Source organism: Ammodytes marinus, assembly GCF_949987685.1.
Source record: "Ammodytes marinus genome assembly, chromosome: 1".
NCBI classification, from domain to species: domain Eukaryota; kingdom Metazoa; phylum Chordata; class Actinopteri; order Uranoscopiformes; family Ammodytidae; genus Ammodytes; species Ammodytes marinus.
In genome coordinates this window covers 19,332,886-19,477,064 of record NC_137230.1, presented here as the reverse complement: position 1 = coordinate 19,477,064, position 144,179 = coordinate 19,332,886, and the positions used below count along the sequence as shown (strand labels likewise).

The 144,179-nt window shown below is 40.0% G+C and overlaps 5 protein-coding genes across 5 annotated transcripts; 3 read left to right on the top strand and 2 right to left on the bottom strand.

The window, feature by feature from the left end:
• Positions 1 to 19,206: 19,206 nt before the first annotated feature.
• Positions 19,207 to 20,490, bottom strand: calca (calcitonin/calcitonin-related polypeptide, alpha; the record flags this gene model as incomplete). Its single annotated transcript, XM_080053928.1, has 3 exons — positions 19,207 to 19,354; positions 20,041 to 20,172; positions 20,405 to 20,490. 3 exons carry the CDS (start codon positions 20,488 to 20,490, stop codon positions 19,207 to 19,209), a joined length of 366 nt encoding a protein of 121 aa, XP_079910054.1.
• Positions 20,491 to 32,952: 12,462 nt separating this feature from the next.
• Positions 32,953 to 36,291, top strand: cyp2r1 (cytochrome P450, family 2, subfamily R, polypeptide 1; the record flags this gene model as incomplete). Its single annotated transcript, XM_080024804.1, has 5 exons — positions 32,953 to 33,189; positions 34,301 to 34,442; positions 34,555 to 35,187; positions 35,306 to 35,635; positions 36,074 to 36,291. 5 exons carry the CDS (start codon positions 32,953 to 32,955, stop codon positions 36,289 to 36,291), a joined length of 1,560 nt encoding a protein of 519 aa, XP_079880930.1.
• A 7,307-nt stretch (positions 36,292 to 43,598) lies between these two features.
• Positions 43,599 to 95,523, bottom strand: pde3b (phosphodiesterase 3B). Its single transcript, XM_080032812.1, has 16 exons — positions 94,553 to 95,523; positions 56,557 to 56,607; positions 55,416 to 55,664; positions 54,575 to 54,735; positions 53,421 to 53,521; positions 53,102 to 53,333; positions 52,899 to 52,993; positions 52,127 to 52,296; positions 51,766 to 51,900; positions 50,950 to 51,061; positions 50,718 to 50,831; positions 48,982 to 49,181; positions 47,834 to 48,037; positions 47,461 to 47,622; positions 46,854 to 47,115; positions 43,599 to 46,403 (listed from the first exon to the last, which is right to left on the bottom strand). Exons 1-16 carry the CDS (start codon positions 95,438 to 95,440, stop codon positions 46,180 to 46,182), a joined length of 3,360 nt encoding a protein of 1,119 aa, XP_079888938.1. The 5' UTR covers positions 95,441 to 95,523; the 3' UTR covers positions 43,599 to 46,179.
• Positions 95,524 to 98,550: 3,027 nt separating this feature from the next.
• Positions 98,551 to 108,170, top strand: copb1 (COPI coat complex subunit beta 1). The gene is made up of 22 exons (XM_080032930.1): positions 98,551 to 98,684; positions 100,576 to 100,717; positions 101,251 to 101,480; positions 101,754 to 101,923; positions 102,027 to 102,141; positions 102,249 to 102,341; positions 102,461 to 102,598; positions 102,753 to 102,872; positions 103,089 to 103,196; positions 103,325 to 103,471; positions 103,611 to 103,756; positions 103,988 to 104,084; positions 104,196 to 104,356; positions 104,448 to 104,568; positions 104,655 to 104,882; positions 105,268 to 105,447; positions 106,255 to 106,399; positions 106,541 to 106,660; positions 106,760 to 106,905; positions 107,135 to 107,224; positions 107,455 to 107,610; positions 107,867 to 108,170. The coding sequence occupies exons 2-22, from the start codon at positions 100,627 to 100,629 to the stop codon at positions 107,924 to 107,926; spliced, it is 2,862 nt and encodes a 953-aa protein (XP_079889056.1). The 5' UTR covers positions 98,551 to 98,684; positions 100,576 to 100,626; the 3' UTR covers positions 107,927 to 108,170.
• A 7,948-nt stretch (positions 108,171 to 116,118) lies between these two features.
• rras2 (RAS related 2) lies at positions 116,119 to 143,847 on the top strand. The gene is made up of 6 exons (XM_080029597.1): positions 116,119 to 116,529; positions 138,266 to 138,353; positions 138,547 to 138,649; positions 140,026 to 140,134; positions 141,383 to 141,501; positions 141,881 to 143,847. The coding sequence occupies exons 1-6, from the start codon at positions 116,428 to 116,430 to the stop codon at positions 141,966 to 141,968; spliced, it is 609 nt and encodes a 202-aa protein (XP_079885723.1). The 5' UTR covers positions 116,119 to 116,427; the 3' UTR covers positions 141,969 to 143,847.
• Positions 143,848 to 144,179: the final 332 nt, after the last annotated feature.

Below are 144,179 nucleotides of genomic sequence, written 5' to 3'. Positions count from 1 at the left end.
AGAAATATGTCCCATAAAAGAAAATGAGCAACAAGCCCATCCCAGAGGACCCTGCTTAATATTTTATTTTTGTAAGAGCCAGATTGCATAAAACATAAGAAATTGTTTAATAATATTTGTGGAAGTAATATGTGTTTTTTATAATACATAATAATTTACAGTTCGTGTTATTTGCTTTTTATAAGTGTATTTTCAGCTAAAGTAATTTTGTAATATTTAATATGTTTAGGCCATATGCTTTATTTTTGTGACGTATTACATGCGCCATTTTAGTTTGGAAGACAGCTGCCCATAGGCACGGGAGCATAATATTTCTTTACCGTGTGATGTGTGATTTTGTATATTTTTTGACCTTTTTTCAGTAAATCTTTTGAACCAGAAACAATATCTCATGTCATTCGCGTCAGACTAAGTTACTGTGCCTACAGCTGGATTGTGGTATCGAAATTTGGAGTATACAGACGGAATGCCACTACATTAAGTAAAAAAATAAGCTCACGAACGGACCGCGGGAGTGATTGATGGTGTCCTCGTGATCGCTGCATGCAGCCAGAGCAACTGACAGATCGCGGGGGAGAAAGAAAAGGAGGCATCGTCATCCAATGGAGTTACTCAGCGCAACTTTGTGGTAGGCTGTTGAGTGAAAGTAAACTTCAGAAAAGGTAATGAAAGGATGGAAAACCTATGAAAGCCTCAACAAATGCAAGTTTGATTCAAGATCATCGCTATTCTGTGACGTCTTTCTACGTGCACATTATGATTGCCGACTCAGCTAAAAAACCCTTTGATGTCTGCGTGTTCAGAAGTTGTGATGCACCTGTTTGATGAGGAAAAGTACAAGAAAGATATTTTTGGCTCATTTGCTCACAATTTACGCATGGCTTTGCTGATATGATGGCTGAAGATAAAGAGGTTATTAACGCTGTAGAAATGGAACCTAAAAGAACGGTCAAGTTAACAGAGAAAGCATTGGAAAATAAACTGCATAGGCTTATTGGAGCCAGAAGAGGAGTATTGGCTCGAATATTTATCAAAAAGAAAGAAGTTGAAAATTGGATGGCTGATGCTGACAACTTACAAAGAGTGCAAGAGTGTATGCACAATGACTTCACCATTCTCGTCACTGAGTTTAGAGATTTAAGTGAGCAAATAGAAGATATTTTACTTGAAGATGAAAAAGATGCAGATAGAATAAACTGGTTTGAGCCCCTAAGATGTTGACTATCACCCAGTTTGAAGAAGAAACTGAAAAGTGGATGGATGCTTTAAGAGAAAGCAAAACCAACAAAGAAAAAATAATGGAAGATATAGAAATAGGCCCTGAAGATAGCGCATCACAAGTGCCAGTTTATGAAAAATTCCAAACAAAAAGGGGTTCTATTAATGGACGCTCATCTGTCGTATCTGTTCGCTCGTCAGTTTGTGCTGAAGAAGCAAAGCTAGCTGCATTGGTAGAATGTGCAGCAAACCTGCAGAAGAAACAGGAGCTTGAACTAGAAGGAGCACGTATTAAGGCCAAACTGGAGAAGCTGACTTTAGAGTCAGTTATTGCAGAAAAAAGAGCTCAAGTAAAAGTACTGAAAGAGTATGAAAAAACAGATGATGGCATGAACAGCTATGTCCGCTCACATGTAGCAGCCAGAGCTCAAGTGAAGGAGGAGGAACATATAAGCTTGTTACCCATAAACATGCCTGTGCTTAAAGGTAAGAGTCCATCCAGGTTACCGCAAGCTACAGGTTACCATGTTGTGAGGCCAAGACACACAGATAACACTGACAACCAAGGCAGAAGCAGTGATGGTTTACTTAAGGTAATGCAGAACCAAAATATGATCACTGAAATGCTGGTTAAGCAACAGAGACAGGCTCAGCTTCCAGCTAAAGAGGTACCAGTGTTTAAAGGAAACCCGCTTAACTACAAATCCTTTATTAGAGCTTTCGAACAGACTATCGAGCAGAGAACTGATAACGATCAGGACAATCTGTATTACTTGCAACAGTACACTGCAGGCGAACCACAAGAGCTTGTGCGTAGCTGCGAGCACATGCCATCGCACAGAGGTTTCAAGGAAGCAAAACGACTGCTTCACAAGCATTATGGAGATGAGCTAACTATAGCTAGCGCATATATCGATAAAGCTTTGAAGTGGCCGCAGATTAAAACAGAAGATGGAAAAGCATTGACCGCATATACTGTGTTTTTGACTGGCTGTCATAACACTATGGAAGATGTTGAGTTCATGGAGGAGATGGATAATCCCACAAATATGAGGCTAGTGGTATCCAAGTTGCCATTCAGGATGAGAGAAAGATGGCGCAATGAAGCATTCAACATTAAAGAAAATTATTGTTGAGTGTAGATCAGATAAAGGTGTTTACATGCATTTTACAAGTCCAGAGCTCAACAATAAGAATTGCCCGACGTCCCGGGGCAAGTAAAACGCCATGTCGGGCCAGTAACTATGACATAATATATATTTTTTTTATAGCGCCAAATATCATCTATCTTTTTTCATATAGAGCTGGTGCTCATTATAAAATAAACGCTAAGGCCTATGTAATGTATCTCATTTATGTGCGAGTAGTTGTGTCTGCTGCGTTGCATCTCTCTCACAAACACAAACACACACGCAGATCTCAGCAAAAAAAAAACGGTGCGCATCGCACACACACAGTCAGAGATCGGAAAGAGAACTACATGCATTACGTTGGTGTGACAGAAACTACAAAAGCCAACGAGTAGGCCTAAATAAGTAGACCCCAACCGTCTGAAAAGCAGCGAAAATATCCGCGTTTTTTAAATGCATCCAACGTGATTATAGTAGGTTAGCTCTGCTGCAAGTAGCCTACTACCAGTTAATGTGTGCAGGTCAACACAAACATCAGCAACAGTTAGCAGAGGAACATCTTTACAGCCTGCAGGTATATCTCAATAAATGTGCCAGAGGTGTCACTTCACATACCAGGAGGCAGTGGAAGCTTGAAACTAGGCTACTCGAAAAGTCATCAAAGCAGCCTGTCCTAGGCCAAAATTTGAGATTTTGAATAAAATAGAATAAAAGAAGCATTTAAAACAGATTGTTTTAGGCCTTAAAAAAATGTCTTACAGAAAATAGTTTTAAAAAATTGCTGTTGTAAAAAGAATAAGGTAAAAGAAAAAAACATTTGTGTGACCAATGTTTTGTTGTTGTTGCATAAAACATGTCTCATTTGCAGTTATTGTCGGTTTAGAAACTAAAAAATTACAAATGTTCCAACTCAAATACTATTTTAATAATAGCCTCCACTTTCATTATGACCCTTAACTCATCTATAACACTGTTAAGGCACGAACACACTACACGCGTTACCCGCGTAAGATTTACGTGCGTAACGCAGCTAAAATGTTGCTTGATCATTTTGTGTCAAAAATGGTTCTACGCGCGTAGTCTCCCTCCCGATATTGTATTTCCCCTAATTAACCATGGCTGCGATCAGACCCGACACAACAGCGTGCATGTCCGCACAAAAACAACAACAACACGGCCAACAACTGTGCCAAAAGACAAACTGAACAGCACAAATAGCCTAGCATTAAAACAGCACTGCATATTCACGGCAGCTACATAACAAACACAGTTACAGCAGCATCGGTGCACGGCGGCACAACTTAAAGCCAAGTAGCCAACATTACCCTACCTGGCTGTGAGAGGGGACCGTGGCTGGCGTAGATCAACACCGGTGCTTCGCTGTACTTGTTGTGAAAGTCCCACGGACATAGCCGTCATGTTTGGGTTCATAATATGAGGCGCTGTTTTATCGGCTAAAGCACAGCCGCACATATTCACTGAATTAACCAGGAAGTCCATTCTCCTGGTTTACTCTCCCCACGTCTTCTATTCCCGAGCTGCTGTCATACAGCACCGGCTCGGCTGCCTGCAATACATTTTCCTCCTCGGTGTCTCTCATCAGCCTCTGTGTACAGTACACTGTTCTCCGACCGTGCCAATGTATGTGACGTCGGGTCAAGCCCAACGCTGATTGGCCAACACGGCTAATCGTCATGCGTAGGAGCGTAAAAAGTTCAATTTTTTGAACTCTGCGCGTAGGTGCGTATATACGCGGCTCATACGCAGCTAACGTGGCTAAAATGTTGCTTTAGCGCGAGTGACGCATCTACGCGCCATGTACGCCGTAAACCAATGGTTCCCTATGGAAAAATAGCCGATTTTATACGTGTCTGTACGCGTGTAACGTGTAGTGTGTTCGCACCTTTAGGGCTGCAACTAACGATTATTTTGATAATTGATTAATCTGTCGATTATTTTCTCAATTAATCGATTATTAATCGATTAGTGTTTTGGTCCGTAAAATGTCAGAAAATGGTGAAAAATGTTGATACATTTTCCAAAGCCACACTCTACCTCTTGGAAAGCAAACACATTACTCACGTTCGTTTCCACAAGCTCGGACGAAATCAACAAGCTGGGATGACGACCAGACGATGGCGGCAAGATGAGAAGCTCGCAGCATCGATACTGCTCTGGCAATGGATGGCAGACTAGATGAAATGATGGCGGCAAGGTGAAACAACTCAGCTCACGATGAAACGTGGTGGCAGGTAAGGTGAAAAAGATGGTCCTCCACGTGGCAATGCAGGTCTCGTGGTGGAATCCCTCTTCACGAGGCAGCAAACAGCTGCTCCTGGTGGAGCACTTTACTACTGCAGTTGCACACAAAGTGTATCCGTAAAAATTATAGTTGTGCCCAAATAATTTAAAAGTATTGTGTCTACAAAATACCAAAATCAGTCTCTTCATTAAACTTATTTTACTCGTGTTCTGTCTGCTCGCTGAACATCTCATAGCAGTGCGCACCCATAGATAGTAAATAATAGGTGCGCACCCATGGACATATAAAGAAGTGCGCACCACATTTTCATTCTCAACTTCCTCATTAAACTTGCACTCCCTAACAAGGTGAGCTGTGATTGGCTAAGAGTTATTCATACATGAATCTTATTGGCTTTTGGTTACTCACTTAAAACACATTTAAAAAAATGACAAGTCACCAAAAAATATATATATTATAGAAAAAAGAAAGTTTCCATTGAATTAAACTTTGTATTAAATACTATCTATGATTAAAACACATTATTTATTAAGCAGTATTTACCCACAAATGAAATAAATCACTTCGTATTTATTTAACTGTATTTGTTTGTCCACTTTTTAAAATAGTGGCGTGTCCCTGGGATTGACTGTCCACATTTTATGCCTACAGGATATAAAAACGTATTATTAATTATTGGCATTCAACAGCTACTGCACGTTTGTGTAGGCTACATAGGTACAGTAGCCTGGAAATCCAGACCCATATCTAGAACGATAGAGGGTCTGGCCACTATCAATAGTAATTCCCAACTCAAAGGGTGGCTCTACTCCTGCATTTCAAATGCCACTGCACGCAGTTAGATAGCACTACAACCAATCAGAGCAATGAACAAGGTGACGTATTAACCCGTTCGTTTAGCGAACAGCAGGATTAACTCTTAAATTAAATTTTTGCCGTGGTCGGTCGGCAAAACTGAACATTCCTCCATATAGTCTAGGTCCTGGGTAAGATTTGTATGCACTTCATTTAGCGGAGAATATCTCAACTGTTATAGACTAATATGACCCCAGTGAACAACGTGGGATGTGTGACAAAATCTCTATCCGGGACGAAAGTCCTGAAAATGACCACAACAGGTTACACTACGTGGTGAATGGGACTTTTTTTTCCTTTATAGATAGCCTCATACTTTTTGACCAGATTAATCTTCATATTAAGAGAAATACTTTTTGTATTACACATTATCTAAAAAATTAAATAAATATGCAAATGAGGCAATATCTCATTAAATATGCATAGTGTTGTAATCTCAGCCTCCCCCTGGTGGCTTGTTGGGAAAATATGTGTTCCGCATAGGTGTGACGTAGTGGGGCAGGTGTGTTGTGGGTAGTGTAAACAAATGATAACGTGGGGATCAGTTCAGGCCCCCAGGATGCTGCCTTCTCCGAGCAGCCAGCATGGACATGTGGCCAACCCATTGGTATTGCATGATAAGGGGTGGAGCTTATTTTCATGCGGCCCGTAGGCAGATGTCCCTGTCCACACAGTACAAGCAGCGAACAAGATTGTGTCTCTGCACATTTTTTCTGGATATCAATCATAGGCTCATACTTATCTTTAGACCATATACTATTAAAATGTAAGTTTTCTCATTTCAAAACGCCACCTCAAGCGTTTTATTAGCCCAACGGCTTTTAACGGCTTTCAGTTTGTTTTCGCCAGGCTAGATGCTACAGAACGAGACACCCGCCTCCAGTCCGCTACGCTTGCCGCCCTCTTTCTTGATAGGTCCATAATGCCGCTACGTCCATGCTACGTAATGCTTTGGGCCGCATGGAATTTCCGGATTATACTTCCTTGTTGCTTCTCTGCGCCTATGAGCAGCTTTCATAGGAATGAATGGGCGCCATGTTTCAATACGGTGTCCATTTCTTTATATGTCCATGGATCAGTTGAGTAACCCCTGACTGCAGCTCGCAGATCGAGGAGGAGCTAAATGTGGGCTGGTCTAAACGTTTAAGCAAAAAAGCGGGAGATCGTATTTCCGTCTGAGTCCATAATACTGCGTGCTTTTCTGCCTAGAGGTAAGTTGCCGCTCTCTGTTCGTGTACATTGTAAACTAATGCAGGGCTGCCAAGTTTCACCAAAAGTTTGGAGTGAGATTTTTTGGCCGAGGAACCCAAAACCGTGTCCTCTTTCCCACCCAATAATTTTTGCTAGTGTCCTGCAAGTTTACATATTGTTCATAATAAATCAGAAATAAAAGACAATTGGAAAATGTGATAAAACATCAAAAATCTTATTAAAATAAACGAATTCATGAATTGCAAAGTCGTAGGACAGGTTTTAATTAAACATTGGGTATGGACATATTGTAAGTGGGGATCTGGGGGTCCCCCCCATAATTTTTTTAGCATTAAACACTTAATTTCCTGCATTCTGGTGAATTTTTATGAAGCAATGTGTGCCTTTTCTGCATTCATTTTTATGTAAAGTAAAAGAGAACATTCACGGTTTCGCTGACACAAATTTAATTGAATAGTGTAGTGTATTTTGTTATGACACATTTTAAGATTACTGTAGTGTGTTATGATACTATACATTTTATATTAAGGCCTATACTGTTACAGAGCAGGACAAAGACAATGCCTCATCTGGCAGGGGGGCAAAGTCAGGGATGTCAGCTGCCTGAGTGAGGAAACCCTCAAGGCTGACCTGTAGATCATTCAAATTTCACACAAAGGTGACTGTCTTGTGAGTTAATCAAAGACAGTCTGGCTAAGAGTTAACAGTAGTTTATTGACCCTGGCCATCAGCATCATCATCAGCAGCATTGTTGTGGTAGATTTAAATAGTCTCCATTCATCAAGAGTTGCCGAGCAGATAGTCTAAAGTTGGGGTCACGAGGAAGAGGTAGAACATCCCTAGATGGGCGTGTGTTCAACTTAGTGTTGCACAAGTAATGGAACGATATGTCTATTTGCAGATATTAATACACCTGATACTCCCCCCACACCGATATAAGACTGTGTGTGAGCATGTACTAACAGCCTTTCGGGGGATAGCCCCCCAGCTCAATGCTATCACTAAGTCCTCTGTAATGTCTGTTGGAATTTCTGAAATAAACTTGGAACATTGATTTGAAGTCCAGTCTGCCGCCTTCGTCTTTGTCAATGCCATGGGTGATCCGGCTACCACAAATTGGCGTCACGAACAGGATAAAATGACAATGGACATGAGGAGCTGGCCATTCCAAGACTGTTCGTTGTTATACAAAAAAAAGAACCGTGTGTAGGGTCCATGGACTGAGACTTGGCTGAGCGGAAATGGCTGGACTGCAATCATGCTGGTATGTCGCTATGTGTTCATGTACCCTCTGGAAAAGAAGAAAAAGACAAAGAAAAAGCGTAGAACGTGGGCTTTCCTGAACTGTATCACTGCAGTTTTGGATAACAGATGCCACAAGACTAGTAACCAACAAAATCATGCCTATACTGGCTGTTGTGTGGCTGCAATACACCCGCCAGTAACAAAGTTGTCATCTGTAATCTGAGGAGGGAGCCACAAGCTGCAGAATTGGGGGTTCCCTGGCCGTCTTGGCCCACTACCATCTAAATATAGACTATTGGCCTTTCATTCCAAGGGTGAAAGGAGGGCTTGCTAACGTGCGTGCCAAGAGAGGGATTTCGTCATCGCTGGTGAGAGGCTTGGGTCCATGTGAAAGTGCCCACCACAACTCGTGCTATCAGCGTGATGTCACTGGCATGTCCACGTCGTGATGTCACAGGACAACTGACTGCCGAACTGTGTCGTCTTACACTGGACTATTCGACCGGTCTCTCCACCACGTAACGTGTTTTGTTGTGCACTGTATTGGGGTGGTGGTTTGACCTCAGGAGGAAGGAAATTGTTATGGTGTCAGAACCCACTGTCTCAATTTCATTTATCGTTTGGGGGTTGGTGCATTTGAAATTGTTGGTCTTAATTAAAATGTAGTGTACTGCAGTAATGCCTTTAACTATGCATTGTATACTACTTCACTCATAAAGAGTGTTTCTGTGTTCATTTTGGATTACTGTTGGGCTATTTAAATATGGTTGATAACATCTCGTTTTTGTAAAAGCAGTGCTTTTAAAGGAGGGCTATGTGGTAGATTTAAATAGTCTCCATTCATCAAGAGTTGCCGAGCAGATAGTCTAAAGTTGGGGTCACGAGGAAGAGGTAGAACATCCCTAGATGGGCGTGTGTTCAACTTAGTGTTGCACAAGTAATGGAACGATATGTCTATTTGCAGATATTAATACACCTGATACTCCCCCCACACCGATATAAGACTGTGTGTGAGCATGTACTAACAGCCTTTCGGGGGATAGCCCCCCAGCTCAATGCTATCACTAAGTCCTCTGTAATGTCTGTTGGAATTTCTGAAATAAACTTGGAACATTGATTTGAAGTCCAGTCTGCCGCCATCGTCTTTGTCAATGCCATGGGTGATCCGGCTACCACATTGTCTTAGAAGTTGCTGAATCAGACTTCTTGGCCAACGTGACATATCGACTCTAGGTGATGACTAAATTCAGGATGTCCTCTGGGGGCCAGAGGTTGCCCTCTGACCATTAGGGTGGAGCTGGTTAGGGTTAAAAGCAGCTACAATTCTGGAAAAAGTTGGGTCTCTATAGCAAATGAACTTCTTCATAGATTTGGCTACAAACACTTTAAATTCTTATTGGCTTCGTTTTGACTGCAGGATGAGTTTTGTTGTATATAAAGAGAAGTTTCCTGAGACCTCCTCATCTGCATTCAACTGTGTCTTCTTCCATCAACTAACTACCAACGCGGCTTTCTGAGTAAAGGCCCAAGAAAATATACTGCAATAGCCTACAATGCATGTGTAGTGCTTTCAAATATCTCCTGTAGCCTATTGTTAAAACATTTGATTAAACTGTAATAAAGGTAATTATTCTATATGTAGGCCTATTCAACATTGTATGGGTTATTTTTGATCCCACCCTCTCCCTTGAACCCCACATCTGTCACACTGTCAAAACCTCCTTCTATCACCTCCGTAATATTGCAAAGATTAGATCCTCCCTCACACCCCATGCTGCTGAAAGACTCATCCATGCCTTCATCTCCTCCCGCCTTGACTATTGTAATTCACTCCTCGCCGGCATCAGCACCACCTCCATCAACAGACTCCAACGTGTCCAGAATGCAGCTGCCCGTCTCCTCACTCACACCAACTCGTGGAACCACATCACCCCAGTCCTCAAAAAGCTCCACTGGCTCCCCATTTCATTCCGGATCAATTACAAACTCCTGGTCCTCACCTACAAAGCCCTCCACCATCTGGCCCCCCCATATCTCACTGACCTTCTCTCCCCCTATCAATCCCCTCGGGCCCTCAGATCCTCCTCAGCCAGTCTCCTCTCCACTCACACATCTAAACTCTGCAGCTTTGGTGACAGAGCTTTCTCCAGGGCAGCTCCCAGGCTCTGGAACAGCCTCCCCCAACATATCCGTGACTCGGAGTCCCTCACCATCTTCCATTCCAAACTCAAGACCCATCTCTTCTCCTCTGCCTACCCCTAGTTCACCCACCAACCCAACTCTACATGTTATTTTTGTTTGTTTATTGTTTTGTTTTTGTAAAGCGCTCTGAGTGAGAGAAGAGCGCTATATAAATAAAATGTATTATTATTATTATTATTATTATTATTATTATTATTATTATTATCATTATTATTATTATCCAATTTCAATTCACCATTATTATATTAAATCTATGACACTTGATGTCTTCTCAGAACATATTTTTCCCACAGTAACCTCTAAGCTTAGTTACTCAATACATTCATTCAATTAATGTTGACAACATTTTAGAACAAAAATGTGTTGGTGTGTCAACCAGCTCAATAACATAATGCAAAACAAGCTTGAATATATCAAGTGAAGTGACTGATTTGAATTAAGGTGTTCTTACCTCTTTGTTCATTTAATACCGGCGTCCTTGTTGTCATTAATTTTCCATATAATTTGAACAAAGGGCGGGACTGGGAGGCGGAGGGTTTTTATTAGTTTTGTAGTGTAACGCAGGGGGGCGTGGCCGTGGTGGTTTGCCAAGTGGCTGCTGCGGCTACAGGCTGCACACTTTCTTTATAGGTCCATGGCTGCACACGGCCATGGACCTATAAAGACACCGCGCATGCAGAAAGCATGGCAGAAAGAGGATGTCACGGAACTCAGTCCGTTTAGCTTTTCAAAATAAGACTTTCAAAGTAAAAGTACCAAAAAAATATATATATTACGGGGATTCATTTCTCTGCGTGAGAAATTGGAGGTGTGGCGTGTGAGCGTGTGAACTGGTTGATATGCGTGTGTCTCACGGCCAAAGCGTGAGACTTGGTGACACTGCTCACGCGCCTGGCACGCGCTTTGCGACAGCGGGCGTCGTAAAAATACTACCGCTTTTGTCCAAAGGGGACGCCAACGTGCCATGTTACTCGTAGTGGCTTTAAGAGAAATACTTTTTGTATTACACTTTGTCTAAAAAATGTAATACAAATGAGGCAATGAGGCAATATCTCATTAAATATGCATACTGTACGTAATAGGTTGACTGTTTTTGTTGACCATTTTCATTATATATCAAATCAGAATGTTTACACTCTTCTATTCTATTTTTTATCTTGATGGATATCCTAAAAGCATTTGCATTTTAACACGTGAAAACAGTGATTACAATAACCACCCTCAAAACTGTATCAAGGTTTTTGGGGGTAGCAAGTAGTTTGGGGGTCTGCAGGTAGATAGCTAGTATGTACAAGCTTAGTTGGTCGTTTAAAGCTAAAATAGGAGGCTCTGAGAAGATGTGTTGCATTGAGGGATCACATTGTATGTTCCAATTCTTTCTGATACTATTTTTTATGTGATTGGCCTCTGTACTAATTTGTTTTCATACTCTAGCCTTAGCCTGTCTGGGTATCCCCATATGTAGGGTTTGTTGTTGTAAGTCTTAAGCTTTATCTTTAACCATTTGAACAACCGTCCCCTCGTGGAACCCGATGTGTCTGGCAACACTTTCCATCGAGGATGCTGAAGATATCTACATAATTGGGCTTTTGGTAACAGGGTTCCTGCTGTTTGGTGTTGGCGGGTTCATGTTCTACCGCAAGGTTAAAAAGGCGTTGGCTGCACATCAGGCCATTGACAAGCTGCCCGTCTTTCAGGGCTTGTGCCAGGCTGTTAATGTACAGACTCAAGTATTAAGCGAAGTGAACCGCAAGCTGGAGGTGCTTTACGGACTTAATCGAAAAGTGGATGCGATCTGGGTGAGCGTTAACGGTCCATAGGCACGGAAAACGGCCACTGGATTTGGAATATTTCGGATTTACCTAACCAGTGACTTTAAGACAGGCTCCACATTACAGTGCCTAGTCTCTTCAAAACAAATTCATTATCTCGATTCGGCTCTCCACACCGACCTTGGTGGTGTTATCTCTTCTCTCTCCGGGATGTTTATGCAGAAAGACGCTCTACCCCCACTCCTGACCTAATCTCCTGTGAACTCTACCTCTGGCTGGCCTCGCGGTTGTCTCCTTGGACTTGCTATACCATCTGGCGCCTGAAGACTCCCGTTATGTCTGGACAGATTTAGATAAACGGAACACACATACACACACACGTAGACACATAGCACACACGACCCCTGACCACACAAGCCTTCTTGTCTCCTTACCCCTCTCCCTCCCTCGTTGCAGAATGGATGCCGTGGGCGGGGCGCCTGCCGGCTGCGTACGCCCCCTGGTGCCTGGGCTGTGACACCTACCGTCCCATAAACCCCTAACCCGTACCTCTGTGCTTATCAACGTGTTCTATTTGTCTGTGGCGTTATCATGTGCTTATTATGCCAAGGTGGTTTTTGTACTAATCGCACACTTCGCACCCATAAGGAGCGGAGTGTGAGAGTAGCATTTTTTTTAACCTGTCTTTTCCTGACGTTCTCTTTATCATTCCTACTTTAAGGGGCGCAGCGCACGCTAGACGACTCTTCATTGTATCCCCCCTGTCTCCCATGTTTGGTTACTGTCACTCTGTCTCTTGGCGGGGTATAACTGTAAACAGATTATCGTTGTTCTGAAACATGTACAATGACAAAATAAATCATCTTGAATCTTGAATTTTGAATCCCTCATAACCTCTTTGAATAAACCAATTCTCCATTTCTTCAGCTTTTTTATATAAATCTCTTACTTTTAGCAAAATACTCATCAATCTTTGGAATTGACAGTAAGGGATGTTTTATTTAAGATGTTTTGGATGACAGCTTTTTCCATGAAGTATAGTGTTACACAGGAAGGTGCACAAGATAGGACCCAAAGGATGCAACTTAGGGAGTAGATAAAAGGATGCCATTTTCGGGTTTCCATTAAAAAGAGACTTAAACTCATTAATAATAATCTTTATTAAGGACTCAGATGGTCCACTCACATCCAGCATACACACACACACACATAAAACACATTAAAATACATTACTCAATAAAACACTGTACTAAAATAGGTGCAAGCTATCATGCCAATGCTTTCGAAGCCTGGATGTGAACCTATAGCCCATCATAGGGTTGGTTAAGGCTATAATGATGCTATTTTCTGATACATCCAATCGACACATGAAATTGAACATTAACTTTCGTAACAGTGCCTGACATGTAGGTACATTAGAGGACACAAATAACTGGCTAGCACTGTGCCACCTAGGAACACGGAGCAACAACCTCATGGCATCATTATATGCCACTCTAAGGGCGCACTCACACTAGGGCCGTTTGCCTGTTCCGTGCTGCAGGAAGATTCAGCACGATTCCCCACACTCCCCCCACTGGCCTGTGCTCACACTGCTCGTGGCCTGGGCACGATTGCACCTTGCCTACGTCACCGTGCGCGTTTAGGATTTGGAGCGTAGTCTACTTGTAGGCTATACGACTGTTTGTGAATATTTTCATCCGGCCAAATTTGCATCATATATTCCACTTCCACATTAGAGCAACGAGAATCCTTAAGCTATTGTTTTTTTTAAATGTAGCCTTGACGTAATAGGTCGCGGTGGACAGTCTCATATTTGTGCAGCACGCTGTTTATTATTAATATAACGGCCCGTCATCAGACCATACGTACCGGATGGTTTTATACACACACACATCGCTCCATCAAATCCAAGTCAGAACTTTTTGTATTTTTTCGTTTTTTTAAGTGTCTTTATAAAGTTTAAACCTTAAGGCCAGGACACACCGGCCCAATAATCGCCGTCGTAGAGTTTCGAGGGGACGGAGAGACGAATCTGTTTGGTGTGTGCCGTGAAATCGGTCGTAGTTGATGTCGTCGGGAACATGTTCAATCGGCGGCTGACAGTCTTTCAGTTTGAGCAATTTGATTTGTGGAGGGCTAGCGAATCAGTGAAGCCCGGAAGTGAGGCGGGTAGCACAAACAGCTAACAACAGTTAGCCATCGTTTTAATGTGTTTGTTTGTTTCGTTCAGCGAGTACTCACATGCATCAACCATTGTTGACTGCTCGACACCATGCTCGACACTCTTTGCTAAAAATGGTGCTCTTTATGGTCCATAAATATAAATACGTATTTCTATCTATGTTTATGGACTAGAGAGCCGTCCCATCATTTCCGGCTTCCGTATTTTTTCGGGCCACAATACAGATTAGCGCCGCCTGCTGTTATGGAGACATTACGTCCCGCGCAAGCGCATAGCGTACGGAAAGGCAACAGTCGGTTTGGTGTGTTCTTTGCACTTTTTCGGCCGCGACGGGAAGACTGGAGCTCCCTGAATCGGCAGTCACCATTTTCGGGTAGTCGGACTGGTGTGTCCTGGCCTTTAGTGTAGGCTACTGTTTCCTTATCACTGGGCCGCGGTGTGTTGTTTTGTGTTCGTCTCCACCGCCATGCGTAAAGGCAGTTATAACAGCTGACGGGAGGAAAAAGAAAAAAATCATCTGACGAACGTGAGTAAACACGAAAACCTTTTTGCTTTGCTTTCTGCGCTCACCTATTTAGCTCTCTCCCTCTTTTATTAGCCCACACCTAGGCCTACACACACGTTAATTCTCACACATTTTATGTAGCTACAAGTCCAAGTGGTGGGCAATTCTGGTGCCGACTAGTAAGGCAGCGGACGTTAACGGACTATGCATCCTTAATAAATTTGCGTCAGGAACGCCGCCTGTGCGCTTGCTTGTGCGCGTGTCATCTCATTAGCATCTGTACTTTGGCCACGGCACACCTCTCCCAGGTGTGCCGTGGCCAAGGGGCTGTTCCGTGCTGGAATACAGTTGGCGTGGTCACACTAGCCAAACGTTCTAGACTTTAGTATGCTAATGAGCTTTGGCACGGGGCCGCGGCCCTAGTGTGAGTGGCCCCTAAGCCTATGCATACTTCTCACTCTGTAAGAGGACCAGAGATGAGCTGTATACAGCGGCGTGACATAAGCCCTAAACAGAGCACACTTAACATCTGTGGAACACATGGAAAATTTCCTCATCATCATGTTGGCCTGTGCATATATTTATATATACAGGTCATCAGCATACATGAGATGATTCACAACTTGATCTCCCACAATACATCCTGTTGTACATTCATTTAGCTGTCTTGAAAGGTCATCCATATATACATTAAAAAGAATAGGAGATAAGATTCCTCCTTGACGGACCCCATTCGCCACATGAAAAGGATCAGAAACAGCATTATCCCGTTTGACCTGGAATGTTTGCTGAGCATACCAATACATTAGAATTCTAACAATATATTTAGGAACATCTCATAAGTAGTTTTTCAAATAGTTTTGCATGGTTGATTCTATCGAATGCCTTAGAGGCATCAATGAAACAGAGAAATACAGAGGTGTTTTGGCGTTGATATTTAGCGACAATCTCCTTTAGAGCATAAATGCATAAATCAGTACTATGTTTTCTCTTGAATCCAAATTGATTGTCTGTAGTTAATACATACATTTCCATCCTATTTAAAATATTTTTTTCCAGCACCTTAGACAGGGTACTGGCAAGGGCAATTGGCCTATAATTGTCCATGCTGTTTCATTTGCCAGCCTTCTCCTTAAGCACAGGAACCAGCAAAACAGACAAGATGGAGTCAGGGAGAACACCATGCACCATGATACCAGTGAAACACATGGCTAACAGTGGAGAGAGCCTATAGCTGGCATGCTTAAGATGCTCTGCAGCAATACCATCTGTACCACATGTTTTGTTGTTATCAAGCGTCTCAATAGCATGTGCCACCTCTGCTGGGCTTACTGTAACATTAGTGTCCATATCAACATTATTAACAGCAACAACATTACTCTGACACTGTTGAACAGCTTGATATAATGCTCACGCCATAATTTTGCAATGTTATCTGAACCACAGATACCTTCAATGTCATATGGTAAAGACGTGTTATGGTTATTCACCACTTTGATTGCTTTCCAAAAGTCAACATAGTTGTTCTTTTGTAGATTCCTAGCAAGCAAGTCCGCTCTAATAGTATTCTCTTTTGTCTTAATATGACGAAGAGCATATTTATATCTGGCATTAGCTTGTTTTTTACACTCAAACACATCACCCTGTCTAGGCCTTCCTGCATCAGTCCAAAGTTTAAAGGCTTCCCTTGCTGCAGCATGGTGTTCAGACCCCACCTTCTTAAGACTGCAGAAAGACCTAGCAGAGGTATTTAAAACTTTTGCAATGTTATCATATAAATCACATATGTCAGCAGCATGCTGTGTGTCAGCACAGTTCATGTTTAGACACATAATGGCACCCCTCGGCAATACAACATGATTTAGTAAGCTGTCAGTTAAGCCAGTATATCTATCAATGTCCTCTTTAGATAGATTAGCCCAGTTTAATTTCACTGAGTTGCCCGAATTCCCAGTATCCACCAGGAGGGGCACAGTGTCAACATTTAACAACATAGCTATAGGAATGTGGTCAGAGGTAGCCAGACCATAGCAAATCTCCATATTTTCTAGAGAGGCATGAGCATCTGCTGTGCATAGACAGTGGTCAAGCCAGGAGGTTGTGTGCCATGCCTCACTTACATAGGTAAAACTATTATCAGGTAAGAATACTTTACTAGATATGATAAGATTATTGTCATTACAAAAATGTACCAGATGTTTTGCAAAAAGAGAATTGATATCTGATAAATCAGCATTAAAATCCCCATAGACATACACACAAGTAGAATCATTGTCCTCAATGAAGGAGTGGATAAAAGCTAGTCTGTTCAAAAATTCATCTTCAGCCTTATATGATTCACAGGGTGTATATATATTTAAAATGGTAATCCTCTTGCCATTAAAGTATACTTCTAACCCTATGGCCCAATCAACATTTAATCTAATCACTTTCACCATTGGGTCATATCTACGGTTCCAAAGGATGGCCACTCCACCTGCTATTCTATACCTTCATTGTCAGAACTACAAATTGAATGTAATTTATAACAAGGTCTGACTTTACGAGCATACCTTGTTTCTCATACCACATTATGTGGAAATATTCGTTAGAGGTGCTGGAATGCTTAGTGTGTTTAACAGCTTATATCAGACAAAATTGGAGTAAACACAAAAGCCTGTTTTAGCTAAAATACAATTTATTCCTGCTTACAATTGACAATTATTACAATATTTAGAATCATAAGCACAGTGTATCCACTTGCATTGTGCACTGCTATGAAATGTAATTCTGTGTTTTACATCAATGCACTGGACCGCCAATAGATATTGTTGGTAGTGCAAACATATAACAAAAGACTTTCAAATGCAGATACAGGTCAGAAGTGCAGGGTTTTTTAGGCACAGATTTACAGTGAATGCTGACGACTCTCTGGTGGTAGCCTGAAAGCAAGAGATCAGTCCATGCTTGTCCAGAATATATGCTCTGTTTTTGTACAGGGTTTTTATTGTATGCAGATGATAATGCAGTTGTGTCACTGAAAGGAGGCACCTGGTCCTAGAGAGCCAACGAGAGGTGGGAAAACAAAAACAAAATTATTTCTTTGTTTAGTGAAGCTCAGGACATTCAGAAAAGATTGACATTCAGGAAATGTTTTGTCCGGCATGTGGCTTTCTTTTATAGATTGATAGAGAGAATCAGATAATATGGGTCAAAAGAAACATGGGGATCAACGTTCCTTAGTCACACACTGAATCTGTCTCAATAAAGGAGTTGGAGACTACAAAGACATGACATAAGTGATCATTATTGTAAATCTAATTTGAAGAAATATTAAAATCTAGGATGAATTCCACAATGTTGAATTAAAAAAACATAATTGAACAGCTTACCATTTGTTTTACAGTTTAAACACAGCAAAACTTTGATAATATATATGATGCTTTTGTGCCTCAGTCAATTAAAAGTTCATGTGGAACTGACATCCCACCAATTTCCACATATTGCCATATTTTAGGTAACATATTTGACAAAGTATTGAGAGGTTTCCCTTGAAGGGTAAGTAAAAAAAAAGTGAAAGACTTCCTAAAACTTCTGTTACACCATTGTAACAGATATATATATATATATATATGTTTTTGTTGTTGCAATAATTCAAGGAAGAATTCAAGCAAGAAGCCTGTCTTGTAAAAATAATTATATTACTTAAAAAACCTTTACAAATATCTACTTAAAATTCAATAATTTCTTTCAATTGATCCTCTTCTGTACTTTATCAACAGTATAAGTTAACCATCATTGATTCCAGCAACAACTCGGATGCAAAAGTAAGACATGCTGACTGACCTTTTAGCTGCTCTCATGCTCACACAGGGCCGCGCCGCTTCCTTCTGCCAAATGCCTGGGCACCTACGTTAGTGGGGACGAAGTTGCTGTATCCCATTCCCCCTGACCGACTCAGGAAGTCAGCCAAGCGGTGGGTTACACAGGTGGATGTGTTGCATGCCCGCTTCTGTGCTGTTGCATTACTTGTAAAAATTAAAGATGCATGACACACTTAGAACAATTTTGTCTAGCATATAATATAATGGAATTACGTAGAAGGAAATATTAAAATAATTGTGTGTGCATTATACTGTAGATAGCCATGCTTACCCTTTTACTCCTTTATTTTTTTTATTGAACGAGTTATGTCCAATTCAAATGCAAATAAGCTTTATTGGCATGATCATAAATCAATAATGACAATTAATAAAATAATATTCAGCCCTGAATTGATTAATTAAGAGCTTAGATTCATTTCGAAAACATTATTACCATGAAAAGAAAAATCAGTTAACATTTGAAAGTATTGTGTAATATTTTATTGTAGATTGTATTGTAAGAGAGTAAGCTTGCTCAAAGTTATCAAGTCTCTGTCATAAATCTAATGTTTGCCAGTCGAAAAATTAAAGCAAGGACATTTCATTGAAGTTAGTCTGACAAATAGAGGATCCTGTTTGTCTGACTGACTTCAATACATAAGCAGTCATGGGCATGGATCGAGCTGGATGAAGAAGCAAACGTAAACTCAGACAGACAGAAGAATAGGTGGCCAAAAAATTATGGTTTTGATTGTATGAGTTGCCGTAGTTTTCATATTAATCAGCTAGACTTCGCTTCTTTCCAGGCGTCCCTGCCCCCACGTTGGTACGAGGATGGGTTTGCAGTTTGTGAATATCCTGGGAGAGTCTGCCCAGCACACAAGTGCTTAAGCCGGTGCAGCGTTTAGACATGGGTCTATCCAAGCTGTTAGAGACAAAGACAAACATGCAGAAACAAGCTTACAGTAACCGTGGCATGCAGACACATGTAAATTATTACATGCATGATGTTTTTTTTTCTTAAATGTCATGATTTTACAGAAAAGTCTATTACATTAACATTTCAATTGCATGCCAACAGAACCAACCGGCGTATGAAGACATCTCCTATAATACTCAACTACAGTACTACCATAACAAACTATGGTTGACTTGTCATGCTGTTGTTCAGTAGCATTTTCTGCATAAATGCCTATCATGCATTGATACCATGCTCTATTCTGTTTTCTGAACAATGCCATTCTCTAGCATGCAGTTAACACTGAATGAATGGATGAATGAATTAACAACTGCAATGCATACAATAAAGGATTATGACAGAGAGTAGAACTACAGTACATTCATTTAATTATAAATACCTTGATAATTATGCAAAACTCCAAAGGTGGAGCTGTTGGGCTTACAGACAAAAGTGTGTGAAAGATAGATAGATAGATAGATAGATAGATAGATAGATAGATAGATAGATAGATAGATAGATAGATAGATAGATAGATAGATAGATAGATAGATAGATAGATAGATAGATAGATAGATATCTAACTACATAGTTTTTACACTTTATACTAAGATAACATCTTAAAATATTAATATATAATATTAATATCATACCTGTTTCCATCAGCTGTTTGGTGGTTTTGCTCATCTGAGGTTATCTTCATGAACTCCTTCATAGCTCTGAGTAACTTTTGTGCATCATCATTCGATATTGTCAGTCCATCTAACGTGGACTCCATACTAGTTCTGAAAATAAACATTTGATTAGATTGATCTATCGAGTTCCGCTGTAAATTGGTTTAAAAATGTGTCCAGATGAATCCAACACTAAGGGATTCAAGGCTAACGTAAAACAATGTGGTATAATTGTGTAAATGATCTTCTGGAAAATTAGGTTCAGTGATTGTCTAATGAAATATATTTGATTAGTAATGTTTAACAATGAAATGTGGTTTAGGAATAATGAAACAACTCTCACCTGGATGGAGCTGCCTCTGAGACGTACATCTGACAAAGGATCAGCGCATAGGCAAGGAGGAGAGTCCAGAGTTTCAGCATTATCATGATAACCTGTGGAAAACACATGCAATACCAAACAAGGTAATAATAATTGTTGAAAGGAAAGGTTTTTTAAAGACATTTCTTGTGACCTATGTCCACAACATTTAATTCCATTAACCATGTCTTATTTGTTTGGTCTTTCTCATCTACCGCATGCATTCACAGCTTTATGAATCCACTCTCTCTCTCTCCCTCTCTCCCTCACACATCCTTGCTTAGAGCCGCTGAAGTTGCAGAGGCAGTTTGAAGAGTTACTGACAATGGAGGCTTTGCCAGCAACAGCATCTCTGTCCATTAGCAGAATTAGCTGCAGCCTACTATAGATGGTATAACCAAACCAAACCAGCAAAAGTACATCTCCCTTTTGTAAGAAACAGTATCCACCAGTACAGTCGGCTACTCAGTCTACTCAGTCCTCAACTTCTTCATTAACCACATAATCATATCTGGTATTTAAAAATGACTTAATATGCACGTCTATTACCTTAACTGACCGTGAGTCAAAATGTCTTCTGCTTAAGGAGAATTGAATGAAAGAATCACCAGTGAATCTTCTGAACACTCCCCACAGTACACAGTTTTATATATGTTCCCCATGTGTTTCTTTATTAACTGAGTAAGCACTTGATCATAGTCTATTGGCCAGTCAAACGCTTTACCTCAAACTGCTAGCCAATCAGAGGTCCTACGTCACTTAGCCAATGAAAGAGTGTGTACACAAATGACATTGACAAAGATGGCATCACATGTAATTGTGTGTAATTCACAAAAAAAGCTGTCCTGCAAAGGAAGTGGGACTTAAAAAAAAAAATCACTGACAGCCATGTCTCATGTTCATGGGAGCTATTACGGTATGTGCTTCCCATCCCACCTACTTAAAGTCCCCTGATATTAAAGTATGTACAATTATGATGATCAAAGAATTCAAACATAATTCATCAGTTATCTGTTATGTCGGCCCATTTCTTATGCAAGTGGTAAAGGTGTACAGGGTTAGGGCTTATGGGAGCCATTGTTTTAGAAGGTGTGCAGTAACTACTTTAACTAACAATAACATTTCAATGTCACAACATTTTATCAACTGTATAAAGAAAGCGAATATTCACAAGTGAGTAATATTTGTTACATATTACAAGTCAAGACAATCACTCACTCAAGAAACATTTAAGTGTGGCCAGGGGAACAGAATCGAAATGCCAAATGAAGACAAAGTTATCTTTGAAAAGGAAAGAGTTATTCTTTGAAGAGACACTTCCTAGAAAGTTGCTAAATAACACAACCCAAAAAACTGTCAAAATATGTTCATCAAAATGCTATCTCCAGCCGAAGGATTCATTTATTCACTTGTACGCTACTGCTCCCTCAAATATTTAAATTTTGTTGTTCGTTTCAAATTTGCTTTTAAGTCTAAACATCATTGCACATTGGTGGCTATTTCTGAAGAGCAACGTTTATTTTGACATCTCTTTCGAGATGTGAATGTCATTGTGAATGTCGTGCGAATGAGCTTTCCTCCTAAATAAACTAAATTCCTACAAAAATTAGTCAAAATCAACTTTACAACTTTAAACACAATAATTCGTATTATTTGAAGAATTAAGGATGAAAGAAGGTTGTAGCTCCATACAGGATGACATTTAACAACTCACAATCCACCTTACACTAGTCTGTATTTACTCTGCATTGTTTTTGTACTCATGACTAACCACTGACCATGGACATCAGTTGATGCAGAGAAAATATATTCCAAGGGGAAAAGTGTATTGTCAAGAATGCAATTAGCTCACACTGATCACATCCCCTATGTAAGGCATGAATTGGCCTGGAAAGTTAATTACAACACATGAGAGCATTCGTGATAGAGAAGACAATGTTACGTTCACTGCAGTGCTCATTAGTGACTGTCTTAGCTGTGTCAGTGTGAATGTGTCTTCTCCAAATGACAAGTAGCACTGTTCTCGGCTATAGGATTCTGATAAAAAGAGAATTTCCTTCAAAGTTATTGAATTATATGACGGGAGTGGGGCAAAAAAATATCAAAGTTACCACATTAGTATTGTGGAAATTTGAAATATTAAATGGATAATTTGTTAGCTCCTTTTGAGCCATTCTGTTGAATCTAAAAGGGCAAGCTGAACAAAGGTCATTAGCTCCTGAAGTAGGGCTTTTGATTGTTTAATAAGTACAAGCAATTACTGGGTCAGCTAGAGGTAAAGGAAATTGCTCATGCAAGAACGTAGACAGCGCCTTAATAAGAGAAAAAAACTAATTTGTTAGAAGATAAAGTCCTCTTTTCTGTAAAACTAGTTAACAATTATAGTTAATTTGGGGAAAGAAGCATTCTAAACAGGCAGGAACCTATGGTTTCACACAGAAATTAGTACCAAAATAGCACTCTGCTACCTGATCTGCATGAATACCACAGCTTGACCACTCAATTCACCACCCAACACTAGCATATTCAGTTGGAGCCACAAAACGGAGATGGAAATCTACATTGTTGTTAGCGGTTGACATGAGATCCCTTACCAGGTTTTCAATGAGAATCATATATTTTTTTTTTCTTATATTAAAAGACAAGTTCCAGACAAAGGTATTGGTTCATAGGTGCCCTGTAGTCTGTAATAACACAAACCAACAGTAAGTCAAAGAGTGCTTTATGTTTTTTTTTTCAGTTTGCTAGAGTGGACACCATGTACCCACAGACTCCTGGGTTGGAATTTAGGCCGAGTTTATGGTCACAAGTCATCCTAATCTTCTGTTTAGAATTCACCATGAAACACATATAAATATCCCCCTCCAAAAAACATTCAAAGGTACATAAAGCATAATGGGGAGCTATCATGGAGAATTGTATGGTCATAGACACAAACAGTAGGATATTTTAATTATACAATGTTATGATGAGCACAAACAGCACTTAAGTGCACCTGTATGGAAAACCCATAATGGATGTGAAGTGCCAGATAATAGTTTACGGATTGGTTTCTGCACATTCAAGAAGAACAGAAAGTTACTATTAAGGCGTATGGAATCATCAACATGAAGTGAAGTATCCATTAGCAAAAGGACCCACACCTGCTGTTAGAAAGCTAACTAAATCTAACCTAACATTTAAACACCTGGCCAGTAGTTGCACAGGGATACAAGACCTCTTGATCTCCCTGGCACTGTCATTATGTTGTTATAAAAACGGTTCTGGAAAGCATGAGTATTACCAGGGTAGGTCAGTAATTAGATTTTCCCCATGCACTTGATAATTCCAGTAATCCGGATGGTAAATAATTTACTGTAGAACCACAGTAGTCAAGGACTCACCCAATCAAACATGCCACACATGTCCCAGAGTATGGGGAAACAACTCTCTTCAAATGGCCTTATAATGTAAAGACTTGTACTGTTCTACCAAATGGTAACTGCATTAAAACCCATTGATCAGGACAGGAATCAAATAACCCCCGAAATAAAGTTGGACAATATGAAAATATACTCAATACTGTAATTTAGACAATGTACACACTTTGGGGAGGGTCTATGATTGTGTATATTTCAATCCATATTACCTACTCCTACCCAGGGGCAGAAGAACACAAAAAAAAAATTAAATCCCCACAATGTTGATTATTTAACAAGGTACACATAATTGTTGTATTTTTTCAGATTAGAATTAGATTCTTGAAAAAATAATTCTCGCACTAAACTTAACCTTATAAATCCGAAAATCATTAAAAGGCTGATTTCACGTAATTTATTTTCTTAATAGCATTTCTGTTTTTTTCTGGGTTTTTTTCATTCCAGATACAGCATTCGATGCCTTGTCACTCCTCACACCCTTGACATTTCTTACAGCACTCTCGGTTGATATGCAGATCCAACGTTAACACTTCACAAAATACGGGTACATTAATTGACTGTTAGTTAATGCTTATTAAATGCATACTAAACATTAATTTGTCATTAGCTAACCAAGCAGTAACTGACAGTCAATAACTAAGCATTATGAGCTAGTTATGCTCAATAAGCATTAACTAACTGATATTAATAGCATTAACTAAGCATTAAATAACAGTTAATTAATGTACCCTTATTGTAAAGTCTTACCCAAACATTGAACATTTTTAAACACTTGTTTTAAAGCTGGGGTGGAGGATTTGGGGAGAAAATGGCAGTTGGGATAGAGATTTGAATCCAAATACCTCAACCGCTCCACTTGTTCTCTTTGGTCCCTCCCCTATGGTCCCTCCCTGACATGTTCTACAGTCACCAACAACGTCGTGCCAAAGTGAATGGACAGTCCCAACAGCCAATAAGAACAGAGAATCGGAGCCTTGCTCTGATTGGTCAAAGTGTACAGCTCATGTTAACTTTGACCAATTAGAAATCACATACCCCAGATTTAATTGCCTCCTATAGTAGTCGTGATTAAGTGAAATATCTATTAAATAACTGTGTTTCTGCTTTTTTCTGAATCGATGCAGTTACAAAATATGTTCCACATTAACCACCTGGACACTCTTGTTGCTGGTGTTTTGATTAAACCAACCATTAACAAGAGAATGCAACAGTGAGGACATGTTCATTTGATTAAATTTGACAGATGTGTTGCACGCTTTCAGAATAGCTTTGGGGTCTAGGGAGCTTGCAGGAAGCAAAAAAAGTAATTGCAAGGATGTCCTCATTAGGTAGCCATTTGAATGATTGGGAGAGGTCTGTAGAGGCCATTTGAGGCATTGAAGAAAAAAAGCTTACCAACTTTCTCAGCAGGAAGGCACGGCTGGATAAACAACTTCCTGTCTAATGAGGAGCCGTTATGATGAACTGATCACCCAGCAAAGAGTAGAACCAGGTTTTATAATAGTGCTAATTTTTTATAGTTTAAAATGTATGAGATTAAAACATTTACCTGGGTTAACCTCTGAGCTCTATCGAGTCTCCACTATCAACAGACAATAGGAAAACTGTAGTAAATAAATAAATGACTGGGTAAATAAATAGTTCTATAGTGGGATTATTTCAAATATACATTTTTTATATCATATAATATCTAATCAAACTTAGGTGTCTGTATTGATTTGTCTGATTAATTTGGCTTTGAATACAATGTATATACCTCCCTACAATCTTATTATGCATATTGAAAATCTAAAATTGTATAGCTATTTTTGAAACATCCAAACACTGTCTGGGGGAGTTCACATTTTCGCCTATGCACGTTTGGATGCGCTGCCTGCTCTAAACCTTTAACCTCAGCATGACCTAACCTTTAAAATGTTTATGCGAAGGAAATTAAAACAGCTTACTAGGGCAAAGTTTATTTACCTATAGGCTAGACTTGGTAACAGACTTATCCAGCACTCTTTACAGTAATAACCCCCAAGATTCAATTTTGACAAACAGAAGGTTCCAAGTTAGATTTAAAAAATACATTTGTCTATAATGGTCAGCTTTTCCACGTTTTGGGCACAAGTTTAGTTTCTTTGTTGGCTGGGCAGGATTGAGATTGAGAGTGGAAACTAATGTAAATGTAAAGGCTGACGGAAGAAATATGTCTTTACAGCAAGAATACCTGTACATATGCGTCTATTATTTCATCAGCCCTGGTTCTTTATTTATTTTTCGCCAGATTGTTGTTTCAGCTACAGTGGATCAGTGGTTGTTTTCCCCCCCTTACTTGCCTGCATGGGAAATTTCATTTTCAATCTCAATTTCATTGTTTGCTACCCCCTTTGACTAAAATGGAAGGCTCACCAGTAGCAGAGTGGGATTTCAATGAGCCAAATCTCTTCTTGCCACGCCCCTTGATGCTAACGCCCTAAATACAGAGCTCCTCATCCAAATCACCTACAGCACCATACCCCTGAGCCATATCCTCTTCAGGAACCATCATGATTGTCATTTCATCTCTAATTCTCTCTTGGTCCTGGGTTAGTCTTGGTTCAAACTGCATAAATCCCCTCTTTGGTAAGTCCTCCAGCAAGGCGTGAGTTGGATATCATTCTGTCATTCTTCCTGGTAGAGGTCTGCTCTTGCCCCAGCAGAGAGGTTGCTGCTCCCTTGCACTATACACTCCCTTGCAGTCCCTGCATCAGGACAGTCAATCCAATGCCCTCCCCAGTCAACATGTCCCTAAGGGCTGTCTCTCTTCAGATAATCATCCCCATCCACATTTTTCCCTTTGCATTTCAATCTGTGCTTTCTGCTTTGTCTTCCTTATGCAAGGCTAATTCTGAAATCTGCATTGTGAATGCTAATTGACATTTAATTTAGCTAAACTCTGCTCAGTCGGCTGCTTCCCAGACACGTTAAACTCAAACTTCATTGTGGTTTATGCAGTACACTGAACTTGAAGATGAAGTGGCCTCTACCCACGATAAAAAGTCGCCTTAAGTTTTTCAGCATAAATAACCAGAACACCTATGTCAAGAGCATATCAACTACTACACCTTATATAGTAGGCTACAAAGTTAAACTTCTGGTCCTTGAGTTGGCAATATAAACAAAATGACATAGAGATAGTGAATTTGATTTTTTCCTGTTCACTTTGAGCATATTAAACTGTTACAAAGCATGACAGAATTTCCTAATCCTGTTTGTCAAACATTGCTCCATATTCTGTGTACTTCCCTTCTAGGAAAGGCACTTCCAAATTGTGACTCATTTTGAATGTGATCTCCTTGAAACACAGTATGTTTACATTACCACAATACTGGGAATAATCAGATAAAGGTAATAATTTGATTTGATGCAAAAACACTGCAGTTTTGTAATGTGGTAACAAAACAAAACAACACGTTAAAATGATTTAGTCAAATAGTTAGTACATCACATAACACTTTTCTTTTTTAAATTATGCCGAAACGTCCTGTCATTATGCTGCTTTTGGCTTCTCCGCCGGTCAGGGCTGTCCTTATAGGAGTTGTTAGGCTTGCAAAACCTTCAGACAAACGCGGTCCTTCTTCACATTGTTCATATTAGTATAGAAACGACTAGAAGCATTCAAGCATCTGCCATTGGTCTCGCAGCATAGGTCTTCCTCCTCTCCTACCTAAAACTCACACTTGGTGGATGTGCATTAGGAGTCGGACTGGGGGAGAGAGTGGTGGGTTGGAAATGGTGTGATTCGATAAAGTTGCCATATGTTATGAGCTCAGCCCCAGACGAGATGATTTTTCACAAGTGCCGATGTAAAAGAACAAAGAAACCAGACTAACTGAAGAAAAATTGGGGGGGAAAAGCTAGCTGTAGGCCTATTTATCAGATATCTCATAATCCGATAACGACTTTTATCCAATATTGCTAATACGTTTACGTATGCTGTTGACATGAGCACCTGATTAATCTGGTAACTCCAGAAATCAGATAATGATTAGTGTGCATGTAAATGTGCTCAAAGAATGGCTCATGTGCCAATTGGTAGTGATGGCCAGATGAAGCTTTTTGAAGCCTTAAAGCCAAATGGTTCACAAAGGTTCATTTCTCGAGGCTTCATTTGAACCGATTTGAACACAATACAACCCCCCCTGCTGGTCAAACAGTGTTAAATAGCCAGATAATTCTATCAATGTGTAAGGCAAGGCAAGGCAATTTTATTTATAGAGCACATTTCAGGCACAGGGCCACTCAAGGTGCTTCACAGGGTTAAAATCAAATAAAGAATACAAATACAAAAAAAAGGAACAAATTTAAAACATGGATAAAAATACAACATTTAAATAAAAGAATTAAAACATTTTACCAAAAAAAAAAAATTACAGGTTAAAAGGGAAACAAGAACGTTTTGAGACCCGATTTAAAAGAGCTGAGAGTCTCAGCGGACCTCAGACTCTCTGGCAGTCCGTTCCAGACATTGGGCGCATAAACGCTGAATGCCGCCTCTCCCTGTTTAGTCCTAGCTCTGGGGACTTTTAAAAGACCTGTCCCAGACGACCTAAGGGCTCTGGGCGGCTCATAACGTATCAGCAGATCAGTAATGTATTTTGGCCCTAAACCATTTAAGGCTTTGTAGACCATCATCAATATTTTAAAATCAATTCTTTGAGTGACAGGAAGCCAGTGTAAAGACCAAAGAACTGGGGTAATGTGATCTACTTTTTTGGTCCTAGTGAGGACTCGAGCAGCAGCGTTCTGAATTAGCTGAAGCTGTCTGATTGATTTTTTAGGAAGGCCTGCAAAGACACTATTACAGTAGTCAAGTCTACTAAAAATAAATGCATGGACAAGTTTTTCTAAATCCTGCTGAGATATTAGCCCTTTAATTCTCGGTATATTTTTAAGGTGGTAGTAGGCTGACTTAGTAATTGATTTAATGTGTTTTTTGAAATTCAAGTCGGAATCTATCACTACTCCAAGATTTCTAGCTTGGTGTGTGCTTTCTAACATAACAGATTTAAGCTGTGCGCTGACTTTTGATTGTGTAATACACTCAATACTGTCCTGCAACAGTGCAGCCATGGGAATGAGTGACTGAATAAATCAATACATCTTAATAAATGCATTTCATGTAGCCTATTGTTCATGTATTAATTTATATAAATTAAATACAACTTATATTTTGTTTGGTGTATTATTATGGGGATGAAACTTGATTAAACATATAAATCTAATAAATCTATCGATAAATATATTTCGTCAAACTTTGAATTACTCATAATAACAGGAATACTTATTTTCAAACTGTCGCAGTGTTATAAAAAGGTAAGGGGCAGTGAATGTGCTTGTGCAATTTAAGGATTTGATTAATTTTTATTGAGAAACAAAATTTGTTCCACTGTGCTGGGGTTCAGACAATTTCCCCTTTTGGAAACAACTTCTCCTGCTTTGAAGAACACTCTTTCACATGGTACAGCAGAGGCAGGGGTGCACAATAAAGTCACAGCAAGTTGATACAACATGCACGTCTACATCACTCCCAAACCAATAAATCGCCAACACTAACCCACAAAGTGCGAGTGGATCCACAATACCCGATGCATTTCTTGAACAAACGAGGCTTTGAACGTTATCAGTCACGTGATTCGCCCTAAACGATACAAGCATCGAGATAGCAGGGCGACATTGATTCAATATTGAAATTCCATCTGTTTCATCAGAATGGTCAGGGTTGAAATTTCAATGATAAAAGAGACATGAATTCAATGTTGAATTACCACCAGAGCCTGATCATTGTTATGGTTGAAATTTCAAGGATAAATGGGACATTAATTCAATGTTGAAATACCACCATAGACTGATCATTGTTATGATTGAAGTTTCAATGATAAAATTTACATTTATTCAATGTTGAATTACCACCAGAGCCAGATTATTATGGTTGAAATTTCAATGTTAAATCGATCATACTACTACAAAAACAAGATCAAAGGAACATTCCATTATATAGCATTCTATGTCCTCTGATGATCATATTACAATCATTTTTCAATATTGATCATCATCTGAAATACCCGTCTAAAATTCAAAAAATGCCCCCGCGAAAACCTGACCAATCAGAAGAGGGAATTATTTTTCAAGCGTTCTGCTGAAAAGACAAAGGCCATTTCTAACTGATACTGACCATGGACACTGACGGATACTGAAAACTCAACAGCAAGTAAGTCTATTATGTGTATTTAATTTTTAAAGTAGACTAGATTTGCCTTACTGTCTAACAGTTCTGTGTTGTTTCTTCTTCTCGTAAATATAAAAATGTCCCCCATGTACTCTGAAGCCCTTAGTAGGCCTACTGTGAATAGCTAGCCTACCATGCACAACACTAAAAGTAACATTATTTACAAGCTTATCTTGGAACACGGGGTCTTAGACATTATTTAAAAATATATATTTTTTATTTTTTTGTGTGCGGTTTGCAATGAATCGTGCTTAGAGTTTCGAGTTTTGGAGGATCCGTAATGGCTGGGTTGGATCACATCATCACAATAGTTGCTGCGCTTTGCACTTTCAACTGCCAGAGAGTTCCATCAAGAGCAGCTGGTGCTTTTCTGAAAGCTCTGTGACTTCAATAAAAGGTAGGACTAAACAAATAAAGTGTGTTGTTTTTGGGGGGGAAGATGAGACATTATAGTCTGTGTTTTTATTCAAATAAACCTACATTTTTGTTTCAACAACAGAAGGTCCTGAGCAGTGATGAGCTGGATAATCTGGACTATATACTCTACTACTCCATGAATGAGACCTGGGCTGACCAGTGTGAGTCTCTAGTGTTATCAGCATCTACAAGCCTCTGCTATGCCTGTACGTGTATTAACAAATGTTCTATCCTTGTCCACAGCCTGTGTTGGACTGCACTTTAGGGGTTTCATTTTGCTGTTGCTGCTGAACGTGGAGAGGAACTTTGGCATGCCACTAAATACGCCCTACTCCGTCCCAGTGCCTGTGGACATCCCAGTGTTCACAGGGATATGACCTGCTTAAAGTGGTGAGATATAGGCCTATTACATTACATTATCTGAAATTACCATTATTCCTTACAAAAAATACCTATGATTCTATATCTATTATAGTGGATATAGTGATGTGAAGACATGGCGTTGTATGGTAGGTTGTTACAATAAAGTTGCAGTTCAGAAATCCTACTTGTTACTTGCCAAGAATTTAAGCTCTACCCGGAGCTAATGCTACAAACCGTGCCCCGAGTGTCCCGTCCCCCAAAACACCACACTGTCTTGTGCCGTTCTGTCTGTCTTGCTTGTACCGACCTATGTTATTTCAATTCTAATTCTTGTTTCATTCTTTTTTAAGTGCCTTGCAACAAGAGCATAAAGCAGAACACAACAAAACTACTGACTACATCATATCCAGCTGAGTGAAGTGGCTCGACAACGTGCCCTGATGGCTGGGAGGAATTGCTTATGGTGGATGTGAGATTAAATGATGAAATAAAATGTAATGTTAATCACATCTGAATGATGTTTGTTTGTTTTTTTTACTTTAAATTCAAGATATTTGATTCAAAACTATGTAAATATGTACGAGTTAATACCTACGTAAAGCAGGATTGAGTTAATATTTTTTCAATGGTTAATCAATGATTGAATTTAACTTGAACCAACATTGGTTTTACATCTATTTTGATGTTATTTCCATCATTGAAACAATGTTATTTCAGGGTGCAAACCTGGTCATAAATCAACCAAAACCATCAGAAAACAACATTGTTTCAATGTTAATTAGATCAACGTCAAATCAATGATTGAATTTAACTTGAACCAACATTGGTTTCACATCTATTTTGATGTTTTTTCAATCATTGAAACAATGTTATTTCAGGGTGCAAGCCTGGTCATAAATCAACCAAAACCATCAGAAAACAACATTGTTTCAATGTTAATTAGATCAACGCATCAACATTGATTCAATATTTAATCAATGTCAAATCAATGATTGAATTTTACTTGAAACAACATTGGTTTTACATCTATTTTGATGTTGAAACAATGTTATTTTAGGGTGCAAGCCTGGTCATAAATCAACCAAAACCATCAGAAAACAACATTGTTTCAATGTTAATTAGATCAAGGCATTAACCTTGATTCAATGTTGAATCAATGTTTGTCTGCTATCTGGGATACGCGCTTCACCAAAAACTTCCGGGATTACTCGACACACGCTCCGAAGCCTCGGCACATTACGACCCATCACTACCAATTGGTTCAACCCACTTTAGTATCCCCCTTCTGTAATATGATGAAGTTAAATCATGCATAACCTACTCTGTTGTCTGATGAATAACATAATGATAAAGTCAGCAATTCTCAAGAACACTTGTTGTAAAAATCCTTTTTCGTCCAAATCAGTGAATATTTCCCCATGATCTGCTACCTGTCCTTAGGCCTAACCTACTGTGTATGCACTGAAAAAAAAATCCATTGTTATGCTAAATAGCCTAGGATCTGTAGACAGGCATGTTGCTAGTTACAGTGGTCCAGTTTGTTAAAATACCCTTTGTTTACATACCCGTTTACAGTGCCTAAGCTGTGTATTTTTTCCAGCTCACACACAGAAAGGACAGGTAGTGGATCATAAGGAGATAATAACTGATTTTGTGTAAAAAAAAAAAAAAATTCTTTAAATCATGCATCCATTTTCAATAGTCTGATGTCAATCACTGTGTGCTCATTTGAATCAAAGCTATGGTCTGCACGTTTGCTGCACACTCAATTCTAAAAGCGTTTGACAGCTTTGATAATTGGCTTGATGAACTCCAGACAGTTTTATGGTGCGTTGCCACCTCTGCAGGCAGGGTGATTGAAAGCAGCCAAGAATGTAACCAAATACCAACTTATTTGACCCGTATTATTGATCAACTCTAGAACAAAGTTCACCAACAGTTGACTCTGACTTTCTGGCCAATCTTCGCCTTAGAGGCGGGGGATAGAAAATGTGCAAGATCATATGTGCTTCAGTTACTCTGACGAGAAGACGAAGGCAGCAGAGGTAGTCTAGCAGGGAAGAGGCATTTTTGGAAATATGGTTTCAATTAACTCGCCGTCTCTGGTGCGGGTGTCGTGCACAGAGGCTCTGCTCGGCGCGGGCTGCTTTGCTGCCGCCCTCCTTGCGTTCCTGTTGGTTCGCCAGCTCGCCAAGCAGAGAAGACCCCCTGGCTTTCCTCCTGGTCCATCTCCCATCCCCGTGATAGGAAGCATTTGGTCTCTAGCCACTGAGCCGCACGTCTTCCTCAAGAAGCAGAGTGAAGTTCACGGACAGGTAGGCTAATGATTCGGATTGAGCCTAGATCGCATTTTATGCATTTGAATTAAGTGCGGTGCAAACGGTGGTGCAGTGCATGATAGAGGGGGTTTCATACTTTTACGACACACACACACACACACACACACACACACACACACACACACACACACACACACACACACACACACACACACACACACACACACACACACACACGCACACACACACACACTTGGAAATAGTTATGAAACGAACAAAAGAGACTCGCCCTAACATTTGTCGGTCTGTGGATATTGCATGGAGGAGATCAACTGGAAAATAGGGGCTCCCAAAAATGTAAATTGCCCCCTAAAACACTCTTCCTTTAGTCACACATTGTACTTTTTTCAAGTTAAACATGATTTAGTTGCAGAGCTGGATATCCCTGTATGGACAGACAAACTCAATAAGGGACAGACTCTCAGTGCAGTGGCGTGCACAGACATTTTGGGGGGCAGGTGCTCAGTGCAAAAAAAGGGCACAATATATTCTATCGATGAATGACCAAATAATTTTAAGGATACTTGTACAAAATCCCCCCCTGGCCTAATTACTTTTAATACCAGGCCACACATAAAGTGTTTCTCACAGGAATTTGGGAGACTGTGTTTGGGATCCTGGACCTTCTAGGGGGGTCCGGGGGAATGTTCCACCGGAAAAAAAAATGTGAACCTTTCAAAGTAAAATTCATCAATCTGGTGCACTTTGAGAAGAAAGCTAAGGCTAAATCACCTGTGTCAATGTGGGCTATTTAGTACTATTTTCTGGAATAATTTATTGGGGCATTATTGTCAAACGTTTTTAATCGTTGAGCATTTATAGATGATAATGTCGGCACATACACTGTAAAAAAAAAATATATATTTTTTTTTTTCAAAAGGGCACATGATTGGTCCAGGGGAAAAGAGTAGGTGCTACAGCACCACTTTGGGTCTACCTGTGCACGCCACTGTCTCAGTGAGACTCAGTCATCATTCTCAGTTTTGTGGCTCAGAAAAGAGTAGACATCAGCAAAATGTTGCATCATTAAACTGTCTGCAAAGAACAAAGTGAGTAGAGTGCTCATGTTACATTGTTTGCTATACAGATTTTCAGTCTTGACTTGGGAGGCATCTTGACTGTCGTATTAAATGGATATGACTGTGTCAGGGAATGCCTTTACAATCAGAGCGAGGTGTTCGCTGATCGCCCATCGCTGCCTTTATTCAAGAAAATGACCAAAATGGGCGGTAAGATTCAATGCACACAATTTGCTCATGCAACAGCATCTGAATCCAAATGAAGGGAGAATGATGAATGATTAAACTCTTCTCTTTCGCATTTTTTCTCCACTATCCACAGGGCTTCTCAATTGTAAATATGGCAAAGGCTGGATTGAACACCGAAAACTGGCTTGCAACTCTTTCCGTTACTACGGCAGTGGCCTAAGAATGTTTGAGAGGAAGATCTCAGAGGAGTGCATGTTCTTTGTTGATGCCATTGACGAACACAAGGGAAAGCCCTTCAACCCCAAGCACCTAGTGACCAATGCTGTGTCCAACATCACCAATCTGATTATCTTTGGACAGCGTTTCACTTATGACGACCGCAACTTCCAGCACATGATCGAGATATTCAGTGAGAATGTGGAGCTAGCAGTGAGCGGCTGGGCCCTCCTCTACAATGCCTTCCCTTGGATTGAGTATTTGCCCTTCGGGAAACACCAGAAGCTGTTCCGCAATGCTGCAGAGGTGTATGACTTCTTATCACAGGTTATACAAGGCTTTTCACAGGGCAGGGTGGCACATGTACCTCGGCACTATGTCGATGCCTATCTGGATGAGTTAGAGCAGAATGCAGGAGACCCCAGTTCCTCTTGCTCCTATGATAATCTTATCTATTCAGTAGGTGAGCTCATTATTGCTGGCACAGAGACCACAACCAACACTTTGCGCTGGGCCATGCTCTACATGGCCCTCTACCCTAATTTACAAGGTCAGTTGTAGTGGATGCCGCATCATCCCAAAATGAAAGCATTTTACTTCCTTATGAGATTTGTTGCACATCTGTTTGTAGACTAACTCTGTTTTGTGTCTTTTTTTCCCTTTCAAAGAGAGGGTGCACAGGGAGATCGACAGTGTGCTGGCCAATGGCAGGGCCCCCACTCTGGAGGACAAACAGAAGATGCCGTACGTGGAGGCTGTTCTCCATGAGGTCCTTCGCTTCTGCAACATTGTCCCCCTCGGTATTTTTCATGCCACCTCCCAGGATGCAAAAGTCAATGGTTACACAATTCCAAAAGGCACCATGGTGATCACAAACCTCTACTCAGTGCACTTTGATGAGAAGTACTGGACCGATCCAGGTGTCTTCTCACCACAGAGGTTTCTGGACAATAATGGCAACTTTGTGAGGCGTGAGGCCTTCCTGCCATTCTCTTTAGGTTAGCCTCTTTGTTTCTATTCAATAACAACGCTCATGGTACAAATTAATGTGGATAATTTTTCCAACGGTTTCCATATCATTATTGAAAATATAGACCTTGATTACTTTAGGTTTTTAAATCAGTGAAAATTCCCAGTAAAATGTCCTTAGTCAGCAGATTATGTATATACGTAGCTTTGTTTTTCTAAGAGCCTTCTACTTCGCCCTTCAATTAAATAGAAACAATTAACACTTTCCCTCAGAAAATGAAAAAGAGCCCCCTTTTCATTTTAACACCCCTCCCGGCACCCACAATCCTCAGTTATACCCATTTAGTCTTATAACCAGTGTCTGTGTCCTAACATTCCTTTGCTTGTATTTCTAACCACTTTAATGAAGAAGCCAGATGTAATGCCTCTGAATGTGTGTGTAAATCATATCATTCTTCTTTATTCAGGGAGGCGTCACTGCGTGGGCGAACAGCTGGCCAGGATGGAGATGTTCCTCTTTTTCACCACTTTGTTGCAGAGATTTCATCTTCAGTTCCCCCCAGGAGCAGTTCCCAGTCTTACTCCCAAACTAGGCATGACATTACAACCCAAACCTTACTCGATCTGTGCTGTCCGCAGGCAGCCGAAAAGTCCCTGCTCCGGAGACACTCCCCATTGCAAGTAGGAAAGCCGGGATTTATTACAGCTTGTTCAACTGTTCAAGCCAGACTTGTACTATTTTGCACATGGTGCATGAAATCTGTAGCATTTTTTAATTGTAATGTCCATTTTGGATGTATTACAATTTTTCCAAATGACTTTCAGTGACAAAAGTAGCAATTTTACATGTGGACATGTGATCCAGTTTAGTCATTATCAAATTATTTTTCTGAGCAATATGCATGTTTGCACAATCCTTTTAAGCCGTAAGAGAGCGACAAGACTGTGCTGAAAGGACATCCCGGGAACACAAGTGTGCTATTGATTTGTTCCTCTGTACCTCAGAGTTTTGTCTGAGCCGGAAAATTAAATGTCTATGAACCTTGGTGTCGTTGGTGAGATGGTTTAGGTATTAGTCAATGATTTATAGTAAGTACACCTATGATGGTTCATAGCCCTGCCTTCTCAGGACAGCTTCGGGTCAGACAACCGACACCACTGATTTATTTGAGTGGGACTAACAGGCTTTCCAAGAAAGTTCCGTTCTGTGTATTGCCACTGGACACGGGCCAAGAATTACATCATCTGGACTGACTCTGGTCTGACCCGTACTCCAGGGACAACGCTCTATGGAAAATCTTTCTCTGAGAAGGCAAATGCAACTGTGGTGGATTTCTAGAAACTGACTATGCAACACTGGTTTCTGCTAAATGGTGCTCATCAGTACTAACAGTAATTTTTATGTTTGAGGTTTATTTTTGTCCTTTTTTGCAAGACTGGTGATATGAGTTTTTTTGTGCGTTTTCTTAAAGGTCACATATTATGCTAAATGCACTTTTTAAATGTGTTCTAACATATCCATGGGTCCACGGTGTGCCTAGAGACTGCCAAAATATTTAAAAAATAACAATCTCTCCTTTTCTCACTCTCCCCCTTTCTGAAACCCCCACCCCTCCCCCCCAATATACTCCAGTCAGAATTCTCCTCGTTTCTGACCTCAAAAACTGGAAAGCCAGAAGCTTCCACTGTGCAGCCCATACCCCTATTTCTTATTGGTCCACGGCCCTGACAGACAGAGGGCGAGGCGTATCTGGCTTCGCTTCCGGACAGGGGGCGGGGGGAGCTCAAAGATTGTATATTTACGAGGGGAGCTGCAGCTCTTTTTAAAAAATAGGCCATTGTGAGATTAGCTGAACATCAGCATAGTACAATAAATTATCTGAAAGTTTTTTTCAGCAAACAATTAAAGAAAAACTTATTAGGGACCACTAAGACCATATAATATGGTGTATAATAGAACCGAAAAGTGTATAATATGGGAGCTTTAAAATAAATTTAAAACTCAAATAGCTAAAACCAAACTTTGAAATGCACAAAGACCTCTTTTTTATATAAACATGTGTTATTCATATATTCAGACTAATTCAATTCAGAAGGACGCAGCCTATTGATTCTGTGTCCCAAGTCCCAGGACACTCAACGTAAACATTAATTATCATAGTCTGTGAAATGTGTAAAAAAGCAGCTATTTGTCTCACCCAGGTTCTGAGTATACCTCTTCCCCCTTTGCACTGCTCTGCTCTCCGCAGATGCATTGACAACTACATACATTCTAGCTGTATTGTATATATAGTGATTAATGGCATGCTGAGAAGATGTTACCTTTTTCTGTTCCTTTTAGCAAACATAACATAATCATGCATGAATGTATGTTTATATTACTTTTGTTAACTTGGAGGCAGAACAACAAACTGTTAACACACAGCTTGTGCAAAGATACTGACTACAAACAGTAACTTCACATACTGAGCACACTCAGTACATTTAGAATCAATATGGAGTCAAGTTTAAGGTACCAGGTACTCATCTCTTAGCTCTATTTTCATCTCTATCTACTCCAGCGGAAACAATGATATTTAGCTGCTTATTTTTCCCCTTGTAAAAAAAGGGTCCTGCCTCAGCCCAAAACGACACTAGTCAACCAAAACAGTGTGAAGATACGGCCGTAAAAAGCCAAAACCGTGAGCTGAACGAGGCTGTGTGCTAGCGATGAAGGGAACTACAGTCGTGTGCAAATTTGTCTGGGTTCATCATTGCCAGCGACTGGTGTAACATTACACATAGGTATTTAACCCTTTGTTCATGTTAAACATATATAGGGGATAACGGGGGAATCTGAGGCATCGGGTAATGTGAGCCACCCCCTGTATCTAGGCAACAGAAAACATTTGTGGTCATGTGAGATATATGTTTTCAAGCCTCTCTCATTTCCCCATGGCCCTGAAAGAGAGAACCTCATGGTGCTGTGGTAAGCATGTTTTTTTCACCAAAATAGGTATTTTGCATGTAAAAGTAAATGTTCTTGCTGTCAACTTAATCAACTGTTGTGCCAAAGCAAATGTATTCACATAGAAAAACTTTTATCATATGTGTTGATAAACTACCAACATGTAAAAACCATGTGATGATATTGGCTAAAGATTAGCCTGAAATACTAAGAGGTAGTTTTTTCTCAAATTGTGGTGGTGGGGGAAAGTGAGACACTGTTTCACTTTCTCCCACCATGAGGCACAAGTTAAGTTTAGTCTTAAACATATTTTAATGCAATATTACATAACATATGTTTTATTTTAATGTCACACACATTGTAGAAAAGCCATCATGCCAAGGAAATACACCAGGAGGAAGACGACCTGGGGCAACCACATGGAAAGAGCACCTTCTCATCTTTCACTGTAACCTTCAGGGCTGGAATGTAGAGTAGGCCTAGTTGTAGAGTATGACAGGCTGATGTTATTATCCAGTTGGGTCTTCTCCTGTGTTCTGTCAGTTCTCGCTGGTTCTGATTTTCCTATGCTTTGACCCCCAGACGCAAGCTGGCTCTAAGGGTCCTGTGTTCTGACCCCCAGACTGTGTTCTATCTTTCATTTGAATCTCATTAAAACCTTTGAATTATAATATGTTTTATTTGATTTTGTTCTGAGTTACTTTCAAGTGTTTAAAAAATTTGCTTTGCTTAATTGACCAAACCCCATCATTCTTTTACTAGTCCGACATTAGTTCTGGAATGTGTGGCTAGCTTTCAGGATTCTAACTGTTACAATATGTGTTGTTATGGTAGTTTCAGAGTGGAAAAAGTAAGTGGATCAGTTTACCCCCAGCTGGTTCACTTTACCCCCTTGATTTTTCTGGTCAGTCTCAGTTTACCCCACAGCTGGGGTAAAGTGAGCCACATGACAACTTTTTTTAAAACAATCATATTTTCACTGCCCTTTGTCTTGAAAAAATTCTGCTAATGCCCATTTCTAGGAAACATCTTGAATTAATGGGAAATGTGTAAATTTGAGTGATAAATCATTTTAGCTCGCTTAGAGGGGAGCAAATGTAAAAAGTGGCTCAGATTACCCCGTTCTCTCCTATACACTCACTGGCCACTTTATTAGGTACACCTGTTCAAGTGCTTATAAAACAAAAAGCTAATCTTCCAATCACATGCAACTCAATGCATTTAGGCATGTAGACATGTTCAAGACAACATCCTGAAGTTAAAACCGAGCATCAGAATGGTGACGAAAGGGTATTTAACTGACTTTTAACGTAGCATGGTTGATGGTGCAAGGCAGGATGGAGCCATGCTTTGATGTTGTTTCCGCCAAATTCTGACCCTACCATCTGACTTTCGCAACTGAAATCGAGACTCATCAGACCAGGCAAGACTTTTCCAATCTTTTATTGTCCAATTTTGGTGAGCCTGTGCAAATTGAAGCCTCAGTTTCCTGTTCTTAGCTAACAGAAGTGGCACACGGTGGGGTCTTCTGCTGCTGTAGCCCATCTGCTTCAAGGTTGGTCATGTTATGCGTTCAGAGATGGTATTCTGCATACCCTGGTTGAAATGAGTTGTTATTTGAGTTATTGTTGCCATTCTATCATCTTGAACCAGTATGCCCATCCTCCTCTGATCTCTGACAACAAGGCATTTTCGTACACAAATGCCGCCCGCTGGATATTTTTTCTTCTTCGGGCCATTCTCTGTAAGCCAGAGAGATGGTTGTGCGTGAAAATCCCAGTAGATCAGCAGTTTCTGAAATACTCAAACCAGCCCTTCTGGCACCATCAACAATTCAAAGTACCTTAAACCCCCTTTCTGATGTTCGGTTTTAACTTCAATAAGTTGTCCTGTCCAGTTCTACATGCCTTAATGCATTGAGTTGCTGCAGTGTGATTGGCTGATAAGTTATATGTGTAACAAGAAAATGAGCCGCTGTACCTAAGAAAGTGGCCGGTGAGTGTATAATTCAGTGTCATATGTAGTAAGTATACTGCGAGTTCACACAGACACTCACAAACATAACAAAAAAACAAAACAAAAATCAATGAGATCCTCTGATACTTTAGGGATGGTGTTTTATGACAGCTATAAATAACAACAAAAATCAGTTGCCCCCACAATGTAGATAAGAGTGAATGGTTACATTAGACAAACGTACGTATATTGATGCTACATAAGGGTAACAACCATTCATAGATGTATTTATGGCACAATCATCAGAGGACACTGTGGTTTGAAAGACTGCACAGTGACAAGCCAACACACTTTTACAACTCAATATTTTAGAATATGTCGTGTCGGGAGTTAACAAGGCTTGATGATCCAGCATGGGTCCATGTGGGAAAAAAAAAAGTATGACAGAGTTGTCAGACTGTACTATATGGCTCTGACCTGAGTCCCAACTCTGACTCTTGCCACCATACTGGAGCCTAGAGAAATGTTGCCGATCAGCATATCACAGCCCACAAGTAACTGTGTGCAGGTACAGTTTGGCACTAGTCGACTGAAACAACCGTGACAGAGAGAGATAATGAAGAATACAAGAGTGGTTATGATACACAACTGAAACCAAGTGAGAAAAAAAGAATCCAAATAAAAACACCAAACCCCACAGTTCCACACCTGCAAATAGAAGTAGATAAAAACTCTGCAAACACAACGGTAATTACAGGATCTCAATGTACAATATGTCAGCTGTGTGTAGAAAACGGATGCATTTTTTGATTATTTAAAAAATATATATTTATATGCACATACTCTTTTGTACAGCGGCTAAACACTTGTTTGGTATTAAAATGTGCACACCTATCTATCTTTTTGTCTTTAAATATTACTATATTGAATTACACTACTTACTTAAAAACTAATTCAATAAGGTGATAAAGGAGCTAGGCAAGAATTCTGCCTCCTACCTTCCCTTTCTTAAAATGTCTTATTCTAGTGGAATGCCAAGAGTTTTTAGAGACAAAAATAGAGAACTAGTAGTATTTTAACCTGCCTTGGGGCACATCATTATATTTATATATACAGGTGAAACTCGAAAAATTAGAATATCGTGCAAAAGTTCATTTATTTCAGTAATTCAACCTAAATGGTGAAACTAATATATTATATAGACTCATTACATTCAAAGTGAGATATTTCAAGCCTTTATTTGTTATAATTGTGATTATTATGGCTTACAGCTTATGTAAACCCCAAATTCTAAATCTCAGAAAATTAGAATATTATATCAAATCAATAAAAAAAATATCTTAAATACAGAAATGTCCGCCCTCTAGAAAGTATAATAATGCATATGTACTAAGTACTTGGTTTGGGCCCCTTTTGCACAAATTATTGCCTAAATGCGGGGTGGCATGGATGCTATCAGCCTGTGGCACTGCTGAGGTGTTATGGAAGCCCAGGTTGCTTTGATAGAGGCCTTCAGCTCGTCTGTATTGTTGGGTCTGGTGTGTCTCATCTGCCTCTTGACAATACTCCATAGTTTCTCTATTGGATTCAGGTCAGGAGAGTTGTCTGGCCAATCAACACAGTAATACCATGGTCAGTCAACCAGTTACTTGTGGTTTTGGCACTGTGGACAGGTGTCAAGTCTTGCTGGAAAAAGTAATTCAGCATCTCCATAAAGCTTGTCAACAGACAGGAGCATGAAGTGCTCTAAAATCTCCTGGTAGACAGCTGTGGTGATTTTGGACTTGATAACACAGTGGACCAACACCATCAGATGACATGGTGCCTCAAATCATCACTGACTGTTGAAACTGTTGAAACTTGACAGTGGTCTTCAAGCCCCTTGGATTTTGTGCCTCTCCACTCTTCCTTTAGACTGTGGAACCTTGATTTCCAAATGAAACGCAACATTTAATTTGGATCAGTGATGATTTGAGGTATCATGTCATCTGCTGCTGTTAGTCCACTGTGTTATCAAGTCCAAAGTCACCACAGCCATCAACCAGAAGATTTTTGAGCACTTCATGCTTCTGTCTGTTGACAAGCTTTATGGTGATGACAATTTCCATTTCCGGCTAGACTTGGCACCTGCCCACAGTACCATAAACCACTGGTAACTGGTTGACTGACCATGGTATTACTGTGCATGAATGGCCAGACAACTCTCCTGACTTGAACTCCAAAGAGAAACTATGGACTATTGTCAAGAGGAAGATGATACACACCAGACCCAACAATACAGACGAGCTGAAGGCCACTATCAAAGCAACATGGGCTTCCATAACACCTCAGCAGTGCCACAGACTGATAGCATCCATGCCATGCCGCATTGAGGCAAGAATTTGTGCAAAAGGGGCCCAAACAAAGTACTTAGTACGTATGCATGATTATACTTTAATTTCTGTATTTAAAAACCTTGGTAACACTTTATAATAACTATCCGTTGTAACTCGTTAATAGATCATTAGTAAACTCTTAATTAATGATTATTAATGATTTGTTAAGTGTTTGTTAGCAGTTTGTTAAGGATTTATAACAATGGTAGATAGTTAATAGCTTAATAATTGAATCAGTTCATCTGGGAGGTAATCCGAGATACCGACGAGGCTGAAATAGGCTATAGACTATACACAGTGCATGGGCAACTGAGGGCAGCCCCATTTTCAAATATTTTTAAATAAACTCAATACACACTGTGCATGCCATGGACTTGAACGTGACGTGATCAGTTAATCTCGGATTACCTCCCAGATGAACTGATTCAATTATTAAGATATTAACTATCTACCATTGTTATAAATCCTTAACAAACTGCTAACAAACACTTAACAAATCATTAATAATCATTAATTAAGAGTTTACTAATGATCTATTAACGAGTTACAACGGATAGTTATTATAAAGTGTTACCAAAACCTTTTTTTATTGATTTTATGTAATATTCTAATTTTCTGAGATTTTGAATTTGGGTTTTTTATAAACTGTAAGCCATAATAATCACAATTATAACAAATAAAGGCTTCACATATCTCACTTTGCATGTAATGAGTCTGTATAAGATATTATTTTCACCTTTAAAGTTGAATTACTGAAATAAATGAACTTTTGCACGATATTCAAATTTTTCGAGTTTCACCTGTATGTATAGTACTGTGCAAACGTTTTAGGCAGGTGTGAAAAATGCTGTAAACTAAGAATGCTTTAAAAAAAATGTATTGTTTAGTTTTATCACTTAAAATAAAATGCTAAGTGAGCGAACAAGGTTGTTATAATGGATAAGCAAGGTCTCTCAGACAAAGATTTCAAAGCAGCCTGGGGTTACAAGATGTGCTGCTGTCCTGACGAAGCTCAAAGAAACGGGCAACGTTGAGGATCATAGACGCAGTGGTCGGCCGATAAACTTAGTGCAGCAGATGAAAACACATGAATCTTATTTCCCTGCAAAATCGGAAGATGTCCAACAGTGCCATCAGCTAAAAACTGGCTGATACCAGTGGCCAAGGTACACCCATTTACTGTCCGGACAAGTCTGGCCAGAAGGCAGTTGTTTGCCGAAGGGCTGGAGAGCGAATCTATAATGACTGTCTGCAGGCAACAGTGAAGCATGGTGGAGGTTCCTTGCAAGTTTCTACAAATGGAGTTGAAGATTTGGTCAGGATTAATGGTGTCCTCAATGCTGAGAACAATAGATGGATGTACCTGATGTCCCATTGGTTTCTGCCAGTTCTGAGCTAATGGTACTTCTGGATTTAGAATTATCTTCTGTTCATTCACTGGATTCGGTTAATTTATGAAAAGAAACTATTGAAACTTCCGTTTTTATGGCATTCTTAGTTTACAACATTTTTCATACCTGTCTTAAGCCTTTGCACAGTACTGTATATATAAACAAAAATAAAGAAAGTGACATGAAACCCTGGATCCCTTCTTTACACACTGGCCAAGTTATGGGTTTGGTCAAAAAAAAGGGGGGGGTTTGGGTGAGCAATACATTTGTCTACACATCAGTGTTTGCCTGCTTGCTGGAACACAGATGAAGAAACATTGTATTGTTTGTTAGAAAATCAACGCAGAGAACATTGAATTAAAACAATTACCTCATATATGTTTATAGCACTGCAAAATCGTACAATGTTTTGTGACAATGCATGAGAGACATTTGCAGTCTGCTGACAATCAAGATGAGCTTTTCTCCAGTGAAGTTGTAAAAAAGGTTATGCAAATGCAAACAGTGTATGAATGGCCAAGAGACAGCTACAACTGTATGCTCCTCTGTCACAGAGGATGTTATTTGCTAGAATTTGTTTGTAATCAAGTTGTTCATTAAGAGATTACAAACTTCTAAGTCACCCAGATTGAAATTTTCTAAATGTATTTCATACTAATGACATAAATTCTTGCTAAATAATTATTCAACTTTGTGTGAATCCTGAGTAACCTTTTAAAAATACTTAGAAGGGAAAAAAAGGAAAAATCCATTCACTGAAACGGCACTCCTGATCTGAATGCGACATGTTAAACACCAGAGGACATTTCACTGATTAGAAACAATTACTGAAAGGACACACACATACACGCAAATTACATACTAAATAATTAATAATGTGCTCTCGTTCTCCATACTCATTCTCTCTGTCACATTCCTGCCAAAATATATTCACACACTCAAACAAAGTGAAGCAAAGAGAGTTAAAGAATCCAAACAAAAACAAAAATAGACGGGTGGTACACATGAGTAAAAGCATCAAAAATGATGCATATATAATGCTATTAAATCAGTCAACATTTCAATAATGTCTCTGTGACTGAGTCTGATACAGTGTTTCGTGTCGCCAGCAAGGAGAGAGAACTACATAAGCCAAGGCTCTGCGCCAGTATTGACTCAGTAAAGGTTCAGACAGGCACATTTGATATATATATGTATATATATATATATATAATTCAAAAATATACCTGACATTGAGGCTGAAACAGTCTCAGTCTCTTGTCTTTCCATGTTTGAACTGTTCACTTTGGTAAAGGGTTTCAATCAAGTCATGGTGTCGCCAGCTTCATTACCTTTCTTTTTTCTTTTATATAAATAAGACCGGAATTGTTTTGTACCTAAGGGAGGTGTAAGCGCTTTGCATTCAAAGCAGCATCACGTCACCATGTAGGGCAAGTTAATGCTGGACCCTGTCCACCCTCTTCTTCTGCCTCCTTCACCTTCCTCCTCAGTTCTGGTGCTTTTTTTTTGTCTTTCTTTTTTTTTTATATATACTGGGTGCACTCGACTCGTCATGGGGTAAAAGTGCATAGGAGTTGGGCTCCCACTGTTGCAGCAAGGATCCGCTCACAGTAGTAAGGCCTTTTTGTTTCTCCAAAAAAAAATGTGACTGCTTAAGCATCCGAGTGTCTGCACAGTGAATCTTTCAATGTGTGCGTGTGTGTTTGTGTGTATATGTGAGACAGAGAGAAAGGGAGCAAGGTGTGTTTTATGTTCATTTGTCAACTCTCTGTGTGTGTATTGTGTGTGTGTGTGTTTCTCATGTGTGTTTGCTTTGTGAAAGGCAGGCGGTCTAGGAACTCTTGTCCTTATACTGTCTCTCCTCTTCTCTTTCACACGTCTCTGTTCTTTCCTGCGTCCTCTTGCTACTGACGCTCCTCTCCCTCCTCTTCCTCCTGGATGACCTGGATGTCATCTGACGGGGAGGTGGGCAGGCTGGCCGGAAGGCTGTCGGGCTGCTGCTTCTGCAGCTGTTTGCCCAGGTCTTTGCTCTTCTCCTCCTCCTCGATCACCTTCTTCCACACCTTGTGATTCTCCGTCAGGTGCTGCATGATGCTGCAGAACAACCTGCGTCGGCCCTTCCTTCTTTCTGCAAACCGAAAGAGAAGCAGAGAACCCTTACTGTGGTCTGGGTAAGTTCAATACTTTTTCGGTACCAGCAAAATACCTCAATACTATCCGAGTATCGAGAAATGTAGGGTATCGAAAAGTCAAGTAAATCGAAAAATGCAATCAATCTAAAAATGTAGAAGTACTGGTGATTGGCTGTGTGGAACTGCAGTGGCACAGGAAATAGGTACGATTGTAGCTAAGTTAAAGTTTGATTTATTGGTATTTTGTATGTTTGTTTTTTTACGATAATGTGTAATGTCATCTTGTTAAAACTGATTTAATAAAATTGGTATCGAAAAAAGTATTGTTCAGGAACCGATATCGAAGTCAAGGTATCGGTATCAATATAAACAAAAATTTAACGATACCCAAGCTTTACTGTAAGCCGTTTTACATAGTTCAAAATTACAGTGTCGGTGAGTCTTACTTGGTGCCAGCTCATCCTCCTCTAGCTCATCATCCTCATCCTCGTCTTCATCCGTGTCTGTGTCCACCTGCCCCTCTTCCTCCTCTTCTTCTGAAACCTCTCCATTGATCCAGTGGCCCGGGAGCAGGCCTGCAGCATCGTATGAGTTACAGAGTGGTCCTACAATATGAGTGATGAAGGACTCCTGTAGCTTGGCCAGCTGCGGGGAGGAGCGGTCCATGAAGGGGCTGATGGGTAATCCCAAATTAGCCTCCTCATCTCCCTACGTAGAAAAAGAAACACAAAGATGGGTTCAACAGGTGGTTTTTTATTTATTTTTATTAACCTTTATTTTTCCTGGAATATACTCATTGAGATTCAAAATCTCTTTTTCAAGAGAGTCCTGGCCAAGAAGGCAGCATAAAAACATAAAAGATTCACTTTAAAAAAACAATTAGATTTAGATTTGAATCTATCAGTTCTGTCTGTTTGTGTTGGAAATGGGATTGCTTTACTTTAAAGTATTAGGTTTTACTTGAGTCTCCTTAAGAAAATCTAGTACAAAGACCAAATGAAATGGTCTGTATTCATTGAATACAGCCATGCAGCATTAGCATGCAAACTGTACCTGCTCATAGAACTCATTGACGATGCCTTCCGTCCACTTCAGGTGCAGATCACGGACTTTGGCCGGTCCATTGATGTCTGCAATCTTGATACATACTTGGCACACCAGCAGCCTGTCATTCTCATTGGTCCAGTCTATTCCTGGACTGTTCACATCATTCACCTGTTAACAAACCAAAAGATGGATGCCTTACACAACTGGTCAAGCATTTTATTCTTCCAACCATTGTGCTGAGTACTGCTCAACTAAAATTTAACGTACCATCCTCCTAACCTTTCAATTCATATTTTGCCAGAAATTTAAGGACCAATTAATAGATACTAATCTATTCTGATATAACTCAGCAATCTGTTAAGATTTCTCCATCCCAGACCTTAGCATTGAACTCAGCCAGGAAGTCAAAGTGCTTCTTGAGGTCTGTGGCCAGTATTGCCTCGATGACGAGGAAGCGAAATCGCTTGAACTCCACGTGATCCAGATTGACCAGGAAGTTGAACTCTGGCTGGGACAGGTAGAGGCTCCAGGCAGACGCAGCGTGGTGGTTCTCCAGCACTGACCTGTCATTGTACAGCACTGCCTATATCACACAGGAGGGAAAAGCCAAGTGTGAGAGAGGGAAAAGATTTCCTCCAAAATGTAATTCATAAATGCGCTTACTTAACACGTTTGCATATGTGTTACACACGTTGTAATGGATAGAAAAATAGCAAACACTCAATAAATTAGATGAGGGTATATGGTTTTAAAAAGCAGAATTTAACTGGCTCCAGCTAATGTTTAGCTGAAGGGAGAGGCAGGTTCCAGTGACACTGGATACCACGAAATGCTTAAAATACACTTTAAACAGACACAGTGGTTGCCAACAGCATTAGCAATCAATAGGTTCAGGGTTTCCTCTCCTTTTTCTCAACCCACTTTCCTGGGACATTTGTCAGACAGTGCGAGTGCTATCACTAGACATGTTGTGAAAATACAATATTTAAACTGGGGCCGGCAGGTAACCTTTTAACCCCCCCACCCATGACTGACCACAATGAGGGAGCACAATGGGATTAACTGGCCACGTAGTGTGGACTTAATCTTCTATATCTCTATTTGCGACAGTGTGTGGAAATAATTTTACTCAGTGTTAATCTCGTAACATCAAATAATCAACAATAGCCGTTCTAAAAGGCTACTTGCTTAAAAAAAATATATACTATAGCTAGGCTTTGTGTTACGAAGCTATAGAGCAAGTCAGGAGAATTCAAGTAAGGAAATTGTTGACTGTGAAGTAAAAGATTAACTGTACAACTGTAGACATAGGGTTTCTGTAAGATAGGCTACTGATAATACATTAGGACAAACACCAGGGCTCCTTCAGTGTATGTACATACTATATCTTCCTAAACCAACAGTTATGCTGGAATGCCATTTTGCATAAACCCATATTTTGAACCTCTCCTCTTTGTTTCTGTAAACAAGAGAGGCGTCGATTCTACCGACAACACTTTCAAATGCCAATGAATGCTGTAAACTTACCTGAGGTGCGTTAGTGGCTACTAGAAAGGCATTTGTGCGACCGGGATGGTCATAGTCGTGCATTGCAGCTGCTACATAAAGGGCCATGAGCTCCAGGGCGGGTATGTTCCAGGCCAGGCAGCCGTAGCTGTCGTCTGAAATGGAGGAGCTTTTGGAGGAGGCGTAGGATATCCTGCCTGGCGAGATCCCACTGTCTGAATCTGGAACGTGACAATGGATGTCAGTGGAATGACAGTGATGAACAGAAAATCAGATGTGAACCTCGGCTGTCATCTTAAAATTAGGTTACAATTGCAGCTGTTGAACGTTTTTAAGGAAAAACCTTACTTTTGCCTTTTCTCTTCATTTTAAGCAGACATGGGATTAAGTTAAGTTAAGTTATCTTTATTTGTCAGTTGTACACGAGGCACATTGAAATTCGTCTTTTCGCATATCCCCTCTCAAGTTACCACACTTCGGAGGGGGTCAGAGCGCAGGGTCAGCCGCAGTACAGCGCCCCTGGAGCAGTTTTGGGGTTAAGTGTCTTGCTCAAGGACACAATGGTAGAGATGGTGGGCACCGTAGACGCAATACCAGCCTCTGCTAGTTTTACAACTAACACCCTCCTGTCCGGTGCCGGGGATCGAACCAGCGACCTCACGGTTACTGGTCGGCCACCTTTTCCTCTAGGCCACCCTACCACCCCTATATACCTATATACCCCTATATTATATACTAAAAAGAAATAGATAGCAGATAGAAGTGGTTGAATATGGCCACACACACACACACACACACACACACACACACACACACAGTTCTATTCCCATTTATTCACTGTTTTACTCATTTTCAAAGCAATTATTTCCCTGCCATTTTCTCATACCCTTCTCTCTGTCCCTTATCAGTGAACAGCTGTTTTGACATCCTCAGTGGGTGTGTGGTGGATAAGCCTCAGGTCATTTATAGTATAGCTAAAGCAGAGACGAGCCCAACACTTAAGGGGTATTGTAAACCAAGAAAATAAAAAACATATATAGTTATAACTGACATCAAAGGCTAGCCAAATAATGATTGGTGCAAGATTTCTAAATGAAATGGTACTGTACGGACTTTCAAACAGGTGCAGGAGGAATGGATGATGAGTCACTTCATTTCTTTATCCTGTGCTGAATTCACAGGCTGCTGTCTCAAGATAAATCATTGGCATCTTTATAGGAAGGTGTTTCAAAGTTCTCTACCTCTTCTCCCTTCACCTCGGTTGCAAGGAATACTTTTATCTGCAGGGCTTAACATTTTCTTCATCTCTTTCAATCTTGGATAAGTCAGCAGTTGGACTTTTTCTTTTAAATATTCCAATTATTCAGAAGTTTAACAATTGTGAATATGGCCAACACCTATATTTGTACTGTGTAGGTGACGACTAAAGGCTAATCAGCCACATTTTGATGGTATTATTTATACAGTGTAGTGTGAGGAAATCACTCGGAAACATTATGTAAAAAGAATGATTTTTTGTTTTTCTTTATCATTATTGATGTGATAAGAGTCAATTTAGGGACAATTAATGTCTACTCTCTCTAATGGAGACATGTGAGTTACATGAGTGAAAAATAAATAAACTTAAGACTACTTTTGACCTCAAATGTTCACAGCCATTAGTCCAAATTATAACCTGTGATCAGCAAACTGAAGCAACGATTGACAACCAATTAATTTACAAGCCCACCTTTAATCGCTTTTTTTTTCTTTTTTACCTGTGTCACTCCCCGTCACATGCTCATTGTGGATCTGCTGGAACCCCGGGATTGGTCGAGTGGTCAGGTACCAGACAGCATGGAGCACATCAGTAGCATGGACCCGGTTATGATCTGTGTATGTGTCATTGTTTTTTGACAAAAACAAACATTGACTGAATCTATTTTACCATACACCATACCATACGCAAAATGGCAGTAAGTTGAAATAAGAAGATCATTTGATACTCACAGGGAATGTCCCTGTAGCCATTTTCCAGGGCACAGAAGTATGTCATGAACTCCCTCACGGGTATCTTGAAAATTTCGAACAGACACGTATCCTGGAAAAGGGTGTATGTTACCTGGGGAAACACAAACCAGCTTCAGTTCAAACACCACCTTCAGAACACAAGATAGCCCGCACCATCCCGCGTGTTGAGTGGTGATTAAAACACAATTACCTTCAAGTTAACATAAATAAGCAGAGCCAAAATCTTATAAATATATACATTTTATATTACATTACAATTAAGAGTGTTTTAATCTTGCAAGGCTGTACATCTGTATTTCGACACTTATCTTAAACAGGTCTCTAGTTAAAAGCCTTTAATAAACTGTACTGTTGCTGAAGAGCTCGTGATTAAAGTCCACCAAGTTACATTTCTTACATAACCAGATCAGTTGAGACGAAAAGGCTAAAATACCACTTTGTACTGGTCAACATCCCACTTCACTATCAAAACTAAATTATTTTGATGAACCTGGAACCAAACGTAAGACTAGAATATGTTTGTAAACAAAACTGTTGGCCCTGCCGCTGTAAACAACAACAGTGAAACAGAAACTTTTCAGGAAGCTTTCTAACTTCAAACTGCATTTTTTCCTGTGAGGTATCGTGTGTTTATTCAGGTATGGGAAAATACCTTGAAAAATGCTCACTTCTCCGACACACCCAAAGTCACATAGTGCACCTTTAAAGAGATTTATCAGTGGACTGACCGGCCTATTAAAACACATACTGCTACAGCTACTAGGAGATGATTGGCCCGGGGGTTGTTGTACTAACATAGCTGAGAATCCTCCCGGTCTTCCCCCCTGTTCTGTCCACCAAGTCAAAGATCTGGAAGTTCCAGGTGTTCATCCTCTCCATGACGGCCTCATGCTCCTCCAGCATAGGATCTAGTCTGAACTCCCGCTCACCCTGAATACAATCAGAAAAAAGCACAAGCTGTAGAGATTCCTCCCATTGACACTGATTGTGTTCTGAACATGCAAAAAACATTCATTATATTGAACGTTAAAATAGTCCGACACGACTATGCTAAATCAGATCATTTTACACATGACAAATAAAAAAGACTAGTGGAATATCTGTTCTGTCTGCTGATCCTGTTGTTAAGTAGAAGCCCCTCTAAACAAGCACACACCTCTGATCCCTTAGTCTGCTGCTCTTTGCCCGGGCTCTTCTTCTCCTTCTCCTGCTCTGCCCGCCCCTGGCTCCCTGAACCGTCTGTCTTCTCGTCCCCACAAGCGTCCACCTCCACGCTCTCTTCCCTGATCAAGGGCTCGCCTGGAAACTCCAGCGCTTCACCTGCTACTACAGGAGGCACAGTGAATGGAAAGCTGTGAGTATATATGTACATTACACACATACACACACACACGTAGACAAATATAATTTGTTTCTTTATTGATGACATTATTTTCATGACTTTAAGATTAAAATAATTTAAATAAATAAATCGCAGTCAAAGAACGGATTTGAGGGGCGCCCTTAGCTCAGTTGGTAGGGCATCCCCCCCGGGCCGGGCCCAGCAGCAGACCCGGGTTCGATTCCCGCCCGAGGTCGTTCTCTGCATGTCACTCCCCTCTCTGCCCCATTTCACCTCTGTCTCTTAACACTATCAATAAAGCATGAAAAATGCCAAAAAATATCTAAAAAAAAGAAAGAAAAAAAAAGGATTTGATTTTTTTTTTTTATATATATATATTACAGTAGGTTGATTTACTCTGACCAACAGGACCTGTTTGTGTGGATCAATTTGCATTACTGTTGGACTCCAGCAGAGAGCAGCAATAACCCCATAAACAGCTTACAGTTTTTCTATCAATCCCCAACACTATGACGCCGGTCATGATCGTCTCCCCACTACTCCATAGCACTGTACCACGTGCGTTAATAAGTATAACTTCATGTACCCGAGCGCCTGCGTTGAGCCTCGCTGGTAAATGTTTGATAGGTGTCCCCTGTATCACCGCTGCTGGATGCTCCCTTGAGCATCTGACGACCGCAGCTAGAAGGGACAGACACGACAATCACAAACCATGACAAGCTGCATTTCATAGTTTATTGTCATAACATAGACACAGTAACGTGGCCACGTCAGTACTTCAGTTCTCACCTGGTGCAGAGGGAGAAAGTGGAGCCGCGGAAAGCCTGCGGGAAATCAGGTGAGCTGAGGGTGTAACCCAAAGGCTTGTGCAGGTTTAGGTTAAGACTGGGCTTTGTGAGGAAGTCAGCCGTGTCCGGGAACTCCACCGGCGGTCGAGTGACGAAGGACGATGAAGAACCCGCACCTACAGCCAGAGTGCCATGGTGAGGTGAGGAAACTGGGCTCAGGCATGGAGATGTGCCTGGTGACAGGGGGGTAGAAAGGCATGAGATTCAGTCAAAGCATGAGGCAATTCCATAAAATGTAGAGAGTTTTATTTTTTCCTTACCTGCTCTTCTGGGCCCTGCATGGTATGTGAGGGTAACAGACGAGGACCTCTGCTTGGGAATGGTGAGCAGATTTGCATTGGGCCCATTAGGCAGACCTGGGCTGGAGCACAAAAACATATATATATTTTTTTTGTTGCTTTATTAGATAGACTTGGAGAAACAGAGTTGAAATGGGGAAAAGAGGGGAAGACATGCAGAGAACTGACCCGGGCCGGATTCAAACCTGGGTCTGCTACAGGGCCTGGTCCCGGGGTTTTGAAAACATAGTTTTAAATGACTTCTTGGACAGATATAAGGGAATACAGCTGTCTCACTCCATTTTGTTTTACATAAGGCTGTGCACAAAGTAGTACCGTACAAGGCTACACTATCCTCCGTCAAGTCTGCCATCTAACACTTTAATAATGAAAAGACAATGGTGATCTTCAACTCAAAAAAGCTCATGAGCAAAAAGAACTGGTCTTCTACTGCCATCCTGTGGATACGCATAGACACTACACCTCAATTTCCCCATAGCAAGTTTGTTGTTCCAGTTAATCAAAAAAATCTGTAATCGAATAGTTTACAGTTACGAAAGCTTGTAAAACAAAAGGTACAATAGTAATACTTATGATCGGGTTCAATTGATTCCTTGATTTTGTGAAATGATTCTGTATCTGTTTCGTCTTATTTACAAAAGAAAATATGAAATGTTCACTCCTTCTGCTATTGGTGTATCTATGCAAGCTAAAGTTAACACATGGGCTCACAGGTACATCGACAGAAACACAATGAATGGAAGTGACGGATGAATGATTTTCTCAATTTCTAGGATGGTGGTCTCAGTCTTTTGTGACTTTTCAATGTTACACAAACGGCTTCAAACCACAACAAAGTCGAGCAGATCAGACCTGCAAACAGTTTTTTTTTCAGGCCGAACAAAAAAATATTTCCCCGTGCACAGGTGCTGTTGAGCCACCTGAGGAGGACCGTAGCTGTGGAGCACAGTCACATTACTCCAAAACCTGAAACAAGAACAGCCATTAATCTGCTCCAAACCTGGGCAAATTCAGGGTAAAGTGTAGCCAGCACCGTGTGTGAGTGAGCATTCATGTAGAAAGTCAGTGTTTTCTGGATGGTGGTAAATGACGCTGCTGTGTTTTTGCGTTGGTACCTGGTCAGGTTGAGGTCGGGGTGGGGTCTTTTGCCACTGTTGCGCTCCCAGCGTGACGGGGCGGTGTCCAGAGGAGGGAAAGCAGCGCATGAGGAGGAGGAGGAGGAGGTAGAGCTCCGTCTGGGCTGTGGGGTGGGGAGGCTGTTTCTGCTGCTCAAACCCTGATAGGGGACAGGAAGTGGAACAAACATTATCACAGAAAAATCTACAAGCATTTGTTAAATAAGGCCATACAACAACTACACAGTGTCATTCATTCATGTCAGTGATGCCGACGAGAGGCTGCTGTGAAAGTGGGATCTCAGACACAATACAAAACAATCAAACGTGAGAAATGCGTAACCGATATCCACCTTGCAGCCAAGGTAAAACATACGATGACTGTGGCTATGATAAACAGCTGTTAAAATCCTATCTCATAAGAGTTTAGAAACTGCTGTGGTTGCCTAAGGAGCCCAAATAAATCATATTCAACAAGACACATTCCTCACAGTGGTAGCTATAAGTGGCAAGAACATAAGTAGATTGCAAGTGGCCATTCCAAATTGGAAGAAAGAAAAAAAAAAAAAAAAAATAGCTATCTGACACTGTGGGCCGACGCATTGCTGCATAGTTACCGAGATCAACGTGCATCTCTTTATGAATCCGTTGCACCCAGCCCTATTTTCCATTTTTTAGAACAGTTTTTATTCTTGATAAAAAACAATCGAGGAATGGGTACACTGGTCACAGGTCACCATTTCAAGACATATGGTGCACACAGACAAAAAGAAAACATTTATATATAAAATAAAAATAAACCATTAAGGATACGATTGCTTAGACTTAAGCTCGCACCAACCTTAATGGTTTTTCTGTCAGTTCTCTCTACGGCGTCCTCCACCTCGTCGCAGGGGTAGAAACCCGGGAACGGGGTGAAAGGGTTGACCCGGGGGCGGCACGAGCCCGAGAATGTCCCCATGAGGCTGGAGACGCTGCGCAGAGACGAGACGGTGTGCGGCGTCAGAGAGGAGTCCATCAGCAGGTCCGACACCAGGTTCCTGGCCTCGTTGATGACGGAGAGATCCACCACATTGCCGCTCGCCGCACCCTGCCACATGCACACATAAACAGCACACATTTTGAGAAGCAGGGCAGCAAAAGGGCAACTTCAGTGGAGATTGTCATTTGGGGAAAAAGCTTGTAGGGCATTTTCTGGTGAAGTTTTTGCCAAAAGTAATCTTCAATATCCCAAATCTTGTCTTATGGCTTGATAGAGTGTTGTTATAGGGCCAATAGACACTGTGACAATCTGCTGCTTCATGCCACTCATTTGAGAGGCTGTTGTGGGCAAGTGGTTGTGTTGTGGCAGGAACAACAGCATCTGATAAAAGATCCCTCACTTCTCTCTCAACTCTAGTGTTTGCTCTGTCTACATTTCTTTTAGGGGTCCCATTTTCCCACAGCTGACTCTGCTGGTATTTACCATTTTCAACTTCCTCTCCCACCTCATTCCTCAACTGTCGTCTCCTTATCCCTCTTCCCTTCCTCTGGTGAAAAGGGATGACCCAACACAAACGAGAACAACAGCTACAGTATTCTGGGAAGAAAACATACATATATCTAGAGCCTATACTGTATGTGTGTCCCATCAATTGTAAGAGCAGTCTGGCACAAAAAAAGGTGTAATTGTGCTTTTTTGTGGCTGGTTTCATGAGGGAAAATGTTCTGGGCTGGCTTGACCCTGTCAAACAGGAACAAATGATTTTTTGGTCTGTGGGAGCTAAATTCTTTGCTAGATTACACAAATAGGTTAAACAAGACAAAGAATGTCGAGTAAGATAAACTGTGGCATGGCAACGATTCAAGGTCATTGTATGCATGTTTCTGTTGGTTTTGTTGTGTACGTGTATTATGCCTAAAGAAAAAAAATACAGGGAGAGAACTGAAAGACACATTTTTACTTAACTGACCATGCACCTTTAAACATGTGCAGTACTGACCTGATATTGTGGTTTGTACCAGTGTTTCAGATCCCAGTCCCACAAGATCATCTGAAAAACAACGAGAGATGCATAAACTTTCAGTCAACATGTCATCATTGTGTGTGTGTGTGTGTGTGTGTGTGTGTGTGTGTGTGTGTGTGTGTGTGTGTGTGTGTGTGTGTGTGTGTGTGTTTGAACACAGCCTTATGAGTTTTCAGTTAGGGCACTGGCAGGTCAGCGACAGAGCTTCTGCAACTCTGTTCTGCCTGCGATCTGAACACGCTGTATAGTATCAGTTTAAAATAAGGATTTCCTGCACCACTCAATGCATTCTTTTCTACTATAGGTATGCTAAAACACATGGCCCCAGCGACAGCAGGCTGTGGCCTTTCACCGAAAGCAAAAGAAGGAACGCAAACCACTAAAACCGCCACAGTGCGTCTACAATGGAGCTATGAGATCTTATCTGGCTGCAACTACGTCAATCGGCAGCATATCCAAGCTATCTGTTGGTAACCAAACAGCGGTGCACTGTCAAAGTTGGTGCAGGATTGTGTAACACTAAGTCGCAGGACCTGAACTACACCAATCATCTCAGCTCAAGTGTAAAAACAAATCTTTAATGAGACAGAAATGAATTAGTTAAGATAGCAACTATTTCTTATTTTGCACCAATATCAAATTATACTTTTGCACATTGATTTTCATGTGCATTTCATTAGTTTCAGTCATGCACACTTAAGTTAAAGCATAGAAAGGTTGTATTACTTTTGACAACATAACAACTGAAAACACCAAGCCTACCATTTGTGTTATCTGTTATTATACTTGAGTCCAATCTGATGGAAACTTTGCTGTAGTGCTTGATTTGATCTACGGTCATGTAGAGTGGTGAAATACAGCAGTTTGCTGTGTCTCAGGAAAATCTCAAAGTGTCCATTCCTTTTATAAATCCACCATGTAGTCTCACCCCACACCACAAGGGGGATAAACAGAAAGGATAAAGGCTCATCTAAGAAGCACATCCACAACCTCAAAGGAACATGTAAACCAGTGGTTCTCAACCTTTTTTGAGCAAACGCCCCCCTAACCTTACCGAGATACTCGAGCCCCCCCAACCAAAAAAAAAAAAAAAAACACTAACACTAACACTAACACTAACACTAACACACACACGACATGTCCCGTATGCGCCGGGCAACAGTATCGTTACTGAGCGGGATGGCTTTGATGACTGGCGCAGCATCCCGCTCCATGACTGTCGATATTGCTTCTTTTATTGCCGGAATTACCAAAGACTCACCCACAGTGAACGGTAAGCCAGACTTAGCAATTAATAAAGCGATGTTGTAGGACGCCACCAACCCGCTTTCGCTTTGATTGACGTTCCGGGCGAACAGAGAGTTGATGGTGGGCCGTCTTGAATGTTGATCCCTCAGAGACTTAAAGTAGGATGGATCTTTAGCTGATTTTTCGGGATGTTTTTTCACTAAATGTTCCTGTAGTCGCGAGGGTTTCATGGTCTCATTAGAGAACACCTGATCGCAGAGCAGGCACATTGGTAAAGTGGTGTTCATCGGTGACGGGATAAATCCATAACTAATGTAATTGGCATTGTACTGCCGGCACTTTTTCTTGCTATCCGCCATGTTTGTCTATGTTATGTTATTAAAGTTGAATATGTTACAATGAATTGTGTACGTTTTCATTGGTTGTTGAACTGTTATCCCGCGAACTAGCGCTCATGACGTAGCTGTGCTTTGCTGCTGTCATAGGGCTGCTGTACAGGGCTTCAGTGAGCCTCTCGCGGTGCACAGCGTTCAGTATATCGTCCCTCTCCTCTCCAACATATGAGGGTTGTGTCTTTAACATGGTTCTGCTTGTGTGTTAGTTAACTCCATGCTTTGGCTGATTACTCTGTGTTTTCTCCACCTCAGAGACAATAGTTAGCAGTGGCGTCTTTGCATTAGGGGCCAGTGGGGCACGGCCCCACCAGAGGGCGCTGCCGTGCAGGGCAGGATTATAAACTTAATTAAAATTTTTTATTTTTTGTCAAAAATTTTCATTGAGCATAAGTTAATAATAAATAAATTATTAATTACATGTCCGCAGTTTTAATTTGATGAACGCAATTGTCTTTTTGTAGTGTAGTAGTTGTGTGTGTGAAATAGTTCGTTGCTCCGTCTCGTCTGTTCCGCTCGGTGGGGCCAAGCCGAGATGGCCCTGCTGCTGTGTAGTAGAGGACTGGGGAGCTGTTGCGCGAGCATGCGCGTGCACAGCGCACACTTTAGTTACGACAGTGGGGCCAGAAGATTAGGGCCCCAGACTGCTTCCCATTGGCTGATTTATTTAAAGGGCGGGGTTTTCGGCGGGAGAATCAAAACATTTACAATGGGAGAGCAGAGACTGAACGCCGTGGCGATGCTTTTGAAAGTGAAAGTGAACTCATCCACGGACTTTTGGATTTTAACAGCAAAGTCACCGAGAGTGGAGTCATTGGTGAGTCTAATTTGTAATTATTTTTATTCTAAGTGGAATTTATAATGTAGTTTACATATTATTGTTTGAATTAGAATTTCTGCATGGTAACTGGCGATACGTGTGTGTGTGTGTGTGTGTGTGTGTGTGTGTGGGGGGGGGGGGGGGGGCACAACCTCAAGTGGGCTCCCCGAGGGAGAAATGGCTATTTGGCTGTGGTATAGGCCTATAGGGTGTGCGCCGTTGTGTTTTTATTGTTGCCACGTTGTTGTTTCGATCTTGAGTTTTTATATTGTGAGATCTTGAACACTGCCATTTGGTGGTGCTATTGATATAATAGCCAAATATATGTCGTCAGATTCGCGTTTGAGTGATGGCATTATTCAGCTGCAATTTTGGTCCCCTCTGTCACTTGCGACTTTGTGTGTGTTGTGATGGTAGTAATATGTGGTAGCCTATTTCTGGATTGCGTTATAAGATTATTTTCCTGCATGGCCCCACCAGAGTTTCCAACCCAAAATCGCCACTGATAGTTAGTTTAAGTTTGAATCTCGCTGCGCTAGCATTAGCAATATCCTTAAACGTCATTATACTAGTCTGTGATTGGCTGATTCCTCTGCCGCTAAGGCTTTGATTGGCTGGTTGTTCTGACTCAAAGACCTCCGATTGGCTGTCTGCAGAGCCTTCTCTTTTCTAAGGCTGTGACAGTCAGCAGACCGCAGAACATTGGAGAGAATAGTTAAAAAGAGGTCGAGGGGTTAGAAACATGAAAAGTTAAAATAGGCTGTTTATTTCAGGTAACCTATTTTTGCAGTCAAAAGATTTATAAGATTTTTAAGAAAGTTTAAAATATATTTATTAAAAAAAAAAAAAATTCTCGTGTCCCAGCCTGGTCCCAGCGCCCCCGTTGAGAAACCCTGATGTAAACAAACAATTTGCATGCCTTTCTTTTTAACATTTCACCCAGTCTTCATTATAACAGTAAGAGTAAAACTATTTAACAATGTACACCAGATTCATTATGTTTGGAATATTTTAAAAACATAAACAACATATGCACATTTTCAAAAGCTTTAAGGTAATTTAAAAAAAATAAAGTATTAACATTTACATGTAAATGAAGATTTCCCCAAGCCATCTGTTATCGTTTGATTTTATAAATACTTATTTAGCTTTTATGCATTACACGCAGTTCATGAAATGTTTAACTAAGGTTGTTTAAAAAGATCAGCGGCTCCATCCCGTCTCCACTAATCAGTAAATGTTTCATTGATCAAAGTGGGATGTTGGGTGTTTGTCATCAGCATCTGTACAATGCAGCCAAACATTTAATATGGCAAATAAGCCCTGCCATGGCAACCCGACATAGAGGCCAGCAAACAATGCTCCATACACCATGGCAACGGGATGGCAGGAGACGGCCGGAGGACAGAGTTGTTGGCCTTCTGCTTGTTTACGGAGAGAGGTTGTGAGAGAGAGAGAGAGAGAGGTTGTGAGAGAGAGAGCGAGAGAGAGAAGGGGGCTGAAACAGAGGCAGATGGGTAAAAGCAGAAGGAGAGGATGCCATTAAGGAGGGGATGGAAAGCAAATGAAAGAAAACTACAGACAGAGATGAAGAACAAACGTAGACTCATCATACGACGTGCACTCTGCTTTCATTTAACTAAACAAAAGGATCACAATGTATTCACAATCCCTTTTTCTCCATCACACACACACACACACACACACACACACACAGTACACACTAAACGGCACATTTTTAGACAATAAAATTAGGATAATAGCATACAATCTGTCTACACCACAAAACTACACTATGCCTTTCTCTTTACCTTTTCATAAGCTGTGCACAGTGCACAAAAGCATGGACGCATGCTTTGACTCTCGTGCAGCACAGAAACAGGAAAAGCTGGCTAAATGGGTGCTACCTCCACTGCCATTAAAGAGTGTGCCAAGCAACAACTTATTGACAGTGAGGGCTTTGTGCAAAAGATGAGATTCAAATCTTTCAATGAGCGGGAGATATTTTCTGTAGTGATGTTATGAAAACACACAAGGACATGAGGGCAGACGCATAGAAAGAGACATACACCCACTGTCAGCTGCAGACACTCAGGACACCTGCGCATGTGCAAACCCACAGTTATGCATGCATTTAGACACACACTGAAAAGAAAAAGAAGAACAAACTGCATTATGTCTCACCTCTAAGACAAATAAGGAATTATTTAAGTACACTGAGGTGTAAGCACCTTGTTCCATTTTATGATAGAATAATATCAAATATAATCATTTGGCAATTCTATCAAATGTTTTGGATTGTTGTTATAGATTTAAGAACAGCTATACAACTAATATTTGAAGGTGGAATCAGCGATGCTGGAGAACATTGTTGTCAAATTCACTTTGTCAAAATCTGTGAATGTCCTACCTGTCTGTACTTTCTGTGTGCTTGCAAAATCTGGTGTTACGTTGTGATAGGCAAGGCAAGTCTATTTATATAGCACAATTCAGACACAAGGCAATTCAAAGTGCTTTACAGGGGCATAGAATACACATCAAGATTAGACATTATAAATTTAATTTAAGAGATAGTAAAATCAAGATGATTCATCAAGAAATAAAAATATATACAAAATGACAGGTACAAATGGAATGATTTAAAAGAGCTGAGAGTTGCTTTTTCTGTGAGTAGCAGCAACATTTCGAATTAGCTGAAGCTATCTGATTGATTGTTTAGGAAGGCCTGCAAAGATACTGTTACAGTAGTCAAATCTACTAAAGGTGGACATGTTTTTCTAAATCCTGCTGACACAAAAGTCCTTTCATTCTTTATATGTTCTTAAGGTGGTAGTAGGCTGACTTAGTGATTGATTTGATGTGGTTTTTGAAATTCAGGTCTGAGTCAATGACTACACCAACATTTCTGGCTTGGTGAGTGGTTTCAAACATAACAGATTTAAGCCGGGTACTGACTTTTAATTGTTCATCTTTGGCACTAAAAACAATTACATCAGTTTTGTCATTGTTTAATTGAAGAAAATTCTGGCACATCCAATCATTGATTTGTTCAATGCACTTCCTCAGTGCTTTTATGGGACAATAGTCTCCTTATGATATGGTCATGTAAATTTGTGTGTGCATAATTATGGTAACATATGTTGTTGTTTTTCCATCATCCGAGCAAGCAGGAACATGTACATTTTAAACAGAAGTGGCCCCAGAATGGAACCCTGCATGCAATATTTGTTCACTCATATATGTGTAATTGCTTATAGACAAATAGTAGTCTCTGTCCTTTAAGTAGGATTCAAACAAGTTTAGTGAGTCCCACCCAGTTAGCAAGTCGGTCTAGTAATATGTTGTGGTCAACTGTGTCGAATGCAGCACTGAGATCCAATACACAGCCTAGGCTCTGTAAACGGGTATATGGACATTGTTTAAAAATTGTTTAGCTACTTTTACCCGTGGTGCTTCCATCATTAGCTTTAGGGTTAGGGATGCTGGCAACATAAATGACTTAAAATCATGCTATGAACTTTAAGTACTATTCAAAATTAGGAGTTTAACATCAATACCAAAGACTCTATTTACATAACTTCATATTTAGATATTTAGGACATGGGGACATGCTTTGTTATTTGTAGGCCAGCTTTTGGACCTAGACACACAGGCATTGTCTTGAATTCATGGACTTGTACAATTGGCCATATCCAGTATGCCATAGCTATTCTGTGAGCACACACACATGAGCATGGGAACATAGATTGTTTATGATATGGCATATTTCCAATAGGGAAATAACTGCACTACATTCATGCACACCTAAATAGAAAGACAAATTAAACAGGGAAAAAAAACTTAACAAAAACGCACAGCATCTAAATGCATATAGGAAAAATACATTACTCTTCAAAATAACACTTCACATACACACGGTTATTTAACATGAGGCGAGTCATAAAGAATTCTCAACAGGAGTCAATAAACCTGTGCAGTCTATTCGACGGCCAGTTTGTTACACCTGCGTGTCATATTAGCTGGGCTCTGTGGTGTGGGAGGTGCTAGAACTGATAAAAACACGCTAATAAGAAAGTGGGGGACAGAGAAAAGGTATCAATGGCAGCCAAGCAGGGACATTTGTATGGAAGGAGCAGATCACTGCTGACGTCAGTGTGCAGCTACGCACACAGCATCAGCAGCCCCCCGCCCTCTCCCCCCGCACATGCACACGCTGATAATGAGGACTGGGCCCTCTGGCTGTCAGGACACGCACGGGAAGAAAAGATGACACGGAGAGAGGAAAAGAAAACACAGGCTGGCTTGATTCTTTTAACTCCGGTCAGGAAAGAGAGCTAACCAGATGAGAGGTCTGCAGTGTGTGTGTGTGTGTGTGTGTGTGTGTGTGTGTGTGTGTGTGTGTGTGTGTGTGTGTGTGTGTCACATTGGTTGGATAAAGCTTGGACAGTCAGGATATGGCTGGGCCTGCAGCACAGTGCCAAAGCTCAAGCAAGTTAGTTTATTGAAGGCCAACAGCTGAGGCAACTGAATGAAGGAGCTGACTGAGATTAAAAGAACTGTCTCTGAACTTTTGACCCAGACTGACACATTACAAAGACGCATGCTGCAATAAAACACACAAAAACTGAGCCAAATAATTAAATTAAATATACAATTAAATATACTATACATTACATTAACAATGCAACATTCTCCTGTATCTACAAAATGTGTTTTAAGAATATGAGATATTGAAATCATTAAAGGATACGCAAAGGAACACTCAACACCTACTCTCTATAATCTGACTACATATTCCTACAACAGGTTGTCACCAATAACCACAAAAGGTTTATGTGGAGAGACAGACAACGAGTGCAGCTGTGAACTTGCATGAACCCTAATCCAAAGATGAGGAAGTTCCTGACAACACAGGTCAAACAACTTCAAATTTATGGAAGTGGCTTTGGCAGAGACACTCTGCAAAATGCACCAAGTGCAAACGAAGACAGGAAGCACGCAACTAAAAAGGTACCATATGAGTGAATGGAGAGTGTGGGATTCTAAAGACCAACCTGTCTGTTTGTAAGCCCCATGAGCAGTGTCAAACATGTTTCTTTTACTTTAACAGCATTGCTGGAGCTCAACCTAAGTAACATGCAAATTGTGTCTGTGTTTGTTTGCATTACACCTATATAAAATACACAGAGGCCATTTTTTCTTTTTACCTCTGCATTACTATATAAACTTACATTTTTCACAACATTTCCTTTATTTTAAGTTCATAGGATATTTATACTATGAGAATAAAATAACAATCACCACCATAATATTCTTTGTACTTATTTGACAGCACCATGGACAGATATTAAAATACTTAAACCGTAGCTAGCATGACAATGTTGCTTGAGGTATGATATCGTGCTGATAAGTTTTCTAAATTGTATCTTCTTAAAAGGTGCAGTGGGTAATATAGTGTATGTTGGTTTCATCATGTAGTGGTTAAAGCTCTAGATTGCAATGCTCCGTCTATACCCATCAAATCCTGAGAATTTACAGAAGCTGCTGTGGCCTAGCTATTTGCTAATGATGGCTTCATCCTCCACTGCCTCAAGTCTTCCCACAATAAATTTAATATGTATTTAGTTATTCATGCTATAGTACTTTTTCTTCATCTTTGTGTAGAAACATTTCCAGTGGACACCCACTATATATTAAAACGAGTAAGGCTGTGCTGTGCTACAGTAGAAACATGGCGGTTCAACCTGGAAGCGGGCCCCGGTCTGTTGTAGATATAGAACGTTCAATCTAAGCTCTAAAAAAAACAGCATTTATTTTCCAAGCGATTATAAAATTAAAACATACTTATCAATATCATATTCCATTTCTACCAAGTCTGTTCTGAAAAACGCCAATACCTTCTACACACTGCACCTTTAATTGCTCTAAGGGTGTGGGAAAAATAATCAACCCGTCTCAATATACTTCTAAAGCTGTCTTTTCTGTTGCTTTACAAAGTCGAAATTAAAGCATTACACACTCTGTTGCTCTCTGCTTACATTTTGGAAAAAGATAAAGCACCTCCTCTCAATGTAACGGGCCAAACAATCTACGGGAGCAAAGAAGTGTAAAAAATCTTGCTGCATCTGTTTTGTTTGGCTCACCACCAGCCAACAGGTCAACAGGCCCAACGTGAAAACTCATGGTACTCCAGATGGCTCGTCTGCCAATGGCTGTCACCAGTGTTGTCAGGGCAACCTGGCAGGACCATGGAAAATTCTTTGACTAGGGAAAGGAGCTCGTGCAAAATGTCATCCCTCTCTTTCACACTCATCTACCACTTCACTGGACTGGTGTTGTTGCAGTGTCTGCCCCTGCAAAAGCCAGCAACTTAATTGGTGTAATTTGCAGTGTTTTGCGGTACTTATATGACACAATCTCAATCTTTTTTTACACTGTGTGTTTTGGTTGGTCCTATTTGGCACCAATCCAGAAAAAGTAAAAAGAAGAAATTAACCATCAAAGACACCCTTACACATTGTGACAACCAACCCCATCAAGGGGTCGGTTGTCACACATTATGGGGTTGTTTGTCACAATGTTATCTTAATGGGAATAATCTTAAAAATAAGGCAAGAAAGCAGAACTAAATTTGAAAGTTTAATTGCATTATCAAGTTCACAAGTAGGCATATAACTTACTGTTTCTTCTTCTCCAGCTGGGGTGGAGTGTACTGGGGTGCAGTAGCCTTGGCAGCTGGTCTAGTTTGGGATGCACTGGGTTGTTTTGATTTTGTTGCCCTTTTTTCTTTAGCATACTAGCTGCCTTTTCCTGCTCTTTTCTTTCCTTCTCTGGGGTGTCAGTGAGGATACAGCTTGACAATTTATTTCGTTATTGGGTTCCTTTTCTGGCTGCAGCCTTTGGATAACATGTGACAACCAAGCCCCCAAAAAATGTGACGACCAACCCCAACTTGAATTTCTTGCTAGCATCAAGGCCAACAACCATCGACAACTAATTAGCTTGCTAACAACAATCTAATCTATAGCTTACCCTTCACACTTTCTTAGGGTAACAAGTGTTTTGTTATAAACCCATTGTGTAAAAGCCTAGAAGAAAAATACTGATGTAAATTTACAATTTGACATGAAAAACACAAACAGTCCTCTCACCTCAAATTCATCAGTCTAACTTCAAGGAAGACTATGTAGGTGACCTACAATTCTGGATATTAACATACCAAAATTTCACAGACAACGCCTTCTGGTTCCGAGATATAACGATTGTGAAAACCAATCCGTGTGACATATAACCCAGTTCTCCCCTACTGTTCTGTGAAGATTATACTTGAATGAATACATGAATTCCAGTTTTCTGTGATGAGTTACAGATAAGATTATATTTCTGTGCCTACCCACTGACATGGAGTGCAAGAAGGCTTACAAAATTCACAGGTTTGTATGAAGCTGTGTTTTGTGATCATCATCATCATCATGTTTGTGATGTTCAGTGAATTCCGAGAAGTATTTTGTGGTCAAGTGTTGAATTTTAGTTTTAAAAGCGTTTTTTTCAACTCCAGTCAATGCTCAGGATTTTCTACAGATAGATGTAGAAACTGACTGTACTAGCAGTCAGCTTGTAAACGGAATTAATTCAAACTGGCGGCATAATATCACAATGCAAGGTGATTTGTGATTAGTCAGATCTGAAGTTTGGACCCCAGAGATGTAACGGGAACATGATAATGTTAATAAGGTTACCTTTATCTTACTAAAACATGCAGGAACATTTGATCGATCTCAAAACTAACACTCTCTGGGCCTGTGTGATGTACGTCAGCTAAGGGTATAGTTGGCATAATGAGTAGCCTTCCCAGCCTAAATCTCCAATCTCAGGGGAATAGCATGTGGTTTATTGTGACGTTGTGCTTGTATGAGTCACAAGGCCTACAGGTCACAGCCTATAGACACACACCAAATAATTCCTTTGAAGCTGTTGCTGTCTGCTTCCTGGCTGTTGTCAATTTGTCAGCCAGAACTGTCCCCGGAAAAAGAAAATACAGATGGACCAGAACAAGTCTGACAGAAAAACTGAGTGGAACAGTTACAGTACAACTGTGCAGCCATTAGGATAGTAGCAGGAGACCTCTCCGTGCCAAACCAAGTGGATGATGCTCTTTTCCGATCCTATAATTTCGTCAAGACCAAGAAAATGGAAAAGTCAGAAGGGCATGGTACTGATTGGGTTTTATCAGCCATACAATGTGGCCAAATACTGTACTTACACTGGGTAAAAGAAAGGGTCCAATTTGCCAGCTGATATTTTAGAGGTGCGGCTGCTGAAGATTGGAAGTGGAATTTCAGCTGCCTACACTTTGTTTTTTTGTGAAGGAGATTGAGGAGTTGGGGTTGTGAAATGGACCCTATGAAGTGAAACCAACCGATTTGACATGTTGCCAATAGGTGGCTGTTCCAAAAAAGTGTAAACCAAGGAACCTGATTGTGGAAAGGCTTCATTCTACATAGCTATAAAAGCGAAAGCATGGGTGTGGGATGAGTTTTAAGGAGGCTTGGGTGGAAACACTTGGGGCTCAGGAAGGGATAGCAAGACCAGACATAACTCAGGCTGCTCTGAGGCTCCAGGTGTGTCCTCGTTTAAAGAGAAAGCCTCGGAAGATACTCAAGGGTCCCAGCAGACCTTCCACGAATTTACTGCATCTGTCAGTTGAACTAGGATCACTTTAGCATCCTTCAGAAATAGATCAGTAGATCCAGTAAGAGCTGTATTGGTTGACCAAAACATTAAAAAAAAAATTTATTTAATAATAAGGATTTTTCTGTCCTACAGAGTAAAATTGTATTTGACCATATTTATTTATCTAAGCGATTTGCGCCAACAGTATGACAGAGCTTGAGATTACATGCATTTCACCCATATATTTGAAGGTCAGTGTGACGCACAAGAACTGAGCCATTTATAATTACCTATTCATTTTAGTTAACCCATTGTGGTAACTTGAAGTTTTAAGTATAAACAGGCCGCTATCATAATTAAGTACTTTACTGTATCTTTGTTGGTGTGCGTTGTGCTGCAGAAAAAGTTTTATGAGATTGACAAGTGGAACACGCAACAAGATTGCACAATACGATTGTCAGCACCTTCTGTTGTAGTTGTTCAAATGGAAAGCAATGTTAAAAGAAAGAAAAAAACTCAGCCTGCCACAACAAAAGTTTGGGACGTCACACAAGATGGTTATCAGTGACATACTTGGATGTCTTTCAGCAGAGCATTCTTTTTGCCAATGAGTTAACATGCACACTAACAAGAAGAACGTAGTTGAATCACATTCAGGGCCGCTGCTACGCTTTTGGGTGCCCTAAGCAGAAATTGTCAGTGATGCCCCCCCCCCCCCAAAAAAAAAAAAACACTGGACTGCTGGGACTGCTGGGACTTCTGGGACTTCTGCGACTGCTTTTTGGCACATTTGCCAGCATTTACTAACAGAAAGAACAGCTTAACTTGTGAAAAAACTGCCTTTGCAAAGGAATTGAGTGATAGGATCATAGACTGATTATGAGTTAATGGGCCCCTGGGCACACACTCTTAAAGGGCCCCCCACTTGTCCCTATCCAGTCAGGTACACTGAATTTTCTACACGGATACATACAATTAATGGCAAAAACATATTAAGGAAGTCAGTGTTTCCCACAGGATTTTGGGGTATTGTTGGAGGGACCCTGTACCTTGTTGGGGGGTGGGTGGAATTTTTTTTTACCTTTTTAAAGTAAAATGCATCAATCTGGTGCACTTTGTGAGGAAATTTTAGAGACTAGAGAGATATCAAATCCTGAGATGCAGAAGGAACATTATTTTTCAGATTTTTCTTAAACAGGTAGCACTCTTTACTCTGCAACTGTAAAAACAGTAGATTGGTCTGCAGACCCATGTTCTATGATGGAGGGGCCCATTTCAACAGATAAAGGGTGGATATAAACAATTTAGAATTCACACATATAAAGTTTATTTGTGTATGTGTGAGGGGGCCTTCAACCCCCTTAGACAGAGCTACTAATGCTGTTGTTTTTAACTTGCTTTTGTATTTCTCCCCTACTAGTTGAGGAGCCCATGATGATTTCTATCTTGTTACATTTTAATGAGTATTTATATTTAGGCTATTCCTTTTTGGACCCTGTTATTGACATCAGTGACTGAGCTCTTTGACTATGCAACATGAAAAGTTACTATCAGTATCTCTGGCTAAGGGCCCCCCTGAGCCCTTGGGCCCCTGGGCCTGTGCCCGGTGTGCCTGTGCAGTAATCCACCCCTGGATAGGTTACACAATTAAGAAAAAACAACGATGGGCCTGTTCATAACTAATTTATATATTTTTTGTAATGTAATGATTATCATGAACTTTAAAAAAAATAAACTATTTTGGGGGGCCCCCGGACCATCTCTTTTACCTTTTTAATTAAAAAAAAAAAAAAAAATATATATATATATATTTTTTTTTTTTTGGGGTGCCCCCCCCAGGGACTTGGTGCCCTACGCAGTCTGCGTACTCTGCGTATAGGGAGCGGCGGCCCTGATCACATTAAAAAAAACTATCTGCATGAAATAAATTCTGGGGTGCTGGTTTTGGTTGATAGGGCTGGCCAAGACACACTTGCCAAAGTTAAAGAGGACCTATTATACTACTTTTCTGGTCTTAATTTCTTGTTTTACACTGCTATAGAGCAACCTGACACGAATCACATCACAAAAAACTATGTAGATTTTCGGGAAGCTCTTTCTCTTATTTTGGCGATCCAGCACGTCCTGTCAACACTTGAGTGTGTGTGCTTCGGCAATCTCCGCTCCCTCCGCCTGTGCATCGGCCATCTCCGCTGCCCTCCCCCCTCCTGCAAACCCCACTCCGTTGTGATTGGTTACCTTTCTTCCGGAAAACTTTCAGTGGCGGGAAGCGCGAGCATGGACCTATAAGGGCGCGAGGCAGACGCGAGGCAGACGCGAACAGGGAAGTGACAGCATTACCATACATGGAAACATCCGCGTGGTGACTTCACGAAGTTTTATGCGACGTCACGAATTATGAAAGGGTAGACCGCTTTGAAGATGTGACTTCTCGACTGGCTAGAATAGTGTTTAGTGCTCTGCACAGACACCCCAGACGGTCAGCAGGGAATACGTCGAAATGCATGTAAGTCATTATTTGATAATTTAGTATGGTTAAGCATGACTATGAATCATCATAACAACGTTTATAGGTCATAAAAGTCAAAAAGCATCATAGGTCCTCTTTAAAGCAATACTGTATGACTTCGGAAAGAAGCAATAGTTTGCTAATGTTAGCAAACTGATATAGATATTGTTGTCCAACTTTTTACAGCTGTGTGCCATATTGCACTATGCCATAAATGCCATTTGTGGCTACAGCGGCCACCATTTGACAAAACTTACATAAACTGATTTAGAGGGACAGGTTTATTTGACATACAGTACATGGTGTAAATCACTGACCTATGTTATACTGACAGGAAATCATTTTGTAAAGCCATTTCATCAAAGCTTACAGTAATGATTTGGAACTTTATACAAAATAAAAATGCACTTTATGAAGTAGTTATTCTCAGACCACATTATAAAAGGAGTCACAGTGCACGGCAGATTTATGATTTGCATTGCTTAACACACCGTCCAGACCATAAAGTAAAAAATGGAAATGGCAAATCACCTAAAACTATTACAGAAGTAGCGCAAAGCGTCATGCATGCGCACCAGTAGGAGGAAAGAGGTGTGAGGTGAAGAGATGTGGAGCCTTTTTTAAAAGAAATTAAGCAGCAGCTACTGTCTGCCATTTTTGATGTCGAGGAGAAGCCACAAAAATGGCAGAAGAAAAATGTAAATTTGCATTTGACTATGCAGCATGAAAATACAATAGCATGCTGAATAGACTTTTATTTTTAATTGAGACATCTCATTTAAAAGTTAACAAGCGATGTAACATATTCTCCATTTTTGTAAATAAATTCACAGTAAATTCACTTTGCCTTTTACTTCAAATGAAGGGCGTGCACCTCTTTTTAATTTAATTACACTTTGTTTATAATCTAACTTGAATCAAAATGTTCAATATGATGAATTGAAATGTACCTTGTTTTTGTAAAAAGAAAAAAAGAAAAAGTAAAACTTGTTCTCTTGCAGTTCATTGTTATCAAGTTAAATATGTGAATTTGTTGTAACTTATTGTTGATAACCAGCCCTTTCAGAAACAAAAGGGACTTGCCTGCTATTTCAACCTTGTGATTTAGGAGAAGTGATGACAAAGAAGTGACAATGTGTATTGCATTTAAAAAGGAACTGACATAACAGAAACATCTCAGTTTAACTGACAGCATTGACTCGCACTTGTGGGTCAAAGCCAATGCCACAATCTGAGTAAGGTCAACCCTACGTCAATGATGAACTTTTTCCCATAATAGTTTGTTTCATACTCAAATGGCCCGTAACTTTTTGATTGCACTCAACACCAAAACCCAGCAGACAGCTACCAATGCTGGCAAAATACACACTGCACAGCACTTGCTGTAGCCACATAGAGAACAGATTAAAATGTCAAATGACAAAATGCATCGTTCCGTTTTACAGTTTATCTTGCAATGCCACGGCGTGCTATCAAGTATATCAAAAATGCCAGAACATTTTAAAAATATAATCTTATGAAGTGCTAGAAGGTATGCTGCTGTTACTGAGGACTTGTTCAGACATACAGTAGTGTTTGAAAGTGTGTCACGTACAGTCTAACAGCTAGTATACTGTTCGGATCTAACTGTTCAAAGTCTTGTCACAATACAATCAAATGTAAACTTTACAAAAATATTTAAAACATGTATGCATTTACAGAGCTCAGGTTGTTGAAAAAGTGGTTTAAAGGTCACATATTATGCTAAATGCACTTTTTAAATGTGTTCTAACATATCCATGGGTCCACGGTGTGCCTAGAGACAGCCAAAATATTTAAAAAAATAACAATCTCTCCTGTTCTCACTCTCCCCCTTTCTGAAACCCCCACCCCTCCCCCCCAATATACTCCAGTCAGAATTTTCCCCTTTTCTGACCTCACAAACTGGAAAGCCAGAAGCTTCCACTGTGCAGCCCACACCCCTATTTAGTGTGAATGCTGAAAGCATTCACAGTATTGATATTCTACGTATTTATTATTATTATTCCGCCCAAATTCATGCACGTCCATATCTTCAACATGCTTCATTCCACAAACTATCTTCAACCATCCTCATATTCAGCCCATTTTTCACATTCCGGCTTTCATTCAAAATTTTCAAAAAAATTCATAACTTCATAATTAATAAGCAATTAAACCAAAATTATGAAAAGTTTCAAATCTCTTCTTCTCCCTGACAATTCATCCTAGAAACACAATTCTTACGTATAAATGTTCAGCTCATTCCAGACAACAATTATTCGTGAACAGATTTTTCATAAAATCCATAATTTCAAATAAATTCGACTTTTTATGAAATTAATATTTCATACAAAATTATGATTCCTCCTACTCGTTCATACTTCATCTTAGAAACTCGATTCAAAGTGTCCCATGTTTGTCTTGCACGGGAGCACATTTCCATAATTCACTATTTTGTCATGAAATTCATAACTTCAGAGATATTTAAAGGTTTATTACACCCAAAATCCCTATTGGGATTGTATTACAGGAACTCCACTGTCTTGGGAAAGTGCACAACGAGGAACTATTTTCCATTGTTCGCCAAATGGGTATACACCTGTTTGGTGGCGTAGTGGTTAATGCTTTGGACTCATAACTGAAAGGTTGCAGGTTCCAATCCCACCTCTGCAATAGGATTTTAAAGGTTTATTACACCAAACAATCCCCATTGGGAATGTATTACAAGAACCCCACTCTGCTGGCAAAGGGTACAACGGGTTCGGGTCGAAAAGGCCAGGGTTCGAGACCCGCATCAAATATGAAATGTTATCATGCTATGTGTTAGTGGCATAACACAGACTAAGCATGGGTGGCAAAGTGCGTATTACTGTCTACCCTGGAATACAAAGATTTGCGGTTCAAATCCCGGTTACTGCAAGATTTTAGACTTACACAGATTTTCTTCCAACTTTACGCAGATGTTGATTATGACTCAATTATGACCTCAGAGGAGTTTAAAGGTCAAATTTCAAGGTCATAATGCATTCATAATTTCAGCTAAAAAGTCCATTCAAACTTCAAAATATTCCACATTTTTCATACATTGCATTATTCATCCATTCTCTTCATTCAGGTATATTCATTCTTTGTTCTTCATCAACATTCAGCAGTGAAGCTTATTCAGCATCAGTATCAGCATCAGCTTCAGTTCAGCAGCGCAGCATTCACACCGCAATTTCTTCAGGAATTGCATTTCTAGTTATTATTGGTCCACGGCCCTGACAGACAGAGGGCGAGGCATATCTGGCTTCGCTTCCGGACAGGGGGCGGGGGCAGCTCAAAGATTGTATATTTACGAGGGGAGCTGCAGCTCTTTTAAAAAAAATAGGCCATTGTGAGATTAGCTGAACATCAGCATAGTACAATAAATTATCTGAAAGTTTTTTTCAGCAAACAATTAAAGAAAAACATATTAGGGACCACTAAGACCATATAATATGGTGTATAATAGAACCGAAAAGTGTATAATATGGGAGCTTTAAGTTAAACAAGTTTAATGCAAACAGACAGGCCTCAAGATAAGCTTCAAGTAAAATGAGGAAAACAGAGACATTTTACAACTCTTAGGATGACACTGTTGCACAACAAAACGTAAAGGGATTTAATCCACGCTAGACTTTGGCCCCACATTTACTGGAAACCATACAGTAAATCATGCTCCTATAAATAGTTGAAGGCGGTCTGCAGTGCAGGCTATGTATGCAGGTTACATTTTATCTGAGCTCAAATTTTCTGTTGACCTGGACGAAGTAATTCATCGCTATCACAAGAGATTGGCAAGAATATAGGCATGTATGACCTTTAGAGAGAGCGGTAGCAGTGAGCCAAAGTGCACATACTCTGAATAGTACTTCTCAAAGTCCTTTATGCTGACATTGATTTGCTGATCTACAGGTTCATATAAAAATCCCAGGTTTACCCAGTGTTAACACAAGTAATTATTAAAAGGACCGTTGACCTTGTGGTGCACAGAATGTACAATCGGAGCCTGACATATGTCATCAAAAAACAAATGGAAGCAGCTGTTTATTAAAAGGCACAATATGTAACCAGATCTACCTCTGACTGGACTATCTGTTTTGTTTTCCTTATCTTAAAGCTGGACTTCCCTTTACCTACATCAAAATCCTTTCAAATAAGTATTTTCAAAGACCCACTATATGTCAGGGGTCAAATGTGATCTCAGTGCCAATGTTTTCAGCCCCAGATTAGATATATTTACTGTCCAAGAAAGGATCATACTACACATATGGAGGTGAATTATATCTTTTTGGTTTCATGGCTCCATACACTTTACATACATTTGTTGACAATCCTCCCTTACAACCAACCATTCAACATAGAAGTATTAAACACAAATTATAATGCCCACTAGGGCTGCAATGAAAATAAATGTACTCAAAAGTAGTCAATACATTTGAGTACTGATCCAAACTCTCAAAACTATAATGCCATATTCAGACCAACAATTGCTGTGTGGTGAAAACACATCAGCCTCCTAATTCATTTAAATGAGCCCACTCTGGCACAAAAACTCTAGGCAGTTCACAGAAAAAGACGCACCTGGATCAACTTTTACGGCAATGCAACACAACGTCACACAGCAGTTGGAGTTGGCCAATGAAATATGCGCATGGGCACATTCCAGGTTACTTAATTACTTTGCAATGTGAACAGCATAGTTCTTGTGTGCACGTCACAATAGTGTCATATCATTGTATTATCACCTGTTGTCTGGTGTTTTGGCATCTGATAGGCCTTCAGTATGTTAACATGTAGCAGATCTGATAACAGCAAGGCTACAGTCTTTCAGATGAAAAGGACTTTTGTTTGACATTTCACTTTATGTTCCAATTCTTGGAAACCTTTGGAATATTAACTGGTCGTGGCAGCAGCACCACATTTTTGTACCTTTGTTGAAGAACACAAGTTTGACATGCCGATACTCCAATAGGCTACATGTGAAGATGTTTGCTAATGTATAATCCAGTGCTTTAGTGATTAGTTAAATAACAGAAAATAAATTGGCAACAAGTTTTTTTTAAATCAATCAGTTGATTAAGCCATTCTTTATGAATTGAAAATGCCAAACCATTTTTGGTTCCAAGAATTTGCCTTTTTTTTAGTTTAGTTTAGTTTAGTTAGCAATTAGTTGTACTTGTTTTATTCTGACAGTAACTATGACTATCCAAAAACAGAGGAATGCAGCCAATACAACTTACATACTCTAATTTAGTGTGTTTCTCTCTCTATCAAAGTGCAAACATTTGATGTATGTCCTTCAGACGCAACCTTTTTCTGACCACTGTGGAGCACCAGACCAAGCTTGTTTGGAGGCTTGGAGGCAACAGGAAGGTTATACCTGATATGGACATGAGAGCTAGATGAGGGAGGCTCAAAGCCTTGTAAGGGAACATCTGGTTTTATCATGGAATCAGTGCAGGCTCCTCTCGTAAACACAACCTAACGCCTGAGCCCCAGAGCTCTGGCCAATAACAAGCATTTGAACACAAACGCCATCCATCAGAGCTGGGGAGGAGGAGTCAACAGGGAAGTAGGGAGAGTGAGACGGACACAAAGAACAGTGAGAGAAGAGACCACATCAGAAATTGTGAATTATGTAAATCATTTACAAGAAAGTGACCAATGCTCTCTATACTAGGCAGCTTCTCATTTATATTATTGTATCTCATTCACACAGCTTGCATTTAAAACTGAGCTGACAAGAGTGTTAAATCTTTTTTTTTTTATTAAAGCTTAAGAAGCTTAGCAGTTGTACACTTGTCAAGTTAAAAAGGTCAAAATCAATACGGGCCACTCTGTAGCCCCTCAACATCTGTCAGTCTATTTGTCATTAAAGGTTATTTGAGAACACACTTAAATAGCTTATGGATACACAGTACAAGAGTAATTTAACCAAATTCAATGCACTCTTCTACGCAAATTCATAATTAGTCTGTTTGTGTGCTCCATGGCAACAAAGAAGATGTTGCAGCCTGTCATTTCCTGCTCTCCTGATCTGGCCTGGGTTGGATCACGGAGATAAAAGGTCAGCATCATATGGGGCTCATACATGGACCTTTCAAAACACCTCACAGCTACCATATTCTTTAGCTTTTTTTGTCCGTCAGTTCTTGCTGGATATCATTTTTACTAGGCATGATAGAGAAACTTTACAAAGTGCAATAAAATAATGAATTCAGTAGCTGTAAATGTAATTTTAAAACATCTAAATCTGCTTTCTTCAATGTGGTCAGACCCAGAGGGATTGTTTAGCGTCTTTATGGTCAATATTTAATATGTTTAGAACCGCATATTTACTGTATCATTTCAGTCCATACAGTGCACCGCTCTCATCAACTCCCATTTTGAGGATATTACTATTCCAGCTTAATAAGGCCATAATATGTTAAAACTGTATCTCTGAAAGGTATTTATAGAGTTATTCTGCCCTATAGTGGCCAGAAATCAAGCAGCGTTGAGATTTGTGTTTTAAACTCTTCAAACCCATGTTTGTGTTCTCATACATGTCTATATACATTCTTAAGAATATAATCATCCAATACATTTGTGAATATAATGACATTTTTGATTGATACATTTTCCAAAACCCTTTTCCAGTTCTGTTACTTTATTCGGCACAGATGTTTTAGGGAAAAATGCCTGTCTTCAGTGTGAGGTAATTACCCACAAGTTTGCAACAATCCACTTCCCTTGTTAATGGCCAGACAATGGACAACTTAAGGCCTTTTACTACAATGGGTAGCAATACTTTTACAGAAACCCTTCTGATAGTTGGAGCACTATATCATATCAGGGAATAAATCCTACACCATTTAAAAGAGGCCAAGAAATGCCTTTAGTTGCAATGTTTCAAGAGCAATAACTTGGATGTTTTTGTGGGAATAATCCACCCTGGCCTGGTAAAGGGGTGTGGTGTTTCGGTATTTCACATTGTGGAGTCCCTGGTGTTTAGCGCACACATAATGAAGTGAGACTGTCATCCTGCTATGAGGCCAGTGCGCTCTCACAGACAAAAATGGAGAACCTGCTGTCGTAGCAAGACAGAAAAGAGAGACTAAAAAAGAGTGAGGACACAGGTTTTTAAGAATCAAAAGATAAAAAGTAAAGTAGAGTTAAAAAATTATTGAACAAAATATATATCCAGAGGGAAAAAAGTGAATTTCATGAAATTATGGCGTAAATCAGTACAACATTCTCTACATCTAAAGAAATTAGAAAATGTACACATGCACGAGCCAGCAGCAAAATAATCCTGTCAAACCTAAGTAAAAAGTTTACCACTGCTTCACCACATAGAAACACATTTTCCTTCCTGCCTTGGGGAAAAAAAACAATGCTTGATATAAAAATAACAGATATTTTCAATCACAAAAGAATTTCAGGGAGACTATTTCAGGGTGACCTTCATCGCAGGATGCAATGGTCACATGACTTCTATTCCAACAACTGAGCAAGGGGTTGGTGGTTTATTCGGGGATACTTAACTTCAGTTAATGATTTATTCCGAAAAAATTAATCCTTGCAACGTCTGTTAATAAGACAAGTGAACAAAATGTATTGTAAATGACTCTTAAAAAACTAATGTGGGGGCGCCTTTAGCTCAGTTGGTAAGGCGTCCCCCTCCCGGGCCGGGCCCAGCAGCAGACCCGGGTTCGATTCCCGCCCGCGGTCGTTCTCTGCATGTCACTCCCCTCTCTGCCCCATTTCACCTCTGTCTCTCTGCACTATCAATAAAGCATAAAAATGCCCAAAAAATATCTTTAAAAAATAAATAAAAACAAATGTAACAAATGAAGGTGTCTTATTTAAGTTGAACTATCTACACTGGCATTGCAAAATGCATTGTACATGTTTAAAGTTGAAACTATGGTTGCGTTCCGGATCGCATACTCTTTCTTTTTTCTATTGTACATACTACATCCGACGATAAAAATAATCTAGTTAGGATGCAGTAGGCATACTATTGGGACATACTTTTCTCTCTTATTTCATCATAACATTGCGCCTTGATCTTGCCTCTTGCTTTTATATCCGTCGTCGCATCCCCGTTTGTTTTCATATGGAGGCTTCGTCGATGTTACGTTACTTCACGTGCGCACTGGATTGTGGGTCAGAATCGCCCAAATAGGATGCACTTTTCAACACTAACAATCTTGGCCGCATGAAGTAGGACATCCGGGTACTTCTAACCATCCTAAACCTGGCCATAATAATCGGAACATCCTAAATCTTTTTTCTACATACTATATAGTAGAAAGTATGCGATTCGGAACGCAACCAAGGTGTCAAGTGGCTTTGAGAGTGGTCGGGGTCTTTCCCCACAATGTCCCATCTCAGGGATTAAGCAGACTCAGCAGGCAGAGCCGATAGAGTGCGGGTCAGAACAAAATGTCGGAACCACCAGAGAGATCAGCATTTTGGATATGTAAGTATAAACTTGGGAGCTCGGCACGGCTCTGCATCACCTGAAACAGATGCCACATGGCATAAATACTGGAACACTGGCCGACAGTCAGATGAGTCACACAAACAAACCTGAGGTAGGTTTACTAAACAGAGTTACGGAGAGCAAAGGTAAGGCCTACATGTACCCAGTTTACCAAGATTTGTGTAGTATACAATCTTTCTTTTTATTGTTTGGAACTATTAAGTTGTTGAGGCTTTCCTGGAAATTTCACGGCTATTCATTGTAATGTCAATAAAGTTTACAAAAGGACAAGATGTCTGTAAGAATCAGCAATAGTGCAAAATAGTGATTGCCAAGTGGAAGAGAAAATATTAAATGCAAAGCTTATGACCATTAAGACAGATGTGGCATCTATTAGCAAACAATATATACTTTTTTTTATTCGATTTTGTAAATGTTTTTTGCATTCTATCAATTAGTGATGTGAATTGTTACACTACATCACTAGGCTATAGTTGATTATGGAGAAAACATATAATATTGACCTCAGCAGTTTCCTATTTTGAAGTTTGTTTTGGATACATGTGTTCAGCCTACATACCTTCCTACATGTGCCCTTTGGTTTGTTTCTCTCGCTGCTCTGTTGATGCATTCTAACAGTAGACTTTACTGCATTATCTTTATGGAGAGCCTATTAACATGATAAATGACCTTTACTGAATACATTCACAGCTTAACAGACTACCTCTATGATACTTTTGGCTGAACCGCACAGTTTCGACAAGCAATTACAAGTGATTAGTTACCATACTGATGCTTTTCCCCTTGCCGCATCTGGTGCCAGAGATCAAGCACTTCTTAAGGCCAGGACACACCGGTCCGACTACCTGAAAATGGAGTCTGCCGATTCAGGCAGCTCCAGTCTGCCCGTCGCGGCCAAAAAAGTACCAAGAACACACCGAGCTGACTGCTGACTTTCCGTACGCTCTGCGCTTGCGCGGGACGTAATGTCTCCATAACAGCAGGCGGCGCTAATCTGTATTGTGGCACAAAAAAATACGGAAGCCGGAAATGATGGGACAGCTCTCTAGACCATAAACATAGATAGAAATACGTATTTATATTTATGGACCATAAAGAGCACCATTTTTAGCAGAGAGTGTCGAGCATTGTGTCGAGCAGTCAACAAGGGTTGATGCATATGAGTAGTCGCTGAACGAAACAAACAAACACATTAAAACAATGGCTAGCTGTTTTTAGCTGTTTGTGCTAACCGCCTCACTTCCGGGCTTCACTGATTCGCTAGCCCTCCACCAATCAAATTGCTCCAACTGAAAGACTGCCGGCCGCCGATTGAACATGCCCGACGACATCTACGATGACCGACGTCACGGCACACACCAAACAGATGTGTGTCCCCGCCCCCTCCAGACTCTCCGACGGCGATTATTGGGCCGGTGTGTCCTGGCCTTTAAGAACAGGTGAGCTAACGTCTGTGATGAATTGGTCTTTGTTCCCTTAGGTCACTGTCCCTGAAAATATATGTTTTACTATAGAGAGCCGCAATGGTAAAGAAACTGCATTTTCTACGTGAGGTTAACTTATTTCTTGTGTGCTGTGTGAGTAATTGTGATGACAAGATTTGCCCATTCATGTTTAGTGTATTAAAGACAATGCTGTAAATGGAATACAATAACTACAATTGCTTTGAATGAAGTATTTTGTTCCTAAACATGGAGGGAAAAATTTGACCAATTACATTCATATTGAGCATTATTAATTCAGCTAGCCTTTAGTCTCATTTTGTGAACAATAATATCACTTTTCTGAACCTCTTGTCAACACTGCTACTGAAAGAGGAGAGGGTAAAAGGAAACAACTGCTATAGCTAAAAGCTATCCTTACTTTTAATTTGCTTTAAGTCTGTCTTTTTGCTCCTTGTGCAAACAGGAAACATCTAATGTCTTTGCGTTTCATCAGTCGATCGCTAAGCAACAGTAACACAAAACTTTCTATATGATCACTATGGCCCGGTAGAGTTCACCCTATGACGCACATACTGCATCTTTAATCCCTGCCTACCCCCAGCCAACTACTGGTGTCTGCCGCCGAGCACCCGCTGCCTAATGCCGCCTGTCTGTGGTGCCAATGTCACGGTACATGCTGTCGATATGTGGCATCAAGTCCACTGTTGATTCTGTTGATCCTTTGATACAGGGCCGAGACAGATAAGGACAGAGAAGGGTCACACTGCAGCACAACAATCCAATGCATTGAAAAATGCTCAGTAGGAGGCAACTTTTTATAAGTGTTTGTATAAATACTAGGGCTGGGTATTGTCAAGAATCTCACGATTCGATTTCGATTCATTAAGTCACGATTCGATTCGATATCGATTCGATTCGATATTGATTGAAATGCTTCAATATCGATTCAGTATCAAGTAGAAATACACAAGAAAGAGTAAAATAATTAAAATTTGATTTAAATAATTATCTATTTAATTTTATGCCTTGTGAACAAACAGCCATGGTATAACTCTCTCCTCTTGGAAATTGTAACATAACATCAGTACAATTGACAGTGCTGTATTAAATGTAATGTATTTAAATCATGTATAGTATTTCTTTCTTTCTCACATGACATCTTTGAACTATAATAACAGATAAGAACCAGGTGCCTTCATTTCTGGTAACAAATAAAACATTAGCACAATACCAGTATAAGGTGTACAAAAGTGAAAAAAAGTGCTGAATTGGAATTCAGCTCTCATACAAAAACGTAAACAGACACAAAGCCAGTGCAGGTCATATTGGTTTGCTGCTCTCTGCCCTTTTGCCGCCACTTTTAACAACTCGCACTTGTGTGGTGTGCATGCGCAGTGGTGCAGGAAATACTAATATTAAATATTAGTTGAAAAAAAAATAAAAAATAAAAAAATTAATGAATCGATTATTAACTTTTATGAATCGATTCGGAATCGTTCGAGAGAGAATCGCAATGCATCGGAGAATCAATATTTTTACCCACCCCTAATAAATACATCAATATCTCCGTCTCTTTATGGAAAGAAAATATTTGGCTTCACTTCACTTCAAGTATGAACAGGTCTTTCCCTTAAAAGAAAGTCTCATAGGTCTCTACCCCACTGCCCTTTGGGGCTTGATCCCTGTATCACCCTTAACAATTCTCATAAGCACATCCTGTCAAGGCCTTCAGGGGGAGTAATACCAGTTTGTGGCGGGCCACAGCCCTGATTGTATCTAAACAGCACAGTGTGCATTAGCTGCTGTGCGATTAAAACTCCCTATGCTCCTCGCTCACTGGCCCTGCCATCAGTGAGCTCCATATGACTGCTGCCAACACCTATCTCTGCCCATAGACCCCCAGTCTCTGCTTTATCTACAGCAGCAGCCTGTTTGCACCATAATAACTAACATCACAGTTTTCACAGAAACAGATACAGCAGACACAACTGTCTTCTATAGGCTGGTAAATGAGTGCGTCATTGCTCTTTAACTTTCGTTATGAACAAAAGAAGGATGGTGTCTCTTGCGGGTCAAGCAAGCAAAGGCAAATTATTTTGGTTCAACGTTGCAGCTTTGACGCAGGCAAAACAAGTATACTGTGACAAAAATGAACGAAATTCCTGGTGATAGCTGAAAACAATGTAACTGTTCATGAGTTGTGAACAGAAGAAGTAGGCCATTATTTTAACCTGAAATGGAGAAAAGCTTTTTGTTTGGTCCACTCAAACAGGTCAAATTTCGTGTGCTGTCACAGGAGAGAGAAAGGCAGGCAGGCAGGGAGGGAGATAGGGGGAGATAGAAGGGCTGGTGGGGAGGGAAAGGATGACACAGGTCCCCGGGAATTGATTACACTGAACAATGGCAAGCAGATCAAGAGCAACCTTGGCCGGATGGGGGAGATATCAGACTGAAACTACACAAAATGTATCTAAAAAAAATGTAACTTACAATATGTGACGGGAAGGGGGCATTTGAGTGTGTGTGTGTGTGTGTGTGTGTGTGTGTGTGTGTGTGTGTGTGTGTTTCTTGTGTGTTGGGGGAGGGGCAGACGGGGTTAAAGTGAGAAAGAAAAGGAGACAGCAACAGACTAAAAAAAAAGTGAAGAAAAGGGGGTGGGGATTGGCTGAGGAGTAGTTTCTCCCAAAAAAATGTTTTGGCCTAAATCTCATCATTCCACGTTGAAAGATTTACTTTTTACAATAAGTCACTCAGAATAAATTGTGCACAGTTATTGGAAATGGTCGATCCTGCGAGATGAAGTTAGGGTTTTTCAACGCAGTGACTAATAGTGCTTCTCAGTTTTGCCCTTTTCAGTGGGATCTGCCCTCAGCTGCTAAACACACACAAGCCCTCCTCTGTAGCTGCGGCTGACGTCAACCGTCACTTAGCAACAGCCTTTTGGTGTAAAAGCAGCAGTGCTGACACCGTTTTCAAAAGAGGCGCACAGAGAAAGACAGAACCAAATTTCGAGAGAATTAAATGAGGGTGAGAAAAAAGTAAAGGGAGAAAGTTAGTACAATTTGACTGAGATTTCTGTGTAATGTTTTTCGATGAGAATGCAATGCAAAGAATGATAATTGGAAGCATTTTTGGGGGAACAAAAAGCTCAATCACTCCTCTGTCCGTCCCTTTCAAATTATGACGTGAGGCTTTAGGAATACTGGAAAAGATGTTATATAAATAAAGTCGTCTGGAGACTATTAACAGTCAGTAAAACCTACGAGGTACTCATTTAATAGGAAATTCAATTTACTGGAGCCCTCACCTCTACTTCTCGTTATGCTTAAATTCCCAAAGCAACAATTTGGGGCATGGGCTCACACCACCTATGTCATAGCACTCATGTAACCAAGCCGCCCCTCGACCTAACCTAACCATGCTCTCTCTTTCTTTCTCTCGCTCTCTCTCTCTCCCACCATATACGCTCAGCCTGTCACTGGACTGGACTGAACAAACAGTCAACACATGCAAGGTTCAACAACCTCATCCTGAACCTAAAAGCTCAGCCACCTGAAATGTTTGCATTGTTGGGAACCTTGTGGTGTAATCAAGATCCTTTGAGGCAAGCTTTTCAGAAAATTTCCCCTAAACTTATTTTTTTTTATAAATAATAAACTTGATTGTGTGTCAACTAGAGAATGCAGCTCGGGGGAACATTTTGCTATTATTTATCTTATCTGAAAATTTCACATTTGCCAATTTTTCATGAAGTGAAAGCAGTCATAGTATGTGAGGCTGATACAACAAAAAAAGGTACAAAAAAAAGGTCTACTTAGCCCTACCTTAGCCCACGAATAAGTTTTGTGCAGATAATATTATGAGCATATAGACAAGGTCACATCAAGGCTCATTAGAGAAAAAAGAATGAAAGAGGGGACACGCTGCACAGCACTATTCAGAGCATCAAAAACAATGTATAACTCTATGTCCTAAAATAATAGTTTTTTTATGAACAGTTTCTAAGAAAAAAAAATCAAGAGAAGAAGCAAAATACAACTGTCAACCAATAGTTAATGATTCCTCTTTTGGTGGTGTCCCTTTAGACACCAGAGTCATTAGGCTAAGCACTGGTAGACCCATCATGAAAACTAAAGAGCTGCAAGCTAATTGTTGGAGATCATGACGCAAACCGTTTCCATGGTAACCTGAGTTTTGGAGTACCCGCTCCAGCATTTCCTCATCTGTTTGCACTCACACCAGCAGGCTGACAATGCAGTCGCTGCATCCTGTTTCACTCTGCAGTCAGCCAAACTCGCAGCAACTCGCTCAACTTAACCCTTTCTATCGCCGCTGCTTCTGCTCATGAAAACAAAAATTCAAAGCAGCTGTATGCAAACTAGTCGAAGAAAAAGTGGAATGAGAATGTAATCCACAGAAGACAACAGAACACACACCAGCGTCCAATATTAAGCAACATTTTAACCGACACAATTCCCAAAATAATCCAACTCTTATTTACATTCCAAATATACATTAAAAACATCTGAAAAGAATCCAATACATTCAGGCAACATTAATAAAATGCTGATTCAGCTCTTGATTTGGCATTCATAAAATGTTCCCCTATACAATCAAAGCTACCTGCAGCACAGATGAGTTGCTAAGCAATGAATTAGGACATCTTGGTCTTTATATCACAACTGTTACACAAGCTCCTAAACATGTAGGTTAACTTCAAACGTCATTCAACAACAATTGTGCCGTAGGCTGCTTTTTTTCTAAAATAATATTTTATAATAATCAGCTCAGTCACATTCACAGCACTTTCACTAAAGATTGCCATTTTTCCATTTTAAATCCAAAAATTATTGTTCAGCAAGATCAAAACCCAAATTACTAAATAAAACTGCAGATGTCACATACGACTTTACACTGTTGAGCGGATTTACTTGCACTTGGACTGAGCAAAATTGTTCACCATTTATAATATCAAGATTGAAGAAAGAAAAACATATATAACCTCTAACCGCAGATAACATTAGTAACTGAAAAGCCTTTATCTTAAGGCAATGCACATTTTCTTAGTCAGCGAAAAAGATGCAATTGCAAACTATTCAAGTTATACAAAATGTATAAAAAGAACAAACTTAAAACTGATATGACAAACATGTTGAGATTGTGGTGTCCTCTGAAGTGTTCATTAAACATCCACACAAGAGGTATAGAATGGCACAGCACAGCATGCCCAATAAGGTTTTATTTCATTAGCCTTTATACATTCAATTGTACAGGACTTTTTTTTAATAATATCAGATTGGAAAACATGCCGTGATACAGGATTTACTGTATACTGGAAAATAAAACTCAATGACACACAGACACAATTGATAATAGTAATTTTTTTAAAGCACAAAAAAAATAGCAGACAGTTTCACCAAATGCCTGGGGGATTATATCTCCATACCACATGATACAGATAAAGAGGCTTAGTTAGGATACAAACAATATAAACAGACAGTACATAAAGGTACAATTTAATTGATGACGATTTTGTCTCATTAGACCACTGACAAAAACATACACATTATTATAATATATAACTTTATATTTAGGCCTAAACTGTTTAGAACTGCTGATCCTAAAACACCTAAAAAGTTTCCCACAATGTACCATTAGATTTAAACTGCAAATCTATAGATTAACAAAATACTTGATTTATCAACTAGTACAATACCCATGAGAGAGGATTTGTTCAATCACATTACATAACTAGTTCAATTCCCTTTTCCCCCATGAGCAGATTGTGTCAGTCTAAAAATGTTGTAAACCTTTAGCAAAAAATGTCTAATAATTATATTTTTTCAATGAAAATACTGTACACTGAATAAGATCATTTTAAAAGCCTATAGCTTTGTCTGATTCTCTGCATGAATAAGCTAAGTGGTCTGAATTAAAATTCTCTGTGGCAACTTCATCCTTCATCATTCAATCGAAAGACTCTTTTCTATTGCACACCGTCTTAACAATGACAATTTCTCCCTCTCTCATCACCGCTGGAGGCAGACACTATATTCTACAGGGCGATTAATAAGACTTGGCATTTTTTTTTCTTCTTTGCAATCACCCCTTGGTACGTCACTGGGTTGTGACGTCAATGTTATATCATTCCACATGGCTTTACAGCAAGCGAACGTGACAGCTGAGAGCTGCTCTGCGTTTTCACTGCCCGCCCTCCCTCCCCAACCTTTCTCTCCGCAGCCTGCTTCTCTCTGTTCTTGTCTGAATGGGGGGTTAGTTAAGTGTATTATTTACCCCTGCCTGCACCCGTGGAGTGGCAGCCACACAAAAAGAGGGCCTTCTCCGTGAATTCAATGTTGCACCGCCAGCACTGCCTCTAAGGTCTTACTCGTGAAGGAGAGCTTTCACATTTGCCCAGACTAAGAAAATATGATCTCTTTATTCTCTTCCACTCAAAAAACTAACTGGGTCTCAGGGACACAAGCTGAGATGACACGGTTTGGGGGAAGAACGGGTTGCCATTCAGCCTGGGCAGTAAATCGTTGTTTTGGGGAAAAAAATAATTGTAATAAATGATTCTAAGGACCCTTACCCAAAATATGCAGCAGGTAATTTGTGAATATATTTCTAACTTAAAGAATACATAAACTAACTAAATTCTGGCTATTAATTAGTGACATTTGTGACTATTTAGAGTCTCAAAGTGCAAGAGTAATACTGTAATAAAAGGCTCCTTTACCATGTCACGATGACGTGATACACAATAATTATTTCTAGGTGTTCTTTTGAAGAAATTGACACATAAGAGCGACACAGTTTATGCAATTAATCTAGGATTCAGAAAGCCTGATCCCTGGCTCTAGCAATCAATCCATAAAGCTTTGGTTGTGCAAGAGGAAATGCAAAACTGAGAATGAGCACAAAATGAACAAGAAATTACACCAGAACAGGCTAAATAAAACTATTCTGACACCGAACTGCACCAAAAAGGTTGTGTTCATAGTGTTGTTCTCCAAATGTTTTGTTTTGGTGTGTAAATAAATGTGGACATCTCTGGAGAGACAGACACCTTTGGCGTGTTTCATGATCTCTAAATGAGCAGTCTAAACACTGTTTCAATACATGGGGCCTCATTTATCAACCGTGCGTAGACCAGAAAAGTGGGTATACGCACATTTCCACGCAAACCTCGGCATTTATCAATTTGGACGTGAGCGTAGGGTACACTCAAATGCCACGGCGTGTACGCAGGTTGGTAAACAGCATGGACTTGCGGTGCCGGCTGAGCCGGGTAGCCGATGACTTTGTTGGACAATTGTTAGTAGATTTTTTTATTTTTTTATTTAACCAGGAAAAAAACCTATTGAGATTAAAAATCTCTTTTTCAAAGGTGACCTGGCCAAGACAGGCAGCAGCACAATGAACCACAGTTACAGACAAACAGTTACAGACAAACACACAGGGACAAAATTAAAATAGCGCTAAAAAATAAAGCAAATCAATTCACACTGCAACTATCCTAAATAGACCCATTTCTGTAACCAGGAAAAAAACCTATTAAAAACACTGACATCTTAGAGAGTCTAGCTCAATTTCCTTCATTTTCGACTTAAAGGCATTCAACGAAATTAATTCAACAAGTCCTAGGTCTTTCTGCAGCGTATTCCACACAGTGGGGGCAGAGTACACAAAAGCCTTTTTACCCTGTTCTGTCCGTACATTGGGGACCGAAAGCAACACCAAGTCCTGCGAACTTAAAAAGTGTGGACCAGCACTTTTCCGCATGATAAGGGAGCATACATAGCTAGGTAGCACACCAAGTATTGCCTTGTAAATAAATGTACAGTAGTGACTGAGCCTACGAGTGGACAAAGCAGGCCATCCTACCCGAGAGTACAACTGGCAGTGGTGAGTCCGAGCCTTACAGTTTGTGATGAATCTCAGGGATGAATGGTTAATACTAATGCAGTGTTTGCTCAGACCGAGACAAACATATTGTTCACTTAAAAATGTGCAGCATGGTGTGCAACTGAGTAGGAGCGCTGATTCAATAGTGCGCACACTGGCCACTTAGGAGCGCTTCATGGGACTGCGTAAGGCCAGTCGTCTCTGACTTGGAGCAGCTGGGGAGACTCTGCAGCATGGGGGCTGCATTCATTCATAGCTTCTATATTGTTAGGCTTAGTATTAAAATATGTAGGCTATGCAAGTAGTACGCTGCTCTTTATGATAAAAATACACGGCACAACATTAAGCTTACATTTTTTTTTTACGCACTTTTGAGATTTTAGTGAGCGATTTATTTCCACTATTAACCGGCACGTTTCGGCTTGTTTTTCCGATATTGCTGGTGAAGCAGGACGGTGGGCACTCTCACAGCTGGTGGTTGCCTGGTTCTGTGGAGTCTAATACGGGCTGGTTTGTGCAGCTGACAGCAGCTGACCACTCGTGCCAAGCACATCTGTCATAGGCTACAGTAAAACGCAAAATGTGTTATTTTTATAGATAGTAAATAATATGGATGTAGCATCCGGGCTGACCTCAGTTATTCACACGGCATCCAATAATCCTGGTTTGTGCGTGTCGCCATTTTGTGAGATTTTTACTCCGCCTCACGTTGGGGGGAGGGAGATAGCTGACGTATACCTCCGAGGCAAAGTGAGGGACAAGGGGCGGAGAGCTGTCACTCAAGAGATCGCGCCAATACATTTTAACCTCCAAAAGAATAAAAACTAGCGTGGTCCAAAAAAATTCACCTTCACATTCAGTGTTGTCATGGAGATATGACCTAAACATACAGACCAAAATTGTTTTGTGGACCAGGCTGTAAATAGGTTTAATAAGACTTTGAAAACGGCCTGTCTAACAAGTGAGTCAAAGAAAAATTGCTCAGTCTTGGTACCACCCCCAGTGGCCCTTCCGGTCTACTACAGTTTTGGTCACTTCCTTATTGGATGCTGGTAAAAATTGCTGAGGTTGGGGCTTGGTTATTTTTAGTTTTTAAAACCCTTTTGAGTAGTGCTATCTGAAAGGGCAAAAATATTCTAATCATTCAAACCTCTGCAGACGCGTATTTACTTCATGGGGGAAAAAACAAGACAGGCGTTAAAGGTTTAATATTTAGCCTATACATTATCGGACAGTTGGTGCGTCTTTTTCTCCTCCACCACTTATGCCCGCACCTCCAGCTGGTGTTGCATTTCAGAGAAGCGACACGCTTTTTTAGTGGCCATTTTTAAGTCAGACCATGTTTTCTTCACCTATGTAAAGAAATTGCGACATAAAATTGTATATGCTATTTTATATCATTTGATCGATAACACTGATGTCAACCTAAAATACACCAATCAGCTGGAGATCGTTTGTCAACACAAACGCTGTTGACCACAGCAGTTATTTCCTTCCTGCTACCTTCTGACGTTCTTTGATGCCACTTTTAATGCTCCGAAATGAAACTTCTTTTTATTTTTTCTACGTTCGCTGTTATGCTGTCAATTTGTACTTCAGAGAAGTTCCTCTTCTTTTCCGTAATGCGCATATCCATGTCGCAAAACCTCTGGGCAAGGCCTCTAAACTGAGAAAATTACGATTGTTTTCAGCCGCCGCATTTATCAACACTGATCTCTGGTGTACGCAGAGATTGGCGCAGTACGACAGTTTGATGAATCCCACGCGATACCTGGCGTAGGATGATATTCTGCACCAGTTTCCACGTAAATTTGATAAATGAGGCCCAGAGTGACCAAAGCATGACAGGAAAAGTTTTATAAATCCTTTGCACTTATTCTTTGTTTGGTTGTTTTTTTATGATATCATACAGATAATAATCATACGAGTTGATCATGTGGGATAGTACAATTGTAGTTAACATGTGCAATATCAACTTTTTTATTAAATCGTAGGTTGCCAAAAGATGTTTTAAAGCCAAAGGAACAGGGTGTCAAGGGACATATTATTCTATGCTCCAATGTCAGACCTCGTTACAGTTAAATATAATTTCACAAGCATGTCCAAAGACAAAAACAGCTTAAACTTAACCGTGTTATATTTACACCCTCTCTGTGTTGTGCTGAAACTGTATAAACTAGTGTCTATAATGGAAGAGACAGTGTGGTGTTCTAAATCTGATAAACAACCTGTACAGCATGTTGGTATTTGTTGTAACATGTACTCATTAACTGATTTTTTTGTCATATAGTTTTACTGTTGCTTTTGAGATAGGTGTGAGTCAGTTTTTGAAATATTTACCTTGGCCAATTTGCATACTTGAACATTGAAGGTGTTCTCTTCTAAACACACTTGGTTCTGTTTACATTTAATGTACAGGACATAGCATTAAAGTTTGAACACATATTTGTTAATTTATAGAGCACCAAAGACAAACAATACAAAGAATGCCTGCATGTCAAAGAGTAGCTCAAGAGCGTCACTAGTGACCAAGAACACAGTGGTGCACCTTTAACGAAAACAAAAGCAGTAGCTTCTGTCAATGCCGTTCCATAGGCCGTTTTATTTTATGGCTTTGACTACAGTACACACTACGATACGTATCACGATACACTGGTCACGATACGATATATCACAATATATTGCGTATCTTGATATATCACGATATATTGCGATATTCCATAAACAAGTTGCCTTATCAAACATAACAGCACAATATAGTGATAATTGTACAGACAAATGAAGTCAAAACTATTTCATTCACAACTTCCTTTACTATTTTTCTTCCTTTTTTTTGGTTTTGGCAAATTATCAAACACTGCTGCAGCTGCCATAACATCAAAATAACAAATCCAATTCACTCTTGTACTAACTGTACAGGACACAATGAAAATGAAAACACATCAATGTGCTTTTGTGACACAGTGAATCTTAAGTATTTTTAAAAACAAAACTGATCTAACTTCAATAGTCAGTATCCTAGAGGCTCAGGCCTGACAGCAGACATGGGTTTGAATCTGACCCGTGGTTGTTTCATACCCTCTCTGCCCCACTTCATATATGTATCTCTGCACTGTCAATAAAGCCTTGAAAAGCAAAAAAATTAAAAAAATCATAAAAAAAATAATTAAAAAAAATCGATATTTTGATATAAAAATCGATACTGATATCGGGAAACTAAGTATCGCGATATATCGATATTTCGATTTTTTGACACAGCCCTAGTATGAATACACATTAACATGAACAAATGTTACTTAACTTCTGGTGTTGTGGCACCAAATAATACCTTTAGGGGGCTCAGGGTTCTGTCAGCAAATACTTCTGGCGGGTGAAGAAATAGCTGTGACAAAACATCGGAATCAATCCTTGAGTGTTTAGAAAAATACTTATACCGGAGTCCTCAATTTGAACTCACAGAACAGGATTAATCATTTTGAAAAGAAAACAGGGAAGGGAGGCTACAACCAGCTTCCTGAAACATTTGTATTTTTTGTGCAAATATGTTTCTTTTGTGTGCTTTTACAGCTCTAGGTACGAACAAAGTGCCTAACACAGAAAAACATGCAAAAATATTTAGAACTTGCACACTACCAACTCTGGCCCTTGTGCCTCTGCAGCAGCACTTTTAGTTTGTGTTTTTACGATGGTGTCGACTTGCAAAAAGTCTGCACCCACATTAATGGAGTGGTTATGAACACCTCAGATGGTCCAAAAACAAATATAAAATGTCGTAAGGATTTTTACGATGGGTAAAAGATGAAATATAGAGAAATGTATGATTTTTTTTTGCCACAGCACCTACTGTACAAAAGCACCCAAAACACATTGTATCAATTTTTCTATGGCAAATTGACAGTTATAACACAGCATACACGAAATAAAACTACATCAAGCATCAACTGGCAATTCCTTTGCAAAAAAAAAAAAAAAACATGTGTGACATCAGCAATGAACCCTGAGTGACTCCTTCCGAAGTCTTTTTGGCTGTTTCTTATGCTATCAGGTTAAAATGACTCATAAACACATTATATTCATGGTCGTATTACATTGAAAAAGATGTTTTCTCACGCTCCTCATTAATTGTCTATTCACCTCTTCCCTGCATTATGGGCTACATATACTATATATCCTCATACTATCCCTATTGAGCTGATAGGGATAGTTTGATGCAGTGGGTACAACACCCAAGACAGGTTGACAGTGAGCTGAAAAATGTGGCTGACGCATACAGATGGACGGACACACTAACCTCAAAATTCACAATTAACGGGAAATTCAGAATTCATTTTTTACAAGACTGCTATTTCCCAGGCATTCGTGTAGTTTGTCTTCATTTATCATCACTAGACAAACTTGACTTTAACATCAAAGTTTACTGGCACAGAGGCTGCCAAATAGGTTTATATTTTTGATTTAATATGGATTGCGATGAATGTCAGATATTCAGCTGAGAAGATGGCCATGGCTATACTCGGCCCATAAATTGTAATCCCCCACCATTGAACAAGAAATAATTCTAAGGTGTATTACTTTAAGTGGTGTGTAAATAACTTCCTATCAGAGAATAGAAAACTAACTGTAGGGAAAAAGGTTCAGCATTACTTGATACATCAGTCAGGTTCAAGTCCATGCGTGTGACTGTGTCTTCAACAGATGTCAATTGAGGCAAATGTAAACATGGGGTGTGAAAACTCTGATCTGGAATTGTACAAATATACAATGTTTCCTTATTTCTTTCCACATATAATGTTGGCGCAATATATATTTCAGGTCAAAATCAAGACAGTGGTTTAAAAGAACATCTCATCTCACGTTCAAGTCAATATATCTCTCCTCCTCTAAATGAAAAAGTTGGTAAATGTGGTAGAGCGGAGGAACAAAACACATGGAGGGCATTCGGAGTTCACATGTTTGTGTCTCTGAGGACAAAGCAAAGGGGTGAAATGGTGTGGTAGTACTACTAGCCAGATGAAAACTCCTGAAGTCTGTGGTCATATTCCTAAAGGGTCCTGATTGATCCAAGCTGTTTTTCTGTTTTCGTTTCAGTGCACTGTTTGAGGGGCCTAACTCAATGTGACTGTTAATCTACTAATAGCCCTAAACACAATGAAGAGCAAGAAGAAGAAAACCAACTGCTGGAAATGGCACAACTGAGCCAAGCTGGACATACAGTTTTAGTTATCCTATCATTTCTAACAAAGCTAGAAGGACACAGAAACAATAGAGCTGATGGCTCAGCATCTATTTACATTCACTACTGCCTGATTCTTTTTTAAACAGTTTAAAAATAATACTGACAATAATGGTGGTATTTGTCTACACAGCTTACACACACACACACACACACACACACACACACACACACACACACACACACACACACACACACATTAAGGCAACAGCTTGCATCAGCTTGTTTTTCCTTCCACAGCATATTGTTTGCAACATGATAGTCCTCAGTTTGTATGGATATCACTTGATATAGGCGTATTGGCTTACAAAACAAATGCAAAATAGAAAAGAAGCATCACTCTGCTGTGAACCTGTTTGCTACTCCATGTGAAACAGACTGTCATTGTTTTACAACTTCTTGTCTTCACAAGCAAACAGAAAGAAAAGGGAAACAGTCACTGAACGTGGACTGTGGACAATGAATAATCCCTACGTGTGCTCACCTCCCCATCATTGTGTTGTGTTGACTGCTACAGTCAAAGGCGACCGTAGGCCACACTTGCTGTGCTCCTTTTCTTCCAGCATAATAGATACTTTATCATGGCTTATCATCTGGTTTATAAACTTTGAAATAAATACTTTCCCTTCAAAATGTAGATAAACGTGACGACAAGAAGTGTTGCGCCAAAGCTGACTGCACACAATAAATAGCATGTTGAATATTTATAATATTATAGGCTGCAAAAAAACTATTTCATAATGGGCTGAAATGCTATTTTTTTTGTGTGAATTAGGATCAAGCCCTTGCTTGATGTTTATAAACACATGTTGGCCAATATAATTATTTTTAAGTAAATTAAAAAATCCTTGTATGATGTAGGCCTAAATAATATGTGTAGGCCAATATAGTTGTTCTTCTTGCCTAGACCCAACTAGAGAGGTTTTCTTTAATAGAGGAAAGTACTTACTTAGGCTATTGATATCTAATGTTGGGCTTATCATTAGGTATACGTTGAACAGCTAAACAGTTTTTGTTCTTTGATATTAAATGTTTTATCTGCAGGTTAGTGGTTTAATATGCATTGTTTTTGTTTGTTTTTATTTGATGCCATAGTTTTGTTTTCGTCTGCCGAAGCACATGTGTGCTCTGTGAAGCTCTGGCTTATCGGTGGGCCTTCATTTGAACTGTAACAACAGACGTGGTCCTGCAAAAGGGAGAATAGGGGGGAGGGGGGAGTGGAGACCTACCTGTTCTCTGGATATACAGGGTAACGAAGGTCTGCGGGGCATTTTACAGCTGCCATAATAGCTGGTCGACGTTTCACCCAGTGAAACACAACTGGACCTCCTTCTGGGTCTGATCACGGGGACCTTTTCCTCCGCGGTGGAAATCCCACTCGGCGCTTCCCTCGTCGGGTAGTAGCGGTCAAAACAAAGCCCCAGAAGGGAGCCCGAGACCCCGACGAAGCAGGCGAAGAGCGGTCTGAGCAGCAAAGGCAGACCGCTCAAACTTGTGAAAGAAACCAGCCACACAACGCTGGCAAACACCAGTATGAGGACACTGTGTTTGAGTTTGAGAGTGGGGATCAGCGTGAGCAGACCCACACATCCCAGCACGAATAACAACCTGCCCACCATTTGCATCTGGTGCTGGTCCTCTCCCCATTGCAGAAACTGCAAAACCAAAAAATCCCCGAGGAAACACGATGCTGGCAGTGACACGAGCCAACATTTGCTGCTTTCCTTCTTTTTCCTCTTCAGGTAAAACGTTAGAAAGAAGAAAGCACATCCTATGCTGAATAATGGGCTGATGGACTGGGAGAAGCCCGACAGAAAAGTCCGCAAATCCCACAGCGAGTCACTTTGCAAGCTCCTGGAAATGAGAATGGAGACTGCGAAGATCAAAAAGGCGCCCACATACAGGGCAGATACCTTTAACAGTTTGGAGTTGAGGATGTCTTCGTTGCAAAACCTGCACACGTTGAACAAAAATCCCCTCTGATGGTCCTGTTTGAGAGGGGTGACGCAGCTCTTCACATAGCCGTTCCTGAAGCCCTCTGAGCTGTTTACACTTCCAGCTCCGTCGTGGTGCCTTATTTTACTGTGCAAAAGCTCTCCTTCCTCCCGTGCAGCCATGGCTCGACTGTGTTCCCCTCGTATCCCCCCCGCACTTCGAAATATTCACGCCGTATTAACGCTCAACTACATGACAGCAAACGCACTCCATGGTCACTCAAACGTGCTCCAGCACTTGGACTAAAGAAAGAAGGTGAGATGTTGTTTTTACAGAAAAGGGGGCTCTCTGTCGCCGCCTAGAGGCCACAACTCGCACCTCGGGGCTTTTTCAATGTGGAGTTATAAACCAACCCATAAGTGAGCTGCATCATTAGTGAGTGTAATATAATAAACAATAAACATGCTCTGTGTCTGCACGTAATGGGGAAGCCTATTATCTAATTGCATTAATAAATTGTCGCTAAAGCATTTTTACCCTTCAATGTTATTGTTTCAGGTGCATTCCTTATGTGTTTGAGGTAGAATAGTCTTTTTTATTATTAATAATAATTTAAAATACGTTGTGTTTTAATATTTGATTTCGTTGGCACAACTTTTTATTATCAAATTGTTTAAAATGTAAACAAATTAAGTTAAAGTTAACTAATGTGTGAACAGAGGCAGAGCCAAATGTTACAAATGGTTGTAGCCTACACATTTTAATAAGCCACTTCTCATGACTCAGTTTATCTTTTTATAGCCTAGTACATTTATTTACTCTGCCCAAAGTCTACATTTCAAAATAGTTTTTCATTTAATAGTTACTGTTAGCCTATTTTCATTAAACCATATTGGTATGTTGCCCAAAGTGTTGTCATTGCGAGTCGCTTCATCATACTGCTCTGCGATCGTTTAGTTCTCCTGCCGCGAGCTCTGTAAAGCAGACGATTGTCGATTAAACTGATCAAAACGTCATAGTTTAACTTCTTAGTAGAGGTTAGCGGAAAATGTAGACAAAAACTAAAACATATTTTGCGTAGTGGAGCTAAGGCATAGATATAGGCTAAATGGTATGCTCGCTAACTAAATATGCACTTAATTGTTTGGCATGTGGCAAATATACAATCTTGATCTTGAAGAAAATGTTTAGGTTTGCAGTTTAATAAGCACAAAAATAGTCCACAGACATAGTACAAATTCAATTTAAATGTAAAGATAAATATAAATTGTAATATAGAAGCAATTATTAATAGAAGTAACAGTGACTCTAACATGATGTGCATGTCTGTAACCAGTAGGCCTATGACTGATTATTTATGTGTTAAATTCAAAATGTAGATGTTTCATCCTTTACAATAATCTGAAAGATCTGGTGCAAATGCAATATAATCTTCTTCCTGGCCTAATGGAAACCATTTATAGAGGCAGATTTATAATAAGAAATAATTTTAATAGTAGTGAAGTATATAGAAGCAGGTGTGTGGCCTGTATTCTATGGTTGGCAAGGCTCTGTGACGTGAACAAGCACTTTGCTCTTGACTTGAACCATAAACCCTCCTTATCATTGAACGGTAATCAGTGTAAGAATGAATGTCTTCTATTATGTTGTTTGCAGCCATGAATAAAATACAACAGCTATAAGTTGATTTGTAAAACTCACAAAACCTGTTTTCCTTAAGCCACCAAAACCAGCAATTTAATTTATTATCAGTATTGTTTGTGTCGCCTGATGTAGTTAATGCCTTTATGCCACAAAACTACATTATCCTCAAAAAACGATAACACACATATACTCCTTTGCAGGGGGACATATCCCCCTGCAAACCCTAACCCTACCCTCTAACCCTAACCCTAACCCTATCTAACCCTAACCCTAACCCTCTAACCCTAAACCAACAGGCCCGATAAAAAAATAACTTTGCGTTTTGGGTTCATATTCAGAAAAAAAAAAAAAAAAATCAAATAATATGGTTGTTGCATTGCTGTCTTTTGAGAGGAAAATATGATGATTTAATGAAAGTGAAACGATCACTAATAGAACAAAGACATTCAATTGTCTGTGCATACACCTTGCCACTAAGGCTATACTTCCACTGGAGGGTGCTGCATAACACTAAAATATTATATAGGCTGCCGCTATATGAAATATATGTGCACAAAAGTAGAATTTCTGTTTTCAAGAAAATAATGTTGTGTTTGTGACTCAAAATAAAAACCTAAAAATTAAAAAATGTCAACATAACTGCTGAGATGTTGTTAACTAGTGATTTTTTATGTTATATATTTTTTTTTAAAGGTATTTTTTGGCATTTTTATGCTTTATTGATAGTGTAGAGACAGAGTTGAAATGGGGCAGAGAGGGGAGTGACATGCAGAGAACGACCGTGGGCTGGAATCGAACCCGGATCCACTGCTGGCTGAGGCCCATGGGGGGGACGCCCTACCAATTGAGCTAAGGGCGCCCCCATGATTTTGTATGTTTCATATGAAATGACACAGCTCATTCCTGCATTAAATTGAGTCTGTTTGTTATTTTTTAATCTGTTTGATATGTTTGTTTTTTGTTATAAAATCCTCAGAAACCACCAGCTTTCCAGATGTTTATCAGGTTAACACTTGGCAACAAGGTGCACACCGCTTCTCCAGATGTTCTTTCTTTTCCAGTCCATTTTGTGGGGACCCGAGCCAGTCCAGGTTGTAAATCCAGTTAAAAGCCAAAGGAAATCTGGACATTATTTCCTCATGGATCTAATTGATGTTGATGCCACAATAACAAACATTTTTAAACTGTAAATTTATTGTGTTTTTTGTTTGTAAGCCTACATACAACCGAAAGTATTGTAGGCTAGATGTCATCTTGTTAAACTCATGAAACAGGAAAAATACATGGTTACAATACTACTAGTGTATCATCGAAGAAGACCCTATATATACACTAGATTATAGAGTCTTGAAATATGTAGGCGTAAGCATTTTTCACTGTGTCACAAATCGGTAGCCTATTAAAATGTGCTAAAAAATTAAAAATTAAATTACAAAGTAGCCTAAATGTCATCTGGATTTCATGGGCTTTTTCTTTCTATCTCTGTTAAAAAAATGGGTTAATTATGATTGACTCTTGATTGCCATTTATTTTAAATAAACAAGTTACTGTGTGCATCGGAGTCCTTGGAAAAATAAAAAATATTCGGGATCATCCTGTGTTTGAGCCTTCCTGCGCACCGTAGCAGTGATGTGGCTCAGACAGTAATCTTCCACGTCACTAGGAAGTAGCGGAGAGCGACAACGCAGCTCGCTAAAGGGAGCTCCGGAGGATTTTTACAGATGTAAATATCCAAAACTGGATAACGAAGGCTACTTCAGAGGACAATAGTCGTGTAAATAGGTAGGTTATGCAACCCAGTTTTAACCAACACGAGTGTTATGTCCTCTCATTACCCTTGGTAACTGTTAAAGACAGAGCTAACGTTGCTGTCCTCCATTTCATTGCTAGCCTGGGAAGATGCTACGCTGGCGTTAGCTTATGTTCGCTAGTTGGCAATCAATCATACATCTTAAACTAGTCAAATCAATTAAATATCCGACTAACTAATCGACGTTTGCGATAATCAAGGCATTGCTGTACAACTGTTTGTGCTAAGACATAACACTGTAGTTAGCTTCACTGTTGTGCTCAGGTGTTAACGTTGCATGTCACAGTGTCTTCACTAGCTTTAATAATATTAAGAAACTTAAGCTGCTTTTGCTGTCACAATGACAGCTTTTGACTGTGTTTCAATGACAGTAATTTAGTTTTTACAATGAATTAACCGTGAACGTGCCCTCCTTACGTGTATTTGTTATCTCTTCAAAGACGGAGTGGCATAAATCAAGCCCCTCATTTGTTTTAGAAAGATCTTAAACACACCTTACTGTTATGTTCAGTCAAGAAAGGCAGCCATACAAGTTATCTTCTTATCTTAATTTCAGATTCAGGAGTTTATTTCTGTATAAACAAATCCATATGAGAGAGGGTTTCTTTTTTTATTCCTTCATGAACATGTCTGTCTGTATTGCTTGTTTTCACAAGTCCCTGCGGTTTACAGGTGATCTACTAATCGCCTCATTTATTTTGTGGTGGTCGTCACGGCCGAAAAATTAAGAAAGATACGTGTACAGTTGCGCACATGCCAGATGACATTTCGAAAAACTCTGGATTATTATTATTATTTATTTGTTTTTGGCAAATCATTCAAATGGGAAAAAATTATACTTGAACATTTTCTCCTGTAGTATTTGCTTTAAAAAAAAGTTGGTTAGATGATAGTAATCCAACACCTACACAAGCCATTTAGTAGAATCTTGTATTCACATGCATTCATCATTTAAAATACCGTAATATTTGGTAGTGCAGTTTTCAGTTTAATGGATACCTTCAAATGTTGACGCCTGTTTAAAACAATAGTGAGTGTCCATATATGTAAATTGAAACAGGTTTTACTTAATGTATTCATTCCTCCTGTTTTCATTGGCTGATAGAGAGACCGCCTCCATGTGCTTCCAATGTCAATAAAAGTTCACAGTCCTTGTTCAGTCCGTGCAAAAATAAGTTTCATAATTGATCAGAAGTTATTTGAGTTTTTTTAAGCAGCCTGAGTCAGGCTAATCAAGAGAGTATTCGGAGTTACAGACTTTTTTGTATAACATTTCCGTTTTTTAAATCGCATTTTTATGTAACCTGTTCTAACACAAATACCACCAACAGATAATTTGTATTCATGAACATTTTTTCTCTCAATTGTCTAGATTAACACTTTTATTTAAAGTGTATAGCACTGTAACCTTTTTTTGTACTACGAAAATTACTCATGAACTCAAATGTTTTTAATGGTTGGTGATTGAGATTACAGGGATTATGTGTTTTATTTGGGGCTGTCAAACGATTAAAAATTTTAATCAGATTAATCACAGGATTCTGTGGATTAATCACGATCAATTTTACCATTCGAAATATGCCCGAAAATATGTTCTCTCTTGGATATCAATTTCGGGATCCCCGAAAAGTGTATTTGCCGATTACATGCAGAGCGGGTGACTGAGAGATCGGCTTTATGAAACGCGCACACTATGTAAGTGATCACTGTATGAATAAAGAGCGATTTAACACTTATATTAACATAAATAAATCGCTTACTTCACCTTTTAAGATTCATTATTTTGGATAGAGCGACCCCTAAAGGAATTTAATAAATCAACACTTATTAAATAAACAATTTTTTCTGTTTTTTTCTCTCCAGCGAACAGCATTAATTGGGATTCTTCTAAACGGATACAAGCCCAGAAGCAAAATGACGGCTGCAGAGAACGTGTGTTACACTCTGATCAATGTTACATCTGATTCAGAGCCCCCCTCGGAAGTCAGCCTAAAAGCTGACCTAGGTAACTATTCCTAACTTGCAAAGCTATGCTACTAAACAGATTGCCTCATTTACCTTAATAAACCATGCAGAGGAAAGATATTCATTTCTAAAACCTCTGTCTCCGCCACTATTCAATAGAATTGGTTGGAATTTAATTTGTGGTGCTCACCCGCATTGAAGAGATACTTCAAACAGTCAAAATCTCTTTCCTGAGACAATGTCCTGGTTGCTCTGGATAACCCATATGACTTAATATAAGCAATATTCACAAGGATTATTTTCTTCAGTAGAAAGTAGTTCCAGTGAAAACGGTTGACAGTGAGGTATAGCAATTTGATCTATAAATGCTGTAACCAATGTTGATTTTATTTGACAAATGACCAAAATGATTAATTGCTGATAAAAATCTGACTGGAAAAAAAAAATCATATTTTAATTCAATCTTTCAGAAAGCTTTAAGTGAAGATCTGTAACAATCACACAGTGCATGCTTCAGATCACATTTAGGAGTTTACCGTAATACTATTAATAATAAAAACTTTTTTACTACAGAAAAAGGGGAGATTAAGGCAAAGACTGAAGCCCTGAAGAAGGTCATCATCATGATCCTGAATGGCGAGAAGTTGCCAGGACTGCTGATGACCATCATCCGCTTTGTGCTGCCACTTCAAGACCACACCATCAAAAAGCTGCTGCTGGTGTTCTGGGAGATTGTTCCCAAAACAACCACAGATGGCAAGCTGCTTCAAGAGATGATCCTGGTCTGTGACGCCTACAGGAAGGTAAAGAATCATACATATGTAATAGTTCGCAAATGGTCATCAACTGATGAGATACGTCAACTCAATCTGCATATATTTAAACCTTCATGTGTATTGGTAACTCACTCTATAACAGCAGGGAAATCATATTTTATAACAGAATGAAAAAACATAAGGAGTAGACAGATGATAGTAATAATCGGTATTACTATTGTAAAGCGAACTAGAATAGAATGTGTTGGTTTCATTCAGTCACTCAGCAATCCTCATGAGACACTTTCCTTGGGTGTTTAGGACCTGCAGCATCCCAATGAGTTCATCCGTGGCTCTACTCTGCGTTTCCTCTGTAAGCTGAAGGAGTCTGAGCTGCTGGAGCCTCTCATGCCAGCGATCCGTGCCTGCCTGGAGCACCGCCACAGTTATGTGCGCCGCAATGCCGTCCTCGCCATTTACACCATCTATAGGTACCAAGCTGTTCCATATTTCATGTTCAGCCACCTTGCCACATACTATCTTCTCCATTCATTAGTGAACAAAAAAAATAAAATTACGATATATTTTTTTTAGGAATTTTGAACATCTCATACCAGATGCGCCAGAGTTGATCCACGATTTTCTTGTGAATGAGAAAGATGCCAGCTGTAAGAGAAATGCTTTCATGATGCTGATTCATGCAGATCAGGTGGGTGGCATTTTGTCATTTGTTTTCTCACTTTTTGTATTGTTGCATGCCAATACACCTAGTATCTTATCTCAGAAGCCTAATTATGTCATTTACATGTCTTACAGGATCGTGCTCTGGATTACCTAAGCACATGCATTGACCAAGTTCACACTTTTGGCGACATTCTCCAGCTGGTCATCGTGGAGCTGATTTACAAAGTGAGTCGATTTTTTATTTTTTTTTGTATAATTCAAGCTTTATTGCACAACGACAGGCAAACCAGAAGAGCTGCTTTAATGTCGGAGCTCTTTGCTGTGTTTGTTCTCCCGTCTGTTAGGTTTGCCATGCTAACCCCTCTGAGCGCGCCCGGTTCATCCGTTGTATCTACAACCTGCTGCAGTCCTCCAGTCCTGCTGTCAAGTACGAAGCTGCTGGAACTCTCGTTACCCTCTCCAGTGCTCCCACAGCCGTTAAGGTACGTCACCAAGGTTTTTTTTTCAGTGATTTGGTGAATGTCATATACACTCTGTAAACAGTACTGATGTATTACCACACTTGACCTAATAGCAGTGATGTGTTTTTGGTCTAGTACGGACTCATATTCATTCTATGCTTTTTTTGGACTCCAGGCTGCTGCCCAGTGCTACATCGATTTGATTATCAAGGAAAGCGACAACAATGTCAAGCTCATCGTTCTAGATCGCCTGATTGAACTGAAGGAGCATCCCACTCATGAGCGTGTTCTCCAGGTACGCTATTAAAAGCAAAGACCATATCCCTCAGTATCACATAGGTTATTATCTATGATGTTAGTATTTATGTTTATGTTTAGAATGTGACCATAACAACCAGAATTCAGAAGAGATCATTATTAGGCCAATGTCATTTTTTTGAGAGATTGCCAGTTTGCTTCATTTATACATGATTCATTATTAATTTGGTTATCACCCTTTGTTTTTATACAGGACCTTGTGATGGACATCCTGCGTGTTCTCAGCACTCCAGACCTGGAAGTCAGAAAGAAGACCTTGCAGCTGGCCTTGGACCTTGTTTCATCTCGCAATGTAGAAGAGGTCAGAGGCATCATACACTGTCTATTCATTTTTGGTTGTTGTTTTTTTTTTTTTTTTTTCTCAAAGCATGGACACAGACACAAAAGTGAATATACTAATAACGTAGTGACATGTATTTGTTATTCCAGTTGGTGATTGTTTTGAAGAAAGAGGTGATCAAGACTAACAACGTATCGGAACATGAAGACACTGATAAGTTCAGGCAGCTGCTGGTGCGCACTCTCCACTCCTGCAGTGTGCGCTTCCCTGACATGGCAGCCAATGTCATACCTGTGGTGAGTTTGCTATTATTTTATAAAATGTTCTTGACATATTCTATGTTTAATAGCTTTTTGAAAGAGAACAAAATGGTGGGTTTGTGTTTAAGCATATAAACTGTGTGTTGATATGATTTTGTGTGTTGATGATTTGCAGCTGATGGAATTCCTAAGTGACACTAATGAGGCAGCTGCTGCTGATGTGCTGGAGTTTGTACGGGAAGCCATTCAGAGATTTGACAGCTTGAGACCCCTCGTCATCGAGAAGATGCTGGAAGTCTTTCACGCCATCAAAACTGTCAAGTAAGGCGTTATAACTGAGGAATATAATGCATGACGTGTGTAATGTCATCATGGTTATAGAAAGCAGGTCACAATGACACATTTCATTAGTTTACAATTCACCAAATGTCTCCCTTGTGAAATGATGTGGTAAATAAGTAAACAAAATGTACACATCCAGCACTGCTGGGAAGTGCATCAATATGTAGCATTGTGAGGGTTCATGGCTTTGTCCCCATTGTGATATTTCAGGATCTACAGGGGAGCGTTGTGGATCCTGGGAGAATACTGCAGCACCAAGGAAGATATACAGAGTGTGATGACAGAAATACGCAGGTCCTTGGGAGAAGTATGTTTTTTTTTCCATTATTTGTCAGAATTGAATGCAACAAAAGCTAACCTAAAAGTCCTACTCAAAAAAGTGTAAAAATATCTGACTCCTGTCTCTTTACTTGTACAGATCCCGATTGTAGAAAATGAGATAAAGAGAGAGACCGGCGAGATGAAATCAGAGGATGAAGTAAGCGCAGCTCCAGCCCAGAAGCTGGTGACAGAGATGGGCACCTATGTGACACAGAGCGCCCTCAGCTCCAACAGGCCTTCCAAGAGAGAAGAGGATAGGTAAAAAAAAATTGCACATCATTTGACTGTGAGTTTGTGTCATCGTACCAGTACTCTGCTGACACTATAAACACTCAATGTGTTGTTCCAGACCTCCCCTCCGACGCTTCCTGATGGATGGAGACTTCTACGTTGCAGCTTCCCTGGCCACCACACTGACCAAAGTGGCCTTGCGCTACGTTCTTATTGTTCAAGACAAAAAGAAACAAAATGTGAGTCGTCCTCTCTTTATTTTCACTGAAAATGCAAACCTTCAAAGCAACCTGCCAGTTGTTCTAATCCCTGCTGTCCCTCTCAGTCCTTTGTTGCAGAGGCCATGCTGATCATGGTCACCGTGCTGCACCTGGGCAAGTCGTCTCTGCCCAAGAAGCCAATCACAGATGATGACGTGGATCGCATCTCGCTGTGCCTCAAGGTCCTGTCAGAGTGCTCACCACTTATGAATGACATTTTCAACAAGGAGTGCCGCAAATCCCTGTCACACATGCTGACTGTCAGACTAGAGGAAGAGAAGCTGTCACAGAAGGTAATGTCCGCTGATTCCCCATAGTTCACCTCCTGAGACTGAGAAAGCATCATCACACGTGGAGGAAGGGAACAAATGTGTGGTGTTAGTTGCACATTTTTGGACCCAGCCTTAATATATATTTATCAATATGTAAAATTAGCATTTTTATAGGCAGAATACATTTAGCCTTTAATACTGTACATGAGGTTCCTCATTGACATTGCCAAAGCAATTGGCTCTGACCTCCACTCTTGGCTCTGATTGTTCCTTGATCTTCCTGTTCCCCATTTATTTTTACATCTTTGCTAGTATCTAGTTTTGGTGTCAGGATTCTGTATTGGGCTAAACAAAGGATGGAGTATCACCTGGAAAAATAATGATGTGTTTCTGATCTTCTCCACAGAAAGAGTCTGAGAAACGTAATGTATTAGTGCAGGCAGACGACCCCATCTCCTTCATGCAGCTGACAGCCAAAAATGAAATGACTTCTAAGGAAGACCAGTTCCAGCTCAGTCTGCTGGCTGCAATGGGTACCTCTGCGAGGAAGGAGGCTGCTGATCCCCTCGCTTCAAAACTCAACAAGGTATTTTAACCATCCAAGAGAACTGGAAATTACGTTGAGAAAAATTCAACCATTGCAAAATAATTTTTTGGCAGTAAATATTACCTCTGATTGGAGATTCAAGTTTAATTTTATTCAACAGCTTGCCCTTCTATTGTTTTACTGTATTTATGTTTTAAGACCTTGGTTCGCCCCAGAGGATGATGCTTATTCAAATTGCACGGTGGGAAAGAGAACAGCTGTTCCTGTTGGGATTGGCTTGAATTTTACAAATAGACTTCTTTTTAGTTGTGGAATTTGACTTATTAAGTTTTATTTATTTACCATTTTATTTGGAGACAATTGTTTGGTAACACTTTACATTCATTTACTGTTAGTTAATAGTTAATAAGTATGATCTAAGAATGAACTAACTATTAATAACTACTTAGTTAATACTTAATAAGCATTAACTAAGCATATACTAAAGATTAGTTAACTAAGCAGAGTTACTGCTTAACTAACTATTAATAAGTATGCATTAACAGTTAGTTAATAAGCATAACTAACTGTTCATAGCATTAACTAAGCATCAATTAACAGTTACATGGTGTACCCTTATTGTAAAGTGTTACCAATTGTTTTTTATAAAAGGGCACACAGTACAAGTCATTTTATTCTATTTTTTTTTTAAGTTGTCATGCACATGGACTGCTGTAAATACCGTTAGAAAGTGAATGGCAAACTAACTTAAATATCATACTGTGAGGAGGTATTTGTACTTTGTTTTATAATAATTTATCATTTAATTGATTAAGTATATTATTTAATTATTGTTTTCCCATCTAGGTTACCCAACTGACAGGCTTCTCGGACCCAGTGTATGCTGAAGCCTATGTACACGTCAACCAGTATGATATTGTATTGGATGTGCTGGTGGTCAACCAAACCAGTGACACTCTCCAGAATTGCACCCTTGAGCTTGCCACTTTAGGTTAGTCGAGTTAATTTTGAGTTAATTTTCCACCTAAATTGACAAATGTACAGGTTCTGTTCTCTCATATTGCAGCCGGTTACGTTTGTGTTGCTACAACGTACTATGCAGGTTTTATAACTATGTTTATCCATCCTACAGGTGATCTGAAGTTGGTTGAGAAGCCTTCGCCTCTCACTCTGGCTCCACACGACTTTGCTAACATCAAGGCCAATGTCAAGGTGGCTTCCACAGAGAATGGCATTATATTTGGCAACATTGGTGAGAGAATAATTCTCCCATCATAATTCAATTAGGATGTTCTTGTTTTGCTGTCTGTAACCAGAGCATGTTTTCTTATTGCCGATCTTTTTTTCCCAGTCTATGATGTGTCGGGGGCGGCTAGTGACAGAAACTGTGTGGTCCTCAGTGACATCCACATCGACATCATGGACTACATCCAGCCAGCTTCCTGCACCGATGCTGAATTCAGACAGATGTGGGCAGAGTTTGAGTGGGAAAACAAGGTACGTTTTTCTAATTTTCAATTTGAAGCAAAGTTCCTCCTGAAATTAACTGGCCTTTTAAAAATGACTTTGTGTGGCTTTATTATTCAGACATGTTTATATATTATTGGAGTTGCTGTGCTGTTGTTTCCTCAATAATAAAATAATTTTGTTTCATTACAGTCGTCAAATAAAAAAATAAAACGTAAATATTGAAGATAGTCTTTAAGCAATCTGTCTTTGTCGTTAGGTGACAGTGAACACCAACATCACTGATCTGAATGATTACCTCCAGCATATCCTCAAGTCCACCAACATGAAGTGTCTGACTCCTGAGAAGGTTGGTATGAGACTAAAGAAAGTCAATGAGGTTTTAAAGATAGATGAATTAGGCAGTTCAAACTTTTGGTGCTGCTGCGTGTTGGGTTAGAATCCTACTTAGTGTGGTGGTCCAATTAAAACTCGGTTATAAATATTTTCTTGTGATCACTATTGTATGTAAATTTGCCAAGTCATCGCCATCATATTAGATCTAGATAAAAATTTGTTTTTTTTCTCTTCCAAAACCAGGCACTATGTGGCTTCTGCGGCTTCATGGCTGCCAACCTTTACGCTCGTTCTATCTTTGGAGAGGATGCCCTGGCTAATGTCAGCGTGGAGAAGCCCATCCACCTGGGGCCTGACGCACCTGTCAACGGACACATACGCATCAGGGCCAAAAGTCAGGTGGGTCCCAGCTGCGGCACCATGAACCCTTTATGCATTCTGAGAAGTAAAGGGCTTGGATGAATTGATTTGTTCTGAAGCAGTGTGACATTTTCATCTGTTAGAAGGAGAAACATTTGATCTAATACCTAATTGAAAGATATTGAATGATTGGACATAGTGAAGTGAATAGGCGTAATGCTCTTACCAGTATATCATGTCTGTTAATATACAGTCTGACTCTGTTATAATAAATCCTCCCTTCTTCATTTCACAGGGGATGGCCTTGAGCCTTGGTGACAAGATCAACCTCTCCCAAAAAAAGACAAATCTCTGAGACACCTCGATCTGATCCAGCTCATTCCGCTGACTTTGTAAAAGTCACCTGCTGTTCTCTTGTATCACCCATCTTGCCCTTTCATCACAGCAAATTAAGAACTTTATATGGTCAGTTGCTTTTGTGCTCTTCTTTTTTTCTTTTTTTTAACATCACCCCTGTCTGAAAATGTCATCAAAATAATGTTCTTTCTCTGTCTGTTTAATTTTCAATAGACATATATATTAAAAGAATGACAACCCTATTCTCAATGCTCTATTCATTGAGTCATAGCCTTGCATTTTATTTGAAACACTTTCCACTTTATACTTGCATTTCATTGATTCTTGAGAAGTGGGACAAAACAGGGTGCAATGTTGAAAAAATACAAACCCTATGTTTAGGCAAATCAAATTACATGTATGTATCCAACATACTAGGCTACTGAGCTAAGCTTTGACACAACCTCCCAGCTTTTGTCCTTTTTTCAAAATAGGCTTTTTACCTTGCCATTCCTTATCAAAATGGGCTTTTTACCTTGCCATTCCTTATTTTGTGTCAACACCGTCAGACACCAAAAACACAAATTAAGGGTGTATTCACACGTGTTTAGTTCGGTTGAAACGAACTCAGGTGCGCATCTTTCAGGCAGGTGTGAATACAGCAATCGCATTCGGGGGCGGACCAAACAAGCGCTCCGAGACCCAGCTGAAGAGGTGGTCTCGATGCGCTTCCAAACGCACTCTGCTGCAGTTCATTTGTGGTGTGAATTCGGCCGGACTCAATCCGACCCAATTGCAGGAAGCACTGCGCCTTTTCTTTCTTTTCTTTTTTAATAAATCGCCGTCAGCTTCACATTATGGGAAAGTGTTGTCGCCATTGTTAGGAAGATTAGTTGTGGTTTGATTTGATAGAGACGTGTGACATGCTGATGTGTTCAGCGATCAGATGGAGAGGGTAGCGTCTCTTTGCATGAAGTGTGTGTTTTTATTTGAATCCCATGTTAACAGGACCGTCAATACTATCCCCGTGTCAGTTTGGAGCTGAGCTGCGCCGAACTGACACCCAGCTGATACAGAGCTAAATCAGATGTGTGTCAGTTTGAGCTTATTCTTCTCGCGAGCCGCGCGTCCAGCAAAAATACAGTAAAAATTATGTTTCACATCGTAGCCTACAAGCCACATAACGTGGCATTGACATAGGGCTACATATTATAACCATATGAAACAACAATAATTTTATGTTTTTTTTCTTTATTTATAGGCTAGAAATCTAAATTCTATTTGGTCTGGACCAAAGCAAGGGAACTAGCGGACTTTCCCAGTGAGAATACACCCTAATTTTCCCTCAATTTATGTTAGACCCATGAGATGTATAGTGATCACAAATATTCACCAAGACTGAGAGAGGCCACAAAAAATATTTTCAAAATGTATATGAATATAATTTTTTTTGACATCTGACGGTGTTGAAATATTTAACGTTTCTTCAACAGAACAAATGGAGTTTTTCTAGTAGCCATTTGGTTTTTCTGTTGATGATAGGTGCTAGTATGAACTACTTCAGGAAAATAAAATGATCGAAACATTTCAAATAACTTCTTCAGAAATTGTGACGTACAGTTGTGTTCAAAATAATAGCAGTGTGTTTAAAAAAGTGAGGCAAGATCAAAATCCTCATCATAGCTTTTATTTCCAAACACGCAAATGCATTGGGGACATTGCACATTATATTCCAAATCCAAATATGAAGAAACTTGTCAAATGTTTCTTCATCTTTACAGAAAGTGAAGAAAAAGGAATATTAGATTAGATACTAGATTTAGCTTTACTATAAATCACTGAACTAATATTTAGTTGTATAACCTCTGTTTCTGAGAACTGCTTCACATCTGTGTTGCAGGGAGCCGACCAATTTATGGCACCTGTGAACAGGTGTTTCAGCCCAGGACGATTGGACTACATTCCACAATTCATCTGCATTTCTTGGTTTTGCCTCAAAAACAGCATTTTTGATGTCACCACAAAGGTTTTCTATTGGATTAAGGTCCAGGGATTGGGCTGGCCACTCCAGAACGTTAATCTTGTTGGTCTGGAACCAAGATCTTGTTCGCTTACTGGTGTGTTTGGGGTCGTTGTGGACTTGTTGGAACACCCATTTCAAGGGCATTTCCTCTTCAGCATAAGGCAACATTACCTCTTCAAGTATTTAAATGTAACCAAACTGATCCATGATCCATGGTATGCGATAAATAGACCCGACACCATAGTATGAGAAACATCCCCATAACATGATGTCTGTGCCACCATGCTTCACTGTCTTCAGAGTGTACCGTGGCTTGAATTCAGTGTTTGGGGGGCACAGACATCATGTTATGGGGATGTTTCTCATACTATAGTGTCGGGTCTATTCATCGCATACCATGGATCATGGATCAGTTTGGATACATTAGAATACTTGAAGAGGTCATGTTGCCTTATGCTGAAGAGGAAATGCCCTTGAAATGGGTGTTCCAACAAGTCAACGACCCCAAACACACCAGTAAGCGAACAAGATCTTGGTTCCAAACCAACAAGATTAACGTTATGGAGTGGCCAGCCCAATCCCTGGACCTTAATCCAATAGAAAACCTATGTGGTGACATCAAAAATGCTGTTTTTGAGGCAAAACCAAGAAATGCAGAGGAATTGTGGAATGTAGTCCAATCGTCCTGGGCTGAAACACCTGTTCACAGGTGCCATAAGTTGGTCGGCTCCCTGCAACACAGATGTGAAGCAGTTCTCAGAAACAGAGGTTATACAACTAAATATTAGTTCAGTGATTTATAGGAAAGCTAAATCTTCATGCATTGTTCAGTTGATACAGTAAATGTTGTAAAGAAAAATGCAGACACTGCTATTTTTTTGAACAGTCTAATATTCCTTTTTATTCACTTTCTGTAAAGATATAGAAACATTTGACAAATGTTTCTTCATATTTGGATTTGGAATAGAATGTGCAATGTCCCCAATGCATTTGCGTGTATGGAAATAAAAGCTATTATGATTTTGATCTTTACTCAATTTTTTAAACACAGCTATTATTTTGAACACAACTGTATCATGGTTGTGACGCAGGACTTTCAAGATATGGAATGTAAAATATTCTAAAACTACAACACTTATCAGAGCCTGTCTGACTCTCATGTACTCTGCAGAGGTATAATGTGACAAGAGGTCCTTCATAGTGACAGCTGCCCCTTATTTTGGCAGATTTTCTTACATTTGACAGTGGTGACAAAAAAGTGTCCCACCAATTAGAAACCTTATAAAACATGAATGTGTTGTAGAAAAACTGGTTTTATTGATATGAGAGATTATTTAGTGTTGCTTTTGATGAGAAAAGCTCTTTATTACAGTACATTTTTAATAGGTTTTATTGCATATGAATGATTGATCCCTTCTCTGTGGACACTGTTCTGAACGTAGTGAGAAGATAACAAGTGTCATATATTTGACATAATTATGATAAAATGTAATTTAATGGGATAATTGTGCTCCAGGCATTCTATTCTTAATCCCTAATAACATCTACAATTTTAAATATGTCTACTTTTAAACATAACAGCAGTTAATATCGGAAGACTGCCTTTTGTCCCCCTTCTCCCCAATCACTGATTTAATTAAATATAGATGACATGATTTTTTTATATGAAGACAACAAGGACTATTGCCCGTTTAATTTTTATTCTATCTATTTGCTAAATTAAAATGAAAATTGATGGGAGCTTTGGACAAGTGCTTGTTAACATGTATTATTAATTTCAAGGTCTTTGAATTCAAGTTCCTTTTAAATGTTTTCATTAATTCAGGTGGACTTTAACATGACATTTTGGTGAAATAACATGAACATTTGAAGCAATTAGAAATAAATGTTGAGACTTCCAGAATATAAACATACAGAAGACAGACATGAAGTAAATGAGAGGGCGTTTCCACTTAAATATCACCAAACCAAATAGCTCATCTACTACAAATCATTAACCTGTTTGAAGGGGTGGAAGTTCAGATGAATACTCAGTAATGCTTTGAGAAGCCATTACTAGAGTGCTTTCTCCTGGGAATTTTTACTGTATGTGTGGCAATGATAGCAGATTTTTAAAGAGAATGGTCACTGGTATCCGAAGGTGGTTTTGTACCAAAGTGCCTGGAGCTCCTGCTGTATCGAGCCTTGTAGGCTCTAATTAGAATTCATCAGATGCCTCCTGTAATACTTTGCACTGTGTGAAGCTGACTTGCATTTGTTCTGCCAGAACTTCAAAATTAGCAATGACATCATTAAGACTCTGACATACATTTAGCCAGGGACATGATTTTATTTTAGCAAAGGTTGATATATTGTGGTGATTTCAGAGGCACTCTCAAAGCCATCTGCAAGTTTTACTGTCACTGTGATAATGAGATGGGAGATGGATTAGTGTTGGCACAGATCTAGATATTCAAACCTGCCCTTCTGTTTATACGCTGCATTTCATTAGTAGTTGCACTTCCCCTCGTTCACTTACCCTCAGCCCTTGGTATGACATAACAGCATACGTCGCACGGAGGGAACTTGGAGCACGGAGGGAAAGTGGGCGGTGGAGGAGCGGGGGATTTAAATGAAACCCACTTGCCCTTGTAGTCGCAATGGACCGTCAGATAGGTAGTTCTGAATGCAAATAATAGAGAATTATAACATTCTGCTATATTAATTATATATTATTATTATATTATTATATATTAATTTTGGAATTAATCTAGATTAATCTAGATTAAAATGGCTCATTTGAATTCAATCATAATATGTGTGTGCTCCCTAAATAATGACTCAAAGTAAGTCTTTGAGAACGTGTTTCTCAAGCCAGGTGGCGCATCAGACCAGGGGCTCATCTCCTGTGCAGGTGCACACCTAATGCATCAAGTTAACTTGCGTGCAGAAAGAGGATGTCACGGAACTCATGTCCGTTAGCTTTTCAATATAAGACTGTCAAAATAAAAATCCCGCAAAACAATCGTTATTTTGGGGATTAACTTCTCCGCGTGAGAAATTTGAGTTGTAGGCTAGCGTGTGAGAGTGTGAGCTGGTTGATATGAGTGTGTCTCACGGCCAAAAGGGTGAGACTTGGCAGCTCTGTCAGTTGTCAAACAAAGCGGACGGACGTGGTCTCTATATCAACGAGATCAGCTGAGCTATCACTGATAAAAAAAAATATTGTTTTCATAATGATTTCCATAGCCTTAAGCCATAGGCTAGCCTACATGTTGTGTAATTCAGTGATTTTCAACCTTTAATGAGTCGAGGCTATGCATTGGCTTTGGCGATTTCCCTTGCCTCTTTTTTTTCTCTCCACACAAAGCTCTCCCATTGCACACACGCATGCCCCGGCCGCTTCCGAGAGCACAGACTGTTAGAACTCCTACAGTAAACCAATTCCGCATTGCACAAGGTGCAAACAACCTTGGTCTTGTCGAGGTTTCCATTGGGAAGCTTCTTAAAAATACATTTTCCCTGAAGCAAACCCGGCGGCTTCCTAGCTGCATCCATGTCAGCACGTTACGTTTGATGTGGTAGGCTACACTGTGCGAAGTCTGACTCGTTCTGACTCGTGCACTACAGTGCAATTCGGCCAGGTATATATCCGCGCTAAAATAAGAGGAACAAGAGATTAACGGCGATATTTTTTTTATCGCCGATAAGAGTCTGGCGTTAACGCAGCACGTTAACGCCGTTATCGGCCCACCACTAATTATTACTTACACTTGTAAATTGTTTGGTCGGACATATTTTCTTAGTTTCTGATAGTTTCAACCAAAAACATTCTGTTTTAAATAGGCCTACTTTTTGCCAGCCGCAATGTGTAAACTGCAATGTCAAACACAGTGGCAATGTGTAAACTGCAATGCATTCACTGGATTGTTCCTATGGAAATAGGATAGGCTTATTGAGCTGTTTTGGAATATAGCCTATAGTATATGTCCTGGGTGGCCGCTATGTATCTAAAGGCATACAGTCTACCGGAAAATAAAAGAAGAGGAAGAAGAAGATCTGCAATGCACTGTGGGTGATATCCACCTCGGAGTGACCCAGTGAACATGGATGTTCACTCGATCACTCAGCCCTCCGAGGGTCTATCTCAACAAGTTCACTTCAGTTTCCAGACAATTGGAACGACATTTATGATGGCGGCGGGGATTCCCCCGAGGGCAAGTGAACAAGGGCATGTTGAACGACAATTGAAACGCAGCGAAAGTGTAAGATTTAAGGGACATTTCTGGGAATATGCCAGATTAAAAGCTCCCAGCCTCGGTCATACACTAAACTACATAACCTAAGGCTCTGAGCTTTCGTGCACCGTTTTATATAAATGATTGTTCTCTTTTGACTGGCTTTCATACAGGCACAAAGTAGGCCTACTCTTCCCAACACAGCGTCAATGTTAAACTCTTGTATTCTTCCTATTTTTTATTATAGTGTAGGGCTATGGCGCAATTAATTTGTGGTGACAAATACAATGTGGAACCATCAGCTTTTCACCTTCTTAGGCATCTGTGTAATATTGTATTTCTTGAGGTGTTACTGTGATGGTTTTTATAGATGCCATTTTATTAAAAGAATAGCTGCAGCAATATTTTTTCACAGGATTCTGAACTGAAAACAAATCTTGTCCTCAGCACTTCAAAGCAACAAAGGTAAAACTAAGGTTTTTTTTTAAAGAGGGAAAAAACTAAGACAATACTGGATATATGAATGAACTATAAATATGAATATCTGATGATCACATTTCTTTGAAGACTGAGGTGCACAGTTTCGAATCCAGTCCCTTTCTTTTGACACTAGGTGGCGCCCCAGATGCCAAAACAGACAGTGTGGTGGTATTCTGCAAGGATTAATCCTGTTGTATGATTTGTGATAACATGGCATATAATTGACATGTTGACAAAATAAACAAGTATTGGCTTGTACATACTGATATAAAGTCTACCATTTCAGACAAAATGGCTTATGTTTGTTGTTTTTGAGTGACAGAAGATCCAAACTACAATGCTTTTTACTTTAACTTCAGCATTGATTTAGTATGACACCACCCTGTCACCAAAGTGAGTTTAACATTAAGTCTATATTGTATAATTTTTACGAGACAACTTTCAAAAGTAACTTTTAGCAATTAGCTCCTTTCATCACATCATTTGCCAATGTGTATAGCATATCTTATTGCTTAGGCCTAATGTTGTTTTTTGAGCGTGATTCACTCTTGATATCAACATTATAGGCTTAATCAATTGCAATTAACTTGGAATTAAGGGCAAAAGGGAACTAGCAACAGTTTTGGGAAAGTTTTGCTTGTAGCCTATAGGCATATGATATCTTTTGTGGAAAAAGACAATTGTCCATGTCATTATCTGTCATAATGGCCATCGAAATGCTTTAAAACCATAGATAGTATATACAATATAAAACCAATTTATCTTTTATGATATGCTGATAAGAGAGAGAGAAAGAGAGAGAGAGAGAGAGGGGAGGGCACTGGAAGTTAAGTCAACATCTTTTATTGGGTAGTTTTTTCTAAATGCACAATTCTTCATTTTTTGAATTCATGTTTCGCACAGTGAGAAAAATGGCTCATAAGATGATGTGTGAAAAAACACTCATTCTTTAGCAGAATGCAGATTGTATTGCTTGAGGCTTACATTATGATGGTGCAGGGAACCTGCTGATGAGTAAAAACATTCCTTTAGGTGTGTGTGTGTGTGTGTGGGTGTGTGTGTGTGTGTGTGTGTGTGTGTGTGTGTGTGTGTGTGTATGTGTGTGTATGTGTGTGTGTGTGTGTGTGTGTGTGTGTGTGTGTGTGTGTGTGTGTGTGTGTGTGTGTGTGTGTGTGTGTGTGTGTGTGTGTGTGTGTGTGTGTGTGTGTGTGTGTGTGTGCTTGCTTGGGGATAGGTATTTAACTGCAGGGGTGTTTGATATTAGCCTCAGGACGGGGCTGCAGAGTAGGTTTGGGGTGTGTGTGTGTGTGTGTGTGTGTGTGTGTGTGTGTGTGTGTGTGTGTGTGTGTGTGTGTGTGTGTGTGTTTTAGGAGGCTATGTGTGTATGAGTGGTGGTGTTGGTGTGGTAGGCAGTGAAACGCAGCCTGAAGTAGGGCCCCTAGCGCTAGACATTAGTACTGGCCTGGCTGATTACTCAGGCTACTATCGGCTCCACAAGCTCGAACATCGCAGTGTTGTCGAGGCAGGAACACGGTCAGGCGTATGGACAGGCGCCCGTAGATTTAGATCCCTCTATTTCTCTTTCTCTCTGTCTCCATCTATCCGTGCACAAAACGGACTACACCGACAAAGTCAATTCGGCACCTTTATAGCCTACCTGGGCTGCATTTTTGCCTTTTTTCGCTGCAGGGCCTATATCTTCTTCAGTTTGCAGGGTGAAAGAAAAGTGGGTGTTTGCTGCTCAGTGTTCCGGCGGCGGCAGCAACAGCGGCGGCGGGCGAGCGCAGCGAAGTGTCCTCGATGGCAGGCAGGAGGGACGGCTCGGTGCAGGAGAAGTATCGGCTGGTTGTGGTCGGAGGCGGTGGTGTCGGGAAATCAGCCCTGACCATCCAGTTTATTCAGGTCAGTTAGCGTTCAAGATTCCATTTCGAATTTAGCTGTTTTGCTTTGATTTTTTACAATGCTTATCCGAGAAAAAAAAGAGTGTGAGAGGGGGGAGGCCAGACATGAGAACCCCGTGAGAGGATACCGGGGTTTGTTTTCTTCTCCAACTAGACTTTCCCGAGGCCTTTAACTATTTACCATTGGGGTTTGTCATTTAAAAGAGAATACGATGTAGGCTATAGGGTTGAGGTGGGGAGCCTTGTTTTGTGAATTGAACGAGGAAGGACAAGCTACGACTGTCACTTTAACGCGACGATTTCCGAGAGTGATCAACTTCCACTTAGCAGTTTTAGTGAAAGAGTAAAATGGGTCTTCTTGTGTTGAGCTCACGGAGTTTGCCTTATTTTATGAAATTAGGCTACTGCACAGTCGAGCAGCGGATTCCAAGGCAAGCTGCTCCAACTGTATAAGATTTAGTCTGTGGTAATGTCATAATGAGCTTCAAACTTAAGTGGAGGGGTGTTCATTCTGTGGCGCAAGAGGCAAAACAGTGCAGAGAAAAGTTGCACAACAAATCAGATCGGTCCATGTGAGAACATCATTGGAGCACTGATACCTCTGGAGATAGGCTATGAGAGATCCACCAAACTCTTCCTTATTCTATGTAGTCTATAGCCTATGTGAACTAGTCCATTGAAAGATGATTACATTTTGTTGAAAACATTAAGGCTACTGGGTAAACTAATCAGAGCACACAAATAAATATGGTCAGACATTACAACTTTACTTCCCCTCCCTGAGAAACAATGTATTCATTCATATTATTGCTGTCTACTTGACTTAGTCATATGTGTCACAGATAAAAGGCAAACGGTTTACCTCCCATCTATCCCTGGTTGCATTCCAGTGCGTTGCAGGCACAAAGTGCCTCACTTTGACCTTCCAGGCCTTTATAATGGTCATTTAAAGCAAAGGGCTCCTTTCAGGAAAGCCCCCCCAGACTGACACACGCCACGGCACACACACACACACACACACACACACACACACACACACACACACACACACACACACACACACACACACTAAACATACTAAACATACCACACACTTTGTATAAAAGAGATGACAAACGTTGCCCTTTGCCTTGTGTGTTTCCCCCTTGTGTCACCGTGTTACTGACCAGACTGCAGGCAGCTGCATGTCTCCACACTGTCAGACAATAGAGTAGGCTGGCACACGTTTTGGAGTGGGGGGTTAAAAGTGTGTGTGCGCGTGTGTGTTGGGGCGAGTTGTGTCTAATGAGGGTTTGCAAAGCTCATTAACTGCATACCAAGTAAAGGGATCAGATAGCTATGGCACAGTTTTCTGCCATAGCCTATTGACCCCACTGACCAGGAGTAGGCGAACATTCAAAGCTGAATATGAGACACACACACACACACACACACACACACACACACACACACACACACACACACACACACACACACACACACACACACACACACACACACACACATAACAAATAATATTTAATATGTAAAGTTTCTAATTTTATTGTGAAATATATAGATTAGCTGTCGCTGATTAGGGTCAGGGTTATTGGTTAGCTCACATAATGGCAACGTGTTCTGCTCTTACAGTAAAACTTTATATTTCCGGCAAGATTTTGTTATCAATAGCATTTTTGTGGATTTACATGCTTACAGAGATTAAACAATAAAGCTGCAGCCTCCAATAAGGCGTCTCTGTGTCAATGATCGACTAATTCCAATTTTCAATCACCCTAAGCATTTTATTTCTGTTGCGTGAGTGAATCAATTATAGTTATATCAAGCTGTGTGAATCTCGCTATATATTTAATCTGTGAAGTAAAGAGTACCAGCAGACTTTTTTCTTTTAAGTGTTGATTTGGGATTTCGCTTGAGCATTCACTTTTTGCATTTAGTTTGACCCACAGTTAATTTGACGCCTTTTTAGTCACTGCCAGCTGGCATATCTGGTTCTGCGAAAAAAGTGAGAGAGATAGAGATGTTGACAGCGGGAGGATAAACCTACTTTACATCCTCGTCAGAAGTTTCTAGAAGTGGCCTGCCAAGGGAAAAGACCTAACAACTGGCTGTGAAGTCTAGGCTTTCCCCCCAGAACTATGTTGAGAGTGTTGGGAGGTTGGTGCATGGGGTGTGGGGGGTCTGAGTCAGCCTGGGTGGGTTAATGGTCACGGGCCATGTGGAATTTGGCCCTTCGGCAGAGGAAGTCCCTCTACCGTTGCTCTTTTAGAGCCTTCTAGTTTTGTGTGGAAAAACATGACCTGCTTCCTGAGTATGTGTGTGTTCGTGGAAATCTTGACAAGGTATTAGATACGCTGTTATGTGTTTTGCCAAAAATATTAACCAGTTTAATTTTTACAAAGATTGCAATATTATATTTTTGTTTCACATTTAAGCAACGGCTGCTGATAAACCGCTCTTGCAACACTAGTTTCTACACAGTACTTGCTTCCTTTTTTTACAATATGGTTTCCATTCATTTTGTTACTAGAAAAAACTACTGATGAAACAATTTATCATTATTTGATATCCTAACATCGAGCAGGTATGTCGTTACTTTTGTAATTAAAAACTAAAATGGGCAACTTGAGGTAGTGTTTTGCAAACACAATCTACTTCTACTGTCCAAGTATAATTTAATATGGGAGAGGGGTTGTCATGCTCTGAGAATCCAGTATGTTCTTTTGTGGCATCATATGCTTTTGGTATAAAAATCTGTTTTCTCTTAAGTTGTCTTAACACATGCAGCTCTACAAAATATGTACCCAGGAAACCTTTTTTTTTTAATTTAGATCAGGAAATATGTGGCCAAACAGGTAATCAGTGTATACTCAATTTAAAGGTGCTAAGTGGAATGGTTCTTTTAGCTGACTTCCTGTCAGTTACAGCAGTTAGCAGTCCCCTCGCTCGTCCCTACGTCACCACATTAATGCACTGCGGTCTTCAAGCAGTGAGTTATCTAGCATCATCTCAGATCCATAAGTGTGATAAAACATGATTAAAAACCATCAAAACAGACTTTGGGAAGGTTTTTTAGCTGCTCCGCCATTGTAGGTGCATAAACATTCACCCATTTGTTGCTTTGGCGTGCACCGGCAGTGAGACCATGAGTGAGACTGGTGTCGGTTTGTAGCGTTCTCTCTTGTGATTGGATAAAAATTTCGGGATCCTCCAATATGTTTATTTGACGATTACATGCAGAGCAGCTGACTGAGAGATCGGCTTTATGGAACGCGCACATTATGTAAGTGATCACCATATGAATAAAGAGTGATTTAACACTTATATTAACATAAATAAACCACTTACTTCACCTTTAAATGTGTGTCATTCCTCAAAAGTTTTGAAGTTCTTTATCCAGGGCTAATCTTGAGGGTGCTGAAGCAAGGATGTCCGGAATTCAGAGGATACAAGATGATGTCACTCGCAATAACAGAGTGGCAGGTCCCTTGGAGCTGCTGACCATCCTAATGCCAAGCAGTTGACTCAAGCTGAAATAGCATTGGGATGACATAACATTGAGTCATCTGACAAAAGTTGTGGAACACTGTGTGTTGTTTAATGTGACGTCCGTGAGGGAGGAATCGTCCCAAGTAAGGGAAAACATGACTCACATTGGCCACGTGAAGGCTGCGTGTGGGGTAGTGTGTGTGTGTGTGTGTGTGTGTGTGTGTGTGTGTGTATGTGCGTGTGTTTCCATCAGTTTGTTTATATCCCAGAAATAATGGCACAAAAAAAACAACTTAATTCACACAAGAGTAACCCGAGGAGCTACCGGAATGGGAAGGCTCTGTGATGAATGAGATGTCGTGTGATCCTATTGCTGGCTGAAAAGCATGGTGTTGCTTGCTCACATGCTCGCTAATATTAGCGTGCTGCCGGGCCCTCGGCGCTGGAGATTCACGTACAAGAACAAATCATCCTGACTGATCAAGTCCAAACAGATTAGTTGAGGATTTTTGTAGAACTGAGCTGGATTTACAGCTAAAGTGCCAAAGTGACCTCTCTCCTTTCTCTTTTTATACTCTTATACTCCCTTTACACCACATATCTCGCATATTTTCTTGCACAGCTTTTGATTACTTTGATATGAGGTCATTGGGGAGGAATGTTGCCATAAGTAAAAATGCAATAGAATAAACGGGAAAAGGGCAGCCCTCCTTGGGCATGTGGAGGCAAGGTGTAGTAATGATAGTTGTGTTGGAGTTGAGTGCGGTGGTGGGCGCCATTTCATTTGCATTTCTCAGAAACAGCCACAGGTGGTTAGACAGAGCACTCGCAGGGACGCTTTTGTGCATGCTTTTTTGTGATTTAGTTTAGAAGTTTTGTTGCATGTGACGGCACACACATTCTCTCAAACCATTTTTGGATACAAGCGGTTTTCTAACTTTCTGTCCCACTCAGTTATGTCACTTGCCACATCGCTCATTGCTAACAATCCTATTTATATTCTGATCGCCGTTGAAAAGAAGTGAGCTGTAATGGCAGTAAAGATTTTGTTAGTGTAGGGTTTGCAGCTGTTGCGTGTGTTTCTGTGCATGTAAGGGCAGGTGATCCGAGTGCCTTGTTTGCTGAGGGTCACCTGTTGGTTTCTCACAGAGTAGAACTAGAGCAAATAAGTCCGTTGCTGGTTTTCACAACAATAATTTGACCCACGTAATAGAGGGAGAAAAATAGTGGTAGTCCTCAGGTTGCATGCAGATACCTGCACAAAATAAATGAGTAAAAACATTCCTTTAGGTGTGTGTGTGTGTGTGTGTGTGTGTGTGTGTGTGTGTGTGTGTGTGTGTGTGTGTGTGTGTGTGTGTGTGTGTGTGTGTGTGTGTGTGTGTGTGTGTGTGTGTGTGTGTGTGTGTGTGTGTGTGTGTGTGTGTGTGTGTGTGTGTGTGTGTGTGTGTGTGTGTGTGTGTGTGTGTGTGTGTGTGTGTGTGTGTGTGTGGTGTCAATTTTCTTGTGAATCAACCATGCAGTTGACAATGCATGTGCATAAATGCGTCTGTAAACAAGATGCAGGTGTGTGTATCATCATACATATCAAACTATGTGTGTGTGTACTACTCAACATATTCATATAATATATTCTAATTTCTTCTGAAGATTAAGTTTAGTATAAGGGCCATTGACACACTCACATTAATGTCTGCTTCATTTTAAGTGTGCTCAATTAATTAACATAACGGTGACATTTTAAATCATAATTTGCCATTCCTTATATAGAAGCTACAGTCCACCTGCATTGGGTCTGTAACTTTATAGGATTTATTTCTTTGGTCTCCTTCCTTATGAAAAGTTAATGTAAAACCTTTCGCTTGGTGAATATTTGTGATCACTATACATCTCATGGGTCTAACATAAATTGAGGAAAAAAAATGAATTTGTGTTTTTGGTGTCTGACGGTGTTGACACAAAATAAGAAATGGCAAGCTAAAAAGCCCATTTTAAAAAGGAATGGCATTTTGATCAAAAGGACAAAAGCTGGGAGGTTGTGTTAAAGCTTAGCTCAGTAGCTTAGTATATGTTGGATACATGTGATTTAATTTGCCTAAACATAGGGTTTGTATTTTTTCAACATTGCACCCTGTTTTTTCCCACTTCTCAAGAATCACTGATATACCAAAACACTATCAGACGTGTCTGGGTAATGAGCAGGGTCCGATAACTTTCTTTGACCCGTTTAAATACACCCTGAATGCAAGTTTATCCTGCGACCCTGTGCTGTTTTGAAAGGGCCATAACTCGGCTGTGATAAGAACACATTTAAAGAGAACCTTTGGGAAAATTGGTTATTTTGTGTTCTCTGCTGTAGCTCTCTGTCTTCTATACGCCTTTCTCTTTTTTCTCACATTTCACCATGCAAGTGCACATACTTATTTATATGCCTTTACTTCAGTGTTGGTCGGACTTCAGCGAACGCCAAACTGTTAAACGTTGTATGACCAATCGGGTATGAACTCAGCATTATTTCTCCTTTGTCAGTCAACTGAATGGTCTTGTTTCTGAAGCGTGTGAAAGTTTGCATATTATAGCAACAGGTAAGTAGATGCTTGCCGATACTGACAAAGCACTAGTAGAAGAAGCAAAATATCTGAAAAGGATTTCCATAAAATGTGCTGTATTCATCGTTCCAAAAGGGTGGATCCTTCTGTGTTTGGTTGTGACTGTCAGACATTTCCTGTCACACCACCATCAGCCCGATGTGTTAACTTGTGCATGAGCAATATTCTGTATAAATCTAAAGAAGAGTGCAGATTCCCATGAGATATGCTTGATATCCAGAAGGATGCACATTCTTTTCTACCCACAGAGTGAACCATTTCAGAGTAGACAACGCTCTGTAAGCTTTTTCTTTTTTTTCTTGTTTCACCCCTCAGGCAAAAATGCCAACTTCTTACACAAGGTATCTTTTAATGTAACGGGCAGCGTTGTGTGAAATTAGCTGAGTGAGTACATTCATGCTTTCCAAGGAGATACACCCATCCCTAACTCTCCCAGGACAACGTTTTTTTACAGTTTTTCCACACACAAATTCTAAGCATCTGAGATTAGCTGGTGATTAAATACAGTTAGATGTCTGATCAGTATATCGTTTGTGTCATCAGTCAGACACTTTTGTATGTTAGCGTGTGATGAACATTACAGCACCAATGGCCACCTATGAGGCGTTTTTTTTTTGGCTCTTGTTTAAATACATGGGTGAATCAAATCCAATAGCTGAGGTAATTTACTTGAATCTGGCCAAACGCCATGCGGCACACCATAGGAATGTTCATGCAAAAAGGGAGTTTGGGATTCCGTAAAGACACTCCCATCCATCTGGGAAAGCTCAAGAGACTAGAAGGTCATCCTTTTTGCTGTGAGCTAACGAGGAACTAATCACTACCCAGGGATTACCATTCTTAGTAAAAATGTGCAATAAAGATGTTATTACAATATGTGGCACTACTGAATGATTGTAAATATTTGTAGTGGATTCCTTTCCAATTGTGTTTACTGTACTAGTGTTTTACAGTCAACCTAACAGTGTAGAAGTTCCATTGTCGAGAAGAACTCATTTAGAGTACAATTTAGCTTAGCATTAATGCAGCTTTTCCCCTCTGTTTCACTCTCCTTTACTTCCAATGAATTTCAATAACCCAAACCTGTTTACACACGTTGACTACAGTTGGCTTTAGTCCACCTTTGCTTTCACACACTCTTACCAATACAACAACAAATATGTTCCTTTTAGTAAGTGTGCTTCCTCATTCTGCGTATTATCATATGTGTTTGTTATAAATTAGTTCTCTCTTTAAAAAAATAAAATAAAAAAAAAACTCTAGCCACTCAATCACTTACGGTATATTGACCTTTGTTTAAAAATCATGATGCGTTTCTGTTTGGAAAATTGTTTCCTTGTTCGATGAAAGAAGAACTTAATCCCTGACAAAACGTGTTCATTATCTGGCAGGGGAGCGAAAAAGTCAAGAGAAATGCCAGTGGTAATTAGAATCTATCAATCCAGAAACCGTACAAAAAGCTCTGTGTGATCGATGTAAGGCTTTGTTTTTTGTTTTTCAAGGTGATGAAATAAATGGGGGGAAATGATTTTACGCTATGTGATGGTGTCATTAAACAGATGCTCTCTCAACTAAGTCCCATTCACCTTTTTACGGGAGCATCGTCTCTGCTGTGTAAAGCACTTTTGTTAGCTGGAGGCGAAGGTGTGGTCCTGTAGTTAGCCTAGCAGACATTGCAGATCGGAGATCAGATGATAATTTTAGCCACTCCTATCTCTCTCCACTTTCGTCACCCTATCTCTCGACAACTGCCCCAAGAAAAAGCATTTCTGATGAATTTGAGCATGTATGCACAAGTCAGTAAGTAGTACTCTGAGAGAAGAGAAAAGGGGTTTATGTTTGATAAGCGTAAACTCAAAGATATATTTTTGGTGTTTAGTTATGGCACAGTTGGTTCACATGCTTTCACCTATGCACCCTTTGTGACTGGTGGGATCTCTTTGAATTGCTATTATGTAAGAGTTTCTTGTAGGATAGCTCTCCATTTTGGATGGGGGCGGATACAGTGTATGGTTCAAAATAGTCCCTAAATGCCATGTAATCTTATAGGGACTAAACCTTCACTTATCGGTTCTTAGACCAATAACAGTAAGGAAGCGATGACTGTCTCTGAATGATTATTATGTACCAGCCTGTAGAAGTTACTTAGAAAGAGACATTACAGTACTATCCAGACTATAAAGAAAACTTAAGTCTGATTAAACATCTGAACTGGAGGGCAGTGATGTTAAATCAGAACTACAGGTACTGCTCATACACACAGACTATTACTCATGGGCTTATTGAATAAAGGACTTCCCGTGTACAAAAACGATTCATCTGTTTTTAAGCTGTTCCCGATGCTGCAGAGATTAACACAATAATCCCCAGTATGTGTCTCTGCATATATGAAAAGGTGGCAGAGAGAATCTGAAACTGGCATCTAATGTCTCTTGAATTGCTTTTTTTTTTGTTCTCTGATGGCTCCTTCTTTAATGCTGCTTTTGTCAACATTTTACATTTGAAAAATGTGTTATAATAAAAATATAGGTCAGGGCTTCCACCTGTGTTGTAATGTCATTTCTATATACATGTGTGTTGTTTACATAGAATAGACTGAAAACACTTTCCCTATGGATGTTTCCTACAAGCCCAGCAAGTCACCACCAGCAGGTGTGTGTGTGTGTCCTCCTAAACAAGGGTTGAGCATTTCTACTAAATCATTCATATCCAGTAAAAACTGCTGCTGATGTGCCCATGAGCATGGCATTGTATCCCTCTGTTGTCCCATTGAACTGCTTATTGGCCAGTTGTACAGGACTGTGGTGATGTAGAGGAGTTCATCTTTGACTAAAGGCTTGTCTTTAGCCGTTTATTGTTTTTTTCAATTGCTTTGAGCCTGTTTCCTGGACATAAATATTACTTATTTTTAATGATAGCATGGTAGGGTATACAGTACAACAATTGTCTATGTGCGCTTTGAACTTGTAGTACTTCCCTCTGATACTAAAAATCCCTATATTCACCTGCCATATCCGCCCCTGTTGTTTTCCAGTCACAGTGCCCCTCGGATAGTCAGACAGACAGAGGGGGCAGCGGGTTCCTCTGTGTTGTTTTTTGGCTATTGTTCTGTGTTCACACATCTGTCTGTTTCAGAATAACTGGCCACAGTATCAGGTCTCACATCTCCGAGTCATATAACAACAACTCTGGCTATGGGAAACTGCCTTGCTGCTTATTTTAAGCAACCCACTTCTACCACCTTCTAACATTTAGCATTCCAAATGTATGCACACATATATTTTCTTAACCAAGCCTATATTTAATCAACATTACGACTGATGCTAGTGTTGATTATTTATAGTGTGTTGATTTGTCATTGGTGTGTGTTCCTTTTTGAACATTGTCTTTGCAGTTATTTCATCTGGTACAACCTAATTGATGGAACTGGGAATGGTTATTTTAATGCGTCTGTGTTTGTCGCTGGTGCCTGGGTTCCTGAGCTGACTGCCAGGCAGCTGGCGGACATTTGGCACGTCTCATGCAGACACTGTCCAGAGGCCTGTGGGACACCTGCTGTCCATCAGGGGGAGGTGAGGCATGGAATGAGACAACCTCTCAACAGGTGACGGTAGAGCGCCACTCACTGTGCAAATGTGCCGACGACAATGTCCAAGTGTGACTGGTGTCTGATGAGATATCACACATTGTAATCAGAAAGGCTGTTCAGTAAGCATCAGGTACATGTGTAGATGCATGTAGGACTACTGTAGTCTGGCTGATTCAGTGACACAGCTGCTGTGTGTGACTGTTCTGCTGATCTGACCCGCGCAGCAAATGTGACTGCGTCTTCAGCGCCAGTTGGTGTCGGCAAACCCGTCTCAGAATTTTCAATTTGCAAGTCAACAGCTGTCTAAAAAGCGTGTTTGGTATGTCTAACCAAAACATCGTCCTCTGACAGCCAGGCTTTTTGCATTCTACTTGAAGCATGCAGGGTGTGTGCACACAAAAACATCCTCCAAGTTGGACAGTTTGGTTTTAAAAGTTACACTATGTTAGACTCTGGCAATCTATGATAACGGCTTCACTGCACCTTGATATAGATTGTGAAGTTATCTGCTGTGGGAGTTCAAATAATTCCTCCTAAAGATATTCACTTTGTGATTTGATGATGTCTAAAGTCACACTAGATAGTGTGACACAGTAAAATTCATCTTCAGCTTAAAAGTTGTCCTGTGGGTTCATGCTAGCACAACCATTTTGTTCTTGTCTTATCAGGATTGAACATCATTTTATACAAGAATTATTGCAGGGGGAAAAATCTCTCCGAGATAGCAAGCTGGCTAACTGTAAATTAGCAGCTTACTTCTGTTTAACAGATCAAATTTGCAGGTCCTCTTTCAACATAGGGATTCCAATGGAATGATGGGTCGAAACCTGTTGACTTTAAATTGCCATAGCACATGATTTATATCATATATGTACAACTCTTAGGGGCCTTTTACGTCAGAGAAGAGAAGATGTGTCCATTTGGTGAGGTGTATGCTAAAGTAATAACATGTGTGCCGCCTGCTGTGTTGCAGGGCTGCTGGCCTAAAAGTACACTACTGTAATGATGCTGTGTTTCTGCCATGATGCCAGTGAGTGGCCCCATTTCCTTTGACTTATCACCCCTTGCTAAGAATTATAGTCTGCAGCAGAGTACACTGGCACAGAAAGAAACACACACTCAGCAGTAGTAGCAGAGGAAAGAGGGGAGATGGTGGGGAAGATGAATGTATTCCTGCAGGTGCTGTACAGTTTAATATTTTTTTAGAGGTTTTCTGCAGTTGTTTGTTCAGTGATAAATGATTAATCGTCTCTAACCTAATTAGTAAACCAACGTTTTGGATTGTCTGACTGTTCTTTATTTTGAGCATCCCATTATTTGGCCGGTCATATGGTTTCCCCGAAAACCCACAGACTATAGACTGTGAGCCACACTCCGTTGAGTGACTCTGTATGGGCTTTTTGAAAGTCACACAGTAGTTTCTCTGTCCAGCCAGCCACTGCAGTAGCTGGTGTCCTCTTCAATGAGCCGTCACAGTAACGCTTTGTTGATGTCAGTGTGTGCAGTGCTACTTCTCCACAAACACAAGCAGAGGAAGAAGAATTGAATGAAGCTTAGAATGAAACAAAAACATATGCAACAAACACTGCACTGTCTGATACGATGCGTCACAAGTAGTCTCAATATATAGCAATATACTTCATGTTTTACTAGTAAGTAACCCGAGGGATAAGCTTTCTGGGTCTACTTCAGAAGCTGCAGTTATTGCTTTTAATGTTTCTCTGTATTATAATCCTCACTTCTTGGAATTCACACAGCAACGTCAGTCAATGTTCTGTCAGTGCCTTTGCCTAATTTATCCTCTCCATCCATTCCACTTAGACTCTGTCGATTTTGATATAACGTCACATGGGCCAAGGTTTCCCCACTTCTACAAAAGCAGGCATTGATGAAGATTCACCAGAGCAAAATGCAGTCCGGGGGACTTTTTAGAGAGTAACTCTTATAAAAATAGAGCTTTATTTTCTTCCCCTCCCAGCAAAAACAAGGAAGGGCTGAAGAGAAAACTGCATCGATAACCCATCAATGGCCGGGTTTAGGGTGGGCTTAATACAAGGAAGGGGAACATTAGTGATGTCACCTGATCGGCAAGAACAATAAGGGCGGTTCACACAGTTTTCTCCGTCTTTGTGTTGTTCTGTTTAATCAGGCTGTGGGCTTCTTAAGTATTTCCAAAGGTCTCCACTTCTAATTCAGCAAAAATGTTGTAGTCAAATGAAATGGAGGTAAAGAAAGAGTTTGTTGTGTGACTATAATAGAGCAAACAGGCAGCTTTGAGCCCAGTGATGTGGTGGAGAAAAAGGCCTTTAAATGGCAACTCTTTGATTCTGCGTCTTTGAGCGAGTTCAAAAGTGTTCAGAGTCCAGCACACATTGATATTTTGCCGGCCGATTGAAGTCTTAATGCCAGAGAGGTTAGAGCAGGGCAGGGGGTTGAATGTGCCATGCTTTGGCCTGCTTGGTAGGACATTTATTCTCTGCTTTATTCTCTGCGTGAGTGCTATCCCCAACAGCCTTCAGGGCAAGCTGGGCCATCCCACACGGACAATGTATATGTGCCTTGTTTTTTAAGTGTACAACACCAGTATGCCCAGCCTAGTACCAATTGAGGGGTGTTTGAAAAATGGCAAATTGAAAAAGGAAAAATATGTATGTCCAAGACGGGTTGTAAACAAGCAATCAATTAAACCCAAATATCAAATAAATATTTGTATCTGAAAATGGATGGTGAACATAGAAGAAATGTTAACTACTAGCTTCCAATTGCAGTCGGTATGAAAAACTGTACACATGCCATAATAATGAATAGTCTTGAAATCACTCAATGATCTAGGGCCAAATACATCTCCGACCTTATTCCAACGTACAAACCCACAAGATGTCTTTGGTAATCTGGAGCCGAGATGCTAACTGTTTCTAGGAACAAAACATGGGGAAGCTGCTTTCAGCTTTTATGTTATTCTTCATGTACACCCATGGTTTCAAATGATTCTCCCCCTCTTTTATTTATCTATTTTGCCCCTTTATCTTAAAAAAAAATGATGTAAAGCCCTTTGAATTGCCTCTGTGCAATGTGACTGAAATGTGATATGTGAATAAACTTGACTTGCCTTGACTTTACCACTGTAAGTTCCAAAGATCCAACCAGGGAGTACTACTGAAGAATCTCAGCTGAAATGATAAGTCGATCAATCGATTAGCCTATTTAAAGAAAATACATTTCTTATTATTTTGATTATTGATTAATCTTCAAAATGAGTAACCTATGTGTGCGCCTCCTGATTGTCCAGAGACAAGAGATTTGCCCTTTGCTGATTAGCAAGATTTATGGATTAATTTCAAAGGATTGTTCCATTTTTGTAGTTCTGTTCATCATTTATTCTGCATATTAAAAATAAATAAATAAAAACAACACCTAACTTTAGAGGGGGAAGGATCTCATCTTCAGCGTGGTCAAGGTGGGGCAGAATTGAACTGGTCTGCCGGCATTTAAAGAAGAGGCAGTGATTAAAGGCCATTGATCTGTTGCGCATTAGAAGGAAGAGAGCTTGTTGGAGTGATGTGCACAGGTTCATTTAATTGGGCATTGAGCCAAGGTTTAGTGCTACCGTGTTCTTTAACTGTAAACATTCAATGAAAGCGTTATTACCCTGGATGCTGAGCATGCAATATGATGGTCTGGCTTTACAGCAGTTAAAGTATTATATTTTGTAAATGACGTGTATCAACCAAAACTGGTTATTTAGTTATAAGTAATTCAGCGTACAGCTTTCCCAGCTTTAACAGAATGCTCCCAGGTGGCCCTTTTCAGGCAGTGGACACATTGTGTGCTCTGCTACTCTCTGTGTTGTATTAGTTATTGAATAAGTGACCTTTCTGGTTTGTATGAGCTCATGGGAAAAGTGGGTGTTTCCACAGGAAGTTAATGCCTTTCCCTCCCCCCTTTCTCTCTTGCACTCCCGCTCCATGTCGCCTACATTCTCCCTCCCCCTCAAAAACCTTTTCATTCTATCTTATGTTTTCCACTATTTCTCACTTCGGGCCCTCCTAAAGTACTCAACAAAACAATGCTCCTCACACAAATTCCTGTGTCACTCGTGTGAAACCCTGTGAAGCTGGAGAAGAAAGACTGATGGGGGGGGGGGGGGGCGACGATGTAAAAATGCAAAGGAATTTGTCTTCACTTCCATCTGTTTAACATTAAATCCTTACGGGGGCTATTTGATTACCGGCAGCTGCTCAGAGTCCAGCCTTAGAGGTCCGCAAAGGTTAAACATATGCTTGTTTTGTGGACATGAAGTGATACAAAGATGCCCCCAGTCAAATTTATCTGGATCAATTCCCCGTGCTACCTTGCTCTGCTGAGTAGTGCTTATAGGTAATAGATGATATAATAAGATGAATGATGATCGATAATCCCAGTGGACTGATATATATTCATATGATATTATTATATTTTTCATAAAGATTACAGTACAAAAATGTACAAAAGAAACAGGAACGATGTTAAGAGATATTTTAGAAAGTGTGGTATGATGTTCAAAGGAAAATTCTGAAATTATATTAATATCAGTTTACCTTCAGAAAAAATCCTGGAAACAGAATAAATGCATGAATATGTATGCTGTAATAGCTTTTTGATGTATTTATAAAACTTGTCATGTCATGAAGTGTCATCAAAAATGGATCATACAAATCTGTCACATTCTGCTGCCGTCCAGCTGGGGACGCGACCTGGCAGGCTCCAGACTGTCTGGCATGAGGCTTGTGTCCTTAATTGAAATGGCTGGACTTGGCTCTGGCCCACTGAACAAAGCTTACAAATGGCAGGTTTAACCTGTCAGCTGCAGGTGAACCCCATGCCCATCCTATCCAATCCTATTGGTGCTGATGTCATAATCGGTGTAGCAGTTTGTATATCGTTCAATCAGCAGAACTTTGGTGAAGCTGAAAACACACTGTAGGAGGAGAACCACAGTTTTCTCATGATACTTGTGGAGCTATTTCCTGATAGTAAAGCATTATCTTATTAGGTTTCAGGTTTCTAATTTGGTTCTACTGTGAGGGTTCATTCAGTCTTAACACCTTATATTGGATCAAGCGTGTGGGAGAGTTGCCCATTAAATCTCATTCTCATCAATAGTCAATGAGTCCTATTAATGTGTACTGCAATGAGGCAATTTAAAAAAGGACTTTCTCCTGTGGTACTAAACAAAATTACTGTCTCCTTTTAAACTTTTCAAGAACAAAGCTTACCGATTACACTTGCGCAAACAATCGCACAAGTCCTGCTAGTGTTGTTGATCACTTTCAGCTTGTTTTGCAAAAATGCATGACACCGTGCTCAGCTCATTCTCCCACCCACTGGTCCAACCAAAGCTATTCCCATCATCTTTTATATATTGGTTCAATTTGCACAACACAAATGAGTCCATATTGGTTATAGTCTATTAGCTTTTGCAAAAAAAGTGTTCCGGTAGGCTGTGGTGTTTTGGTGCGTGGAATGAGGAGGTTGTGGATTATTATAAATCGGCAGATGTGAACAGACATTTTTCCTGGAATAACACAACTAAGGCATTAAAAATCTAAATTTCACTTTTAACTAAAGAACAGCTAAAGCTGATTATTTTCAAGTCAAGGTCTGTGAATTCTCCTTGGTGATGGGCCATATGCAAAAGGTAATTAAGTCCTCACCGTTTTGATGTCTATCGGTATCAGCAATATCATCTCATTATGACAATGTGGTAGGCGGGCCCACAATTAGCCCTCATCTGTTTAGGTGCAGTGTGTTTTTGTTGATTAATCGCCTGAGTTTCTTTTTTTCTTTGGTAGTGAAAATCTCACCACTGCTGCTGAATCAGTGTTTTTTTTTTTTTTTTTAACTATGTAGTTAATGATGCTATATTGGTTCACAGTGAAATAAGTGGCTTTAACCAAACAAGTAAGATAACTGACAGTGATGGAAAAGGATCTATATTAAGTGTTTGCAAAGCTGTTTGTGTCGAGAGAGGAAGTGGGTGCATAGTGCAAGCACAGTGTTGATTACACGCCTACACATATCACCCGTTTTTGCTTTCCTTGAGGCTGGCAAACGGCAGTTTTAAGAGACAGGATCTAGTGCGTTGGTATCTCAAAAAAAAGCATGCATGAAGCTAAAAGGAAACCTGACCAGGTGCTAGAAATACATTTATTACATTTTTGGATCACCCCAGGCAGGAGCACATTAGTCATCTGATACCAATATTGACACTGATTTGCCCGTATTTTTGTTGTTTATTTTCTCAAGATTTGTCCAGCCTAGTCATCTTTATGTTCATCACTGCTGCTATCATTTCCTGTGTAAGGCATTGCCAATTTGCTTATATTATTTGTTTACAAGTAGATCCACAGGAACTTCATTAACAACACATCTGATAATTCTTCAATCATTTAAGAAATTGCTCAATAGCATTGGCAATCAAATTAGTTTGGTTTTGTTTTATTATTTTCTGCATTTTATTGACTAAATGTTTAACTGATCAACCCAAAATATTGATTATGGAAATAATCAATACTAGCAGCTCTAGTTTTTTGACTCTTCACAACAGCCGGTCTGTGGTTCACAACGCCTCCAGATAGCAAACAGCCTGGCACAGAAAGCTGTGCTGCAGTGGAGACTCATCCACCGACTCTGTGTTCATGGTGAAAACAGGCCTCTAATATATCCTGTTGTAAGAGCCTGCATGTGCTGTGTGTGTAGGTGTGTGTGTGGAGGGCTGGGATGTATGGCTGGAATGCTGGAGGGGAACTGGGTGACAGGTTTGTACTTTGGTAGGTAGGCGGGCCGGAGGAACATGTCGTCCGCCGTGACATCACCGCCACCCGAAGGCTGGGCCGGGTCAGCTGCTTGCTGCGGAGGTGGAGTTTCCTTCCTGCTGAGCTGACCGGGGCTTAGTGCGGGCCGACCCACCTTGACACCAACATCTAAACTGTTCTGCAGCTTGGCTTTGCAGGCTTTTGCTTCTTTGTACAACTAGTGCAGTGCCCGTAGGAAGCAGGTAGCTTATGCATGCTTAAATGCAAAGGCCAGGACACACCGGTCCGACTACCGTCCGTCGCCCGAAAATGGAGTCTGCCGATTCAGGCAGCTCCAGTCTGCCTGTCTCGGCCAAAAAAGTGCCAAGAACACACCGAGCCGACTACTGACTTTCCCGCTTGCGCGGGATGTAATGTCTCCATAACAGCAGGCGGCGCAAATCTAAGCTAAAGTTGTTCCTCGATTTCTTAGGTCCTCATGATCCCAAGTATTAAATATCAAGCAAACAAAATGATGCCAAATAATGTGTTGAGAGTGTTACGACGTGCCTGCGCGTCACTGCTGTTTGTGCTACCAAACCACACTCACACTTCAGGAATGGAGCTGTTGACCCTACAGTGAGTGTCAGCTGTCTACTCATGATTTCATGGGAGTCTTTCTAGGGATTCGCCTTCCCCCTCAGTATGTACCTGTGATATAGTCTGGCAGATAGAAATGAGAACACTGACGTCACAGCTTATGTGACACATGCAATATATAAAATGGATGTAGCATCCGGGCTGACCTCAGTTATTTCAACTGCATCCAATCGTCCTGGCCTATGCGCGGCGCAATTTTGTCATATTTTTACTCCGCCTCATTTCTTCTTACCAAAAAAGGGCATTGATGTGACGTCGGGGGAGGGAGATACGCCCATTTAGCTGACGTATAGGGGAGAACGGGGTAAGTAGGCACACTTTTTACTCTAGTGAGAATTGCTCATCACCAAAACATCTGTCAATAGCCATTCCTACATTAAATTGAAGCTTAAGGTGTTGGCTAAAAATGTGTGTCTCTCTTTTTTTCCAACTTATTGTAATGAAGAAGTAATTTACCATCAAAGACACTCTGACACATTGTGACAACCAACCCCATCAAGGGGTCGGTTGTCACACACTATGGGGTTGTTTGTCACAATGTTATCTTAATGGGAAAAATCTTAAAAAGAAGGCAAGGAGGCAGGACCAAATTTGAATGTTTAATTGCATTGTCAAGTTGACAAATAGGCCTACATAACGTTCTGTAGCCTTGGCAGCTGGTCTAGTTTGGGATGCACTGGGTTGTTTTGATTTTGTTGCCCTTTTTTCTTTTGCTTGCTAGCTGCCTTTTCCTGCTCTATTATTTCCTTCTCTGGGGTGTCAGTGAGGATACAGCTTGACAATTTCTTTCGTTATTGGGTTCCTTTTCTGGCTGCAGCCTTGAGATAACATGTGACAACCAACCCCCCAAAAAATTTGACGACCAACCCCAACTTGAATTTCTTGCTAGCATCAAGGCCAACAACCATCTGACAACTAATTAGCTTGCTAACCACAATCTAAACTATAGTTTACCCTTCACACTTTCTGAGGGTAACAAGTGTTTTGTTATAAACCCATTGTGTAAAAGCCTAGAAGAAAAATACTGAGAAGCAAAATATTTGGAATTTGACATGAAAAACACAAAACATCCTCTCACCTGAAATGCAGCAGTCTAACTCCAAGGAAGTCTATGTATGTGACCTCTGATCCCAATTCTGGACCTTTTTTATATCAACATTTCAGAGCTAGCGCGCTCTGGTGGCGAGATATAACGAATGTGACATCCAACCCATGTGACAAATTACCCCGTTCTCCCCTACCTCCGAGGCGAAGTGAGGGCCAGCGGGCGACTAGCTGTCACTCAAGAAGCCTCGTCCCTAATTATTCATACATTTTGACCTTCAATAGAATAAGAACTAGAACGGCACAAAAAAATTCACCCCCCTCTGTGTTGTCATGGAGATATGACCTAAACATACATAGCCTACTAGAATGTTTTTCATACCAGGCCTTTAATAGGTTTAATAATGCTGTGAAAACGGCCTATTTAACATGGGAGTCAATGAGAAATTGCTCTGTTTTGAAACCTGCCCTTAGTGGCCACTCTGTGAACTGCAATTTATGTCACGTCTGCATTGGGCACATGTAATATGGTGGATATCATCCGAAATGTTCCCTCACTTGTGTCAATAGAATTCTTGAATTTAGATATCAATACCAAAGTAATACATAGAATTTCAAGTGTTTTCAGTCTTGTAAATAGATTTTCCACCAAAAATATCAACTCATTCCATCTGTCATCAGTCATGTTAAACTTAACATAACACAGCCTTTTTTGGCCTATATACAGTAGAAAAACTTAACATCATTATGACTTTAATCAGGAGGTATCGGATTAAAAAATGTGTTAAAGAAATAAATAATATTTGACACTTGACACACTAGAGGTTCTATGCCTAGGCAACCATACTTGCAGGTGGTGGAACCAATTGGTGGCCATTGATCCCCACTCAAAAACCGTGGAGTAGCTCTGTTTGACTCATGCAGGCCTGATTCATTCTGTTTGGGGAGTTACATCTGATGAGGTCATGGAATAATGTAAGGATTTATCGGTCATATTACTGGACATGACTCAGATTTGGCTGACATCATGCAGTTATTGGTAGTCCTCCTGAGTCAGGTTTGCCCTCCCTCACCTAAAGCCCCATCGCTCTGCCGCTGCCTTGCTGAATCCAGTGCCGGGGCTCATCCATGGCCTGTTAGCGCTATGCTCTGGGGCTGCTGGCGCTGCAGAACGCCCTCATCACGGGGAACGGCTCTGAGAGAATCGGCTCAGCCACAACACAGCTCAGCAGCAGCTGCTCTACATGCATGTGGAAGGGAGGGGAAGAATATGCCGGAGGAGTGCAGCGCTCCATGCTCGGTTAATGGAATCACGTGCTGCTGAAGCTATGGCTGGAAGAATATTGGTGGGAGGGACACGAAACACAAGAAGACAAGAGGCCGCTTATTTTCTCTCTCTCTCTCTCTCTCTCTCTCTCTCTCTCTCTCTCTCTCTCTCTCTCTCTCTCTCTCTCTCTCTCTCCCTGTCTCTCCCCATCTTTCTGTCTCTGTCTGGCGTCTGAAGGCAGTGCAATGCAGTGAAGTACGTTCTAGGATACACACAGTAATACTGATGAATTATTGAACAGTGGTGAGTGGATGTGACATAGGCCAGCCATACTCATGGGCTGCAGAGCGACAAGAGAGTGAGAGTGAGAGATTCCCTGCAGCAACAACACCAGAGCTGCAGGTGTGAAGAAAGAATTTGTATGCAGAGGACACAGAGAAGACAACAAGTTTGAATTATAAACAATGGCTCATCAGTATTTAAAGACGGACCTCCATGTAATGTTTGAGGCAATTTATATATGGATATGTTTATGGACAAATATATTCCACAAATATTTGTATCCCGTTAATGTAGGTATTTTATAAGATGTAGTATATATTGAGAAGTTACAGTCAGTGCATTTTCAAAGAGAGTATAATATGGCAATAGAGCTGCAGCAATAGTTGCTTAATCTCTTGATAATTAAAGGACTTTTGTTAGTTCCACCTTATATAATGTGAGGATTTGATGCTTTTCTTCGCCATATTTGATGAGGAATTGTTTGGGATTTTGGCCTGTTGGTAACTTGGTTAAATAAAGTATAATAATTTTGAATCCATCCCCTTGTGCTTGGGTGGAAATTATGAGTTTATTAAGCGACAATGACAGAGAAAAAACTATTGGCATTTTAATTGATATTGAAACTAATTGTTACTTGATAACATAACATAACTGGGAGCAATTTTCAACGGCATGTTTAAGCTGAACCTTAAACATACTGTATTTAAGACATTTAATTCCCGGTTGCTTATCAGCTAATATGCAAGCCTAATGTCTCTGTCATAAGCTAGAATTGGTTGAGTATTTTTTTTATTGCAGATCTATTATGAATTAGGGAATTGATTTCCCTGCCGCTTTTTGCCTGGTCTGCACCAGCCGTCTTTTAGTTACTCAAAGTGTAGGATTAAATGAGATTTGACCCTCAGCAAATCAAGCCGTGTTTGGCCTCCATAATTGTGTGAATTAACAATGTTTTAAACACAAAAAGACTAACTGTAAAAGTTTAATTTAGCCTGTTGTTGAAATGACAGGAAGTCTTGCATGTATTTCATGTTGTGTTGATTGCTCTTGTGTTTTAGGGTGTTGGTTTGACAGCCCCTGAGCACTCCCCTCAGCTGTCACCACTTAACTAGTCCCTGAAGAGAGCCAGAAATACAAAACATGAGAAAAATGTAAAAAATGCATGACTCCTTCTCTCTCCCCCCCATGGCCACACCCTTCCAGTCTATGTTACCAGGAGACCAGATATTGGCCCCAGAATGAAAGAATCAAAGCCGTGAGGAGTGAGTGGTGTGACTGTGGAAACGTTTTGCAAATGTGTTATTAGCATGGAAGCCAGTCTGAACTCTAGACGGTGGTTGTTGTGTGAGGGAATATTTACATGTCTGCAGACAGTGTGTTTACCTCCTGTCTGCAGCATGGCAGTTAAAGGTAGAGGTCATTAAGGGCTGCCTGGGCTGTTTGAACCAAAAACACAAGGACAGTTTGTTTGCAGTGTGTTTCTCATATTCATTTCGTTTTTTAAACCAGCTGTTTAGAGTGTCCCAAATCCATAGTATATATCCATTCAAAGGATTTCAGGATACATAGTGGTTGTAAGAAAAGAAAAAGAAAGAAATAGGTATTCTCTGCAGACTAAAAACAAAGGAAATGCTAGAGGTGCTCACAGCAGGGGAAAATGAATTATGGATGATGGTGAAACAGTTTCAAGAAATCAGAATCAGAAAACACCAAAATAAAGTTTTGTAAAAAAAATCTTCTCTCTGTTTAACTGCTATCGGCGGTGTTACTCTAAACTTGCAGCTTGTTTGCTTGTGCAGGGTGCAAGAAATGCCTCGTGTTCTAGTTAGTGTAAAGCAGTAAATCATGTTGATTTCTTGTGTACTTACAGCATAGATCATTATATAGCGAATACTGTATTCATACAAGTACAGTATGTAATTGGGGGCACAGCTTGTGTCTCAACCTGAAAATAATGTACAGAACCCTGGCATATTCACAGTTGCTCCTCTCTCTCTTTTCTCCTCTTCTCTCTCTCTCTCTCCACACAGTCGTACTTTGTCACTGACTATGACCCCACGATCGAAGACTCCTACACCAAGCAGTGCGTGATTGACGAAAGAGCGGCCAGGCTTGACAGTAAGTGTGGTCTTATCAGACAAACGTGACCACAGCAAATACACAGACGCGCGTAGTAGATTATATTTGTTTTGTTTTTTGTTTTTTATTGCATTGTATTGCACTCTGGGAATTGATTGCAAAGGTATATGTTGATGCAAGCTTGTCCTGTGTGTGTGATTTGTGTCGCCGTGTGTGTTTACGTGCTCTCTAGTCCTCGACACGGCTGGACAGGAAGAGTTTGGAGCCATGAGAGAACAATACATGAGGACAGGGGAGGGCTTCCTGCTCGTCTTCTCAGTCACTGACAGAGGAAGGTGAGTGACAGCCCCCCGTCATGTGCAAACTCACAGCCACACACGCTCCCGTCCCCTTCACAGCCTTTCTGTTTGCACACCTCTGTTTAATGTTCACAGTTACGCTCTGTCTTTCTCTCCCCTCACTCCACTGGAACCATACATCTTGCACCGATACTCTCACTTATTGTCGTTTGGCACTTCCGGACCTTTCTCGCTGTTGTTCTTGTTGTCATTTTTCTCTTGTTCTCAACACTTCCTCCCTCTTCCTGTTCTCTTGAATTCACATATACGTGCACCTTGGTTTCTATTTTAAGCTGCTGCTGCTGCTGCTGCTGCTATCTAGAATTTTTCCACTTAATATAGTGGCTCAATCATATGAAACGGTCTTGGGTTTGAATATTTAACTCATTGTGTAAACATCAACTAGTTTTTTTAAAGAGGTGGAACAAGTCAGATAGAGAAAATACAGTGTATGCTACTTTCAAACGATGTGGATTGTTCTGTCCTGCTGGATGTGTGCCTCTTACGATTAACGCCTCTTAAAGCTGCTACTTTGTATGTATCAATAATATAATAAATATACAGTACAACCGAACCACCTCATTTCAAGTTGTTTCAATTAAGTAAAGGGAGCTCATGCTAAGGTAGGGATTCCGAATTCATAACAGGAGTGGTGGACTCCACTTCTGCTACTAAAAATGTCTTTATATAAATAGAAGTAATTGCTGAATGTAAAAACATTATTTGGCTTTTGCAGAAAGAATTCTGACCATGAAAAAAATCTTGAAAACTAGATGATTTTCAGTGTTGTGTCCGGGGTTTAAATCACCTTATGTTTAACCTCACACTTTATCTTGTCGTAGACCATCCTCCCCGGCCCCGCCATTATGTCCCTACCCAGCATACCAGTGATCTGCAGTCCTGTGCCCATACTCGCAACCCCCCCTCCCCCACCCCCCCATGTTTATGTTGTAAACAGTCTATATCAGTCAAGTCTTTCCAGATTTACTGCGTGCCCACCAAGCTGTCTGTGGGCTAAACCCAGGCTGGAATGCCAGCCTGGGTTTATGTGTTTGCATTCTGCCAACCCTTTTTTCACCCCAGATTGACATTTTCATTTGCTATTTATTTAACTGAAAAAGTGCACGTCATTTATATTATAGTGGAGCTACGGTCAGGTCAGTGCACAGAGCAAAGCCTCAGACAAACACATGTTATGATCCTGTAACAGTGAGGCCAACGTTTTTCTGTTTGCTGGCATGTTCAACATGTTGTGTTATGTTTGGGTGGGTGGGGTCATGTCGGGCGAGAGTGAGTTTCTAGATGACTGTATGCATCTACACAAAAAAAAATTTAAATTGTTTGTCCACTTATCGATGTATTATGTTTTACAGCTTTGAAGAAATCTACAAATTCCAAAGACAAATCCTGCGAGTGAAAGACAGAGATGAATTCCCTATGATCCTCGTAGGAAACAAAGCTGATTTGGAGCTACAGAGACAAGTAAGTCCAGACCATTGCAGAAATCTGGACCCAATGGCTGAAAAAACACAAAACCTGATCATCTAAAGACATAAAAATCAACCTGTCTGGAAGAGTCTCATTTGCATATTTGAAAGCAGAGGAAAGTGTTGCAGCTGCGGCAAGCTGCTAAGATACGACAGGATGTGAGTGGAGGAATAAAAGAGAGGCTGTAGAGACGATGGTGTCAGGAGGGGAAGGATGGATAGAGAGAAAAGGGAGTGTGTTGAAATGATGAAATTTCTGGCTAGTGGTACTGTCTCGCCAGTCCCTTCTTGTAGTGAATCCACACCACCCCCTTATGGCCAAAAAGAGTCTTACAGGCACATGTAGCTCAGTACTGTCAGAGGATTTAATTCACTCAAGTTAGCATTTTATATTTCACGCCTCTTGTGACAAATGCTTGTGTTAGTCTATTACTTATGATTTATTCTATCTATATGAGACATAACGATGTACATATTCCCCAACATTTATAGATAATGGTGTAAACTTAATGACACATTCATTTTTAGATTCATGATAGCCCAGGAATAGCCTAACCATAACACTTTGAGTGTAAGTAATTGCAAATTTGCCCTAATTTTTATTTGCCAACTTTAATCTTTTTGACAAACACAGCTTTCCCCATATCAATAATATCCATTAACATGGCAGGACAATCTCTAGATCAACTTCTCCAAAAGTTGATCAGAATTTCCCTATGTTGCTATAAAGGAATTAAGTCTATCTTTGGATTTAATTCCTTTTTGCATAATTCAGGGTCATATTATAAGCACAGCTGCTCAAAAAAAGGGTGCAGGTGGATTCCACCTGAGTAACAGATGCATACATATACACATAAGTAGAATAAATAGATGATGAAAAACATTATACAGAAGTGCACCATGTCATGAAATGGAAGGAGCTCCACAGCGTTGAGAGCAATGGTGGATGGACAATGGAAAATTAACACTCAAGGGAGCATTTTGGCTCCCTCTGTAACATTTTGATGTGGATGTAGTTCAGCAACTGTTTGTTTCCAAGTGTAACATTAAAGAATATTTGCATAATCCTATCTCATTTTACATTCAAATATTACATTTGTTCCCTCTTTCGTTCCTAGTTCATCTCTTACTCTCAGTCAATGATAAGAGTGTTTCATTAACACATGGTTACTTTTGTGGGATTCTCTAAAATGCTTTGATATGTGCTTCATTCCATCATTTTCTCCTCCTCCTTTTGCCTCAGGTAACTCATGAAGAGGGCCAGCAGCTGGCCAGACAACTGAAGGTGACATATATGGAGGCTTCAGCCAAAATCCGTATGAACGTAGACCAGGCTTTCCATGAGCTGGTTAGAGTTATCAGGTAGGTGATTTATAAAGTCATCGTTTAAAAATATTGCATTTTTCAGCTACTCAAACTTGCGGTATAACAGTATTAACAGTGACTAACAGGCACTCCTATGATAATTATAACACAGGATACAATGACGTGTTTCGCCTAATAACACAAGCATACAGGCCCACAACCCTGTCATCATCAAATATTTTTTTATTTAAATAGATTCAGAAAAGTGAATGGAAGTATGTGACATCACTGTTTTGGACCTGCGCCCGCCTTCCTTAAATCAGTGTGTGGGGTTTAATATTTTGTTTAATATTTACTTTTCTTTAAAGAGAAAGTTATATCACAAATGTACACAGTCCAGCATGTCATGATAGCTTTTCTCTCTCCGAACTATCAGGAAATTCCAAGAGCAGGAATGTCCACCATCGCCAGAACCCACGAGGAAAGAGAAAGACAAGAGCGGCTGCCATTGTGTGATCGTCTGAATCGGCCTTATCACTGTAACTCATGCAGCTACTCTGTAACCCCCCCACCCACTCTGCCTGACATCACATCCTGAGGGGATGACTGACCGCTGCCTTCTCCACGTGCATGACTTCAGACAGCCTTTTCTGAGATACTTTGACCAGGAACTGCTGTCCCCAGGACATCACTATGGACAACTGACAATGCCAAATTTTAACACCACTCTACCTTCAGCCGCAATCTAATTCCCATGAGAGAGAGAGAGAGAGAGAGAGTCCCAACACTAAACATTGCCTTCTTAATCAGCCTGACAAAATTAATGTTTTGTACTCTGAAGGACTTCTCTTGCCTTGTAGTGACATTTGTACTTGCTGCCGAGATTGAATGAAAACTATATATATCCCGAATGTTAATGAGTTTCTTTAGTTCCCAGTGTCTGACCAGAGCAGAGAGATTATTTTATGACGCTTTGTGTATGTTGTGCCATATCCACCTTTACTCCCATGTGCTTATCTGCTACTGTACATATGTGACATTTGTTGTGATTTTCAAAGTGTATTTCTAATGACCTATTAAGTCACCACAGTACAGTGTGTGAGGTTGAGTTTGGTTTTACATATATGAAAGTGAATATATAAGTATGTACATACATATAATGCCTAGACAACCCCTAAAGCTACGATGATAGAACTTTTTTTGGCATTCTGCAGTGGATTCTTTACTTTGTCTGTGGTTTCTGCTTTCATCTCAATTGCCAAAACATGTCTACTGTATTTGATTTTTTAAAAGTCTTATAAATCAACAAAATCCTATCCTGTGATCAATTTATCCAAAGTAGCAAATTTGTCTGAATTTCTTTCTCCGAAGGTGTCGCTTTCAGTCAAAAAATTGTACATCATACATTGTTTCAGATTTCCAAGAAGCAGTAGATTGCTTTATGGATAGCACACTGTGAACTAAAAAAGATACTCAAAACACTGAAGACTGTGTGCTCTATATCCATCTCTGGACAAGTATTAACAATTGCGTCTGAGAAGCTTTTAGAGCTCAGTTTGGATCATTCCAATGTGATAAAGATCAAATAACTGGTAAATCATTCCAATAACACAGTGGCAATGTATTTTTTTGTCCTTGAATTATTCCGTTACATAAAGTCCCACCCAAAATATTCTTTCGGATGAAAAACCAGGACAAGTGGAAGAATTGAAACGCACATTGTGAAACAAACGTTCTCCAACGGGACCTGAACTCACCGGACCTGACACCTGTGGAGCTATCGTCACCACAGACATACAACACTGTTCAGCCTTCTTGTTCCACTTGTGTACTTCTGTTCAGGCATACAAATGAAGTACTGCATTTTTTTCTCTTCACATCATCGTCTTGTAATATATAAACAAGAAGCAAAATCAGATGATGGAAGTAATGGACTTGATTAAATGATTCTACTCTACTTTTCTACTTTATTTTTCTTATCAAACTAGTTGATAGGTATTTTTGTATATTTATAAGTGAAAATACGTTCACAGCACAGCTGTGTAAAAATGTAAAGAGGAATATTTAATTATCTTGGTTATGTTAAACTGAGGATGACTGTTGGCCCACAATTTTGCAAAATTGGATTCTTTATCCAGAGGTGGCAAGAGAATACATTTTTATTTTCTAATTGTGGTTTAGTAATGGAGAATACATTTATCTTGAGGTGTTCACCACCAGCTCAAAGTGTATAATACCAGGTCAGGTGGGAGAGGGTTTTTAGAAATAATTCTGGTCTTGACATAGGAGCCTATCCACAAATTAATTATTACAACCACTGAGATTTGAAATACCCACCTCTCATTATATTCCAACTACTAGTGTACATCCAAATCATACTGTATTTATTATTTTTCTTCCATATCAGTCTTTTTGCCCTGTGTGTAGCTTTTGGTGCTAAAATAAAATCGTTGAGCCAGATTGGGTACTAGAGAATCTTTCTTTTCAGATTCCAAAAAACTGCAGAGACCTGTATCTGACATACTGAGCCTTGTGACGGTGAGATTTAATACTGCAGTTGATATTTGATGCAGTATCCCATGCTTATTCCAAGTATGACTCCAGTTGGTGTTATACCACCAATATGACCACACAGATACTGTATATCTTAGGAAATGACAGGGATCCAATTAGGACTTAATAAAGTAGTGGATTTAGCTCAATCTCGTAACAATCCTGTTGTTTGGCCCAGACCT

Bases quoted from the DNA above. Each gene is read 5' to 3' on its own strand.
- pde3b (XM_080032812.1), bottom strand. From the start codon at position 95,440: ATGGCTGCACGGGAGGAAGGAGAGCTTTTGCACAGTAAAATAAGGCAC. The intron at 49,182-50,717 runs GTAAAAAAGAAA...GTCACGTTCCAG, and splicing joins TGTGACGGGGAGTGACACAG to ATTCAGACAGTGGGATCTCG. The intron at 47,623-47,833 runs GTCTGGGATGGA...GTTTGTTAACAG, and splicing joins TGGCTGAGTTCAATGCTAAG to GTGAATGATGTGAACAGTCC.
- copb1 (XM_080032930.1), top strand. From the start codon at position 100,627: ATGACGGCTGCAGAGAACGTGTGTTACACTCTGATCAATGTTACATCT. The intron at 102,142-102,248 runs GTGGGTGGCATT...CATGTCTTACAG, and splicing joins TGCTGATTCATGCAGATCAG to GATCGTGCTCTGGATTACCT. The intron at 102,873-103,088 runs GTACGCTATTAA...GTTTTTATACAG, and splicing joins CTCATGAGCGTGTTCTCCAG to GACCTTGTGATGGACATCCT.
- rras2 (XM_080029597.1), top strand. From the start codon at position 116,428: ATGGCAGGCAGGAGGGACGGCTCGGTGCAGGAGAAGTATCGGCTGGTT. The intron at 140,135-141,382 runs GTAAGTCCAGAC...CTTTTGCCTCAG, and splicing joins ATTTGGAGCTACAGAGACAA to GTAACTCATGAAGAGGGCCA. The intron at 141,502-141,880 runs GTAGGTGATTTA...CCGAACTATCAG, and splicing joins GAGCTGGTTAGAGTTATCAG to GAAATTCCAAGAGCAGGAAT.